Here is a 129,925-nt window from a genome sequence, read left to right as displayed (position 1 = left end):
AATTCATAAGACAGTTGCAAACTCAATATCCGAATCTTGAGATAATAAATAGCTTTGGACATAAAACGTGCATGAGACACGCACCCTGGAGCTTGAATTTTAAAATCTCTTTCAGGGCATAAGTACATTAGGGTTAGTTTCAATAACTCCTTGTAGTCTCCTCTGGGAAAAGTGTTTTTTTTTAGAGCAATCTCGCAATATTTTACAGCATCGAGTTTATGGATTTCTAAGAAAGTGGTAGCAATCGATTGAGTGTCATATTTTACAAACTTTGAAGAGTCAATGCTACTTTTAATGTCATTCCAGTTTAATTGGAACCGTTTAAACATTAGGTTTTCTGGAGATTTAGTTTTTCCACTGCACTGTCTTTCACAGAAGTGTTTTAGATGTAACTCATAAACATGCCTCCTGCAAGCCAGCTCTAGTAGAATTGAGTTTTGTTTATGACTAAACCTAACATTTGTACCAGAAAGTCTTCGTGTATTTGTAGCTGTTGTATCAAAACATAAACCTTTCACGTCATCACGTATTCCATACTCATCCAGTATTTTAACTAAAGCATCGTATTGAGCTTGTCCAGTACCACGATCAATTGCTGGAATGCCAAGGAGCTTCATTTTACCATCAATATTTACCGATATCGCAAATCGATCTCTTTTTGATTTTATACCTTCTGTGATGTCTTCGATAATTTTTCCATCAAAATGTGCTATTATGGGAAAAGTAGCTTTAGCGGTAGCAATTTTTACATTTTTCTTATATTGTTCAGCATTTTCCCGAATAGATTTTTTTTGAGCTCGCCAAATAGTTGAATGAGACACTGAAAAATCAGCCACATTTCCGCCTGAGCTTACGATTAAATCCGTACATACATGCACTAGATCTCTTGATGAAATATTTTTTGAGACTGATGTCATGGCAATATCTTTAACAAAACCTTTCCTTAACTCTTGTTTTGCGTTACTTGGGCCGGGTTGCGATAAATCAAAAGAAATATCTGATTCTGTACTCACTGTAGTCACTGATATCTGAGAGAAGCTCTAGATCTGTAGTTGATTCGTCTATTTGGGGTAACTGTTTAATATTACAACTTTTTAAAGGCTTCTTATCTTTATTTACCGTTTTATATCTCATGTCTTTGCTCCCCAAAGTCATTAGACGACTGGACTTTTGGTCTTTTAAAAATTGGATATCAGCATAGTATGAAAGTTTATCAAGGCTCGTTTTTTTTAAGATTTCCTTAATATTATCTTTACCAATTCAAAATACCTGCTCCCCCTTCTTTTTGAATTCTTCCCTAGATTTCTCTGCTGCTTTAGAGTCTTTATTCTTACTTTTCTTTAATGTCTCCCAACTATCGATTAAACGAGTAATATTATTCCTGAAAAAATTAAGATAATACATTAAATAAAATAGAAATATTAACTTTAAGATGCACCTTATATTTTGCATTATTAAGCTATAATCCACACGTAATAACAACTAAAAAAATCAGTTGCAGTGGTACTACAAAAAAACCTTAATCATCTACTAGCTTATTAAGTTCGAATGATTATACAAATTTATAATAACTATTTTATTATAAATTGAAATTATAAAACTTACCTTATAGATTTATCCGTTAATAATCCATCTTTATAACCTCCGTCTAACCATGGTTTTTTTACTGCAAAAAGAATACAGTTGTCAGGGCAATTGACAAGTCCGGAGCACTTTGCGAATTTATCGGGCCCATCAGTACAACCAATAAACCTTTTGGATGGAGTTAACTTGTTACTAGATCTTTTAAACTGAAAGTTAAGAATTAATTCTTTATTTGTTGCAAAAGTTATCTGAGTTAAGTTTTCTATCAGGCTTTCTTCTTCAAATAAATAAGCTCTAGCTTTTAGTCTCGTAATTTTAGCCATTTTGAATATTATTTAAAAAAATATTAAAGCACTTATTATTAGTAACGCATATTTAGTTTAAATACTTTGTCTTCGCATTGGAAAGTAGTTGTTAAATTTTAAATTATTATTTAAGTACCTTGGTATATACATTTTCTAAAAATATTTTCCGATCAAATTTCCGGATTTTCAATTTATTGCTCTCTAATGTTTATTAAGTAGGGGCCATTAAGGTTAGTGTCCGGGGCATGTTACTCCATGGATCCAATTATTATTTGGATCCAATTATTATTTTTTTTAGACTTCATTTAACGCTAATAAAAAAACTATTCAAATTATAGTTTTTTCCGGGTTTGGAAACAGTTTATTAGGGTATAAAAAAAGTTTTTTATACGCCACCGAGTAATAAAATAGGTTTTTGTGAAAGAAAATTTGGATTTTTCACCAATTTCAAAATATTATGTAGACTAATTTCTTTATTTTTTCGACATGCTCCTTTTATGTGATAAACATTCAATCCAACATATAACATTTAAAAAAAAAAAAGATAAATTTAGATAAATTTTAAGGTCCCCGCCAGGCGTTTAAAACACCCGACAATTTTGGCCCAAAATCGAACTGGCGGCGACCCTAAAAATGAAATTTTTTTAATTTTTTTTTGCTCAAACTTATTTTTATACAAATAGTCAATTTATAAATCGATTCGCGAGTTCGATATCAAAAATTGATAAAATATGAAACACCCTAGTGTGTATATATATGGATTTTCAAAATACTTTAAGCTATCAATCTATAATAAAAACGACAATAAGATTGTTAAACTATTGATAATTTTTGTGTGGTATGTTATAGATAAAATATAAAACATGAAAAGAATTGATCTTCTTCAAAAAGTTAAAGAGCTAGGTTTCAATAAAGTTAATCTGCTTGAATCTTTGTTTAAAAAAGTTTTAAATATTTATAACCTTCATGAAGATGACTTTGATAAATCAGAGCTTACCGACTTAAAGAATAAGTTGTCTGTTTTTAAAGCAAAATTAGGGGCTAAGGAATATAAGCATAATAGAAAGTATGCCAGGTTTTAAATATATGGTTTTAAAAGAGGGTGTTTGGCTGCAGTTAAAGAAACAGAGTTGCTTGTTAATAATTTTCTTTAGGGAATCGTTCTATTTAATTAAGTTTCTATTTACAAGAGAAGTTTTTTTCCGATCTTGTAAAAAGAATTAAATTTAAAGTTCAAGGTAAAAAAAATAAAGTTTGGGAAAATCTTGGTGAAAGAAGCAAAGAGCTAAAATTGCCCATTTAAATAAAAACAATGACGAAGCATTAGTCTTAGCTTCTTTAAAAAGAGCAGCATGTGAATCCAACATTAATAGAAATAATTTTATTTTTATAGTAAAAAAGGCTTTCAACCCAGATAAAACAAATGAAATTAGGAAAAACATCTCTCTGCTTGAACCTATTAAAATGAAAGTTGAAGATGCTCCCAGTCTAAAAATTCAATGTGATCAGCCCGATGAACGATACCAGATAATAAGAAATAGCTCCTTATTACTAAATGCAAATATCTATCCGTCTCTTCATAAAATTTTAATTGAAAAAAAAATGCTATCCAGATAAGATGATTTTTTTAGAAACATTTGCAGTTTGCTCCCTTCAATCTCTTTTTAATCACACATTGTGTAGAATCTTAAGTCTAAATAGTTGCGACAAAATATTTTCTAAATTATTGGTTAAAGATATGAATCAACATGAAGTTATGCATTTTTTTTTGTTTATACAGACTCTGGCTAGACGCTCAATCAAACGTGGTTTTGATTGAGCGTCTAGCCAGAGTCTGTATAAACAAAAATATTTAGATACAACTCTAGATGAAAATATTAAAAATTAAGAAAGTATTTTCCAAACATTTATTGTGCCTCTTAAACTGACTGTCAATGATACAGTGATATGGTACAACAAAAAACCATCTTGACATTTCTGCAGACCAATATGTTTGCAGTACAAGAAGGAAACGGATGTGCCAAATAAAGAAGAAAAGGAACGATTACGAATTGAAATTCAGAAACTTGAACCATTTTTAGTTAGTTTAGAGTCAGAACCGACTGAGTCATCTATAACAGCAATTATAAAGTATAAACTGTATTTGATTATGTTTGATGGAAAGGTTGTTAATGCACTGACAAGTATTAACTCAAAGCTGTTATGTATGTTCAGCAAAGCCAACAGAGATGAATGACATTAAATTGATTAGATCTAAATCTGACAATAAAGATGCTATATTTTTAGCCTTTCAATTCTTCACTGTTGGATAAGATGCTTTGATGTACATTCTCTTAAATATAGATTGAAAATTAGGTCATTCTATGCTAAAACCTCTGAGCAGAAAGAATCAGTTTAAGTTAGAAAAGCATTTATTCAAAAGAAGTTAAAGGAAGAACTAAATCTTATTGTTGACATGTCAAAATATGGTTTTGGAAATACTAATGATGGTAGTTCTGCTAGAAGAATGTTAGCAGAGTTATCTCAGCGATGGTATTCGATTCCTTTAAGGAATCGAATACCTTCTCTGAGATAACTGGTGTAGATTTTGGCATTATTTCTAGACTTGAAACAATATTAAAAGCAGTTTGTTCAGAATATGATTTAGATCCAAGCTTTTTTCAAAATTATTATAACAATATAACAGATAAAATTCTTTCTGAATATAATTGGTATGTTATTCCTCCAAGCGTTCATAAAATTTTAGAACATGGTTTACGAATTGCCGATGCATTAGAACTTCCCATTGGAGTTTATTGAGAAGAATTACTAGAGGCTCTTAACAAAGAGATTAAAAATGCAAGATTAAATCATTCATGCAAAATTTCAAGGATAAATGTTATGAAAAACCAATTTAACTGTCTTATGATAAGGGGTGATCCAGTTATATCGAGCATTCAATTCACTAACCATAGATGTGAAAATGGCAAATTTCTTCCAATAAAAGTTCTTTCTCTGCTTAAACAGTCGTGATTCTTTTGTGAATTTTTTTATTTATAGTTAAATTTGCCATCAAAAATTAAATTTTTCTATGAATTAACATTTAAAATAGTTATAACAGTAATGCTCAGAGTATAACTATTATATACTCTTTGTTGGTGTCAAAAATTTTTTTTTTAATGATAATTCTTTTAATCATTGCTTTAATCAAAAGAGGAGGGTATTAGTTGATGACATAAATTTGAAAAAATTAAAATTAAAATTTTCTATGAACTAAAATTTAAATTATGTAAAATAGAAACACTCAGAGCATAACTACTACATACTCTATGTTGATGTCTGAATTTTTTTTATTGAAGATAATTTTTTAATCATTGTTTTTATCGAAATAGGTGGGGAACAATTGATGAAATAAATTTAAAAAAATTAAAATTTCTATGAATTAAAATTTAAAGTAGTTATAATAGTAATTCTAAGAGAATTCTATTATATACTCTTTGTTGATGACTGAATTATTATTATCATTTTATTTTGAAAATTCTTTCAATCGTTGTTTTTAGCAAAAGGCGAGGGGTCCGGTAATAATTATGACTTAAATTTTGATGGTAGTGTACCGAGTGATCACGCCTGATCACAAGTTGGATTGAGTTAAAAAGAAAGTTAAAAATAAATGATGTATTAAGCAAACATATTAAAATAAACTATACTAAAGTATCTACTGACCTTTATAAAGATGTATATAAAAATAATATTTAATTTTTTATGAAAAAAGTCAGTCTTATGATAAAATACTGAGTAATTTTACAATTTAAGTAATAAAACCAAAAAAATTTAGTTTCAAATTAACCATTTATATAAATAATACTAAACATCAAGCCTTTTCAAAATATTTCATTTGTAAGTCACATCAATGTACTTAATTCATATTTATTCTGAATTGGATATTTCATGGTAATTTAAGATGATGCATTTGCATGAAGAAAAGCATAATTGACACACTAAAACCTGATGAACTTATGCAAAGTGGTTAGTGGCATTTTCGACATTCGTATTGAGATAACCTTCTTACACCAATTTCTAAAGTGCACGTAACACATCTACGTCTTTTTGAAGTTGTAGGAGATTGTGATTTTTCTTGATCAATTCTTGGACGGAATCTTGGGGGTTTATAGAGTCTTATAGTTGATGCCCAGCATAAACTTCCAATTTGACAAAATTAAACATCCTGGCATCAACTAGACTATAAACTTTTATACCGTATTAGTTTAGTGAGGGTAAGTATTGCCGAAACTGACATCTACCTTGAAATACCGGAAGCATTTCACTAATAGTAAGATTTTCCTCTGGACTAAAACTTTTCTGACAATTATTGACAGAAAAGTTTTAGTTCAGGGGAAAATCTTACTATTGATGAAATGCGGTCATCAAAACGAAGGCAACAATTAAGTGTTTTAAGGGGGAAGTACGCCAAAAATGTTAAAACTCATGTTCAAACCGTAAATTGATTTTTAAAAATATATTTCAAAATTTTTTATTTCACAATAAAAAATTTTTAAAAATGTGCTATGTTGCCATGGTAACCAAAAAATATTGAAAAAGTAACCAAAAAACATTTAATGCACCGGCTAATTTATCCGAAGAACTACATATATTCAAACTGTCATATTGCAATTCCCTTTAAATAATACTTTAAACTGTGATCTGAATCTAAAATTATATGAAAAATATGACAGTTAGTTCTTCAGGGGGAAAATATATTGTCGTTTAATTAATTTCGGTCAAAATTAGGCAACTGAAGTACGCGTAGAACGTGTTCTGTCAAGTATTTCATAAAAATGGATGTTCAAATTACAGAAGATATAAAATAGGACAATTACTGAAAATTTTATCATTAAAATCCAAGTGGTTCCAAAAATTTAAAATTTCACAAAAAATTTATAAAATATAACTAAATTATGTTTAAGATAAAGATTCAGAATGATCAAGGGGCATACTGACTTCCTTCAAAGTTTTCATATTTGTCCTTTGATGCTTTTGACAACCCTCATAGAATCTTTCGCTGATTCTTAGATGACTCTAGATTTTTGTATCCAGCTAAATAAACACGCCTTTGATTTTAATTATTGCACAAACTTGATGCATATTTCCCAGGTGTCATGTCTAACTGTTTATAAATTAAAAGACAACTTTTTCTCCCAATATTAAAGTTTGCTACAGCATCGTATGTTTCAAATTTTAACTGTGTTAAGCTGACATACTTTGTTTTTGGGATTCTATCCCAAATCATTGCATTTAGACTTTCATTTTGGTTTTGTTTCTTCCCATGCAAACATTTACGTAACAAAGACTACTCATTTAAAACTGCATATATTGGTTTTAAATGTTTTATAATTGATAGTGGAAGTCCTACACCTGATTTGTATGTTGATTTTCCTGTTGCTTTATCTTTCTGATATCTTCACCAAATATTTTTACTAATTGGACAGTGAGTGTGCCAGTTATTTTCCTTTGATTAGGCAACATGAAAAAGTGTAAAAAGTGTAGCATGAATGGATTTCTTCGTTCCTTGTAGATTGTTTTTATTATTTCTTACCGCAATTCCATAATAATTCTAAAGCTGATCAATAAGACTGTTTGTTAACTTTCCACGACCACAGTGGTTTTTCGTATTTTTTTAAAATGTTCTTAGACTCGTCCTAACTCGTTTCTGAACGTACCCAACACAACATTATAATTTTTCAACTTCAACACCAGGATAAGTAAATTTCATGGCTGGATAACTTTTACTGTCACTATCTCCATAAAATTAAGTATACTGCAATCCGTATTCTTTGACAGATCTACTAAATATGTGTTTGGCATCTGTCATTTCCATACTCCCTGCTGAGCCAATACAAATTAAGTTACAACTATGAGATTTGTACCAAATTTTGCAGCTCTCTGAATTCTTAGATTTTAAATTTTTGCGTAATTGACATTGTTTACAAAGTCTACTCATTGGCTCAACATCTAACACTTTTCAATTATCCATTTTCAATTTTGTCACAACTGCTTTCTGTGAACTGTACCCTCTATGTTGCCAAGTTTCATCAGTTAAAAAGTTTTTTAAAAAGTTTTCTTTCAATACAAAGCTATTATTGTTAAAACACTGTGGACAAAATAAAGATTCAAATATAGTGTTTAAGATTTTAACATCAATTATTCTTTAACCATTAATTTTTTTATCCTTTTTATTTGAAATATTATTTTTAAGATATTCAATCTTGCTAGCTAATCTTGAAGAACTAGTATCAATGTCTGAATATTTTTTTGAGCTTGTCATTGATGTTGGTGATGATAAAGTGTGTTGGTTACCACAAAAAACTCTTTTCTTTCCAGTAACTCTAGTTCTTTGCTTTACTCTACCTTTTCTTCCCATAATTAAAACTAATTTTTATTAAAATTTGATAAATTATGTTCTTATTACACTTAACAAATCCTATAAACAATGTAAATATTTTCATTATAGGGGAGTTTCTAAAACGCCGATTTCTAAAAAGCCAAAACGCCGAAATGCCGATAAACCTTCTTAGAGAAACTGAATAAAAAACGGATTGAAAGCAATGAAAAACCGGAAGTCAAAACCCGCATTGATGTTTAAATTATTGTTTTGAATTTTATTATAAAATTCAAAACATGTAAAATTAATAAAATAATGAAGCAATAAGTTTTGTATTGCTATGGCATCTGTGTATCGTACATCGAAGTAAGAGTGATTTGCAGCAATGAAGTAAGTTTAGTGGAATCTGCAGAGTTTGAGAAAAGTCTGTCAATAATGTTAAATATGCACAATAAGAGAAAAATCTGTTATCTATGGTAGATTATTCCAGTGGTCTGAATTATTCCAGTTATTGTGTATAACTCAAAACGAGGATGCGTTTTTAAATTATAGCTGTTAGAAATGTTCCTTCTGAGTCCGAAAATAGTTTATATTGTGTTTTGATTTTTACGCATTTTTCTATTTTACGACTTTATTTTCATGGCATTTACTATTTTATTTTTTCGAGTGTATTATAAGAACTTTTTCTCATAAACCGGTTTGATATGTTTTTATACTGAAGCAGAGCAGCAGGCTTTTTTAAACTTGGATTAATCAATTAATTTTTTTTTGGGACTGCTTGCCCTCACCAAAAACCCTTTGTACTTGCGAGTTAGCTTCACTGCGCCTGTCCCTATTCTAGTCAGTCGATGTGGCGACACTCCGCTGCACCTATCCCTATTTAAGTCAGTCGATGTATGCACACTCCGCTGCATTGAAAGTTTCTTTTTTTAGTTTTTTTTTGTATAAAATTTTTATTTACATAATATAAAGTAATCTTTGAAGTATGCCTGTTTCAATAGTATATGGTTGATCCATCAGTTTGACAAACCTCAAGTATATTTGTTTATATAAGGAAATTTTACTTATATAAGGAAAACAGCCATGTTTTCCTTAATAAGCTGAAACAACAACAAAAAGCAATATATTTACCAGATATTTAGATTTTTTACATAAGCATGTTATAAATTATAAAAAATATATATACAGTCTTTATTCTGTATGGTTCACTCTCATATAGCCTGACTAAATAGAGGAAAGCGACCATAAACAAAACAAAACAAACAAATAAAATAAATAATACACACACAGAAGGTTACTATCAGTCAACATTCATATTTATATCTTATATATGTTCTATGGTGATATATTTGTTATCACCAATGATACAGTTGTTATTTCTATTTATCTTGATGTAGTAATTAGTATTTTAATTTAGTTTTAAGGACATATTTTTTAATGTTGTAAAGAGGGATTGTTTTTGATTTATTTTAAAGTTGATTCCAATCCATTAATGCAGAGTATTTAAAGGAATGTTTACCGTAGGATTTTGTATATGTTTGCACACTTAGTGCACTTCTACAAGATTTTCTTGTGAGTCAACAGCTAGTTGCACGGCAAAGAGTAAATTATTTATTAAATATTCGAGGTATCTTTTTGTTCAGGCAGCTGTGAATAAATAAAAAATTTTCAATTTTGATTATATCATATAATTTTAAAATTTGTAGTGCATTAAAAAATCTGAATGTATGGGTATTTTTGGAAGAAATTCAATTATCCTGACTGCATTTTTCTACATGATAAATTTATGGCAATTCACTTATATTTCGATTCCGTGATAGAAAACAATATGTGAGGTGAGAGTGAAATAAAGCATAGTAAATAGATTTTAAAGTTTTTTTGTTGTATGAAATGTCTTACCTTTGACAGAATGGCAAGGGATGTATTCAACTTATTAGAGGTATCGTTATAAGTCCAGGCTAAGCTATTGTCTAGTTTTATACCCAAGTAGTTTACGAATTTTTTGCACCAAAGCTTTTCCCATTTAACTTAATTTTAAACTCCTAGTCTAATTTTTTGTGACAACTTTTAAATAATATTAAATCAGTTTTTTTAGAGTTATAAGAAATTTTTTTGGCATTTAGCCAGTTGCATAATTTTTTAAGGTCATAGTTAATGTATTTGTTGATTTTTTTTATGGACCTACTAAAATAGAGAAGGTTTGTGTCATCTGCAAAGGACTCTACAAAATTTTAAAGTTTTAGACATGTCATTTATTTATAAAAGAAACAGCAAAGGGCCAAGGACAGATCCCTGAGGATCACCTACTTGCATGTTGTTTACATATATTGTATATTGTTTACTTCAAGAGTTTGCCCCACTAATGGATACTAATTGAGTTCTATTAGTATGGAAAGATTTGAACCAGGAGTTTGAAACTCCATTAACACCATAGTAGGATAGATTATAAAGTAGGATGTCAACACCTACATTGTCAATTTCCTTTTAAAGTTTGATAAAAAATACCACATCCAAATGTTCCTTTATCCAGAGAATCTTTAATTTCTTCTGTTAAATTTAGGAAACCAAGTGATGTAGAGTAATTTGTTTGAAATATATATTGTTGGCATAAATAGTTTTAAATCAGTTTTAAAAGCAGATATAACTTTGATAATTTTTAAGTTTTCTGGGAAAATACAACTTGAGAAAGAGATATTTAAAATGTTGAAAGAATTCTTGAAAGTTCCATTTTTAATAGTTTTAGAATTTTAGAAGATTGCTAAACATATTTATTTTATTGACAGTAAATATAGAGTAGTTAGTTTAGCAGCAAACTTCAATTTGCTTAAAAAAAGTTTGTTAAAGAAACTTAGTTTTTATTATTCAATGATGTCTTTATAAGTATACCAATCTTTTTTTTTTATTTATACTTAGAAAATTGACAAAGAATGCAAGCATTGGGAGAAGCTTTGAGTTTTGGAAAGTGTTGTCTATGAAAAAAGGTATGTCCTAATCAAATTAATATAGTAAAACAGTCTAGTAAGAGGATAATTGAGTCTTAATTGATGAAACACAGTCTAAAATGAAAAAAGTTTGATAATTCATTTTCTACTAATTTATTGTTGCTCTGTTCTTTTAAGAATATTGAGTACTCTATTCAAATTTTCTATTAATCGTTTTCTTGCTCTATAACTCTATTCTTCTTTATTTTTTCAGTAACTCCCAACTTAATAGTGGTTGCTTACAGCCTTATTGGGAGTGAATCAGAATTAAAAACAAAAATTTGTAGAATACATTTAAAATTAATTGTATATATATATATATATATATATATATATATATATATATATATATATATATATATATATATATATATATATATATATATATATATATATATCAGGGTGGTCACAGCTCCTCTAAAATCCTCTAACATCCTATTTTTTTAAAAAACTTTTCTAAAATCCTCTATTATCCTTTAAAAAGTTGAAAATTTGATCAAATTTCCTTTTTAACTTCTTTTTTTTTATTTGTTAATTCTGCAAAACTGGTTAACGTCTTAAAGGGCATTGGGTTGTAAAAAATCATTTTTAGGAAATAACCCAAAAAATATTGAAACACTGGTGTTAAACCTATATCATTATAATTTGCAAAATTTTAAGTTGTCTTTTAGCCTATGCTGATGTAACTTCAAAGTTTTGTGAGGGTCAAGGAATTTAGACGTTAAAGTACTCTCACACAATCTAATCTGGCTATAGTCAGTATACTACAAAAATTAATAATAAAAATAACTTTCAGAAGATTACCAATACTTCTTCCTGGCATCTTCAAAATGTTTGAAAAATTAATTTGGTTTTGACAGGGTAAATACTTTTTGTGTTTCTAGTAGATGAGACATTTGTCATTTTTAAAATTTAGACAAACCGATACTTTTCTTAGTATTTTATATATACTGTGGATGAGTGAAATAAAAACGTTATTTAAGAAGAATTTTTATTCATTTATTCTAAAGTGTTACTTTATAAGGCATAAAATTGGTAGTAATTTTTATTTTACAATTGCTGTTTTAACATTTTTTTAAAACTCAATCATTTAGATTCAACCCAATTTATTAAATAGTAAAAAACAGTTTTAGTCATCAACGGTTGAAACTATTTTGTAATTCATTGAAGAAACTGGTTGTCATTGCTCTAATATAAATTCAGATCGTCGCACAGTCTACCTCATGAAAGATGGTATTACTTATATATGTGATAATTAATAAAAGTTAATTAGTTTTTAAATGATCAGATGAATGCTGCCCTTTATTATATGGCTGGTTGTGTATTATGTTGTGCATAGTTGATGTAACTATATCAGTCGCTTTGTTCCATAATAAAAAATTATGTTTCACATAGTAAATTAGGTTTTCTTACTCTTTTGCAGTTCATTCGTTTTTAATTTATTTTTGTCTCTCTAATATAATATGAGGGTATAGCCAATATTTTTTTAGTTCGCATTTTATATTTGCTTTTAGTTCTAAAAATTTTAAATTTTTATAAATGATAGAGCTTTAAAATATATTTACTGATTATTATATTATTGTTTAATAACTTCATTGTTTTACTTTTATTTCCGTCGGTCCTGTCCTCACAATGACATAGAATAAGAGGCTACATAGAAATAAATTTATGGTTTTAGTAATCCCTGGTGTGGCAGTATAACTCTTACTTGTTTTAGGGTGATTGTGCAAGGAATTTTCCCGAGAAAATCACCTAAACATGGTAAAAGTGCATATTTTTTTGTTACAAAAAATCAAGAAATTGATATCTAAATATTAACTCAGAAAAATGGTCGATATATTAGGAAACCCTATAATATTTGTTAGCATATCACCTAAAAATGTTAACATTTGTTATCATTTTTAGACAAAATGAAAATAAATTTGTATTCAAGGTGGATTTTAATAAACAGCAGCCGTGGCGCATTAAGAATAATTGTGACTTAGAACTAGGATGTTTCATGCCGTCTCTAGCTCAATAACCGTCATTGGGAGGGAAGAGAACTTTCTGGATAAATGGTCTTCCGCTGTGTTTTGTGATAAGACCTTTAGGGCTTTTTGGAGAAACTTAACTAAATAATATTAACTAAAAAAAACTTATAAGTCTTTGGCAACTTAAAAAAAAGGTTCGTCGTGCCAAAATTTTGAATGTAGCGCAGATCCGTTTACTGCTTAGGTCTTTCTGTTGACTTAAACCGCCACTGCTCATATGAGCAAAATAACAGCGTTCCAAATACATACTTTTTTACAGCGCTCAATATTTTTTCTTTGATACCTTACTTATAAAAAAACATTTTCTCCATTAGATTCTGAAACATAAATGAATTCTAACAAAAAGCCATCTTAATTTTCTACAAATGTTTGTTGTCAAGTTTGTAGTTCTAAAGCCTTTGAGCATACTCTTTGGTGCCTAATAGACGTCCCCCCCCCTTCCCTCCCCGCTAATTAATTTTTCAAAAATTTTCCACCCAGGACATTCTTATTTCAACCCCCCCGGCTATTAAATTTTAGAAAAAATTCCATCCAAGACAAAACAATTTTTTATAAAAACTTTCTTTTTCACTAGTTACTTACGTTACGTAATATCATTTATTCAAAAAACTTTGTTTTAAAAAAAAGAACGTTGTATTTTCTTCTTTCCATCGTTACGTCATTATTCATTAAAAATAAATTTTCTTCTTTCTATCGTCACGTCATATCATTTACAGTACTTATTTAATATGTACTATACTTATTTACTATACGTTGTAATATCAGAGTGTAAGAACGAAATGGCGACTACGAAAAGAATCTTTAAAAGAACAGAAAGAAGCCAATATAGTAACGTAGAAAAAATGGAGCTTGGAAAAATCGTGGAAAAGTTCAAAGAAGAGTACGATGCCGAAGTAAACATATATGATAAAAATATGATAAGTAAATAAAAATATGATAAGTAAACATATATGATAAACATATGATAAAAAACAAAAGAAAGACGAAATACGATGCAAAAAGAAAACGACACGTGTCAATTAAACCGACAACTGGATATGTTGCAAAGTCTGTCCGATTCTTTTATACTGATTTGGTCGATGCAAAAGGTGACGACACTGAATTCATAAAAGCAATTAAACTTGCATCCCGTTCATACAACAACCTAGAGCGTTTGCAAGATCCTTCCTCTTGTCCACCGAAAAAATCGCGAGGAGCTGGTGCTGGTCGTAAAGTGAAGGCCCCAGAAGTAAGAGTAGCATTATTTCACTGGTTCGTCGACGTGAGAGAATTGTTGAAGTGACGTTTGGCTCATTCAAAACTCAGTTCCTGAACAGGAGAAACTCAAATTTAGTAATAAATGGATTAAATCCTGGGAAAATGAATACGGAGTCAGCTTAAGAAAGCCAAACAAACGCTATTCAATCAAGAAAAAAGATCTTCTGATAAGACTTCGTGATTATCTCCAAAATGTCTGAGCAGTTCGAAAGTTCTGTATTGAGAAATATTGGGTTGATCCTCCTATTACAAATGGGGACCAAATGCCCCTCCACAGAAATGAAAGTTCACAGGAGAAGACAATGTCGTTTAAAGGTGAAGAGACATTTGTTAAGGAAAATCATAATCTTTCCAGGGAGCGCGTTACTGTATTCACACAGGTTTCAAGCGTTTCAAACATTAAATTGCAGCCTGAATTCGTCTTCAAAGGTAAAGGAGTTATAGCAAAGGTAGAAGTCGATAATGTCAATTACCAGTGGTCCCCAAGTGGATCTTATCGATTAGAGCACATGATCAAAACGATAAATAATCTCCCGAATCGTTTCAATCCCTTCACACAAAAGAATTTTGCAATTTACGTCCTGGATGATTACGCTGTCCACCTAATGCCAGAAGTTAAAAAAGCTCTTTATCAACGCGGCTACATTCTAATTGCGATGGGCGGAGGTATCACTGGTTTCATTCAAGCAAATGATACCGATCAACATCGCCGTCTTAAGGCATTATACAAACACGAAGAAATGGATTTGATGTTGAAAATGCTGGAAGTGGATAAAAACAAAGTCTCTTCACCGAAACGCGAAGATATGGTCAAAATGCTTTTGTCTGCTTGGAGAGACGTTCCAGATGACTTTGCTGAGGTATTCAAAAAACTGTTCGTTACCAGTTCATTGGATGAATAGGAAGATCATCTGGTCTCAGACAAACTGTTTGCGCTGATCGGCAGTGACATGCAGACATTTCAAAAGAAGCTAACAGAATCACCTGTGGCAGTAAGCCTGCAGTCGGTTATCAAGAACCTGATTCCACCAAAAGGTATTTGGAGAAACCACGAGGGTTTGGAATTGTTGGATTATATCGAGGACGATCGTTACTTATTAGAAGACGAAAATGGAAATGAAACTGATGGCACAAGTGACGAAAGTGGAAATGATAGCGAACAGAAGAATGCTGAAACACAGCCTGATTTAACACCAACTGTGGAGGTTGAAGCTACCGCAAATCCTTCCAATACCATTCCATCACTGACAAATGTTTCAGATGATCCATTGATTAATAAGGACGCAACGTTTTTAGATGCACTGCAGAAGGTGTTTGAGGAAAATGAAACTTGTATTTTTTTCAAGCCACATCTAAAAAAATGAAATCAGCTTTTTACGAGGCTCGAAAAAGCGTCAAGAAGCGAATAAAAGAGGCTCATGATTATACCGATGTTGAGCAAGAGGACGAGGGTAACATATTTGACATTTTACAAAATATGTAAAGAGAGAAACTTATTTGAACCGGACTTCTGTTGATATTTCTTCTTTGGACTTTAGTACTTCTTTATTATATATTTACTTGTTTTCAGACACTAATATATATGTTAATAATTAACAAAAACATTACTTAGTTATTGCTTTAATTATTTAAAAAAACTCGAAATTTTCCAACCCCCCCCCCCCCCCGCTTATTCCAGCCCCTCTGCTTATTAAGTTTTAGTGATATTTCCAACCCCCAAAAACTTATTCCAACCCCCCCTTCTATTAGGCACCAAAGAGTACTCAAGGTGACTTATCCTTTGATTAAATTTTTTTGAGTAAGTACTGCAGAGATGATTTATTAATTAATCCCCCGCGTACTTGAAAACTTAAATGTTACTTTTTTCTGTTCAATGAAATAATTAATTTGATTCAAAACTAGGATATATAAAAACTCTTTCAAAAGTCTGGAGCTGAGACTAAAAAAACTAAAAGCATTTTGATCTGTCATTTGCGATGTCTCAAAATGTTTTGGTCTGTTTAATATTGCTCACAATAGCTACATGAAAATGATAGATTTGTAGTTAAAAAAAAGATTTGTAGAAGACGCTTATTATTGGTGAGGACCTTAAAAGATATGTTGCTCAGTGTGCGAGGATTCATTTTAACAAGAATTTGAGGCCCAGACAGAATATTTTTTAACTTCGTGTAACAAGAATTGATATTTTAAGAGATGTTCTCTGCTTGAAGACTAAGCTTGCTTAAATATCTTGTTGTGTACCCGTAGGTTCTCTTACCTACAAACAATGGGCATTTTCTTAACACGGCTTTCTTATACTTATTTATGTGAGAATTTGCTTGCTTGATGGGTCACCGTGGTGATTATTAAAACTCCAATTAAAGTTTTCAAAATTGATTTTAGTTAATAATTTTTGCCCAAATCTTTTCGACTAAATATGAAATTAGCAAATCAATTTAAAAATGATTTTATAAAAATTAATCTTTAAAAAGACAGAAGCGAAAGCCAAATTTGGCTTTTGTTTCTGTCCTTTTAAACTTTCGCATTTCCAAATGCTCAATAAAAAATCCGGGAGATGCTTAACTTTTCGTTATCTTTTTTTACGGTTACTGCAGGTCTATTATTACGCCATTTTTTTCGGCATTTCGGCTTTTTGGCGCTTTAGAGTTCGGCTTTTTAGGCGGTCCCGCATTTTAGGAATGTTTAAAAACTGAAATAGTTAGAGGCAATCGAGTTAAATTTAATTTAAGCAGAGTAGATAATTAAAGTAAAATCAAAGTAGATAAAGCCTTTTTATAACCAGATTTATAACTTTGTGTGAGCCTCTGAAATAAGCAGATAAGCAGGTTTATCGTTGCTATGTGCGTTGCTATGGTTAAACTTGATAAGTGTGGTTAAAAAAATTGAAGTTACTTCAATTTCCTGACATAGTTTACAAAATCTCTTTACTTCATTGTGTTCTTAATTAATTTTTGCTTCCAAAACAAACAAAAAAAATTTTTTTTTAATTTTTTTATATTTATGGTGTACTTCCCCCTTAAACCGTTTAAGACTCATAACAAGACAGAATTCTTCAATGCCATCATCTTCTTTTCCCCAAAGACGTTTCGACGTCGACTTTTTTTTAGTGGTTTAGTTAGCCACTCCGTTTTTTTATCTTTGCCCATAAAAGTTTTCTTCTTCTTTGTCATCTTCTTCTGTTTTGTTTTCAGATTGCTCAGTTTCTGAATTAAGAGTGCATTGTTAAACTTCATCTTCAGAGTTAATATCACTTTCTTCTGCAAAATTGTCAAATTGTGCGGGTTCTTTACCAACTTCATCCTCAAGTAACTTCCTTAGTTCATCAAATTGAAACGCCATTAAATTTTTCTTTAATAAATAAATTATGACATAATTAGACGCAATGTGTATGTTAGACCATTCGAAGATTTTCTATTTATTTTTACAAAATACGCTCAGTTAGTTTAATATTACCAGTTTAAAATGTGAAAATAAACAAATCCGAAATAAAAAAAAACTAAAATAACTACCTAAATAAAATGACTTAATCGGGCGCAATGAGCCTATCAGAACACACAGGTCGATTAATACTCTTTACATTATTTTTAAAGTAACTAAGTAAGAGGGTTTTGTAAGTCTTTTAAAGACAGATTTAGAAGCGCTCCAGTGGGGAGAAAATAACAAATGAATAAAGCATGTGCCAAATCAGTTGCGCCCGACGGAGGGTTAAAATCACATAATTGATTTTTAGACAAAAAAAACAATAGCTATTCATTTAATACATATTAAAATGCGATGGTTATATAAATTTGCCGTTTTTTCTTTATTTATGAGTCACCGTGCGTAGACAACATATTTTTGAAAAAGTACGTATTTGTTAAAGTTCCTTAATTTTTTAAATATTTAAATATTCACTTTTCACTAGTAGATGCATTTCTACTTCAATTAAAATGTGGGATTACTTATTTAAATCTTTTTTTATTATTAATACCTAAGCTAAGTGTTGTTTGAACAAACAATAAATAAATAATAATAAATTAATATTGGCATTGGAAAATTTGCAAATCATTATAATGCAGGAATAAAAACTTTTTTCCTAATATTATTATTTTTATACTTTGTGATAATAATACTATTTCTCTAAGTATACTTTAGCATACCCTAAAAGGCCTAACATTTTGATTATCCGCTTATTTTTATCACTGCACGATGTTCATTTGCATACTATAAATCAATTCATTAAACTTTATGTTCATTATATTATAATATAAGTTAACCAAAAAATTTATGCCTTAAAACATCTAATGTTTCAAAAGGATATTTAGTTAAAAATTTCATTAGGACTATTGTATTGTATGTGTAGTTGTTGTAATTTTTCTGAATTACTCATGGAGTGTGTAATTTAGAAAAAGTCAAACATCTTCCTTAGGCAATGTTTGGTTGGTTATCAGTTAAAAAGTTAACTGTACATTGTAGATAAAATAATGAAGCAAGACTTATACAAATTTTGTTAAAGGTAGGAGTTATTTCTAGACAACGATAGGAGCATATCTATCCCAGATGATACACCACAGTAAAAATTTCATTTAAAAATTAATGTCTACTTACATAAAATCCACTTTTGGGTTGGCAAAGAAGTTCCCAAAATTTAAACCCTATTAATCGTTAAAAAATAATTTACACCAGAAAAGGTCACAAACAAGATCAATTTAATTTAAAAAAATTATTTTACCTTATTGCACATTTAAAAGAAACAACATTAAATTATATTTAATGCTGTTTTTTATTATGCAAATTATCTTTGTGCATTAATAATATAAAAGAGAAAAAATTGACAAAACATTTCTTTCTGAAAATAGCAATAAAAACATCTCTAACCATTCAAACATAAATGATAAGCAACACAATAATAAAAAACAGTAAAATCTATGGAAAATAATTTAGCAGAAGAAAAAATTGTTATTGTAAAATCTAAAGTTTTTAACAGATGTACCTGTAAGTTTCAAAGCTTAGGTTTTTGATAAACTTTTTTATTTTAACAACATTAGTTTTTTTGTCAGAAAACCAGGAGGTCTCAAATGGGCTTCAGCTTTATATCTTTTTTTTTCTGGTTTGGTGTCCGGGAGCTATATAAGTGTTGAGTGTCTTATGATCAGCAAAGGTAAAGTTATTTATGAGATTTTATGATTTTGAACCTAAAAATCACAATTTTGTTTCCAAAAGTAGTCCAAAAGAGCTCCTTGATACCAAATAACAGGAAGAAATAATTATTTTGTGTGACAAATCTGAAGTCTTTTTTAGGACTCCTCATTCCAGCAGAGATCACACTAGACCCCCTATCTTTCAAGGCCCCAAATATAATAAATACATTTTTTTAATAAGAAACTTGGGTCGTTACATATTAAATCATTTTACCATTTTTATCATTCAGATTTAGTTTAAATTTTGACCAATCACAGATTTTGTAAAGAAATCACAATCATGAAAATTTCAGCTTTATTGACCGAACTGTTTTAAAGTTATGATTGAATCAATACTGACCAAAGTGTAAGTATCTGTAGCTTACAGAAGTTTTTTTTAATTTTTGACAGACCAAAACTTTTTAAATAAAAAAGTAGATTACTAGAAAAATTAAAATTTTTGTATTAAAAGTATTTTAACCAAATAATCAATTTTTGCTGGCATTTTTGAACGATTGATTTTGAATGATTGAATTAAACAGTTTTTGAATTATTTTTCTTTTTTGCCACTAAAAAACGCAATATTAGAAAATTTTTTGGAAACTTTAATGTGATGTTATCTACAGAAAGGCAGTACTAATTTTTTGTTACTTTATTGTACTTAGGGTAACCCGCTGTGGTAAAAAGCAAAATTATGCGTTAAAAGTTATTTTGTCACTTAAAGCAGCCTGTTAAAATATCACTTTTTTTTGAAAAGTTTGATAAATTATATATAAAGTATGAAACCTTTTACATTGAAAAATCTATATATAGTCTATCACTACAAAAAAAAAATTTTAAGACCTATTTTCTATCTTATGACATGACTGTAGCCCTATGACTAAGGTGTATATTTTTAATTTTTCCCTGTATAAATCAGTTTTTCCTTATGTGATATAATCAGTGCCTCAATTAAATTTATTTGATATTGTTTCGGAATATGTATTTAATTTAATGCATATAATATTATTATAATGATATAACGGGTGATGCGGAAGTTATCGGACAAATCCTAATTTCATTAATTGAGCATAATAATTAGTTTTTGTGGTTTTATGCGTAGGCATAAACGTTCTATAAAATATAAACTTTATTATTTGAAACACAATTATTTAAAATGAGGTTAAATGCAGCTGAACGAGAACCTTTTCGAAAGCGACTAAAAATGTTTTTTGTAAATAAACCTAATATAAAAAAAAAAAAAAATCGTAAATCATTTCGAAAAGGAAGGATTTGCTCGAAGCACAATATATGATAACCTACCTAAAAAGACTTGAAACTGTTCAATCGTTTTCTGATAGAAAGCACCCTGGTCGTCCGACATCCTGGACTAGAGAAAAAAACGCCGAATTAACGAGACTTGTCAACAATCGAAAAGGGGTCAGTCAGAGAAAAATAAGTATTAAATTAAAAGGTGTAAATCAATCGACAATTGGTCGTCAGTTAAAAAAAATGAATAACAAATATTGAAAACGTGAAAAGACTCCAAAATACACTATAGAACAACAAATAAAGGCAAAGAAAAGAAGCAGGAAACTAGTTAACCAACTCTATAACACAAAATCGCTTCTAGTCATCGATGACGAAAAATACTTTTGTTTTGCAGGGGACAAAATGCCTGGAAATTCTGGATACTACACAAACAACAAAAAGATATGCCCAGAAAGTGTTCGTTTTATAAGAAAAAAGACATTTCCAAAAAAATTATTAATGTGGATAGCCATATCTGACCGTGGTATGTCCGAGTTATTGTTTCGCACTTCCAAGGCTGTAGCGATCAATTCATCAATCTATATTAATGAATGTTTAGAAAAACGACTTCTTCCATTTATTCACAAGTATCATGGAGACTTTAACTATTTATTTTGGTCAGATTTAGCAAGTTCTCATTATTCTAAAGATTCTCTAAATTGGATGGACCAATATGTCTATTACGTTGATAAAGAATCCAATCCCCCAAATGTACCTCAAGCACGACCAATTGAAAATTTTTGGGGACATTTGGCACAGAAGGTTTACGAGGGAGATTGGCAAGCTTCAACAGAGCAAGTTTTGATTGATTGCATTAAACTAAAACTACAAGAAATTGATTTAAACTTTTTACAGTCGCATATGAAAGGCGTCAGAGCAAAATTGAGATCAATTGCAGATGGTGGTGTTTTTTCATATAAAAAATAATATATTTTTATTAAAAGATAAATGCTTTATTAAAAAAAAAAAAAATAGTAGTTTGTTTTTTTATTTATAAATAAGTTATTGACGTTTTTATTTTGTCCGATAACTTCCGCATCACCCGTTAATTTACACATGGTTATAATTTAAGAGTAAACGCTTCAATTTCATTTAAAGTTTGTATTAAACTCTTAATCTAAAGTTATACGACTGTAAAAAAACTCTTTATTGGAAATATCTCCACTCAAAAAAGTAAGTAAATGCGACAAATTAGAATGTGGAAGTAAAAAATTATAAAAAACTTGATACAATCATAACAAAAATAGTAGCATCAGCATTGGATGCAGACCCAAAATATATTGCTTTAGAAAAAATAATAAAAGTGTATAAACTGTAATGATTTAGACAAACTTTTTGATGTAAAAAAAAAAAAAAGAAAAAAAGAAAGAAAATGTTACTTTCATAAATTCCTGATAGTTACTCAATTAAAAAAACTTCCAAAAATTTTTAGTTAAAGAACATCTTGTTAAGAAAGCCCGAAAGTGGACAGCAGGAGAAGTGACTTGATTTTTACATGTTCCTATCATCAAAAAGCTAATTTGAAGTGCGCTGCTTTACTTAAGGGCCTTTCATATGATCTGCTCAAAGTTTATTTGATATATTACAAAGATTTGATGAAAGTATGTGTTTATAATATAGATATTTGAAAACTGTATGTTTCATATATTTTTTGACTGCCCTGGTAAAAAAAAAAAGTATGTTTGAAGACTTACTTGGAAAATGTGTTTGAGAAGAATGATTTTGATTTTAACAATCAGATTAGATACAAACAAAGGTTATAAACTGACCAAACTACTACCAAACTGCAGTAGTCATGGACTAAGCAAGCACTATTAAGTTTACTCAAACTCTAAGTAAAACTTTGTATAATCTTTGTCACATCTACTTTATCAAAGAAGCACAATCTTCCTACTTATTAGAAGCAAAAAGATCAACACACCTGTTTTATTCTTATAGATTTTGCAGAGAGCTATTATTTTCTTGTGCATAATGCTGTACAAAAGTACTTTACTGAAAAGCCATTTGAGCTACCTAACATCCATTTGCTGTTTATTACAGTATCAAAGAAGAACAATCTTCCTACTTATCAGAGGCAAAAAGATCAACACACCTGTTTTATTTTTATTAAATAAGGATCTTCCTACTTATCAGAGGCAAAATATCAACTTAAATGTGAATGCGAATGGACCATCTTTGCGATAACGAAAAAGCGTTCATTGTTTTGTCAAAAAGTTACTCCGTATGTTCAAAATTTAACTACCCACAATCAATAAAATAGTTCAGTGATTCGGCTGTGTTACATCACAAAAATTAAAAATATCTATTTCACTTAATGTACCACCTTGAAGATCACAAAATAAATGCTGAGCATCACTTGTTTACTATGTCTCATGGTAAAAGTCCATGTAATGGAAAAGGAGCAACTATAAGAAAAGCAGCAAAAGTGAGTCATTGAAATTGCTGGAAGCAGCAATTTCAAATCAGATTCTCACACCACACAAACTGTTTACATTAATGTTAGAAGGTGATAACATATTTTATCAAGTGATGATATTATTAACCAGGAAACTTATTTTAACCTCCAGAAACAATATGAGGAAATAAGCACAGCCCCAAGCAGCTCAACTTCAAACCAGTTAGAATCAAATTGAATTTGAAATGGACTAATGATATCAGTTTTTGTCCTAATAAACTAAATTTGAAATGGACGAATAATGTCAGTTAATGAAGTCAGGTTTTGTCCTCTCAAACAGTTGAAATAAGTTATAAAAAGTGTCATTAATTATTTTGATTGTTTACGCTATTTTCTATGCCTTCAAAGTAAATGTAATTTATTACGTTTTTCAAAAAAAGTATTATTTTAACAGACTGATGCTAGTGTTAAAGTAAATTTAAACTCATAATTTCAGAGGCGAAGAAAAATTGTTTGGTGTTCGAGATAGGAAACTTCCAGACATGGAGCAAACTCCAAACATTTATATGTTTATACTTATGTCAAATAATGAGGGCTTGCAAAAAATTGCGATGATTGGAGGCTGGGAACAAAAAAGCCCCAAAATTTTCGCCCTCCCCTTTCGCACGCAATTTTCTTAAAATAGCATTAGAAGCCAAATGAATGCTATTTTCTTATAACCTACTTGGTTACAAAATTACCTAGTTTTTAAAAAGAGCCCCAGAGTACCACCTTAGATTTGATTCAAATTTTCATCACCTTTTTTATTACTTTTGTGTATTAAGATTAACAACTTGTGGCAAAAATAAAAATTATGATAATTTTTATTTTCACTACAAAGTTTTTTACTTTAGTAAGAAATAAATTAAAAGCTCTAAAAGCCGACAAATCGATTTTTAAAGCTTGTTTGCGCTGAAAGTATTTTTTTTTCAGTGATTTTTATTTATTTTTTATTTTTGATAATAAGTAAAAATTAATGAACGGTAGGGTCATAATAAACTTGGGGCGGATTAAAAAATTTTTCAAAAATTATTAAACATGCCTCCTTTTTATTAGGAACTCGAAAGTAATTCTGTCGTTTTATAGTTTTAACATTTTAGTTTTAATTATTTTTTTAACAGTTTTGGTAACAATTTTAAAACTCTATTTTCATTTTTGTTTTACTTATGCATACAAGATTTAATTACCTCAAATGTCAATAAATTGTTTTAAATGTAACGCATTAAAAAGAACAAAACAGATCTAGAAAGTAGCGGTATTAAATAGCTGGATTATTAAATAATTTATTTTAATGAGGCGAAATTTTGTCAGTTTTAAACACAACTTTAATCAAAATATGCAATTTAATTGGTAAGTCCCAACTTGAAAATAATGTTGAAAAAAATATGAATGAGCCACAATTTCAAAACATCAATAACCAGAATGAGAATGTAGATGGTGCATCAGGATCCAATAGCGTAAATGTTAAGGATATTATATCTAACAATGTTTCAGGTATTAGTAATAATTTACAAATAAAGAGTGGTATGGGAAATTCGGGAGCATTTGGCCGCTTAACATATTTTTGGATTTAAAACTTTTTCAAGTTTAAAAGTAATAACTTTTTTAACAGTATTTACTTTTTAGAACGATTAGCTAAGTAATAACAGTCATTGAAGAAGTTTTAAATTTGGTTACAATATCTTGGTTTTCAATATCACTTATGTCGTCAATGTCTGAGTAAGTAAAAAGTAGTTGAGAGATCCTTTTTACTTAAAAACTTAATGAGGGTTGTATTTTCTACCATAATAAAATTTGGCTAACAAAGTTTATCAATTTAGTTTTAGCTTTAAATCTTATTAAAACAAAATCCATATTATTCAGATCCTCCTTACAGACCTCTTCAATATCTTTAAAATTATCACTCAAATCGTTATCAGAATTGTCATGAAGGGATGAAGCGTCACTTTCACTGTTGTAGTGTAGTAAATTCAATAGTCTATAATTAGTTCTAAGCCAACACAGAAGACTTTATTCTTCATATAATAATATCTAAACTAAAAATATGCAAACAGGTTAATTTTAGTATACACATAAAAAAAACTCAACAAGGATAATAATAATAAGAATCAGCGCATTCTACCATACTAAATAAAACAAAATAAATAAGTTCAAATAGTTCAAATATAGTCATTTAAGTATTTAGAAGGATTCTGGGATCTTACTAAACAACAACAAGGGACTGATTCTTAAATAGAAATCCTATTAGGACTTGTTAGAGAGAGAGTAGAAAAGTTTTGAAATCTTTTAGGATGGAGAGAGAATTGTATCAGGTTCATTGGAGTTATCTTTGTAGTTAGTCTTTCCGTCATTATCACTGATTATATCAGCCTTTGGTGCAAGATGTCTTGTAGCAACAGTGGTTTCGCGTCCTTCAGGCATTCTTACATTTATTATCATTCGAATATTTACTATTAGCCTCAAAAAGCTCAATCTCTTTAATCAACGGTTCATATTTGCTAAGCCGAACATGCCTTTTTAGCAATACAGGACCCGAATTAGTTAACCATGCAATGAAAGACGTCATGTAAAACATGTTCACAGTTCATGGTAGGTTAGTTTTTTGATTTGAGAGCAAGCAAAATTCTTTTCCAAATTATGCCATTATATCTTTAACACTGACCGTCACCCTGAGGATTATAAGGAGTAGTTCTACTCAGGTTGACACCTCCAGAATTAGGAAAAATTGTGAAGCTCTGTTGACATAAAGCAAGTGCCATTATCTGAATGTATATAAGCTGGCATACCAAATAAAGTGAAAAGTTGAGTTAAACATTTAATTACGCTTGAAGTAGAGATATCAAAACAAGAAAATACAAAAGGAAATCTTGAAAACTCATCAACAACTGTTAAAAAATATTTGTTGCTAGATGAAGATGGAATAGGTTCGTTAAAATCCATGCTTTGTTGCTCAAAAAGTTTAGTAGTTTTTATTAAGGTGTGCTTAAAATTGCTTACATAGTACTTAGGTTTTAATTCAGCACATATTTGACACAAAGAAATGATTTTTTTTACATCATCAATTGAAGATTTTATGATTTTATAAAATGATAAATTATGGCAATTCCGGGGTGGCAAAGAGATTCATGTAGTTCCTTAAGAGAGGGTCCGTTTATAGTCATAGAGCAACAAAATTTAGAAAAGTCATCAGCAACAAAGTTGTTACGTGCAGGGCAATACGCTATATCATAGCTGTACGTAGAAAGTTCTATCATCCTTCTAAGAAATGGTCATTCTTAATTTTTCCACTCTTGTTATTGTCAAACATGAAAGAGGCAGAGCACTGGTCGGTGACTAGAGTAAAATGCCAACCCACAAAGTAGTGTTTCCATTTTACGAAGTGATCCGACAATAGTATAAGCTTCCTTTTCATCAGAAGAATGTTTTTTTTTCAGTAGGTAAAAGTTTAGGAGAAAAGAATGCAACTGGTCTTACGGCATGATTAAGGGAAGCAGGTATAGCAAAATCAGAGGCATCTGTATATACCACAAATGGTATACTTTCATAAATAGCTTGTAGAGCTGTTGAGAGAATAATTTTTTCATTTCATTGAAACATTTAATAGCTTTAGCTGACAGTGAAAAGGTAGAAGTTAGAGATAAAGGATGAATTTTGTCAGAAAAATGTTTGATATATTGGGAATAGTATGAAAATATACCAGGGGCTTGACGGAGAGAAGCACTATCAGTGGGAGCATGCATTTCAATTAATGGCTTTAAGCAATCTGGATCAGAAAAAAAAGAGCCACTTTGTATAAATAAATCTAGGAAATTTATACACGTAGTATACAATATAGACTTTTCTTCATTAAACGTAAAAATTGCTTTCTAAGAAGCTCCAAAAAATTTTCTAAATTGAAATCATGTTTATTTTTAAATGTACTACGTACAAGCAAGTAATCTAGATAGACAAAGGTGTCTTCTAATTTGTTTTCTTGGATAAACTTATCAATGATTCATTGAAATTGTGCGACAGCATTAGTGAGGCACAAAGGAATTCTTTTAAATTGAAAAAGATTTTGCTTATAAATGTGTCAGAGTTTTCAGTTTAAAGTAGAGCTCTTACCTTGGCCCTAGTAATAAAGATATAAACAATAGAATTGAGTGAGTTGATAGAAGAGCAAGTAATCTAGGCTAAACTTGGTGCATGGAAGTTAGCAGCAGCAGACATGACAAAGTTCTCTGATGGTTTGCATACTTTCTGAAATGTCATTTTGTACCATAATTGTTACATTCTGCGTAACTGGCACGACACAATTTTTGAGGGTGACTATTACTTCCAGAGAAATAACAAATTCCACTCAACTTAGTAAAAACTGAAGCAAGCTCAGAAATACATTCGGAATTTTTATTAGTTGTAGCGACATTTCTATACTCTGTATGTAAATTCATTTCGTTATTTCTTTGAGCATTATTCAATAAACAAGCTTGATTATAGGCCTCCGTAAGTTTAAGAGTAGAGTTTTCTAGTAGTCGTTGGCGAATATGAAAGAGCTTAGACCACTTATAAATGAATCACGAATGTATTATTCACAATGTTCTGAATCAGAAATCTGTTTAAAGTTGCAATCTTTACTGATTGTATGTAAGGCCTGCAAAAATTTATCAATAGATACTCTGGATGATAGTTTACGTAAAGCCAACTGATGTTTGGATATTAATTGAGTTAATTTTAGGCTTTACAAATAAGTTTCCGGAATTTCTAAAGCGCCATCGAATGATTTAATGTCAGCAATATATATGAATACAAAAGAAAATAATTATTTAATAAGGAAATCTAGTTTATCTTCTGATTCTATAGTTTTTATGAAGTTAATAAAAGTTCTAAACCAGTGTGACCAATCTTTAGAAGCTGAATTATAGTTGGGATCGCTGTCAAATCGTTTTAGTCTTAGATATTTATCTATTTAAATATGAAGAATAATTTGAAGTGTAGTGAAGTTAATAGTCCATAATTATTTCTAAGCCGACATAGATGGCTTTATTCTTCATTTAATAGTATGTATACTAAAATATAAAAACAGGTTAGTTTTAGCATACACTTAATATAACTCAACGAGTATAATAATTATAATAATAGAAGAAGAAGAAGAAGAAGAAGAAGAAGAAGAAGCTGAAGAAGAAGAGGAAGAAGATGAATCTGCACACCTGTATTTTATTTTGGTTTGATGCTTAGAATTTTTTTTTTTTTTGATAACCACTGTACGATAGTGTGATTGGCAAAACTATATAATTTTCAGCTAGGCCGTTATTATTTTCTTATAAAGTTTCCTTAGGTAAGGGTTGGTCAGTAATTGCACTTAAAGCAAAAACCGCGTCAGTAAAAACCAAGCGGTTCATTGGCCAAATGCTAGTGTTTTTGAAACTACTTACTATGTTTTCACTTGTAAAAGCTCTTATATAAGCCCGATGTATTAGTTCAGGAATATTTCTGACAGTTATTGTTTTCCCAGGATTAGACACCGTCCAATCATTACAGGCAATGCCAAAAAATGTTTTAAAAGGCCAATATATTCAAATATTTAATAGCTGAATTTGATAAGTTGTATGGGTAGCGAGATTTAGTATCACAATTCCACTTTCTTTGCAGTATTTAATACTAGTTAGGCTAACATGTGACTTGTAATTGTCAAGTAATAATAAAATCGGATCTGCAGGAGAGCAGCGCGTATGTTTAACTATATGTTTTAATATGGAAGGAAATAACTCAGCATTCATCCAGCCAGATTTGTTTCCCAGTGCTAGACTTGATACTAGAGCATCAGCTATAAAGTCCTCTACATTTATAATCCTGGGAAAGACATAAACAGGAGGTAGGCTTTGTCCAGTTACACTAATAATTCCCACAAAGGTGACTAATTCTCCTCTTTCAGCTGACGCAGCTTGTGAAACTTCTTTTTTTCCAGTAGTCGAAAGAACTTTCAATGTTTTCGTTTTGCTTGTCACGCTGGTCTCATCGAGATAAAATATTCTTTCTGATGCAAATGTGTATTGTTCCAGTACCTTTTTCAGGTTTTCGAAAAAATTATCCAATTTAAATTTATTAAAACTGATGCTTCTACTCAATGCTTTTTTCATCCATCTGTTTCTAGTTCGTTTTCAAAATGCGTTTTCGAGGCTTATCTAAAACCAAAAACATTATTTTAAAACATAAAGGGAGCATTCAGTCTAGGCCGATCGCTCACCCGATATAGACGGACGATTGCTCCTCTGAACACCAAGTAAAAGAAATATATTTGTAAAGATGCTATTTGAGTTTGCAGGTTCGAATGGACAATATTTATTAATTCTCCAATATTTAAAGTAATTAGCCACAAAAAAAGATGTTGACAAAAATTTTAAATCATTTTAATCAATATTTACGAAATTGTTTAAAACAAAAAGTTCTTACCTTTAGATGTATTTTTTAACTTTTTCTTTAAACAAACGCTAATGTAACTAAACATGTCTTAATTTTCATCCATATGGACAACAAATGATAAACAATCCTACAAGCGTTGTAATTTCGCAGGAAATTTAAATAAGTTAATTTAAGTCAAATAGAAAAGAAATACCCTGGATGAATGATCCCCGTGGATGAATGCTCTCCTTTTTCCCCTACTTAATCATAACCCAAGTGAGATATATTAGATCCTGCAACTTGGCCGGTTTAAATAGAAAATGAACAACGGATGTTGTTGGTAGAGCGGTCAACAAAAATATTAAAGATTTCTATTATAAAAGAAATTCTCAAGGAAGATGTTTCAGTGACACTTTTTTTCTATTAATATAAAAAATGGTGTTCTTATATTCTAACTCATCAGGAAAAATATTCAACTTTTGTTGTCGTTTTTTTTTTTCATCAATAAAGATAAGCTTAACGTCATGTGGATTGTCTGGTTATGCGCACAGTACGATTTAGTTATGCGACTCACTTACTATATACAATATACTTACTAATGGCAATGGATTCCATCTATACCTATAATAATCGTCAGGTTATCTACCTATTTCTTACACAAAGAAAAAACTGCACAATTAACATGAACCTAAATAATAAACCAAATCTAAGTTCTATAAAAATAAATAAATACAAATATAAATAATATTAACGTTATTATTTTTATTTAAGTGATCTTTGTTACGTAGTTTAAATTATAAAATATAAATATTATGCTATTAAAAATAATTCAATACAGAGGAAATAATTTACAAATAGTTGAAATAGTTCAATAAAATCTTTTATTACTAAACTTTAAACATTTATACCATTTCAATACTTTTTCACACGTTTAGTCGATAACTTGATCTGGTGTAATGTCTGCAAACAATTCCCTTTCACAGTTCATTAAAAACAATGATTCCAAGTTCTCTTATGTTAAACAACTTCTTAAACGTGTTTTTATAATTTTAAGTTTTGAAAACAATCGTTCTAAGATTTGATCGTTTTAAGTTTTAAAAAAGATCAGTCACATGTTACTTGGGTAAGAGGAATTGTTTATAGAAATATGTATAAAGTCTGAATCTTCTTGCAAATTGCTTTAGTTTTGGTATACATCATATACATCTTTAATATCAGTTTGGATTTTAAAGGCCATAATTTCACAAACAATTAAAGTTGTTCTCCTAATTTATGTTTATCGATAAGAGGTAAAAGTTCACAACTTTTATCAGTAGCTTCAAAATGAAATTCATTTTTTGCAATTTCTTTAAATCTTCTTGTATCAAATAATTCAAGATCACAATAAAGTTCTTTATTGCCTGAAAAACTACATTCTAAGTAAACAATAATATTATTCATAACTACGTGAAATGTTATGATTTTATAAATATTTTTGGAAGTATCTTTATCTCCTATGTTTTGGTTAGTACTTGAATTTTTTTCCATAACGCTTTGGAATAGCGTGTCTGCTCTTTTCAGGAAGCTCTAGTTCTAAATCAATATCTGACTCATCTTCCCAAATTACACTGGATCCAAATTCAATGAATATTTTTGCTCCTGCACTGTCTAGTAAAAATTAGGGAGCAGTAATGTATTGTTTAACATTGTTAAATGCGTCGATACATAGTGTTTAATACATCGTGTTTGATGCATCGAAACACACATCGTTAAACAATGCATTGAATAACCATCATCATTAAACAATGATTTGAAATACTGGATTGTTAAACAATGCATCGAAAGAATGTAAATAAAATGTAAAACAGCTAAATTCAAAACTTAAATTTTGTTTGGTTATTGTTATTTGCTATAGTGCAACAATAACAGTAACCACCCAGTCAGCATTTGATCTAAAAAAAAACGTTTTTTGAATGACTTTTGAACGTTCTTTTTTTTTTTATTTTTTTTTTAGATTATTCACCTCCTCAAGGCCCGAGGGGGGCCACTACAGTCGAGGAGGATACTCATTTTTTTTTTTTTTTTTTTTTTTTTAGTCGTTATTCGTGGTGCAACCCTCTCTCAACTCTTTAACTCCGAAACACGAACCTTGCCGAGCAAGGCCGCTGCGCGGAGAAACTAAGTTGAGCGCGGTACTTCCAGGGACGTGGTGGGAGTCGAACTCCGAACCTCTCGTTTACAAGGCGAGCGCTCTTACCACTACACCACTACCGCATTTTTAACGTTTAAAAGATGCTAACGATTTATGATTAATATTTCATTATACAATCTATTACCTTTTTCTCATGTGAAATGTAAACTCATTTTAAGGAACATAATCGTAAAGTAAAAAAACTACTAATGAAAGTAATTTTATACTATTTTATTTATTATTTTTCATATAACAAATTTTAAATCGTTAAGGTACATTTTTGTTTGATTAACCGTGTTCGATGCATTGAACAACTCATTGCATCAGATGTATCAAACACGATGAGTTGTTCAATCCATTAAACATGATTGATCGACTCAATGTTAAACGATACATTGTTCCTCCCTAGTAAAAATTCTCTTTGGTTTTCTTTCAAACACTTTATTGTTCCATCAATTTTTTTTCATGCTTGAATATAATCTAGACCAGATGTTTTTTGGTAATCAGGTAGATCAGTAGTAAACTTAAATATTTGCAAAAATATCATTGCTATTAATACTGTTTCATAACGGGTAAGTTGACCTAGTAAATTTTGTGCCGTACTTCTTACGCTGTTTGAAAAGTCATTAGTAACAGAATCTTCATAAAGTGCAAGTACAATTTGCACATTTACAAATTGTTTCAGTCATCATTCTTGGTTCTTTCGATCCACTTATCTATATAACCAAATATCTTATTAAAAGCATCATTTTTAGACCGCCATCGAGTTTTACAAATATTTATCAAATGTGACGGATGACTGGGATTATTCTGATTTTCAAAAACATTGAGTCTTTTATAAGGTTCTTTGAAAAAAAAAAAAATTCTTGAAGAAGTCCAAGAAAAGAAATAACTGTAACTGAACAAGAAGTAGTTTGTTGTAAGACTAGATTTAACACATAGTCTAGCACCATGTATAAATATGCCTTGGGAGCACTTCCTTAAGTTTTGCTTGAACTTCTTTATATTGGCCATTCATATTATCAGCATCATCATAAGCATCTGCTATACAACTATTTAAGCTAATGTTCATAGAATTTAAAGTTAGTTTTAATAAATCAAATAAATCCTGCCCTGAAGGTCAAATCACGTTGTTTAAAGCTACAACTCGTTCCACAACTTCAACTATAGACCTGGTGCCGTCAGTTCTGTCACTAATATACCGCAAAACAAAAACACATTGATCATGGGTAGATATATCTATAGTTGAATCCATAGTAATTGAATAAATACCAGCTGAATTTTCTTCTTCAGATATTTTAAATGATAATAATTTACAAATAGTTTGAATAATGTTTGTTGTTTGAATTAAGTTGTAGGACTTAAAAAATTGAACAATCTTTCTCTACCCTTTTTTATTGATATCTCATTATACCAAGAGTAGGTCACTCTTTGACGCATTGACTTTTTTGTGTAGTCACGCATTGACTTTTTTGTGTACTAATTTCAAACTCTCGTCTTAATATTGTTGTCTTAATATATATATACGTATATAACATTAAATAAGTTCACTTCACCAAAAAAAAAATAATTTTAACATTATAAACTATTTTTAATTTATTTAAATTATTATTTTAATAATTTGTAATAAAAAAGAATTGTAGTATGTCAAAAATTAAATAAAAATGTGAAAATGAAATTACTAAATTTAACTGAAACTACAGGTATCTATTTAATTTTAGGCCAATAATCTTATAATTTTTAAGTCTTATAATTTTTAAGAGGGCCTACTGGGATTTTTCCGGTGTCCCAGTGCAACAGTACCCGCCTGTCAACAAATTTAAGTTTTTAAAAAAAAAAAAAAAATATTTTTCCTTACTTTTTTTTAAAATTCTAATACTATTTATTTCCCAAAACATTCATAACACAACATGATCGTCTTAGCTAAATGTTTAAACTGTGAGAATATAAATTATAGAATGATATCGGAGTCATACTTGCTTCACATTTAAACATAAAACAAAGAACATTAAATACATTTTGTTAGTATAAATTAAGAACATTCATTTCAGTTAAGAGAGGATTTGCATGAGTATAACGATCTTTAAAATTAATTACACGTGCAAGATGCTTCTGTTGCCGATAGAGGGGTTCTAACTTACTTTTTTTTAGCACTACCCCAAGCAATATTTGCATAGTTCATATAACAATGGATAAATGAGTAATAAAGTTGAATTAAATTATGTTTTTTAACAAAGTTTCTTGCATTGTATATTATTCTAAAATTTTTGAGATTTTGTTACATAGAGTTGTAATGTGATTTCCCCATGTAAGGTTTTTGTCAATTAGAATTCCTAGGAAAGGAATAACACTTGCTGTCTCTATCTATATTTTATCAATAAATATTGAAGGCAAATCCCTTGGTAGCAGATTCTTTTCTGATTTTGGATAAAAAAGAGATCATTTTGTTTTTTTTAATGTTAATTGAAAGTTTGTTAGATTTAAACCAGTGCGAGATTTTTACTAATTCAGTGTTCATATCTTGAAAAAGGGCACTGATGCTGTTATTCGACAAAAAAAGATAAGTGTCATCAGCATACATTACTGTTGTTAATTTAGTGGCTTTAAAGAAAACGTTGAGATAAATAAAAAAAAGAAGAGGTCCCAGTATCGATCCCTGTGGAACTCCACAGGTTATATTCAAAAAATTTGTAGACAAGGAACCATTGATTTGGATAAACTGCTTACGATTATTTAAGTAACTCTTTAGTAAATTTAAAAAATTTCCTGTGATTCCATAATGATCTAGTTTTTTAATAAGAATTAAATGATCTATGGTATCAAAGGCTTTGGACAAGTCTATAAAAATTCCAAGAGTGAATTAAGATTTCTAAACGAATCCGCAATATTTCATGTTAGATTAAGTATCGCGTGTTCTGTGGAGTTATTTTTGTTAAATCCGTGTTAATTATTGTGTAAAATTTTATTAATAGAAAGATGTTCATATAACCTATTGTAAAGGATTCTTTCTAAAATTTTTGAAAAGGCAGATAGAACAGAAATTAGACGATAATTTGTTATATCAGAAAATTCTCCTCCTTTAAATATAGGTGTTACTTAAACTATTTTATAATGATCGGGAAAAATTTCTTGCTTGATTGCGCACCGAAAAATCTGAATTAGTATAGTTTTTATTATCTAATATGAATCAATTATAATGTTATCATTTATATCGTCATAGTTTATGGCTTTATTAACTTTTAACATTTTATAAGCAATATAAAGTTCTTTTAATGAAATATCAATATTTAGTGTTGAGTTACATGGAAAAATAGGTTCAAATATTGTATTAGTTATGTTTGGAATATTTTTAGCCAAATTGCACCCAACAATTACAAAGAAGTTATTTATCTCATTTGCTATCTCTTTCGGATTATAAAAAAGGTTTGATAACTTTAGGCAAGTTGCATGTTTTTATTTTATGACTTCCTGTAATTTCATTTTAAAATTTGCAATGTGCGCTTTGAATTATGTTTGAATTTATCAAGCAAGTTTATGTTTGAATTTATCAAGCAAGTTATTTTTTTTTTAAGTTTTTTTTCGACTCGAATTGCTTTATATAATTTTTTTTTCGAATTTTGAATTGCTTTATATAATTTTTATAAATTATCTTCTTTCTGATTTTGATTTCAAATATTTTATACAAAGTTTTTGTTTAATTTTAGAAGGTTTCCTGAGAGCTTCTGTAATCCAAGGTAATTTGATAAGTTTATTTGTTAAAGTTATTTTTTTCCTCGGAAAGTTTGCATCATATATTTCAAAGAAAGTTTTTTAAAATGGGTTAAAACATAAATTTGCGTTAAAGGCAGTATTAATATGGTTCCAGTGAAGCATCGATAATTGTTCTTTGAATGACGTAACATTTGTTGCATTAAAACAGCGTTAAAAGAAAACTTGTTCTAGTTTGGGCGCAAATTCAGTATCAACATTTATTGAGAAAAAAATTGGAAAATGATCTAAGATGTCATTTTTAATTATACCTTTTTAAAGAGGTGCATTAAATATATCTGTTGTTATTATGTTATCTATTAATGAACCTGATGTTAAAGTTATTCTAGTTGGTTTGTTTATCAATGGAATTGCACCATTTTCAAATAAATGCGTTTGAATATTACATCAAGTACAATATGCGTAAAATTCAAACGCATTTAAGTTAATCTCACTTAATATGCAGCCTAATTTCTTTTCATTAGTACTTTTCTCTATTAGTTTTGTATTGATAAATGAATTAAAATTGTTAATGTCTCCAGCTGGTGGTGGGTAGCAACAGCTTAAAAGTATATTTTTGGGTTTTTTGGCTAAAATTTCAATTGTTTGAACGGCTTTGTCGGCATCAGAAAAACGTGCACCTTCGAAGCATTTATTAAATAAAGTGCACCTTGGAAGCTTTTATTCCTTCTTGAATAAAAGTTTGGAAACTTTTATTACTTCTCTTCAATTTTAAGTCAAGCCTCATTTTACTCCTCATTTTTTGCCATCTTGAGCAGTTGCTTTATTAAACATTATTCTTTTTTTTAATTTTATTGCGAGAACATCTCTTTTAAGAATATTTCAAGTTTTGCAAACTTTTAAAAAGTGCTAAATAAGTGGTTCTAATTTTTCAAAACTCTAGAAAACATTTTGACCTCTGCAATTATCTTACGATTAGTTTTCACTCTGTAATAAGTTTCTTTAAATAAAGGTTTTGCTGCTATTAAATTATTTCTTTCTAACTAAAGTACTAAAGTAATTCTTGAAGGCCTACCCTCTTTTTTATTTCAAGTAACTTGAAGGGTACCACAAGGTTCTATCTTTGCATCTATATTGTTTCTTATCTACAATAACAATCTTCATGAAATCTTAAGTGGCTCTATATGCTGACGACTCAACTTTATACTGTTATCTTGACTAAAATCTTCACTTTTTAATTTCTTAGAACAAGCAGTCAATTTTAATTCTGATCTCTCTTCTTTAACAGCCTGTAGTGGCTTGTGAATTAAAGTTCTGGACTTGAAATCCACATTTTTTGTTAGACAATAAAACGAATTTATTTACTGCAAAAAAATGTTGCAATATTATTGGCATTCCTATATTGACAAATAACAACCCTTTTACTCTTGTACAAAGTCAAAAGGCACATTTTAAATGTGATTGACCTGCTTTATCTGCCAAGCTTGAGCCACTCTCCCATTGTTGTAAGATTGCATTTCTTTCTTTTAACTACAAATACAATCATGGTCAATGCTCAAATGAGCTATCATCTCCATTACAATAAACCATAACTCATTCTTGCTTGGCTTTTTATTCAACAAGTTGCGTCCATTTACAATATCTGTCCCTTCATGCTAAAAAAACTTTTAATAATCAATTTTTTTCCTTCAACATCAAAAAATTTAAAACTCTCACCTATCCTAATGTTTTCCTTTCTTATGCAACTTACAACTTTTAAAGTCTTAAGTTATACGTATCCTAGTATTTTAACTTTATTTTAAAGTAATTCATATCTTAATAGTGGCTGCTTGCAATCTAGTTGGAAAAAAATGAGAGTTTAAAAGTATATAAATGTAAGCCAGTATTTAATGAATAGTAAATATAAGCATAAAATTATAATATATTAAGTTATAAAATTTTTTCTAGCCCCGGCTATCAACCCTTGCTAAATCTTATAACTTTGCTGGGGCCTGGGCTGGGTTTGCAAAGTCTCGATTTTTGGCGGAGCCGGGGCCGAGGCCCCGATTACTTACAACCAACAGATGAAAAAATTGATCCAATTGAATGCTATAATGATATTGATAAACATTACCTCATTTCTAAAATTGTTTCTAAAAATGATTAGTGTAACTCAAATTGAAGGTAAAGGTAAATTTAAACAATCTTTAAACAGTATTTTTATAATGAGTTAATCAATATAGTAAATAATTTTTACTAAAAAAGGTCGAAGAAAGTGTCTGGGGGTGCTAATGATCAACACTTTCTTTGACCCCTGAGCAAATATAAAATTGATAAATTAAATGTTAACTAATTCTTTGATTTTATATTTATAAAAATTAACTAATAATTGATTTTTTAAAAAACAATCTAAATAGAAAAATATTATATCATTTCAATAATTATAGTTTCAATTATACCCATAATATTTTATTATTTAGTTAATCCTTCATTTGTTCTTTGAATAGGGTAAAGCATGCATGTAATTGTTAAAAGTAGTGAAACTCAATTTACGCTAGAGGTTGAACATGTTGATACAATAAAAAATGTGAAGAAAAAAATTGCAGATCAGGAAAATCTTGACGCAGACAAATACTATTTGTATTATATCTTTAATTTGTTAAAGGATAAAAGAACTCTCAGACACTACAAGATTCGAGATCAATCTATCATTCATCTGATCTATCGATTTAGAGGTATTTAAGTGTAAATAAATGTGTGTAATATATCTATTTAAGTTTGTATTTGAAGTTTGTTATATAAGTTAAGTTTGTTATTGTAACTTATTTTCTGTGATACTTTTTTAGCTTACTATTCGTTTTTAACGACTTCCATAAGCCACAATAAAAACAATCTTTTGTGGAAAACTTAACATTTTGTATATATATTTTCAAACTTGTAGTTTCAGTTAACTTAGTTATATTAACTTTACTCTGTTTTAAACATAATATTAAGATCTTGAATAGTTTTTTTATTTTTGATTGAACTAAAAATACAATCAAAAGCTAATTTTTTTTATGTATACATTTAGCAAAACCAAGGTAAACACATTTAGTTTCAAGTTTTATGCTCTATTTATACTAAAAATTTTGATAGATTACTTTTACGGCCACCGTGAGGCCAACTTTGATAACTAGATTGTGTGAGGCAAAGGGTAAAAAAGTGGTTTCTGAACAGTCAAACTATGTAAATTGTAAATATATAAATATTAAATTGCTCTACTCTGAGCCCTTGCCAATTATTTAGTTATTATGATAATAAGTTTGCTAGTGCAGCAAAGCATGTCAAATGTGAGAGTTCAAGCAATAAAGAGTCATAATGTAGGTAAAAAGTAATGATGTATTGATTAATCCGCATTGGCAACGGCTTAACCTGCCACTTTTTGCACTTTCGGTATTGGCATCGTCCTTTTTTTATTAATTTACCAATTTTCCAACCGATTGCATTTTAATATTTTTATCCTACATTATGATAATAATGAAATAATAAACTTTATGCATTACTTCGAATTGTTTTGAGAAATTGTTTATTTTGACTTTGTTTACTGGCAATATTGTTTATTCTTAAGATGGTGTTTTTAAGCTTTAATTTTACAGCTGAATGTACATATACTTTTATTACCATTTTGTTTTCAGAATAATTTTAGTTTGCGTCGTTTTATTGTTATAATTTAAAGTAACCTATTTAAGCATTGTTATTTATATGTGTTCAAGTATAGAGTACTATATTTTTATACCTTTATTTTTATTTTTTTTTAATTTCAATTCACCTCCCAAAGGTCATGAAGGCCAATTTAGTTAAAAACAAAGTTTGTCAGTTTAATCGGTTGTTTTGGATTTTCGTGATACAGCGTTATGCATGAAAAAAATCAGAAAATAGGCATAAAATATCAACACATGTCAAAAGACATTTTACAAATTATACACATGAAGAAAAAGTATAGCTGATTAAAACGCTATTAAGATAAACACTTTTGTTACAAGTATATTATGTAAGGAAAATTTGTTACAGAACTACTTGAAACAGAAATTAGAAATCTAAGAAAAGCATCTTTAAAAATATTTTTTAGGTGTTCTTCGAAACAAAAGAAGTCTCTTGTTAACATTAAAATGGTATTTTGAAAATATGATTTGCTTAACAAATATGAAATTTTGACCAGTATTTTTTTTTTAAACTTTGGTCAATATCCAAAATCATTTGAAATAGGTGGATTAAAAAGTCCTTTTAACAATACTGTTCAATGGCTATTCTTCAAATTGAATAAAGATAAAGTTTGTTTGACTTCCATATTAAGTTTTTTTATGCTTTAGTGCATTATTTAATTGAGTGTTATCATCCCAATATACTATATAATTGAGTGTTATCATCATTATATAAAAATCCACTAAAAACTTTCTACACCAAAATCAAACAAGGAACCATGTTGTTTTAAACAAAGAACGACCATATTAAGTTCGTCTTGTTAGGTTGACATTTTTTCATTGACACTTTTGATTTTATTATTTGATGAGATTTGTTAATTGCATCGTTGTTAAGTGTAATATGCATGAAGTTTGCTGTTTTTAACTTTTAAAAGCACTCCTTTTTTATTTAAAGCAATATAGTTTTTTTGAAAAGGTTTAGTTAATTAAGTTCTATATTTTATTTGATTTGAAACCTGTTCCTTTTTTTCATTATTTGACAAAAAAAGTTTATTGTAATGAAGTAATGAAGTTTATTATTAAATATAAGAAAATTTTTATAAATTAATTTTATAAATTTATATAAATCGTTACAGTATCTACTTTAATTTTCAGATATTTTACAAAGTAAGCCCTTAAATAAAAAAATGAATTTTAAACAAATATAGATTAAATTTGTTGTTTTCATTTTTAAATATCAACCTCCAATTTTTTTGCAGACCAAAACATTTTAACAAGCACAAATATTTTGTTAATTTAAATATATAGTTAAAATTATATGATAAGGTTTTGTGAATTATTTGGCATAAATACATTGATTGGCAATAGGAATACCAAGAACTAAATGTAAATACATCGACTGAGGATAAGGGTTCGGTCAGTGTTTTAGTCATGATTAAAAGTCATAAAAAACAAGTAAACTATCATTTAGTTAAAAAGTATTCAGTTTAACTCGATAGTTTTAACGTCGCGTAAATCAAGTAACGTTCTTCCGCCCTAAACGGGTGGAAGAAGAAAACAGTGGTAGGTCACTATAAGCCACTGTATATCCAAGAATGGCGCAAATGGTGTGTGATAACCTTCCCCCACACCCTATCCATGACTTTTAGTTAATTATGTCTGCAAATTTAGCTCCTTTAGACCAGCAAATCGGTATAAGCAGATCTTATAGTACAGATGGCAAACTTGCACTCTTAGTGCTGTCGGCAAATGTGAAAAGCGAGTACTTTTTTTTTTAGACAAAAAATATTTATGGGATTTTTGCTACAGTCAATAAAAATCCTAGATCCGCCCCTGAGTTGTTATTGGGGCAACATTAAAAATCATTACTTTTACAAAAGAATACAATTATCAGGACGCAAAATCAAGGCCTAATGATATTTGATGCATCTTTTAATAACAATTTTTTACTTTTTCCCGTTCATTATATAACTGTAAAGATCACTTAATTTATTAGATAATAGCATGTTGAATATGAATGCCTTTGATCATTTTAATATGAGTGTAATTGATTAATGTAAATGTATATAATCAGAATGACCAGCAAATTTTATGTTCATTATGACTTTTTGCTGATTCATAAAAATTCTCTGACTTTTCCATGAAAAATTTATCAAAACTTTAATATACAATGCAACAAAAAATCTCACACAGCCCTTTACTATTACCCAAAAACATAAACTTACTTCAAAGGTGCTTTCATTTACTTTTTAATAATGATTTTATTATGAGACTTTAAAAATGAATATTTTCATTATCTTAAATAATAAAAATAAATTTATAGAGAACAATACATTATTATTTACAGATTAAATATTTAAATACGTTTTAAACGAGGGTATTAGTTTTAATTTGTCTATTGTCTGCTTTAAAAATCTTTCCATAACCATTTATTACATTTTTGTACTGCACTCAACTTTTGTTCCAACACAAGTGTAAAGTTTTTAAAATTAACTAATTTTTTTACAATGCTAAAATTTTTCCAAAAGTAGGTCTTAATCATTCGCTTCTAACTTTCTTAACACTTTCTGTTCAATTATAACTACTTCTTGGTACAATTGACATAATTAGGTGTCTCTAACCACTGCACCCTGGATGCTAAATAACTACTACTTAAAAATATTCTATTATGATGTTGTAATTTATTAATTTTGAAAAGATTTTAAAAAGCAATACGAAGTGAAAAAGTTTGTAAGAATTTTTGTTGTTGTTTTACGAGATCAATATAAATATAAAATGTGCAGAAGAACATAAAATATACACATTAAAGTTTTTAAGAGCAGTCAAAGTTAATAAAATAATAAAAACTTTTATTTTTGCAATATAATAAAAAACATCTAATTATTATAGATCTAGTTATATAGATCTAATTATTTATGTAATTAGCTACATTTTTTATGTAACTAATTACTTCAATCATTTTACAAAAAAAAGAAAAAATTTTATATAAAAGATATGCAATATAAAAGATAAATGGACGAAAAAGAAATGCAAAAACACTTATAAAGTGTAGTAACATTCAGGGTCGACGACATGGGTTTTACAGTGGAGGGACGCCATCGTTAAGTTTTTAAAAAGTCCTCAATATCTAAAATATTTTTCTTCAAAAAAAATAAAGTTCATTTAAAAAAAAGTGGGGCATGTGCCCCTGTGTCGTCGGCTCTGATATTATGAACATATATATATATATATATATATATATATATATATATATATATATATATATATATATATATATATATATATATATATATATATATATATATATATATATATATATATATATATATATATATATATATATATAGGGTAAAGTAGTCTAATAAAACAACCCTTTTATATTTAGTTGATCATTATTATGTAAACTCTATATTTTTAACAAAATTATTTTTTGATTAAGTAGTATGATTATTTAGCTTTAGAAATATCATAGATTTATTGCTCACATCTAATATAATTTCAGAGAACTATCATTTTTCTTAAAACGGTACTAATGGCGATATATATGCCTAATATGCATCCATATCGCCACCTAAACTTTTTTTTTTATTTCATTATTCATAATGCAGATTATGTTAAAACAACGAATAAAAAACGAATCATTATTCATTAAATCATACTCTTTGTTCGATTTTTTATTACAAATCTAATTGTTTAGTCACTTTCGCTACTTGATATACACCATACTTTGCACAAAGTGCATTGGCCACTTTTTATGATGCTTCCTGTGTTACAGTGCTCATGGAACCAGGTTTTGCATCCGACATTAAATCTAATCATCTTTTTTTCTTTTATCGTTGTAAACGAGTCCGCAACCGTCACAAAACGAATCTTTGTCATTCTTATTTCTCTTCTTCGATGATTTTCGAGTTTTTTTCAAATCATGTTTCTTGGCCATTATTGTTTGACTTAGCCTGAGCGTTTCAGTTATTTTATCCGCAACTGAATTTCGATCGACAACAACAGCTTGCCCATTTAATAATCTTTTAGTTTTTACTTTTCTCTTTATTTTAGATGACGGAATTATTGAACGGATACTATACGCAGGGTCTGAAGATCCAGGTTCCAAAGTACTAAACTTATCAACATCAGGATTTTTGACGTTTATTGATTATTTAGAAATTTCACTGGGTGCAAAAGCTACTTAATATTAGGGTTAAAAGGATAGGATCCTGTTGATCTGAATCCTAATATGGAATTTTCTTGTGTTGCTGGTGTAGCCTTTCTCGTTAACCAGTCTCTGTGAGTTCATTGAGGAATGTTATGCTGCCACTACTGGATTTCCAGTTCTAACAGAATGTAATGCCTATTTCAAATCCTCTGTTTTCCATTTTGCCCTAAAAGTTATTTTTTTATGTTTAGTCATTCTAAAAAGAACAAAAATAATACTTGACAAAGTTTTTTTTAATTAATGGAATAATCAACATTGCATTTGTCATGTGACAACGAAAGCATTTATAAACATCTTTAAGTTTAAAACAATAAAATAATGAGGTTGTGAAAAGATAACAAAAGTACATTTAAAAAGAAAAGGTAATCTCTTAGCATCATTTTTGCCTTAACTGATGCATTAACGCGGCAACTTAAATAATATTTTTAAAGAATTTTAAAATTTATATTTTTTGTTTCACTTTTTTAAACTTCAGCTTTAAGTTACAGTTGTTTAAATTCAATTTGAGAATAAAACATTAAATCACAAACTTTGAGTGCAACTACAACACATTCACAAAATCTCAATATCGGAAATCAAAATAAACATGTGGCATTATTAGCCCATTCCAGCCTGACGATATTGGCCAGATATCGTTGTTGACCAAATTTAAAATTCTATGCAATGTTGTTCTGAAAATTGGCTGAACGACGGCGAGTTGAGACAGATGGATCATTTGCAACACTCTGCCGCACAGTTTCAACGTTATCTTCAGTGCGAATATTTCGATGGGCACCTCATCCAGGACGGTCGCCAACTGAACCCAGTTCCTCAAAACGACCAATCAAACTCATAATCATGAAGGCTGTGGGGGGCTGTTCTGGAGTTAAAATGTTGCCGATATTTACGCTGCTTCAAAACAATTGATCGTTGATAAGAATAGAAAAACTCGATAATTTTAACGCGCTGTTTTGTACTAAATGATTCCATAAAAAATCTCTAAGAATTCAATTATAGCCTAAAAAAAGACAAAAATAAATATGTCAAAAAATAAAAAAGTTATTTCGGTTTTACATTAGTAGGTCTTCTTTGGCCCACCCTGTACATACACATTAGGAATGACGTCAATCAAACTTTTTTTTGTTATATAAGACAGTGTTGTTTTGGGAATGCAATCGTTTGAACTGCAACATTGGACCAGCAATGGTATTGCAAGATTAGAGCTAAGATTACAATTTCACTAAACAGTTCATTCCAATTGACGTCACTCTTGCCGTCAGCTGTCAAAACAGAATGCATGTTATTGCACTTTTCTTTAAATGCTTGTTTCACGTTTTTCTATTTTTTCATGTTATAGAGAATTTCAAAATGTTTACTTTGATCCTCCATCTGTACTTTATTTTTGACAAAGAATTTGTTGCAGTATCTAAAACTGCTAAAAAGAAATTTACTTTGAAGGATTGCTTTGACGACTTCACAGGTTCATCTTTCATTTACCAACTTTACTAGTTCATCAATTACCTTCATAGAAAAATTGCCTTTTGATCTTACTTGGGCTGACCATAACTTCATCAGAGAACTTTGGAATAATGGCCAGTTTTTTGACCAGTTTTATTGCATCTGTAATAACACTATACAGCCAATTTTTCTATCTCATATTCTCTGTTGTGTTCTTAATATATTCTACCTAAAGACGAGACCAAAATATAAAATAAGGCCAAATATACATACATGTATAATAATATGACACATGTCCCTAATAAACAACCTATATATAAATGTCAAGAAATTAAATTAGTTCATAAATCCTTATAATCGGGAGGTATTTTATTCTTTATTCTTCGTCCACGATTGGATCATTGAATTCTTTGATCTTCTTTTTTATTTTCAACTAAATTGCTCTCTTTAATTAATTTAATTACTCTCGCTCTCCAATTCCAATGACGTTGTACTACTATTGCATTCTTCAAACGAAAGAATAGCTCATCCTTTGGGCATTATAGGCACGTTATCCCGAGTCAGGCATGGAGCAGATATAGCGCAAACTTTTTAAAGTTGAATCTGATTTCAGCGAAGGATATGTCTATTGTGATTTAATTTTATGTCATATGATCTAGAGCCAACGCATTTCTTTGTTTGCCAACGAGTTCTGTCTTTGACTATTTTTCTTGCAAATTTTGACTGTTCCTTATTTCGAGATTTAAACCTGGGTAAATTATCTCTCAGTTGACGCCCATGTATGTTCCGCTGGAGATAAACAACTTTTTTGGAGTACTACGTAAAATTAAGATACCTTTATAAATGTCCTCATTCGACATATAATATTTCTTTATCAACAGTTTTACTGATTTTACAGTTGCCTCTACTAAACGATTCAATTGTGCATAGTGTGGATTGCTTGTTATGTGCTTAAATTGCCACTGTTCAGAGAATTGACGAAACACTTTTGAACTATATTGTGTACCATTATCTGACATTTACTTTTCAGGGATACCATTTCTAGAAAAAGATTCTTTGCATGCTTGTATAGCATTTGCTGATCCAGTACTTGAAAGCAGAAACACCTCAGTTTACAAGCTATGATAATTAACAATAATTAAATAGTTTTTATTAGCCCCCTGAAACAAACCAGTTCCAGATTTTTGCCATGGCTGTGTTGAGACATCAGGAGTTAGCAAAGGTTCTTTCGGCTTTGATGGGAAATACTTCATACATTCCTCACACTTTTTAATTAACTGCTCAATTTTGTTATTTAAACCTGGGTGAAAAACACTCTGATGTACACGACGTTTCTCTGATCCCAAGTGACCTTAATGCAATTTTGAAAGAATTTCTTTTCGCAAACTAACTAGGATTATTATTCTATTTTGATATAATGAGAGTCCATCAGTTTTAACTATTTCATCTTTAAAATCCCAATGAGGTTGGATATTCGCCGGACTGTATTTTTTGGAATTTGACCACCCAGAAATGATACTTTCTTGCAATCGGTTTAAAAGTTCTTCTTCTGCAGTTTTTTGTTTAATTTCTTCTAAATGATTCTCTGTAGCAGGCATACTTTTTATTATTGAATTAACACAAATTAAGATCATTTTCTGCAATCTCATCTTCTTTTGTAAGTTACCGGTGCACGAGACATTGCATCTGCATCAGTAATCGATTTGCCCTCAACTTGCTCTGCAGTAAATAAAAATCTTAGTAACTTCATTCTTAAACGTTGAATTCTTGGAGACACACCATTAAGTGAACGATAATTTAATATCTGAATTAATGGTTTGTGATCTGTTTCTAATATAAATTTTTGCAAACCATACAAATATTTTGACATGCGTGTGCAACCTCAAGTTACTGCTAACATTTCCATGTCGATTGAATAATAATTTTTTTCAGTTGTTGTAAGAAATCTAGATGCACAGTTATTTTGTAAATGCCATAATGATTCTAGTAAACTATTACACTAAGTCCATTTAATAAAGTTCCATCTGTACTTACTTTTACAGTTTTTAACATTGTAGTGTGCCAAAATGAATGGATTAGTTAAACTATTTTTTACCTCTTTGAATGCTCTAGTATGATTTTTGGTCCAAAACAATGCTGATCTTGAAATCAAAAGATCTCGCAAGGGTTCAGCTACTTTAGCAAGTGCTGGATTGAATTTTGATAAATGCTGGGCCATGTCTAGAAAACTACGTTAAGACGTAATGTTTGTTGGTTTTGGAAAATTTTTTATTGCTTTAACTTTTATGGTCAATGGTTTTACTCCCTCTGCTGAAATTTTATGACGCTAAAACTCCACTTCTGTTTGATCAAATAAACATTTCTCTACATCAAGGGTAACTCTATTTTCAGCAAAGGTTTTCGTTATATTCAATTTCTGTATTTCCAAAAACTAAAAAATCAACCATACTTATAACCATTCCTTTTACACCATCAATAACTTGATCCATTATTTTACGAAAAATTTCAGGGAGTGACGTTAATTCAAATGGACCCCTAGTTGGGCAGAACCGCCAAAAGGCGTCATAAATGTACATTTTAACTGACTTTTAATATCCATTGGTAACTGCCAATAACCTCAGTTAGCGGCTACTTTTGCCATATATTAACATCTATTTCCAAGTTGGGCCAATGTATTGTCTACACTTGGCAGTTCATAGCTTGGTGACTTTGTTTAATTGTTTTAAATCAATACAGATACGAATAAGTTTATTTGGTTTTTTTCACAACTACTATTGGATGACACCAGTCTGTAGTTTGATCTACTATTTTGATAACACCCATCTTTTTCATACGAATTAAAAAAACGTATTTTATGGACGACCCCTTACAGAGAATGATTTTTGAAAGTATCCAAGACAATTGAGTTGCTTATAATCAGAACCTATTAGTCGTTTATTAGTAGTTTATAAATGTTCAATTTTAATTCCAAACTTTTTTAAATGTTTGGTTCATATAACTGTGACCTCAGCGCCAGTGTCAACTTTTAGTGTTATTTTTCCATGTTTTACTTTTAATTAAATTTCCCAAGGTCTGTCGGCACAATTTGCTCCAACTCTTCCTAAAAACAACATATAAGATAGGGCCGTATATATATATATATATATATATATATATATATATATATATATATATATATATATATATATATATATATATATATATATATATATATATATATATATATATATATATACATATGTATAATAATATGAGACAAATCTCGACGCTTTTAAATAGTTTTAAAACGCTCCCCAGATTAACAGTTTTCATCTGAATTGTTTTGCTTACTTAATTAAATTTGAGCAAGGCATTATACCAAGTGTATTAAAGTGCATGAAACCAACTAAAAAGCAGAGGAATTTGAAATCTGTAGCTTTCTTGGCCATTCCCATTGCATACATTTTCCGAAAGCATCAATCTTGGAATCTAACAAGGGTTCATAAACAGCGTCATAAACCTCATCAAGCGGGTTTTACTCAGAGGTTTTACAGTCAAATTTTTTACATGACTTGTTAATAGAGTCCATCTATGGCTTGATCCAGAAAAAAGTTATGAATCTCCTGAATACTGCTAAAAACGTTAACAGCTAGTGTGCAGGAAAGTGCTGCATTATTGACAAAAAGGTTTAGTGAATGGCTTCCACGTGGATCAAAAAATGCTAGTAGGTTTAGGTCAAGGATTACATTTTTTATGCCTACATTCTTTCCCTTTATACTTGATCCATTATCGTAACCTTGGCCGCGCATATTTTGTTTTGATATTCCTTTTTTTTTTAAACTCGACTAACCAGCAAACTGTTAACCCTTTCCCAGATGTATCTACCCAGCAATCAATGTTTTAGTGGATTTGCAGTGGACCTATATAGGTGTTTTGTAGCAGTTAATGGGAATGTTGCTTATTGGTTACTTAGTGGACCATTATTGACAGCCGCTATTAATGGCAAGCTGATAACTTTCCGACATAATAATAAAGGCTAGTCATTGGCTATCCTCTTTTAGCGGTTACCACTGATAGTCCACTAAGTAACCGATGAGCAAAAAAACAGCAGTCTGCTTAAAATGTCTATATAGGTACACAGAAATTCCGCTATAGAATGTGTGCTGGGTAAGACCTTAGCAAATTCAAGGAAATGTTCTCTCGCGTTTGCTTTGTGTCCCAGGCTTGTATTGACAAACCAAAGCACAAGTATCATTTGTTATTTAAAACTTACGTTAGCAGTGCAGTCATTAATTATAGAACAATACAATGCTTTTTGCATTTCACACAAGATAAACTCAGTAAGATACAGGAACAAAAACCGATAAACTTGTTTTGAATTTTTTTGCTTATAAATGTACATGAGTTTTTTTGGAGTTACCCGGTGAATATGTTGGAAAAGAACAGAGTTGATTTTTGAAATGTGTTCAACAAGTTTTAAAAAGGTTCCATTGTTTTCTTCGAAAAATGTTAAACTTGTTTTACAAAAAGCTAAGAGTACCAAGGAATTGCACCAATACAAAACGAGGAGTTAAAACTAAAGTTTTTGTTTTAAAACAAGACTTTGTACTGTATTTGTGTTCAATTTATTTTTTCAAGAAAAGGCTAAACCTTAAATAAAAATGGTGAACTTGACGTATTTATTTTAATATTTGGTTATAATTAGAGCGCTTATTTAATGAAAATGTTTCAACTGCTTTATAAGGAATGCCTTTTAAACCTTGAGACTGAACTTTCTCCTGATGTCTTCTGCGCCTAGAGTACAAGTTGTTTTATTTTTTGGTTGTTATGATTTAAAAAAATGGTTAAAAGAACACATAACACCCAACATCAAGATCAAATATTATAAAAATAGAACACAATAGTATTTAAAGGTTAGATAAGAGCAATCAATTATCTCTCTAAATTATTATTATTTTGTATTTAACAACTAACTTGATAGTAATAACTGCACCCTTATATTAAATCTTACCAGCAATTTATGCTGATTTTTGTTTGTATCAGTTTAATCAATTTCTTTGCTTGTTTCTTGTCTTTTCTTTCCAGATCATATAATTGTGTTTTCTATAAAAGGAACCATGATTTCTTTCATAGAAAACACAAATATATGATATGGAGAGAAAAATTTGGCAGCAAATAAGGAGCCTTGTCCAAAAGGATCCTATTTTGCCGACGTAATGACTCACAAACATATTCTTTTAAATAATTTACTAATAACTACATTTTGCTATATATGTATATATATATATATATATATATATATATATATATATATATATATATATATATATATATATATATATATATATATATATATATATAAATATATATATATATATATTTATATATATATATATATATATATATATATATATATATATATATGTATATATATATGTACATATATATATACAAATAAATATATATATATATATATATATATGTACATATATATATACAAATATATATATATTTATATATGTATATATATATGTACATATATATATACAAATAAATATATATATATATATATATATATATATATATATATATATATATATATATATATGTACATATATATATACAAATATATATATTTATATATATATATATATATATATATATATATATATATATATATATATATATATATATATATATTATCTGAATCAAAAGGCCGGATGAATAAAAAAAAAAGCAATTGCTTTTACTAAGTAATTAGTCAGCTTAACGTGAATAAAAATTTTTGAAGTTTCGCTTAAGTTTTTATCACGTAAAGCTAAGCAATAACTGAGTAAATTGCTTAACTTTACATGAATAAAAAGTTCTGCTTAACTGCTGAAGTTTTTATTCACATAAAACTGATCAATTACTGAGTAAAAGCAATTGCTTCTTTTAATTCACCCGGCCTAATATCTTTATTTAATTTGATCAAACTTTTCTCTTCATTTATTGGAATCCTAAAAGATTCATTAAGTAGAATCGATTCACTTTTTTTGTTTTTGGATTTCGGTATGTCTTTCAACCGAAATTATGCTTTTTACCGAGTTTACATAAAGTACCGAAACTGAAATTTCGGTATCGGTTTAAATTGAATATTCGGCCGAAACCAAAACAGAATTTCGGTTGATTACTGTGTTTAAAGCACATTTTTGTGACATTCTAAGGGCTGTTCATATGAATAAAACAATTTGCTTAGGAGAGGAAAACAACCGAGACACTGCCTTTTCTATGAAACTCATTTAAATTTATCATTCTGTTTATATTAAAAATCATTAGCACCACCTAGGCAAGATCCGGTCAGCCGGGTGAAAATTATTAAAAAAAAATTTGAACAATCAGTAATAAACACAATATAAAAATCAGTTCAGTCAGACAAGACAGTTTTGTGAGAAAATTTAATGAGCATTTTAAAGTTTAAATTGTTCAACCATGTATGTAAATATGTTAACAAAGCCCTAATATTCGAAATATTGTAACTTAAATAAAGTTAATAAGACTTTTTAAAATATTTAAAAGACATTCAGAATCAAATTATTGTTTTTAAACTCCTACTTTTATTCCAAAAATTGCGCCGATTTTTTTTAGGCGATTTAAGCTTCTTTTTTTTTTTAACATCTTCGCTTCCAACAAGCCTGCAAGCAACCACTATTTAAGTTGTAAGATACTGGAAGAGAAAATACGAAGATTGCAGAGCAAGATAACAATTGACAGACAACTTATAATAATGCAAATTACATGAATCAGAAAAGCAAGATGAAAGTAGTGAATTCCAAAGAACTGATGCTCGAGGCAATAAACTAGATGAATAAGAGTTTTAGGAACAGTCACAGAAAAATGACGAGACTTAATTGAATGACGAGTAAAGCGAAAATGAATTTTGGTAAATGGCACAAGATACACTAGCTCTTTAGAGCATTGCCTACTATGGTATTTGTAGATAAGAGAAAGAGAAGCAACGTAACAATGATGTGATAAAGTTGAAGGTTAACTGCAAGAGCAGGTCTAACTAACTAACATGCTTATTGGATATTGCGATATCACTACCAAACTATTGAAGTATTGAAAAACACAGAACTATCGGTAGTAATGATATTGAAAGTGCGATATCAAAAAACTCAATTTCAAGATTGAGTGTTTGAAAGTGAAAACATTTTTTCCAATAATGAAAATTATTCCCATCACTATCGAAGTCCCTTTTGCCACTACCGAACTCAATATCAAAAAAAAAAAAAAAATTGGTTATAACAATAAAACGAATTTTTTGAAATAAATTCAATTAAAAATATTTTGTCTTTAAAAAACTTCTCAGCATAATAATTTTAACTGAACATTTAACATTTTATTAAAAATAAATTATGTAAATTTAACTAAAAATAATGGGTTTAATGGATTAATGGCTTTAAATACTGTAAATTTAATTTAAAATAATCGATTTAATGGGTTGATGGGTTTAAATACTGTAAATAGCAAGTTCTTTTAATTGTTTGTTTTAAGTATTGGTTATAATTCTTCAAAAAAAAATTGTCAAACGAGTTTTTATGATATTGCATGAATTTTTTAAAGTTCGTTGTTTGTATGTCTCACTAATGTTGGAGACTTGAGTTTGAACTAGGGGAAAGGCGCCTATGATGGCATACTTAACTTTGAAGCTTCATTATTCAGTATCCTGAAGACCAATAATAAAAGTTTTGATATGGATACATTCCTTGTTACATCTAGAACAATAATTACCCTGGGAGTTTTCATCAGTTATACTTTTTTTATAAGTTATTCTTATTGTAAAAAAAAGCACAAGTGTGCCATCATAGGCAACCACTGCTCCTATGATGGCATAGGGGAGGATGGGGCTAGTTAGGATCGAGGGTAACGTAATGATTTCATTTACCCTTAGAGTCTTTCCTCAGAAAAGCCAGAAATTACTCGAAACCATCCTATTTTACCATTTCATGCTACACACCAGCATTGTAAAATTTTGCGCATGCGCATAGGATATATTGCGTTTTACGTACTTTTTGGACCAAAAAAAAAATTTTGGAGCATCGCTTTCTTTTAACTTTACTTAAAAATAAGTTTTTCTTATAAAAAAAAAAGGTTTTCCCAACTCGTCAATATTTCAACACCCCCAACTCGTCAGTATGCCATCATGGGTAAAAGTCATCGTTTTCATTCAAACAAGTTGTGTCTGCTTTGTTCAAAAGATAAAATTAAAGTAACTATTCCACTAAATGCACAAAACTTGAATATAAAATGCATGAAAATTTCATTTCTGCACAGTTAATAGTAAAATCACAATCTTAAATATATGAAGGAAATAAAACTACATCAGCACATCCCAAAATCGATTTTTGTTGATTATAAAAACAATACTTGTGCACAAGGGACGTTTTTTCACTAAAACTAATGTAAAGTCAGTATAGTCATGTGGGTCTAATCATTTTTTTACCAAAACCAATTTTAATGGAAATATGACCGGTATGCCATCATAGGCGCTATGCCATCATAGGCGCCTTTCCCCTATATTTATTTTTTTATTATATATTATTATTATAACATATAAAAAAAAACCAATGTAAATTTGATCAAGCCTTGATATATATTTTGTCTCTGTGGAAATAAAAACCAATTTAAAAATATTAATATTTTTTGAAAAATTTCAAATAGTAGAAGTGTTGTAAAAAATATGAACAATCATTTAAGATTTTCAATACCGATCTTTTGAAAGTGTTGATATTTAAAAAACTTACTTTCAATTTCCATATCATGATTTCGGTTGTGACTGGTTATTAATACCGACTTTTCTCACTACCGCAATCCCTTAGGTCTAACTATGATTACAATGCGTTTTTACATCTTGTCTAAAAGAGAAAAAGTATCATTAGAAGATCCGCCCCAGATACGGCCACAGTATTCCATACAAGGCCAGATTTGAGATTTATAGAGATAGAGAATAGAATCCGGAGTAAGGAAGTGTTGAGCTTGATAAAGAGATGCAACCTTAGCAGATGCTAATTTTGCAGCGGATTTGATATATCTTTTCCAAGAAAGATTGGAAGTAAGAATTAATCCTTGAAGATGAAGGGTAGATAACTCATCGAGTACATTACCGTTTATAAATATAAGAAGATCTAAATTATTTTGATAACTATTGGCTAAAAAAATTGAGTTTATCTGATTTAAAGTTCACCAGCCACTGTGAACCCCATGCTGTAGCAGAAGTGAGATCCTTTTCAAGCTCAAATGCCCCCCAACCCAAGCAAACAGAGAGTGTTGGCTTCTTATCATAACAAGAATAAATGGTAGTATCATTAACGAACAATGCCACCTTAGATGTGAGACTATTTGGAAGACTGCTCATGTAAAATAAAAAGAGAATAGTGCCAAGGATTGAATCTTGCGGAACCCCTGAAGTTACAGAATATGAAGAAGAGTGCTGTCCATCGATGAAAACTTTTATACTCCGATTAGAAAGAAAAGATTCAATGATCTTAAAGAAGTTACCAGATGCGCCATAAAAAGAAAGCTTATGGAATAGACCAGCATACCAAATTTATCAAAAGTTTGAAAAATGTCAAGAGCCTTAACCTCACCACCTTTGTCTAATGCACGACAAAATCTATTGGTTAGTACTGTTAGCAATTCAGCTGTAGAACGAGAAGATTGACATTCATATTGATGATTAGTAAGTAAGTTATTAGATTCAAGATGAGAGATTAAGTGTTTGTTAATTAAAGATTCAAAAACTTTGCTTATGATAGGAAGAAGACGGTAATTGTAATGGAATTACAATTACATAATGGGACGGTAGTTAGACGAATCAGATTGCTTTTCAGATTTTTTGAAAATAGGGATAACAAATGCAGGCTTTCCAGCAGACTCTAATAAGCACTTGTTGACTAGTTTCGAAAGTATTGGTGACAGCTCCGGAGCACTTCTGAAAAATTTTTTATACGTAGGCTACAGACGCTGGAGCGATACAAATGTCAAGCAATCAATCAAACCTTTTCACGGCTAAATTAGGCAGAACGCAACTAGTGGAATCCAGAGATGATATTGATGATAAGGTGAGGTGACAAAGTCTGAACTATAAAAGAGAGGTGGAATAACAGATTTTCCTTTATTATTGACACTATTAAAGATCTTCCAGAAATTATGAGAGCCTAATTTTTGTGATTAATTTGATGAAATTTCTATTGATTTTTTTGACCTGAGAAAAGCGGGCTTTGGCGTTAGGCAAAACTTTTTACAATTGTTTCACGCAGTATCAAACAGACGTCTGTTTTCTGGAGAATTGTTTTGCTGATAGATATGGAAGTTACAAATTTGATTGGAAATTGCAGCAGCACAATGTGAGGAAAACCACGGAGAATAGTGAGGCTTGACCTGGAATAGCCAAGAGGGAACAAAAGATTCCATGCTAGCCTGAATTTGCAAAGTTATGTAAAAAGCACATTTGTCAGCAGGAAGACGAAAGATTTCTACCGAAGAGCCGTCTCGAAGAAAGTCACAGAAAGTGTCCCAGTCAGCTTTAAGGTAGTTGTAAGAGGTACAATATTAGGGGGAATCAGATGATATAGAAGAATGAGATAATAGTTATAGAGAGATAAAACCGTGATCAGTAGTACCTTTTGGTGAATGTGGAGAAGCTGAGCACTGACTAGGATTAGAAACAAGACGTAAGTCGAGTAGAGAAGGTAAATGATTCGGGTTGTCTGGAAAGCAAGTTGGAAAAATTTCTATTGGAGTTAGGGATTAAGAAAAAAGCAAAAGTTGTGGACTTTAACTCCTGCAGAGTCACTAACACTAGAGCCAAGTCATTCAGTTTGATGAGCATTAAAGTCACCAACAACAGCAATATTGGATGATGGAAAAAAAGAGAGGGTTTGGTCAATTTGATCATAAATAATATCAAAAAGAGTGCAGTTTTGAGATGAAGAAGAGCGATATAGAACAAAGAGAAAGGCGATAGAGTGAAGTGGTGCTAAGCGAAAGCACGTGAAAGAATAGTCGGTGGATTTAAATTTAGCTTCCCAACAAATGGGTGAATTCTTACGAATGTAAATGCCCAGGCCAAGCTTGTGACAATTGGAGTCTTTTTGAATAAAAGAAAGATAACCATCAACGCTAAGATCGCAATTTGAGACAGCCAAACTTATATTAGTCTCACAAAGAGCAAGTAGGTCTGGTGAACTTTGCAAGAGATAAGACTCAACAAAAGAAAAGTTACTTCAAAGACCACGAATATTAGTGAATGATAGGTTTAAATAACTTAGTGATGACGATGGTTTTTGTGTTTTATTGTTTTTGGTACTTTTTTTGTTTTTAAATTTGTTAAAAAACTTGACTCAAAGCATAGACAGTACTCAGTACACTGTTTAATAGCCCAAACAATTGCCTCATTACTATTAATAAACCCTAAGCCGTAACAATGGGCTCCAAATGCGGCCTCGACTATGCGTACTTAAAGTATAAACACCATCCATGCGCAACATGGTGCTTTTAATACTTTGATATTTTTTAGCTTTTGATGGAATCAGCCTCTCTGAGAGCTACCACAGAGTTCGAGAAACCTGACTACCAGCCGGCCTCAGAACCATAATACAGAGTTTTAAAGATGTACGCTCATTAGGAGATAATAGAATAAGTTGCCAAGTCATAAAAATAGAGCACAAACAACACCCATGCATTGAGTCAAGAATATTCATTGTTCAACATCCTAAATTGAAAATAAATTATTAAAAATACATTTGCGCCGGCCTAATAGATAAAGATGGGGTGCGAGGCTGGTCAACATATAGAATCTGTTTACCTCATGTTTATCTGTTTTATATAATTTAAGGCGACTTACTCTCCCCTACCTAATTTTAGGGGGAAGGGAGTCAAATAGTTAGGGGAAATAGACACAACAGTAAAAAAAATCATAGATTGGGGTGTTGTAATTGTTTGGGTGGGTGGCGATTAGATGAGGGGGGGGGGGTTAGAAAATGTAATTTTTCTTTAGGATTTTTTTCTTTCAAGGTTTTGAAAAAAGTTACTTTTTGCTCATTCTTTATTTATAAGTGACCACGTGGCAGGGCCGTACGGTTAATTGTCTTTTAGAAAGGCATGGATACTTATTTTTCATAGTGCTTAAAAATTTAGATTTTCACAAATAATTTGAAGAAAACACTTATGAAAAAATTTAAATATTTTAAACGTTTTTATTTTTAAAGCTACTATAAATACAAATTAAAAACAATTAAGCGAGAAAAGATATAGATAAATATATAGAGAAGATAAAGAGCGAGAATTGTTAAGAAAAGTAAAGAAAAAATCAGACAAAATTAAAAATTTGCAAATGGTATGATTTAGGAAAACATGAGAACAGGAAAGAATTCCAACCTTTAATGTACAAGAAGTAATAATAGATGAATAAAGATTTTTAGAGCGAGAAGGAACAGATACACTAGGTGGATGCAAATATGCTAAATGACAACTAATGTCAGTATGAGTTGCAGTTGGTGGAATAAAAGAAGATAGCTTGCTGAAGCTGAAACCATGTTAGTATCTATAAATAAGAAAAATAGATGCCGTCATATGATGGTGGGACAGGAGCTAAATCTAGTAAGCTGTAGAGCTGTAGAAGATCCAATTATATTTACAAACATTTGTGATCCTTGTTTAGAAGAGAAAGGAAATCATTAGTAGAACAAGTCCAAATGTGACAATTGCCTTCCATAGTGGGATGAATAAAAGATTTATAAAGGTAGAGATTGGAATATGGTGTAAGAAAATGGTGAGCACAATTAAGAGTTTTAAATTTCGCTTAGTAAAACTTCACAATTAGGAATTGAAATTTTTGCTTTGTTTGCCTAAAGATTACCCAATTAAAATAATATTAAAAGTTCTTTGTGTTTAACAGACAACATAAAAATTCTATCCTATCTATTAAACATAACTAAAATGGTGAGCACAGTTAAGAATCAGCCATATCAGATACTTTGTAATGATTTGTGTATAAGATTTACGACTAATTCAGATTAACTCAGGAAGATGAAAATTAGAGGACTAAGTAAAAGTGTTTCCATTCATAAACAGAAGGATACAACATTGTGATAGTTATTAGCAGTAAACAACTGGCTTTTGTTAGGATTAAAAATCACGAGTCACATTGAGCCAAAAACTGTCGCAGAAGAGAGGTGATATTCGAGGTCTCCCTGATATTTTAAATGTAACCTTTCACCAAACTGCCCACAAAAAAGCACCAACAGAGACATCATCTGCACTCAACATGGCACTGTTAATATGCACCCATTGTTCATCATGATAAGAAGGAAACAATGTAACATGAGTTTACATCTATGGCAGCCGAATAAATAAGGTCTTAGTAAAGTTTTTTCAAAAGAAGAACTTCTACAAGACAGTAGCCAGGTGCAATTAAAACATGTTCAATATGAGTACTTTTTTTGAGATACCATCTCTAACTTCTCCTCAACCAAGAGCCCTAAGGCATGGGGTATTTTATGCCAGAAATAACTTCCGCTACCTTTACTTATAAAAACAAACTCTACAAGGCAGCAGGATGTGTAATCCAATACAACCATGTAGCATGGTTGTACTGAACTAGATGTTATCAGTAGCAGGGTGATCATTATGACCTGACCAAACATTAATTGCAAAAAATCAACACAAAAATCTATATATATATATATATATATATATATATATATATGTATATATATATATATATATATATACATATATATATATATATATATATATATATATATATATATATATATATATATATATATATATATATATATATATATATATATATATTTAATGGATTCTAGTAAAACAACTAATGATAAAATATCAAATTTGCCTTGGCTATTCTGTTTGTAAGTTAGAAACAATGTCTAACTTACTTAACGGAGTGTACTAACTAGAAGGTAAGCCATTAGACTTTGCACCTTATATTTGATTTGTAATGCTGCCTGATGTTAGCTCTCCATTTCTAAATTCTTTCCGATTCTTGATAGGCGTCAATGTAAAAGTATTGTTATTGTTGACAAAACAAAAGCCATCCATTTCTGGATTATTTCCATTATTTTTTTGTTACTAACTTCATAACTGCAGTTATTATTGCAATAACAATATAATAATACTGTGATATATTCAAAAATGTCATCATGATATTTTTATATTGTGTTATTATTATTATTTTCTTATTTTATACTAATATATATAATAAGTAAATAAAACGATTTGAACAGCCTAACCATCAATAGAATTCTCATAAACCTAATTTATTACATCTTTGTTTTTTATGAATACCACTCTTTTTTTAGCATACACTAACAAAATTTACACACATATTTAAATTTTTCTATTTAGTGGTTTACATTGTATTTAGTTCCGAATACTTTTTAAAATATTTAACTTTTTAGATGTCAAAAATCATGAAATGTACACCTAATAGAAAATAAATTTATTTGTTAAACATTTAAAACAAATAAACAATAAGATGCTCTCAGAGAAAATGATAAAAATGTTTTAACAAAAAAATAATTGTAAATATAAGAGGTAATAATTATCATTCAATTGTAGCCAACTTTTTAAGGCTTAAATAGCAATTTTAAACGTCTCTCTAGAAGTAAATATGCTGAAAATATGCTGATAACCCTGCCAATATCTGAAACAATTTATGTATAAATTGACATTATGGCAAGGCTATTCAATCACTTTTCTAACACTCTGCTTCATGAATAAGTTTTTAATCTCTAGGTATTGTACCTAGAATTAAATCATTAAAAAAGTTAAAGAAGGTTAGGGAAACCTGTGATCGTAAAAACATTTGTTTAAAAAATACTAGATAGGGATTTCGGTTGATTTTTCCAAAGAGGCACCCATATACCAAATGCTCATGAATAGAGGTTGGATGCGAAGATAAGAATAATAGATATCCAGAAATTCGTGAAAGTAGATTTGCCAATCTAGTTACCTTTCAGGCAACTTAACATGACAATTGGAACTGCAAACGTCTCATTTAAACTAACATGCTTTCTGTTTGAAATCTTATATGATTAATAGGATCACTAATATGATGGTTAGGTAGAGGTAAAATGATAGAAAGCTAAATATATTCAGATATTAAAGATGACGAATGATTATAATGATTGATTTGCTTTTCACATGTTCTATGCTTTAGTTCTTTTACATTTAAAATCATAGCTAATTGAAAAGCCATAATAAACCTGTTATAATGAAATAAATTAACACCAAATTTAATTTCTTGAACCGTATTTTTTTAATTGTCAATTTCAAGATTCTGAAATTTGAAATATATCGTACTTCTTATTATGGAGTCTAACCGTAGTCTAAAAAATTCAATTCATCAACTTTTTGTTAAAACTAAAGTTAAGTTGAAAGAAAATTTAGTCATTAACTATAAAGAGTCTAAAGATGCCTAAACCTTTGCGTTTTTGAACCTAACAAATACAACAGACACAGATTAGCTTTGCTTGACCAAAAGAAGATATTTATTTAAACATGCTAGTATAACTTTAGACTAAGGGCACATTTAAATGATCAAGCACAGTCAACAACCTAAAAAAGTCTTTACGAGTGTTATAGTTACTGTCTTTATACCTAAAACAATAGATATATGTTTAAGATTGGCACAATCGGATGCTTCATCAACTAAAATTGAAAATTGCTTAGTTTTATTGATTTCAGAATTGATAATCTCATCAAAAACCTTAACACAGCACTCTATAAGTTAACTTTGGGTGGTTTCAGAAACGTATGTGGCATTTTTAGGGGCTGATATCAGAACCGGTCCGTGACATTTCGGGGGCCTCGGTGCAAACTAAATTTGAGGCCCTTTAAAAATATATAACCTAAACGGAGATATTTTTTATTAATACTTTTTCATTTTTAGTCAATTGTGTAATTTTAATGAGCAGTACTCATATAAATAAAGAAACAACCAATTATTAAAAAAATGCCAACTTATGAAAAATCATGTGTGTTTTAAGTGAAAATAAAAAGTATTAAAAATAATATTCTTTATCAGTGTTTACATAAACACCTTTCAGTGAAAAATACGAACTCTCCGTGCTGTGGCTTTGGCAAACTTTTTTATAATCTCCGTTAAATTAATGTTACCGGCAATCTCATTTTTAATAGAAATTAAAGACAGTGCGCAAAGTCGATCTTGATTTATCGTGGTTCTTAAATAAGTTTTAATCAGCTTAAGTTTAGAAAAGCTTCGCTCCCCTAAAGCTATAGTATTTAGCATAATTTCTATAATTTGCAGAGTCACACATAGATTTGGAAATACATTCATCAGCTTGTTACTTTTTAAATATTTTAATGGAGTCACATTTGATGGAAGTACAGTTGAAATCATTTGTAGTTCATAAAATAATTCTTTTCCATCATTGTCAGAGTATCCCTCAAAAGTTAGTTTATTTTGTAAACCAAGGCAGTTTTTTTTAAGTTTACAAGAACTTACCTTATGCAAAGAATGTACATTAAATAAAAAACAAAACACTGATACACAACCATTTATTTGATTAAATCTTTCCTTCAATGAAACAACTACATTATCAATAAGAACATTGAAGAATTCTATTCGATAAAACTTTTAGAATATTTGATAGGGTCATCATTTTTCTTAAACAAATAAACTTTTTATTTTACGAGCTCTTATGGAATGGGTACTTATGAACTTTGGTTCCAAGTCTAGTTTTACTTGCAAGCTCTTTAGCGTCTGTAATTCAACTGTAGAAGCCATTTTCACAAAAATCTGCAAGGAATATTAGTGTCTTTTTTGTTAATTCACTCGTCATTTTTAGATCTAAATCTTTTGCTTGCATCATTTTGCTAAGTACGTTAATACGAAAGAGGATCTCATACCAGACAACTAGTGAAACTAGCAAAGAAAAACTTTTTAATTGATTTCCAAGCGTTTCAGTTTTGTTTCGGTGATCGGCAGGAAAATAATTGCTTCTAAATATTTTATATAATGCGTCGTATATTTCTTCTACCTAGTAACGTATTGCTTTAACACTGTTTATGCGTGCTTTCATCGATTGTCTGAAATTTACTTGAGAGACTGAAACTTTAGAGTTAAACCTCCTTTTTGAAGGTGATTTTAAAAAACATTCCATCGCTTTGTAGACACAAAAAAAAAGATGTATAAATTCTGAATAAAATTAAAAAAAGATACTGAACTAATTGAAGTTTTTGCAGCATTTGATAAAATGAAATTCAAATTATGCACAATGAACAAAACTAGCCAAAGGGTTTAAACTAGAAATTCTTGCTTAAACACCAAATTGGCGACCTTTCATGTTTGCTCCGTTTTCGAAACCTTGACCTCGACAGTTCTGCTTGTCTAATCCTATTTTTTTTAAACTAATTTAAAAAAAAATCTGTTAAGTGAGCTCCTGTTTGACAGTCAATAGTTAAAAACAAAATAAAATGTTCTTTAATGGCAGCTTCCGGTTCTATCTGAACAAAACGAATAGTTAACGACATTTGCTCAGTGTAAGAAAGGTCCGGTGTGCAGTCTAGAATAAACGAAAAGTATTTTGCTTTCTTGCACTGCATTATAGTTCCATCTTTAATTGAATCAGCCACAAGATTAATCATTTCATTTTGAATGTTTTTACCAAGAAAACTAACATAAATTTCTTCTGATTTGATTCTTCTGATGTGCTCCTGCAAAATCCTATTATATTTAGCCAGAAGTTCAACTAGTCACAAAAATTGCCATTGTTTGTATGCTCTTGATTTTCAATTGACCCACAAAAAGCTATGTTTCTTTTAGCTAAGAAATGTTTAACTGAAAGAAGTCTTTATAACACAGCTGCCAATCGTTTACCTTCCTGGTCTATATTTTTTTATGCTCAAAATCAATAGTATTATTTTTTTTAAATTGCATTTTCTTTAGTAAACCATTTCTGCATAGCTTCCTTATGAGAAAAAATGATGGCTAGCTTTGATTGCTCTCCTTCTGGTTGAAATATAAGCCTAAGGGAACATTGCCTTTTTTCCAATCCTAAGCCCAGTTGAGAGATCCATGTGTTATGTGTTGCACCTTGACCCTTGGGTACATACTTGTAAGTTTTCTTACCATAAACAACAAAGGAAAATGAGCTCTGGTCAGCATTGAGTCTTTGTCCAGGTTGGTACCGTCCCCATTTTTTGTCGTAACTTGGATCTTTAGAACTTGTTCTGATACACTTTTCTCTGTATGTCGCATGCCATTTTTGTAATAATGGTTCCATTTAGTTTTTTTTTTTTTGTTTCTTTGTTTCGATATCATATTTAACTCCTTTTTTTTTTGTAAAAATTGAACTAAAACATGATTTTTTTTTTCACGTTTGGATGAATGTTTAATTGGATAATTCTAGCTTTACTCCAAAGCCAGTCAGAGTTAACAATATGATCTTTCGACCTGATAAACATAATATTTAAAAAAAAAACAATTTAGTCAGCCTATGCCATAAAATCAGGTTGTTTTTGGCTTAGCCACAGAGCTATTTTATATGGTGCAATAACCAATCTCTTTTTTAAATTTGTTTTTTTAATTTTGATTAATCGCTTTTAAAGCCGATTTTAAATGACAAATAAAAAACAAGCTTATCGTAATTATAAGCGATCATTTTACTATAAAAACATGCTTGAGTGCTATTAGATGATAACCTAGAAATAAATTAGGTATGATATAAAAAATTAAAATTATAAATGGTAAAAAACTAATTTAGTAAGTTGAATGGCATGTTTAATTATAGTACTATAAAAAAGTTTCTTATTATTGCTAATTGCATATAGTTTTAAAATTTGATTTTAAACATCAAATTTTAGCCAGGGGAGTCAATAATTATATTATTTGTTTACTAACAGAAAAAGAAGGAAAAAAAATGTTGAGTTTTAGAAAAATAATCATAAAAAGTTTCCTCATCTGGCATGTTTGGCAAGTGAATATTTATGCCCTCCATCAAGCAGTGTAGCAGTAGAATGCATGTTTTCTACTGCTGGATCAATTTTTAGTTCTCAAAAATGTTTACTAGACCCAAATATTATGAACTTGACTTTTTTTATAAATGATAGTATTGGTTTGTTGTAAAATAATTTGTGATATAAATTTATTAATTGTAATAGTTGCAAAGAATACGTAGTATTTTCTATATTCAGCCGGCTAACCAGCTTCATTTCTTATTAGCCAGCTGTCACTAGGTTTGCAACCGGCTTGCTGGCTATCCAGTCACTTGTATTAGCGAGCCAGCCATGTGTACTATGTACTGATGGCTGACAAGTCTATTCGAATCACACCAACGCGAATTCTTTTAAATTGTTCTACTTTTAAATACCCCTGGTCATATATTTGCGTTGTAACCATTTTTTTTTTTTTTTTGTATGTAAAAATATTTTTGTTGTACGTTTATGAATGATACAATATGAATGGTTTCTTGTACCATTTAAGCCTTTCAGTGTATTTTCTAGGTAAGGCGCACACACATGGATACATAGTTTTGAAGCTTAAATTAGGCCATGCTGTTTACACATTTTTCACATATCATTAATTGTTTCATATTACCTTTCACTTCCTGTACGTATGGACGATCTTTTAGCACTTTGTAATTTTTGATACGTGTTGCTTTTTAACAATCGGATCAGTGCGTTTAGTTCTACCCGCCCCCTCCCTTTTGGTCTACTATCTTATTGGTGAACAGTCATTAATAACAATATATTACCAATAACATAGTAAACTAAAAGCGAGGGTAGGATATTAACAAAAAATTTCGGATTCGGTAGGATTCGAAGCATAGACAGCCGGTGTATGATGTAAACACTTTATTCAAATAAGTTAAACATACGAATACTTATGTGTATTTAAATATAATTATATAATAAAAAAATTACACATAAAAGTTTTCGCACGCATTACATAGACGTTTTCATATAGGGATAGTAAATACTTTTTAAATTAAAATTATACAAATATATTTTACAAATAGATAGCAAATAGATATATTATCGCTTTCCTCCTTAAAAAAAAACATAACATATAGGAAAATCATTTTTTTTAATGTCGACTTAAAACTGTTTGTTTTTTTTTTGCTTTGTCTCATCAAATTTTGTTGTTGAAAATAACAACCATTATAAAGAAAAAAACAAAAACAGTACACAAACTATTTAAATTATTAATTTTTTTTTTATTTTTTTCAATTTATATAAAGAGAAAAAATACTATTTTATTTCCCAATTTTAATAGCTCTGCTTTTTTTGTATTTAAAATTAGTTTTTAGCACAACGCCTTATAAAAAATAACTTGCAAACGGCTGTGACCAAGTTGCCTGAAATAAAATACTTATGCGTGAACATAAGTATTTTATTTCAGGCAACTTCCCAGGAAGGTGTGCGGACGAAACACCGCACGCGTTTCCTGGGAAGGCTTGTAGAATATGATTATAAATTTAAACTAATTTAAAGAAGTATTGTAAACTTACATAAGAAACAAAATTTGTCAAAATAAAAAAAAAGAAAAGAAATAAAGTTTATTTAGAAAAGAGTAATAGCAAATGTCTACATTATTGTTTAGTAAGTCTTTCATTTTGAATTAACATTCGCCTACTAAACATTCAGGTAACCAATTTTAATGCCAAATCATAGTCTTTCAAGCTGTTGTGCTGAACCTCCTGTAATAGGGGGATGTGGCAACTGAAAGATCGTGTCTGATTTGTCCAACTCATACACAGTTTTATATTCTCTTGTAAATCTTTGTGAGTTAGTATCCTTTTTCAAATACTGAATTTTAAAAAATGTGTCAGCAACTTCTAGTGCCTCTGCTACAAGGTTTATTACAACACGTTTCCCAGTAAACACACAAAAGTCTATTAAACGTCAAAACAACGTTTCGTCAAAATGTTCAGATTTGGTCTATTATTTGTTTAGTATGAAATCCAGATTAACTTTTAGAACAAACATCCATAAAACTTCTATATTCAAACGTATTTTAGACGTCTATTATAGGATTATTATGCGTATAGAAAGCGTTTAGATTCTATCTAACTTACGTTTAAATCTAGTCTAATTAACGTATATAAAGCGTTTAGATTAAGTATAAGTATACGAATATTAAACTTTTTAATCTTGTCTAATAGTTTATTCGATTTAGTTAATGTAATTTCAATTTATTTTAGTTTTAAAACTAATATAAATTAAAATTATAACTTTTTAATTTCATATAAGTAATAAGAGGTATATAGGTCTTGAAATTTATAGATAATAATAAAAGTAATATAATATGTATAAGATAGTTATAAACGAAATGAGATTTATAAGTAAGATATAGTTATAAAAGACCTGGTCTTATTTTTTATACTTTTTTTAACTAATATAATATGTTTATAAACTTTTATACTATGCTACGTATACAATACTTTTATTTTATAAAACTGTATATAAAGTAATAATATTACATAAAACGTTTTCATATGCAGCTGTGGGGCAGCGGTAGTGCAAGTTATAATCTTATATAAAACGTTTTTATATGCAGCCGTGACGCAGTGGTAGCGCACTTGCCTCGGAAACAAAGTATGCGTGGTTCAAACCCCACCTCGCGGCAAGTTTTGCGACAACGGTTAGGAAGGAGGCGTGAACTTCGCAGTGCTCTGTGATTAGACCGTAAGGACTTCTCGGGGCACCTAAACAGAATTAAAAAGTATATACATATATATATATATATATATATATATATATATATATATATATCTATATATATATATATATATATATATATATATATATACATATACATATATATATATATATACATATATATATATATATATATATACATATATATATATATATATATATATATATATATATATATATATATATATATATATATATATATATATATATATATATATATATATATATATATATATATATATATATATATATATATATATATATATATATATATATATATATATATATATATATATATATATATATATATATATATATATATATATATATATATATATATACATATAGTGGGGATTTAGAGAAAAAATGATTATGGACTATACTTTTCACTATAGTTTCAATAATTAAACAAATTTACATGATCAAGCTTTTTGCAGTGGAAATTTTAGTAACAATTTCTATCAAATCTTTTTAAAAGTCAATCTCATTAATAGAAAAAAAAGTTTACATTAAGATTAAATTAAAGATTACAAATAAAATTAATAAACTCAAAAACAAAAATTTTGGATCATTATTTTCTCTGGTTTATGCATTATCAAAAATCTTCCTAGAATGCCGTCTACCGCTTGTTTATCATGCACCTGTTTTTGTGCAATATCATCTTCTACATTCGTATCCTGATCGTCTGATTTTGTAAGCTGATTTGTTACTGCAAAAAACTAGGGTAAAATAGTTAGCATTTTAAATGTACATTCATAAATCAAAATTGGAATTACAGAGAATAACTTTATATATGGAGAATTTTCTAAATGGAAGTTTCCGAAGTTTTCTGTACCATTCATTTTTATTTTTGACATAAAAAAATTAGTAACGTTGCGACATAACGTTTGCATGAGCTTTTACCAGTTCTGTTTCACCAATTTTCTTTAGCAAATGTAACTTAATTAAGCAAAAATGCATTTAAAATAATAAAATAAATATTTAGTTATTAAACCTCTTGATTATTGCAAAGATGAATACCTACTGTTACACAATCATACTTGCGTTTTAAAATGAATTTAAACTGTTTATAAAACTGACAAAAAAAGTACTTGCAGCAGGATTTTCATAACGAAAGACCAGCAACTCATAACTTTTAACTGGGTCAATGTGGCTATCAATAATTTCTAAAACACAGGGGTTCAATGATTTGTTGGCATTTAGGATGATGCATTGTACAATAAGAGCTTTTTAACCCGACACTCGTTTATTATTTATTTGTCTGTCATTTTGCTTTCGGTTTTTGTAAGGAAGTGAATCTTGAAAACGCATTTAAGTTTAATTTAATTATTTAGCCAATAAAAAAATTTTTAATAACTTTTTTAATTCGTTTTAGTTATGCCTATTTAAAACGCTTGACTTAAGCTGTTATGTGAGTTTTCTGACCAATGGCTATATTACTCTATTATAATATAATAAACATTTATTAAACGACGATCAAAAGTTTAAAATAACGACTTATATGAGTCAATATTTTAAACGTTTGATCGACGTTTAATAAACGTATGTATTAAAAGATTTAAAGCGTAGATTTTAAATCTTTAATTGTTTACGTTTAATTACGGTCGATTAAAGGTTTACAATATTGACTAATGTAAGTCGATATTCTAAACGTTAGATCGGCGTTTTGTAAACGCATATATAAAAAAAATAGGTGGCGAAACATTTTATCCATTTTTTCAATCGATTTCGACTAAATATTGATCAATTCTTGTCCCCTCAGTATTGGTCAAGGGCCCAGGTTTGCTCAAAAAGTCTTTAATATGCTTACTTTTGTTTCCAGGCTGATCTTTAGACTCAGGCTGTGATCAATTTGTTATAGTGCATAGCAAGAACTTATAAACATTTTTAAATTTTTTTATTCAGCCGAAAACTGTGTGTAATGTTACTTGGAATAAAAACTAAGGGAAAAGCTTGTCCAGCAGTTTATAATACATTATAGATTGTTGCTGGTTTCCCGGCATTGTCTGGTTTTAACATCTAATCCGTCATTTTATTGTTGTAATAAATGTTAAATGGACCAAATATGCCACTGAGTAAGAATTGAATTTTACGACTAATTAAGACTAGTGCGTTGATAAAATATCACCATTGTAAACCCATTATATTTTACTACCTGGATTTTTGGTATTGATATATTACTGTCATGGTTGTCAAGTAAAAGAATAAATGGATTTTGCTTACTTGAACAAGTATGCTTTACTAAATGTGTCATGTATCCTAGAAACAATTTTTAACTTGACCATCCTGGTGGGTTCGCTCCACCAAGTGTACCAACAGAGACCCCTTTGAATATTAAATCCCTAATGATCTTAAAATGTGTAAATCAACATTATAGGCAGTAAATTCTGCTCCAATTATTGTTAAATTATATCCTCATTCACCACAAGTCATCCACCAACCTGCTTTTGACTTTTTTTGCTAAGATTTTAGGAGGATTATGTGCTAACACTAGTTTTCTCAACATTCCTTATGTTAAAATTATTAAAATATTTGTATAAATAATTTTTCAAAAAATAGAAGGACAACATAGTTTTTAAAACATATTTGCAAATACTCTAATTAGCCTTTAATTACTTTTAATTACTAAGCTATTTGATAATTAGCTTATTGTAAAAATAATTACAATTTAACAAAAGAAATAAACACATCATATTATACTAAAGTAATTCTAACTAAACAAAAAAAAAAAAAATTAACTACAACATAGAATGGAGTTGCGTAGGAAAATTTTCGCGCTTAAGTAGCATGATACTATCCATCACTCATCATTCATTGTTGTTCTCAAATGTGAACTTACAATTGACAGAAAGAACGCTAATTTAATGCTGCACCATAAGCAGCTGTGATTACAAAAATGCATAGTTTATTGGGTTGTTTTAGTATGTCCTTTTATTTTACAACTTGCTAAAAAATGTTTTGTAGCGTCTTCACTGGTGTTCTTGATGCCTTAAGTTCTTCATTATCTTCTCCAGAACAGATATCTATAAAAATTTCCATTTGGGTTTTCAGCACATGAACGTCTGGAATTTGATCCTTGTATCCAGGCGGAAAAAGTTTGTTTACTTTTGCTAAGGTTTCAATACTCAAATTGTCATTATTTAAATAAAATCTAAAGATTTTGGTGATGGGGGCAAATATTTCCTTAAAGTTCCAGAGTTTTTGGCTAAACCTATGGCTCTAAAGTCAATTATAATTTTTGAAAGTGCTGTAATATTTTCTGGGAAATTAAGCATCAATGTTTAATTTTCTAGAAAGTATCACTGCACCTTCAATCAAATTATTCATAACATCTGTATCGTGACCGATATTTTGTAAGTTCTTGGCAGTGTTTTCAATTACATTAATACTGTCAATGACATTGAAGTTCGGATTTTCTAGGATTTCTCTTAAAATTTGTATCTTCTCAATGATATTCTTTATAAAGCAAAGAGTAATAATAAAATCAAAAGTTGTTACTTTTTTCAGAAGATCTTGTTCAAGCCTTAGATTTTGTGTTAGTATCGAAAATCTTATTACTTAAAATGATCTAAAGAAGATCAATATCCTTCTCTAAACACTAATTTAGAGCCTTAACAGACTTTGCTTGTGCGGTTCATTTTATTCTAGACAGGTTTACAAGCTGTATTGCATTGTCAATGTCTTTAAGTTCTTCCTTTAAATGACTTAATCTTTTTGGGCTTGATGTGAAGAAAACATGCAACTGTTCGAGAACATTAAACTATTCTCGTATTAAAGTATTAACATTGCAGACATGTGTAAGAGCAATGTTTGTTCTGTGGTTTTGACAAGGTATGTAGAGCACACTATAATCAACTTCTTCTGTTACATGCTTTTGTTCTCTGTTAAATTGTCCAGACATTGAACTCGCGTAGTTACACGACTGAAAGGCCATCTTTGAAGTGTCAATGCCGTTTTTATGTAAAGAAGATAAAATTAGCTCAGCAATCTTTTTTTCAGTCATATCAGTGCATTTGACTGATTTCAAAAATCTTTTCTAAATCTCACCGTTTTCACTTACCGTTCTTACAACTATATTCGTTATGTCCTTGTATGACATTTCGGGAGTAGTTTCGGCCACAGAAAACAATTGAGGCTGATAATTTCATCAATGACCTGACTCTTCACTTCAGTTGCAATTTAACTAATTATTTCATTTTAAGATAATGGACTCGTGTATGTAACTCTATATGGACGAAGGGATCTAACTTCAATCCAGGTTTTTAGTGTGGGATTGTAGGGAGAGATGAGATTCGCAAATGAAACAAAGTTACCTTGCTGAGCACTGTCAGATTCCCTAAACGCCAGCACTTGGCTTCCTAAAGTCTTTCATGTGTCGATAAGATTTTTGACAGTTTTCTATTCTGCACCTATTTTTTTTGTTCTTCTATCAGGGCAAGGCTCTTGGATCAATCAGTAAGGTGATCTTTATGTCCCTTTTTTATAAGAAAGTGACAATATTCACTTAATGCAACTTTATGTGCTTGAGAGGTAAAGCCTTAGTTAGTAAATCTTTAGTTTTTTCCTTCTTTCCAACGCCCTTGGGGAAAAGACAAAATGTTGCATCCTTCTGGAAGCTATATTCTAAATATTCTGACTCTTTGTACCACACGAGATTGAATTTATTTTTACCGTCACTTGGGAAACTAGCAAGTTTGGATTGGTGGTGTGGACCTAACTGGAGCAAATATGATTTTTGATTCTCCGTAATTGTATGTGGACGTAAACCTGGGTCATCGCTAATCAATGCTGATGTATCTGATTCTGAATCTGAGCAAAGGCCAATTTGTTGTTTCACTGCTTATTTCAGTAGTATCCAAGTTAATAATATTTGTATAATCCTTTACTTCGTGGCCAGAAAACTGGGGTAAATAATCTGATTCAGAATTTCTCTGCTTGTTTTTTGATAACAATATAACCCCGGTTTTTCCCTTTTGCTTTCTGATTCCATTATTTTGCATGTTTTTGAAAACGCGGATAAAAGTCAAACAACAAAAGAGTTCCATCTGTAGTTAATCAAGGTTTTTCATAAAATGTTTGAGCTAAATGTTTATTAATCTTAACTGCCTTTGCTTTGCTTTTTGACTATCTTACTGATTCTAAACTTAAATGAACTTGATCACTTAATAATTAGGAATTTATTTGTTTATAGGTTTTCATATCATTTTCAAATCAAATTTAGGACCATCAAACATATAATTTGTATTACAAGTTATCATGACATCTTTTCGAAAGAGAATTTACATCAATGGTTTTCCAAAAACAGCAACCTCCTGATACAATAACATTTTTGTAACATACACCTTGTTACAGAGAATAATTGTTCCTAGAAGAAGTTTTCAAATTAAAAAAAAAGTAGTAGAAAGTTCATGACAATTTTAGAATAAACTAAAAATCTATTTAAGAGGAGAATTGTGCAAAATGTTATTTTAGTTTAACTTTTTTGAAATTTTGATGTCAATCAGATTATATAATAAAATTTTTTAGCAATTGCTACACTTGCTACAGCCTGTATCCGCTCCTGTACATAATATTACACTAAATATTAAATAAATTTTGTAAATTTTTAGAATTTTAAAAGCAAAAAATTGTTTTGGAGCAATTTTTAGGACTTCGATGATTAAAAATTGTATCAATAGAATATCGGGAATTACGATAAGTGAAAAATTTATTTTGGTTTAATACTAAGTACTTAAAAATCGTTTTAAATTTGCCAAAACAAAATATAATATATATATAATATATATGTATATATATATATATATATATATATATATATATATATATATATATATATATATATATATATATATATTAGGCTTCGGTAAAAATAAATGTCTAATAACGAATATTTAGTTGCGTTTACCTGTAAATGAATAAAAAAAAGTAAAAATAATATTATAAGACATGGGAAGCCACCCCATTTTTACCCTTAAATATCAGACAGATCCCTACCATTATAGAAAAATTTCTTCAAAAGTATATATTTTTGGATCTCAAAAGAACCAAAATTTCATAAAAATTTCAAAAATAATAGTCATATTCCATAAGCGTCTATTAAAAAAATTGATTTTTTTCATGTTTAAAACAACTGTTTTTACGCAGTAAATGTAAACTAATAATCTTAATACAAAACAATTTTTTATTTTTGAACTTTAATAAAATTTCGCTTCTTTTGAGACCCAACATGACATACTTTCAAATAGATTTTTTTACTGTGATATTATGGAAAAAATGCCTGATTTTTAATGGTAAAAATGGGGCATTTTTTGTTAAGCATTTTAGTTTTTTACAATTTCTTCTGGTTTTATAATAATTCTTAAAAAATGAATATCTTTGAGGCACTATTTTTTATCCAATTTTGTGGTCAATACAATCATTTTAAGCCTAATCTCATAAGAGACTATTAAGACAGCTTGAGGTGTTGTTTTTTAAGTTTTTAAGTTTAAATATCAATTTGCTATCTTGAAAAAACCCGGTTTTTACGTAATATTAAACTTAATAGATAGTTATCGACAGCAGAAAAAAATTTTAACTTGGGATACTTTTTCTATTATGTTGTGCACATGTTTGGGTTTAGAAAGCTTTTTGTTATTACATTTATAAATAAAAATTACTATAATTTTTAATTTTTATTTTAAAATCATGTTTTATAAATAAAGTTATTTATCAATTAATTAAACATAAATTTATGACTTGACATAAATTTATGAAATTAGATACTTATTACAAATCAAGAACCACAATGAAATAATAACATAGCACTTGTCAAAGAATTTTTGACAATTTGTCTTTCGTATTGACTGAAATTTTTTGACTTGAAATTGAAAGCATTAAACATTGCTTTAATTCCTCATTCCGGCACATTGTGCCAGGATGTATTGTATGATATTCTAAGTATATTTTTATTAAGTTTTAAGTCGGATACGACTGTTATATATGGGGAATATGATATTTTTATTAAGTTTTATGCCTTTTATCATTGTTATACATGGGGGATACAATAAATTCTAAGTATATTTTTAGTAAGTTTAACGTCGGATAGGACTGTTATACAAAGGGGATATGATACTTTAAGTAAAAAGTTACTTTCAAATACTTTCAAATACTAAAGAAATACTTTTCATATATATATTCTGAAAATAGCTAAATGAGTTAAACTTTTCTTTATCTATATATTAATACATATACTATCTACATAAAATTTTTAATGGTTATTTTGTATTCTTCTATTCATCAGCAATGTAAACCTAACGTAAATTTTTTTTGTTAGTTATAATGTTTTTTGTTTCATTAAAAATTTTACTTCATATTTAATTAAATAATTAATATAAAATATCAAAATTACACTGCACTTAACTAAAAGCAATATTTCATGAAGTTGATTATAAATTTACTTGATAAGAAGAAACATTTGAGCAAGTTAAGAAATTATTTGTTTTCTCCAAATAACCAATGCACTCTGTATGAAACCATTGGTTGGGAATACAATCATCACATTTTATCTGTAAAAAAAATTATTTGCTTAATACAAACAATTTCATTTTTAAGCTTGATAATATAAAATTAATAATTTTATCCATATGTATAACTTTTGATTTTTATTTCTTTTCGGTCTTTTTTTATTTCCACATAAACGACATAGTTCATCTTGCCAACTTCTGTGACCTATATTTAAACTTATATTATTTACATTCATTGAAATTTAATATATTTGTATCCTTTTATTAGTGTTAATCATTTCAAACCTCCTTTATCAATCAGTAACTCGTTTCCTATACTCTCGAGCAACTTCAATTTTAAAAATCTATGGTTACTTTTTCTTCGTTGATAAAGTTTTCCGCAGACTTAAAAATAGTGTTAAATACTCTTTTTACATTTAGCTTAAAATATAAAACTTCAAAAAGTAAAAATATGATTTTATACTATCATTGTTTTGCCTAAACATAATTAACTTTATTTTATTCAAGTTTCAGAAATAAACTTGCGCTAATCGCACACATGAAATCTTCCTTAAGTTTCTTTTCTCAATATTTTTTTTTATTTTTCTCCTATTTCAAAATTTTTTATATACCTTAAGACAAAAGACCCCGCATAATGCGCTGTCAGTTTGTATTGCATGTGGTGCTGTCAATAATTTAAATTTCACCAAAATACCATAATTTTAAAGCAAGAAGTTATAAGAATTTTTAAAAAGAAATAAATTAATTTATGAAAATGGAATACAAATCAAAATGCATTAATAATAATTGACAATATTTGAATATCATACTTCCATTTTATTTCTTCTTTCTTTAAAGAAGTTTTGAGTTCATTAAGAGGGTTGATATGATGAATTCTTTTCTCAATTGGTTTGATAACCTGCAGCAGAGTATCAGGTATAAATCGGAGTCAATGATGCGCAACAGCAAAATGTCAAATAAATTCGATGTTAATGTAGTAAAATAGTTTCATAATTAAAATTTACATCTTTTGATTCTGTCTATTAATGACTACAACTTCAAGTATAAAAAGAATCCGCACCTAAAATTTTCTAAATTAATACAAAAAAAGTTTTTTAAATAATATAATAGAATTGCACATATTGTTAGAGTCCAATGAGCATTTGTAACAACACAGGATATTAAAAGATCAATTTTTAATAGCTTGTTCTAGAATAAAACTCATTTTTTATTATTATATTCTTAATTCAATTTGTTTAATTACTAGAGTAGCGTAATTTAATATCCAGCACCCAAAACCATTACAGTTCAAGAGATTGCTAATTTTCTAAGTCAGATTCGTGGTGAAACAAACAAAGTGCACAGAAACAACATGAGGGAAGTCTTTTTTGACAGGCACTACTACTGCCTATTGGAATATATAAAGTGGATATATACAGTCCTCGAAGTGAATAAAAAAAGTAACGGGATGGTTTGTTTGAATACCGCTTTTTGTCTTCGCATTAAGTTGGTTTGAAGTCTTCCAGCAAAAGTAACTCAACTGGTGCCAAAACTTCGATTTGCTTTTGCCTAAAATAAAAATTATAATATATTAAAATATAAAATAAAAAATATTAATTGTAACTCCAAATAATTTATTTAATATGTAAGAGTTATCTATATTAATGTATATTATCCAGTAGTGGTGTAGTGGTTACACGCTTACTTTGTAAGTGAGCGGTTTATAGTTCGATCCCCATCACGTCCCTGGTAGTTCCACGCTTAACTTGTTTCTCCACGCAGCGGCCTTGTTCGTCAAGGTTCGTGTTTTGGAGTTGAAGAGTTGAGAGAGGGTTGTAACCACAATAATAAAATAATAATAATAAAAAATTAAAAAATATGAGAAGCCTCCTCGACTGAAGAGAAGTAGAGACTGTAGAGTAGTCTCTTCGACTTGGCCCTAAGGAGGTGAATTTTTTTATTTTTTAAATAATTAAAAGTTGTCTTAAACTAAGACTTTTTTGTTATTCCGTAAAATCGCCTAAGTTCGGTTACCATGTAATTTCGGTTATTTAAGAAAAAATATAAAAAGGCATGCAAAACTCAAATTTTACAAACTTTTTTTTTCTCAAATAATATTTTAAATTAGTTCATAAATATGAATCTACAAAAAAAAAAAAAAATGTTTATATGCAACCTGCTGAAATAATTCTTAGCAAAACAACAATTTGAAAAAATACATACTATTAAAATCTAAAATTAGCAAATAATTAAAAAAAAAAAGTTTTAATGCAACCTGCTGAAATAATTCTTAGCGAAACAACAATTTGAAAAAATGCATACTATTAAAATCTAAAATAAGCAAATTATTTAAACAAATTATCAAACTTAATCTTGGTATTAATAAGAAATGCCAAATTTATTATATTTACAAAAAAAAAAGTTATTTATTTTTGAAAATTAACTATTTTTTTTAAAAAAGTTAGTGAAATTTTGAAATACTCTAACTTCGGTCATTTACGGATAAACAACGAAGGTGACAATTAGTAATAATATTATGAAATTTTGATAAGTGTTATACAAAATTTTGATATTTTTATAATGGATGCACATCATGGTATTTTATTTGAATAAAAAATTTGTTCATAATTTCAAAATTAACTGACGGTTCTTTGAGTTATCAAATATCAAGTTTGTGATATTTTTATAAGATATAAAATTACAGCTTAACGACAATTATGGATGCGTTGCGAATCCTGTGACGATTGATTGTGTGGATCTTGCTGTTCAACTATGGTCAACGATATGTGCAAGAATTGTTAATAAACATACAAAGCTCATTTAAAGCAAAGTATTGTTTTTTTTTCTTAATTGAAAAAAAAACGGTTTTAAATTAATTGAAAAATTGATTTTAAATTTTATTAACTAGTGGCGTAGCAAATGTGATAATGGCCAAAGTAATTAAATAGTTGACTAATTTCAATAAAAGTTAAAAATACTACTACTTATATTTAAAAAGGTCTTTTTTTATGTGCTCCTTCTTGTTTTGTTTGGTACCCCAAAAGACTTTTTTTTTTAGCCCGGGGTGACGCCTTCCTTAGTTACCGGTATTACCTGAATTTATTTCATTATTTTACAATGAAAAAACATTTAAAAACTAGTTTTTCATTATTTGTCACTTAAAGTTTATGATACGTTATTAGTATTTACACAGTGGCCAAACTTATGAGATGGTATTGAAAGTGCGGTCAAAGTAGATGTTTTCATTTTAAATTGAATATTTAGTACAAGTTTTTATTTTTCATTTTTTTATTTTTACAATATCAATTATCAATATGATTTTCTGCACGTTTCAGAAAAAAAAATTAAACATTTTTTATTTATGCGTGATAAATAAATGTTCAATGCTTAAGTGACCGAACTTAGGCTATTTTACGGTATGTCAAAAAATAAAAACTCTTTTTAAATTAAATTATACTTTTTTCCAGCTATTTCAATTTTAATCTTTAAAGAACATAAAGAAATTCTTATAAAATCCTTACAGGAGGGAGGGGGAGGCAAAACTAAAAATCTAGCTTTTTATGCAAAGTATTTGTATTTATTAAATCAATTGTGTGCTTTAACAAAAATCATTTTTCTCGTTGTTTTTTTTTAAATGGCAGTAAATGGGGAAATAAATTTTACATTTTCCATACAATTTTTTAAATTTTTTAAAAATTCAAAAATATTTTTAACATAAAATTTACTTTTTCTCGATTGTTTGCTAAATGCCTCAGATATATGTATACAACTTCCTCACTTAGACAGTCTTGCAAGGTATCTTGTAGTGAGTAACCGTATACCTTGCAACCACCCAAATTCGGATAAATACAAATTACAGCTTTTATTGGTGATATCTCACCAAGAGAGTCTTTCCGCTTCTTACCTGTGTATGAAATTACAAATTAATATTAATACAATATAAATATAAATAAGTATAAATACAACTTTAATAAACCCATTTTTTTAATTTACATAATAGTTATTAGTATAAAAATCAGGGTGGCCAGCAACCTGGAAAACCTTGAAAAGTCAGGGAAGTTTTAAACTAAGCTAAAAAGTCAGGGAAAAGTCAGGGAATATGTTATATTATCCAAAAGTCATGGAAAAGTCAGGGAATTTTGATGGATTCATTAACAAAATATATATATATATATTTTTTTTTTGCATATTAGAAATATATTTGTTGCCTTTTTATTGCTAAATTTGTATTCCTTATATCAGTAAGTCAAGGAAATTCCGATGTAGTCAGGGAAAAGTCAGGCAATATTGAATCAAAAATTGCCTGGCCACCATGATTAGGGTGTCCCACTTTTACCCTGACCAAACAATTTTTGAATACCCCCTCTCTCAATCATTCTTATTTGGTACCAAATAGGTCTCCAAGTCAAGGGGTTCCAGCACAAGGTATTTTCATATGCAAAATTGCATTGAATTTTTTGCCCCCCTGCCTAATTTCTTGGTGTCCCTGATTTATGATTGAACAGTAAAAAATTGTCTGTTAAAATTTTTCAGCAATTTTTGTTCTGAAAAAAAAAAATTTCATTTAACAGTTAATACTAACACACATTGGTCATTTAAAGACAAATAAAGTCTAAAATTACATAAAATTTACATAAAATCACTTTTTTTCATGTCTTTTCCAACCTCTTTTTGATTTTTTTGCACAAACTGGATGGTATCCTGTAGAAAACCTTTGTCATTACTTTCAGCTACAAAATCCTACACACGTTTGATTTCGGCGCTCAGCCCTGTCATTTACTACTGCTACATTCTCCATTTGATGTTGTCTGTAGGAATCATTTTCAAAGATGTCGCATATCCATGCGTTTATTACTTCCGTAGTTATACCTAGGTATGTGAAGAGCAGCCAGGACTCCTTGGTGATAAAGTTGGACAAAACTGACATGGGAACCACATGAATTGGAGGGTGAGGTTTCCTTTCAAAATCATCAGGTTTCAGACAATTGAAATCTAGCAGCTTCTGAGTAGCTAGTCCAGCTCTTTCCTTCAGTTCAAAAATTATTCTCACTTTTATTCAACTTTAAATTAATCTTTGAAGTCAGCTGTATTGTAAGCAAGTATAGACAACCAGTCATGAACTTGATGATGGGCACCTGGTTGTTTGAACTGGAAACCAGGTACATGGCCACAAAGGAAAATGACTATCAGCTCACAAAGAACTTTATAGTATCCCCTTTGATAGCAATCTTATTTTAGGGTTGTTATGCAGAAGTTCTAAGTATCTTATACCCTTCTATGAAAATCAGTATCTATCATATACTCCTCTCTTCCATAATGGAAAAAAGCAACTTATGGACAATATTTGCCTCTTATTTCTAGCCAAATTTTTTTTTCGTTGTCAAAAGTCTTTATATATTGCACGTGATGGAGACTTTGTTAAACCTTGAGTATAATCTATTGCATGGGAAATATACCTTTCAGATATATGGTGCCTTAAAAGATTAATTTTGAAAAGATACAAAATGTACAAATTTTGCCACAGTTTTGTGCATCAAAATTTTAAATTTTTTAATCAAAATATTTAATTACCTACATAAAAGCCATAACACAGGTCTTTTAAGCGCATTATCCACCAGGAACTTAATTGCACCTTGTATTTTTTAGTATAAAAGGCAGTTGTATCTGCACTACAATCAATGATCTTGTCAGTAAGCTAATAATACTCTAATATGTTCTGAATAGCTATAGCTTTCTTAGGTACACCTCCTAATACTACAATCTATCAATATCTTCAATGAGGCAGCTGTTTTTTGTAAACGCATCTAAAAATAAGGAAAATGGTTTTTAATTACATCTGAGATTTTATTTTAATATAGCTAAGGTTTTTATATCTTTAAATTGTTTATAAATGGAAATAAAAACAAGCATTTGCTCTCTGCAAGCGAGCTTTGTCAGCATCCATTTATAAAAAAACTCATCTTTAATGCTACTAAAATCGAATTGTGGAGAACCATACAAAGCACAAATGTGTAGAAGCACAGATGTGAAACTTTTTTTAAAAAAAGCGGCAATGAAAAAGGTATGAACAACATACCTTTATGTATAAATAATATACCTTTGTTATATTCCACTACTAAGCTTTGCTATCTTCCACTACTCTTTTTGTATTAAGTTTTTCTAAAAAGTAAACAAGTGCTTACTCTCATTTTCTTAAATATTGACAAATCAATGTTTGAAAAAAATAAATGTTCCCAGAAACTGTACGAGCTGTAAAAAAAGTTACCATTTACTATATTTAGTAAAATATGATTAATTATGTTTATTGTTACATTAAACAATTGTAGTGTGTCTAATTTAAAAAAATATTTGATTTTTTTGTTTGAAAAATATTTGAAACAATTAACTTTTTCCCAAACTGAATTAATTTAAGTACCTTTATCTTTATTATCAATAAACTTTGTTATGTACAACCTTTTATGTGATCCTTTTAAAGAAACTTTATTTGCTCCAGTTAGTCTGAAAGTGCCGCATTTTGTAACAAAGGATACATAATATGGACCTGTAAACCTTGGCTTAAAAGCAGCACCTTTACTTCTTTTACCTCGTATATCCAGATGTAAAACTTTATCACTTATAATAGTATTTTCTTTATCTATTTTTATATTTCTCCCAACTCTCTCGTCTTAATATTTTTTCTGCTTTGCTTGAGCTTCTTTGATGTTCTAAAATAAATATAGTGTTGCACTAATAAAATTTTCTAAAAAAAATGTAGAATTAGAAGCTTGTAGCTATTACCTTTGAAACTAAAGTTTTTAATTATCAAGTTTACCTTGGTAATCAAATGTGTTAAATTTCCAATATTATTTTTATTTTTCTCCACTTCAATTTCAGCTTCTTCATCAGTGGCGGCAAATATATCCATGCTATGAACTATAATATTATTTTATTTAAATACACTTACTGTAAAAACAAAATTAGTTAATTTCCTTATACAAAATGGTTTTTTCTTTTTATACTCACTACTGAAAACAGGTCAGGTAGATCGGGGCATATTGGGAGAGTGGGGCATAAAAAGACAGTTATGCCTGAAGCCTTATATCTCAGCTAAATACTTTTTTTTTTAAATTTTTTTTTGATGAAACCTTTTAAATTATTGTGGTTTATTATCGTAAAAAAAATATAATTTTACAAATACCAAAATGCATTAAAAGTACCAAAACGCATCTGTAAGATTGCGAAAAACAAAATTTGCAAATTTTTTTAAGCGATACAACGACAAAAGATTTATCTGAACTATTGCTAATTTACTTTATTTATAAAAATTTTATGCTTTTCAGACAGTAATATTTATCCTCTTTTAGAATCTGGTTTGAAAAAAATATTTGGAATTGAACTTTTTGAATAGTATTAGTTTCAGTCAAATGACTCTTGTGGGGCATATCGAGACAACAAGTTATTTATATAATTGACTATATTCGTGATGCTGCTTACAGTTTGATGATTTTGTTCTTAATCTGAAATAATACTTTCCTTGTTTCGAAAAGCAATATTAGTATTAAATCCAAAGAAGTTCTTATATTTATAACTTAACTTCGATTATTATTAGTGTTTAATGTAAACAAAGATGGCTAGAAATTATATAAGAAAGATCAATCATCCAAATTGGGATGAAATGTAGTTTAGCTGTGAGTAAAAAGGAACTTAAAACTAGAAAAGCTGCTGATACATATGGCATATTTACGTTTGTTCTACATTGGCATGTAGCTAATTTGCCAGTTCATCAAAAATGTTTAAAAATAGTTTCAGCATATTTATTGTGTGGTTTATGTGATCCATAAAATATTTTGTTTAATTTTAAGTTTAGTAGTAGCTACAAATTTAATAATATATAGGTTAGGTTAGAGCGGAGGTATTTAAAAATAAAACACCAAAATTTTTTTTTTTTAGCTGCTACTTGTTTTTTGTGGTGTATGGGTGTAAGGGCGTGTAATTTCTATGGGTTTAATACTTTTTTGAGAGGTTAATGTCTGAACATATTAAGACGATAGAGAGTCTTCATTTTTCATCATTTTTAAAGCTTTACAATTGACGAATAACGGCTGCTTTTTAACTGTTACGCTTTGCCCCACAACTTGCAAAATGTAAAAATTTTGCTGGTATAGAGTTTCGTTACTTTGATTGTTGTAACTTATTTTAAATTCTTTTGTTTTTTCATTTCCTTATATTAATATATTTTAGGAAATTTATAAAAAACAGTGTTAACTATGATTAGTTTATCCGCAACTACCATTTGTTTCTTAAGTGTCACTACATGCCCTGCTCTAACCTAATACTCATGGTAAAACCTAAAAATTTGAGTGGTAATCATGTACACAAATGGTTGTAAAACATTTTTTAAAAAGCAATGTTAAATCCTAAAAGATGATTTCCAATAAATGCTTCAAAAAGATCTTAATATATGTTTGTATTTTAAGACATAATATTTGTTTAGTTATACCATCCAATCAGATTTCAATAATTTCTCGCAACCCCTTGAACAATGTCTACAACATTTTAGGCCATAGTAATGACATTCAATTAGGAGGAACTATGCTAATATTTGTGAAAACCCTCACTGGTCAAACCATCACGTTAGAAGTTGAACTTTATGATACAGTCGAAAACGTAAAAGATAAAATTAACGACAAAGAAGGTATCCCACCATATCAACAGCTTTTAATTTTTGCTGGTGAGCAATTAAAAGATGGAAGAACTCTCTCTGACTACAATGTTCAAAAAGAATCTACCCTTCATCTTGTTCTTTCATTAGGAGGAGATACGCTAATATTTGTGAAAACCCTCACTGGTAAAACCATAACGTTAGAAGTTGAGTCTGCTGATACAATTGAAAACGTAAAAGCTAAAATTCAAGACAAAGAAGGCATCCCACCAGATCAACAGCGTTTAATTTTTGCTGGTGAGCAGTTAAGAGATGGAAGAACTCTCTCTTACTACAATGTTCAAACTGAAACTAGGCTTTCCCTTGTTTTACGATTAAGGGGAGGTATGCAAATATTTGTGAAAATCCTCACTGGTAAAACCATAACGTTAGAAGTTGAGTCTGCTGATACAATTGAAAACGTAAAAGCTAAAATTCAAGACAAAGAAGGTATCCCACCAGATCAACAGCGTTTAATTTTTGCTGGTTGGTGGTTGAAAGATCGAAAAAATCTTATTTACTACAACATTAATAAAGAATCCACCCTTCATCTTGTTCTTCGGTTAAGGGGAGCTATGCATATATATGTGGGAACCCTCACTGGTAAAACTATCATGTTAGGAGTTGAACTTGCTGATACAATTGAATACGTAAAAGCTAAAATTCAAAACAAAGAAGGTATCCCATCAGATCAACAGTGTTTAGTTTTTGCTGGTGAGCAGTTAAAAGATGGTAGAACTCTCTCTGACTACAATGTTCAAAGTGAATCCACCCTTCATCTGTTTGTTCGGATAAGAGGAGCTTTGCAAATATTTGTGGAAACCCTCGCTGGTAAAACCATCACGTTAGAAGTTGATCCTGATAATACAATTGACAATGTGAAAGCTAAAATTCAAGACAAGGAAGGTATCCCAACAGATAAACAGCGTTTATATTTTAGTGGTGAGCAGTTAAAGAATGAAAAAACTCTCGATGATTACAATGTTCAAAAACAATTTACCCTTCACCTTGTTCTTCAGTTGAATAAAGGTGTACTAATATTTGTGAAAACCCTTGCTGGTAAAACAATTGCCTTAGAAGTTGAACTCGATAATTCAATTGAAAACGTAAAAGCTAAAATTCACGACAAAGAAAGTATCCCACCAGATCAACAACGTTTAATTTTTGCTGGTAGGCAGTTAAGAAATGAAAGAACTCTCTCTGACTACAATGTAGAAAATGAATCTACCCTTCTTTTTTTTCTTCTGTTAAACAGAGCTATGCATATATGTGTGGAAACCCTCACTGGTAAAACTATCACGTTAGAAGTTGAACTTGCTGATACAATTGAATACGTAAAAGCTAAAATTCAAAACAAAGAAGGTATCCCATCAGATCAACAGTGTTTAGTTTTTGCTGGTGAGCAGTTAAAAGATGGTAGAACTCTCTCTGACTACAATGTTCAAAAAGAATCCACCCTTCATCTTGTTCTTCGGTTAAGAGGAGCTATGCTAATATTTGTGAAAACCCTATCTGGTGAAACCATCACGTTAGAAGTTGAACTTGATGATACAATTGAAAATGTAAAAGCTAAAATTCAAGACAAAAACGGTACTCCACCAGATCAACAGCATATATTTTTTGGTGGTAAGGAGTTAAATGTTAGAAGAACTCTCTCTGACTACAACGTTCAAAAAGAATTCACCCTTCATCTTGATCTTCGAATAGAAGGAGCTATGGTAATATTTGTGGAAACCCTAACTGGTCAAACCATCACGTTAGAAGTTAAACTTGATGATACAATTGAAAAGGTAAAATATAAAATTGAATGCAAAGAAGATATCCCATCAGAATTTCAGTGTTTAATTTTTGATGCAAAGCATTTAGAAGATGAAAGAACTCTCTCTGACTGCAATGTTCAAAATAAATCCACTCTTCATCTTGTTTATAGGAGACGAGCTATGCTACTATTTGTGAAAACCCTTTCAGGTAAAACCATCACCTTGGAAGTTGTACGTTTTAATACAATTAACAATGTGAAAGCTAAAATTCAAAAGAAAGAAGGTATCCTAAAAGATCAACAGTGTTTAGTTTTTGCTGGTGTGCAGTTAGAAGATAGAAGATATCTCTTTGAATACAAAATTGAAAATGAATCTACCCTTCATCTTGAACTTCCATTAAGAGGAGCTATGCCAATATTTGTGAAAACCCCCATTGGCAAAACCATCACGTTAGAAGTTAAACTTGCTAATACCATTGAATACGTAAAAGCTAAAATTCAAGACAAAGAAGGTATCCCACCAGATCAACAGTGTTTAGTTTTTGCTGGTGTGCAGTTAGACGATGAAAAGACTCTCAATGACTACAATATTCAAATTGAATCTACACTTAATCTTGTCCTTCAGTTAAGAAGAGCATTGCCAATATTTGTGAAAATCCTCGCTCGTAAAACCATCACGGTAGAAGTTGAATTTGATGATACTATTGAAAACGTAAAAGCTAAAATTCAAGACAAAGAAGGTATCGCACCAGATCAACAGCGTTTATTTTTTGCTGCTGAGCAGTTAAAAGACGGTAAAACTCTCTCTGACTACAATGTTCAAAAAGAATCTACGCTTCATCTAGTTTTTCGGTTAAGCGGAGCTATGCTAATATTTGTAAAAACCATCAATGGTAAAATCATCACGTTAGAAGTTGAACTTGCTGATAGAATTGAAGTCGTAAAAGCTAAGATTCAAGATAAAGAAGGTATCCCATCAGAACAACAACGTTTATTTTTTGGTGGTGAGCAGTTAAAAGATGAAAGAACTCTCTCTGACTGCAGTGTTAAAAAAGAATCCACCCTACATCTTGTTCTTCGATTAGGAGGAGCTATGCTAATATTTGTGAAAACCCTCACTAGTAAAACCATCACATTAGAAGTTGTACTTAATGATACAATTGAAAACGTAAAACGTAAAATTCAAGATGAAGAATGTGTCCCACCAGAACAACAGCAATTATATTTTGGTGGTAAGTATTTAAAAGATGGAAGAACTCTTGATTATTACAATGTTAAAAAAGAATCCACCCTTTGTCTTTTTATTTGGATAAGAGGAGCTATAAAAATATTTGTGGAAACCTCTGCTGGTAAAACCATCGCGTTAGATTTTGAACCTGATAATACAATTGACAATGTGAAATCGAAAATTCAAGACAATGAAGGTATCCCAACAGATCAACAGCGTTTATTTTTTGGTGGTAAGCAGTTAGAAGATGGAAGAACTCTCAATGATTACAATGTTCAAAAAGAATCTACCCTTCATCTTGTTCTTCGGTTAAGAGAAGCTATGCTAATATTTGTCAAAATCCTCACTGGCAAAACCATCACGTTAGAAATGAAACTTGATGATACAATTGAAAATGTAAAAGCTAAAATTGAAGACAGAGAATGTATCCCACGAGATCAACAGCGTTTATTTTTTGCTGGTAAGCAGTTAGAAGATGAAAGAACTCTTAATGACTACAATGTTCATAGAAAACCTACCTTTTATCTTGTTCTTCGGTTAAGAGGACCTATGCATATATTTGTCAAAATCCTCGCTGGTAAAACAATCACGTTAGAAGTCGAGTTTGATGGTACTATTGAAAATGTAAAAGCTAAAATTCAAGAAAAAGAGGGTATCCCACCAGATCAACAGCGTTTATTTTTTGCTGGTAAGCAATTAGAAGATGGAATCTCAATTCAAGAGTTAGAAAATGCAGTTATGAGATGTACTCTCAATGACTACAATGTTCATAGAAAACTTACCCTTCATCTTGTTCTTCGGTTAAGAGGAGCTATGCATATATTTGTCGAATCCCAAAATTGTGAAACCATCAGGCTTGAAGTTGAACTTGCTGATACAATTGAATACGTAAAAGCTAAAATTCAAGACAAAGAAGGTATCCCACCAGATCAACAGTGTTTAGTTTTTGCTGGTGAGCAGTTAGACGATGGAAGAACTCTCAATGACTACAATGTTAAAAAAGAATCAACACTTCAACTTATTTTTCAGATAAGTAGAAATATGGTAATATATGTGAATATCCTCGGTGGTAAAAAAATCGTGTTAGTAGTTGAAATTGATGATACAATTGAATACATAAAAGCTAAAATTCAAGACAAAGAAGGTATTCCAACAGATCAACAGTGTTTAGTTTTTGCTGGTGAGCAGTTAGACGATGGAAGAACTCTCAATGACTACAATGTTAAAAAAGAATCAACACTTCAACTTATTTTTCGGATAAGTAGAACTATGGTAATATATGTGAATATCCTCGGTGGTAAAATAATTGTGTTAGTAGTTGAAATTGATGATACAATTGAAAATGTAAAATCTAAAATTAATGACAAGAAAGGTATCTCTCCAAATAAACAGCAATTAATTTTTGCTGGTAAGCATTTAGAGGATAGAAGAACTCTCTTTGACTACAATGTTCAAGAATATTCCACCCTTTATCTTGTTCTTCAGTTAGAAAGAGCTATGCTAATATTTGTGAAAATCCACACTGGTAAAACCATTACGTTAAGAGTTGAATTCGATGATACAATTAAAAACGTAAAAGCTAAAATTCAGGACAAAGAAAATATCCCACCAGATCAACAGCGTTTAATTTTTGGTGCTGAGCAGTTAAAAGATGGAAGAACTCTCTCAGACTACAGCGTTCACAACGAATCTACTCTTCGTCTTTTTCTTCCGATAAGAGGAGCTATGCTAATATTTGTGAAAATTCACCCTGGTAAAACTATCTCGTTAGAAGTTGAACTTGATGACACAATTGATAATGTGAAAACTAAAATTCATGACAAGGAAGGTATCCCACCAGATAAACAGCGTTTAATTTTTGGTGTTGAGCAGTTAAAAGATGGAAGAACTCTCGGTGATTACAATATTCAAAAAGAATCAACCCTTCACATGTTTCATCGGCTTAGAGGAACTATGCAAATATTTGTGGAAATCCTCGCTTGCAAAACCATCTGGTTAGAAGTTAAACCATATAATACAATAGACAAGGTGAAAGCTAAAATTCAAGAGAAGGTAGGTGTCTCACCAGATCAGCAGTGTTTAGTTTTTGCTGGAGAGCAGTTAGAAGATGGAAGAACTCTCAATGACTACAAGGTTAAAACAGAATCTACCCTTCATCTTTTTCCTCAGGTAGGAGGAGCTAGGCTATTATTTGTGGAGACCCAAAATGGTAAAACCATCATGTTAGAAGTTGAACTTGCTGATACAATTAAATATGTGAAAGCAAAAATTCAAGAAAAAGAAGGCATCCCACTGGATCACCAGTGTTTAGTGTTTGCTGGTGAGCAGTTAGACGATGGAAAAACTCTCAATGACTACAATGTTAATAAAAAATCTACTATTCATCTTGTTCTTCGGTTAAGAGGTACTATGCTTATATTTGTCAAAATCCTCGCTGGTAAAACCATTACGCTAGAAATTGAACTTGATGATACAATTAAAAACATAAAAGCTAAAATTCAAGATAAAGAAGGTATCCCATCAGATCAACAGTGTTTAGTTTTTGCTGGTGAGCAGTTAGACGATATAAGAACTCTCAATGACTACAATGTTCAAAAAAATTCTACTATTCATCTTGTTCTTCGGTTAAGAGGAGCTATGCAAATATTTGTGAAAATCCTTGCTGGTAAAACCATCACATTAGAAGTTAAACTTGATGATACAATTGAAAACGTAAAAGCTAAAATTCAAGATAAAGAAGGTATCTTACCAGATCAACAACGTTTGTTTTTTGCTGGTAAGCAGTTAGAAGATCGAAGAACTCTCAATGACTACAATGTTCAAATAGAACCTACCCTTCATCTTCTTCTTCGTTTAAGAGGAGCTATGCATATATTTGTGGAAACCAGAAATAGTAAAACTATCATGTTAGATATTGAACTTGCTGATACAATTGAAAATGTAAAAGCTAAAATTCAAGACAAAGAAGGTATCCCACCAGATCAACAGTGTTTAGTTTTTGCTGGTATGGAGTTAGACAATGAAAGGACTCTCAATGACTACAATATTCAAATAGAATCTACACTTAGTCTTGTTTATCGGTTAAGAGGAACTATGTTAATATTTGTGAAAATCCTCGCTGGTAAAACCATCACGTTAGAAGTTGAATTTGATGATACTATTGAAAACGTAAAAGCTAAAATTCAAGACAAAGAAGGTATCGCACCAGATCAACAGCGTTTAATTTTTGCTGCTGAGCAATTAAATGATCGTAGAACTCTCAATGACTACAATGTTCAAAAAGAATCTACCATTCATCTTGTTCTTCGCCTAAGAGAAGCTATGCATATATTTGTGGAAACCCGAAATGGTAAAACCATCATGTTAGAAGTTGAATTTGCTGATACAATTGAAAATGTAAAAGCTAAAATTCAAGACAAAAAAGGTATCCCACCACATCAACAGCGTTTAATTTTTGCTGGTGAGGAGTTAGAAAATGGAAGGTCTCTCCGTAGCTACCATATTGACAGCGAATCTACTTTAGTTTTTCAATTGAATATGATATCAATACAACCCAATAGGGTATGGTAACATTTTTTTAGTTACTTTTAGGCATTAGTTGCACTAATAATCTTTAGGTTTTGTTTAACTAAGGTTTTAAATTTTATTGACACATCTGCTAGTTAAATAATTATCTTTTCACAGTTCTGGTATGAACTAGTCAATATATTTATTTGCGCTTTTTGTTGTGAAAACATTTTAAGTTGTATTGTGTATTGCTAAATTTGGTTTAACGTAATTTTATGTGAATTTTTTTTTTAACGTATCTTTTTTGCTTTATGAGGTTTTTTATTAGATTTGTTGTTAGGTGCTTTTGTTTTAAAAAATGATAATAAAAAAAAAAACCTAAACAATATTATTTTACCACAGACATGAGTTGAATCAATTTCAATATAAATATATATATATATATATATATATATATATATATATATATATATATATATATATATATATATATATATATGTATATATATATATATATATATATATATTTACATATTTATATATATATATATATATATATATATACATATGCATTTATATATATATATATATATGTATATATATATATATATATATATATATATATATATATATATATATATATATATATAAATATATATATATATATATATATATATATATATATATATATATATATATATATATATATATATATGTATATTTAATATATATATTTATATACATATATATGTTTGTCTATGATAGATGTTTGTCTTTAATAGATGTTTTTTAAAAATATCTCACTCCACATTTTTACTTCAGGCAAAGTTTTTCCATTTAATTTTGTTTCCATTTAATAATTATCTTCAAAATACTTTGAAAGTCATTAGTACATTTTGCTTTCATTACTTTTAACAGAGATTAAATAAAATACTAATGGTACACTTGGTTCAATGGTAACACTTAAGTACATTTTTGAGAATTTTATTTTTCATTTTTGACCACGTATAATTATTTTAAACAATGAATTCACAAATTATTGGAACTGTAAACAGACGCATATCTTTAAAAAAGTACCTCATTGCTGAAAAAAAAAAATATTGTTAAGATATTACTTCAATATTCTAACAAGACTCCAGTATACCCAGCAAACACTCTATTGCAGAATTTAAGTGAACCTATTGAGGGTTTTTGTGCAGTCCACATAAGTTTTGCTCATTGGTTAATTATGGTAGCAGATTCCATTAAAATAAAGTTGTTTAAATTTTTGTGATGGAAAATTAATTGCAATTAAATTTTATTTTAAATTAATTAGGTTTCTTTTTTTTATTTATAAAATTTAAAAAAAATTGAGGACTAGTTACACATTAAAGCTTTAACTTTAAAAAATTTTCAAGTATTATTGTAAAAGTTTTACAAATGCTGAAACTCCAAATTTTCAGTTTATGTTTAGAGTACTATTAACTGAGATTTCTACCACGTATGTGAAAAATGCATAACTGCTTTTAAAGTTAATCAATTTTTTTCAAAAAGTGGTAAAATGAAGTACCCAAAAAGATAAAAAAGTATACTTAAAATAAACATTAAACTTTCATTGTGATACAAACCCTCAGACATTACAACAAGGAACATTTCCTGAAAATTTCAAATCAAAATCTTTATTAGAAGTTGAGAAAACATGTTTTATGTGTTGCAAAGTATTTAAAAAATAAAACGCTAGAAAAACGCTTATAATGATTGTGTAATAAAAAAAGTCTAAAACTGTTGTTATTCTAAAAGTTACTAGCAAAATATGATGCTTCTTCTTTGTATTTTTTGTCAACAAACCTTTTTTTCATAACTTTTACTATCTTTAGTTGGTATAAGGTATAAGCAGAAGAAATTTTGTTGTTGATACCTGCTGTTAATGTTTTTTTTGACTTGTATTCATTACCAAAAAAACTTCTTAACACTTGAAAAACTTGCAATTGGTAATGAGGCTGTAGTTTTTTCTTTTCCTTTTTTTTGATGTGTAATAACTGTTTTTGAATTTATATTTACGTTTTCTAGTTGTGCAACAAGTTATTTTTTATTTAAAAGATGCAAACAAATTCAAATGAAAATCGTTTTTAAGCAAGCAAGCTAATATGATGCTAATAATCCAAAAGATGTGTTATTATTAGTCAACTTTGAGCTATGACACTTATCTTAAATTTTTTTTGAGCACTGGTAAATTATTAGGCTAACATGATATTTTTAAAGCTAAGTTTTCTCTAAATACTTGACTACAAAGCTAAAAATCAGTAAATAAATTCGTTACTATGGTGGTTGCAGGAGAAGTCTAAAAAACTATAGTGAACTAAATTACGATTATTTAAACACAACAAATCTCTGTAAAGTTCATCATTAAAATTGACTAAAAAAAATTTTCGAAATATTTTTGAATAATATGGAGATCTGCTATCTTAATGGACCATTAGTGGCAGAGGCAAGCCGATTACTAGCCGCTAACTAGCCGCTATATCACATACTGAAACGTTATCGACTTGCTACTTTTAGTTGATGCCACTAATTGTCCACTTAGTAATTACTAAGCAAAATTAAAGTGGACTGGTCAAAACGTCTATATAGGTCTGATGCAAATCCAATACAAATATGTTTACGTGGTTTGCATTTACATTTACATTTACATAACAAATTAAAATGTGTTTAGGTAATTCGTTTCATTAACAACTTTTTATCGTGGCTGGGAAGGATTAGAAGATAGAACATCAAGGAACAGAAAAGTTCAAAAACAATCCACTCTTCGTCTTTACAACCTGTTACAATGTATATATGAAAAAGCAATGCAAATATGAAAAAAAATGTATGCAAGTATATATGAAAACCCTGACTGACTGAAAAACCATCACTAAAGAAATTGGTTTTGATGATGCAAAACGCAATGTGAAGACGAAAGAACAAAACAATGGAGGCCTCACTAACGAAAAGCGTTTTCTTGCCAGTAAAGAATTAAAGTGGATATTCTTTTTCTTGAACTTTGATTAGTGGCTGAAAAAGAATTATATTTGTGTATTTAACTTTTAGAATATGACTGTGTATTTAACTTCGTAAGAGTGTGTACTTAACTTCGAAAGAATGTGTATTTTACTTCGTACAATTGTATTTTTAACTTTGTAATAATTTGTACTTCACTCTTCGTAATAATATAACAATTTGTACTTTTAGTAAATAATGTACTTAATTTTAGTGTATGAATGTGCATTTAACTTTGTAAGAATGTGTAAATATTATTGTAATAATGTGTATTCAATTAAAATCGTATTTCTAATATGATTTAGGCTATTATTTGTAATTTATTTTGTTAGAAAATATAAAGCCTAATATTTGGTGTTTAAAATGGCTCATAACACACGATAAAATTATTCTTATGTATTAAGCTACAAATGTTTGAAATATTATTGTCGGGAAATGTTTGCAAACAATTACTTCAACAAAAATGATCTTATCCAACTATAACTTGATAGTTAAACATTGTTTAAGGACTTTAAATTGAAAATAAAGTATTATAGAGTTCGTAGTATGTTGGAAATAAATTATTTATATAACTTTAAACCTTTTTATATCATAGTTTACAAGAGTTATACAGAATTTATTAAATGTTAGGGTTCGAAAATGTTTGTATGAGGAGATATTCGCCGATAAATTATGCGCATGCATTTACATAGTTATGCGCATAGCTTTTTATCAACTTCAAGTTATTAAAAACCGTTAAACTGTTTCGATTAGACAGACAGACAAAAAGCGAATCGTAATTTTAGTTTTCATGAAATTTTTAATTAATGTGCTTTTGGAACAAAAAAATCATCAGTTTTAAAATAAGAAATGAAAGTTAATAAATTTTAATTGCACTATAAAATCTTTTTAATTAAAACACTTTTATAAATAACAACTTTAACTTATTAATTGTAAAAGTGCTTTAAATAAAGAAATAAGTAAAACAATGAAAAAGTGAAAAATTTATAGCTTAATTACAAGTTTTTCCTCAAACAGAAAGACAATGGAAATCTTTAAAATAAGTAAATATTTGCAAAATCTCGTTACAGTAAAGAGAACTGGAACTTGCATAGTCTGCCAAAAGACAATTCAACGGGCAAAAGATAGCATCACAGCGCATAAACGAACATCATTTCCAGACGCTAGAGAAGATGAGAAACGATTCTTTGCAAAACAAAAAGCCGAATAATCAATCAACTTCAACAACGACATCTTAATCTCAGCTGAAACATACTAATGTAAAAAATCCTTGATAATCAAAATAAGAAATTGATATGAAGTTACCAAACTTCTTTATCCGAACTGGAACATCTCTTTGTCTTGTTGAATCTGAAGCTTTTAAGGATTTGATTAAAGCACTTAATTCATCGTATGCATCATTAATACCGTGCCACATTGGGCGAGGATAGTTAATTTTTGAGACAAAATTAATTACTAATTAAAAATTAGTAATGTATTTACCAAATTTAGAGTACCAAAATGAGGTATGCGCTTCTTATGAAATTAATAAATTTTGTATATAGTTGCTATGGATACCTAGTTTTGCATAGCAACAACCTGTTTCTTATAGTTAGAGATTTTTCATTTGTGCTACGTACACTATATTTGACATGTGTATTAGGGTATAGTGAAAAAACTTTTTTCGAAATTGAAAATTTAAATATTGCTTTCAGATGCCGATAGACATTTTAAGATATATTATAATTTTTTTTTCCATGTCTTCAAAAAAATTACCAAAAAAAAGGTTTAAATATTTTATAATGATAAAATTAAATAAAGTTACTATTTTTGGTCGGAAGAAAAATAAACAAAAACATTGCATAAAAACAAAATACAGATTTAGATAAATTAAATTAATAACACTTATTTTTTAACTACTAAATTAATTAATTGTAAAATATTATATTATAAAAACAATATTATTTATTTTCACAAAATTACAAAAACGTTTAACTCTAATTTTAATGGTCTGTAAAGTTAATTTCTATAAATTATGCGTTGTTTACCTTCACAATTACATTAAGCGTTTTCAAGATTCTGATGTGCAAAGGTTAAAGAGTTATTTTAAGTAGAGTTATAAATAAGTTATAGGATAAAATTAATTAAATTCAACAAATAAATCATATACATATGGATATACAGTATTGAACAAAACATTTGCAACCAACATCGAACAATTCTAAAAAGTGTTCCTAATTTTACATGTCTTAAAAACGAAACGAACTATACTACCACAGCAAACAGTTCAGGAGTCTGGAGTCATAGCATGCCATGACATGAACAATCAACTGACAGGTGACAGCACACAGGCAGAATTTCGTTGACAAGTGCCATTTTGCAGCGGAAAAAATAAGTGCAACTTTTTTGGTTTGTTTCATTTTCTTATGTCTGGTCCGTTTCAACGTCACGGAAGTTTTTTTAATAACGTCACGGAAGTTTTTTAATTTAAAGGATGTATCCAGAAGTTTCCAGAAGTTTCCAGAAGCATGCAAAAGCTTCCAGAAGTTTCCAGAAGAAGCATCTGGAAGCATCTGGAAGCATCCAGTAGCATCCAGAAATATCGAGAAACATTCAGAGGCATCCAGACGCATCCAGAAGCTTCCAGAAGCATCGAAAAGAAATATCTAGAATCTTCCAGAACAGGTTCACACAGGTTCATTTCACTTTATAAGAGACATGTAAATCGACATGTAATTCAGTCAGTATATAGAAGTCAATCAGTCAGTATTATCAAGACAGTTTATCGAAGTGAGTTTTATCAAATTTTTTTATCGAAGAACATCAATACAAGAAGTGAAATTCAACAAGTGTTTCATTACATCAATACAGTCCACATCCAACCAAGACGTTGTGTTCCACAGAGCATTATTGTATCATCACAAGGTAAATGTAACACGGTAAGCCTTGAGAAGCTTATTTATTTTTATTATTTTTATGACTTCAAGTGCAAAAATGGCTCCCGACAGTCTTGGATTGGAACTAAGAAAGAAAATTATTGGCGATTACGTGAGAGGAATGTCACAAAAAAGTATTTGTGACAAACATCGCGTGAAAATGGACCGTATCAAGACTATGTTCCGAATATCGTTCTACGGGGAAGTTGGCAGCAGATAACAAAGGTGGAAAACCGCGTTCCACCACTTCTAGAGAGGATTCTATAATCGTCAGATCCGTCAAGAAGGATCTCTGGATATCATCAGTCGAGATACAAAAGCAATTAGAGCTGCCTGTATCGGACCGAACAATCAGACGACGTGCTGTTAATGCCGGATTGTTTTCTCGACGCCCTGCAAAGAAACCGCTGATTTCACTAAAAAACCAGAAGAAAAGACTCCTGTTTGCTACATCTCATATTGAGTGGAATGTGCAGAAATGGTGAACTGTCCTGTTCAGGAATGAATCGAAGTTCAACATCATTGGGAGCGATGGCATTTGCCGTGTACGTCGACCGGCCGGAAAACGCCTCAATTTACGTTACTGACAAAAGACCGTGAAGCATGGTGGAGACAATGTAATGGTCTGGGGGTGTTTTTCTGCTAACGTTCTAGGTTCAATACATCGAAAGGATGGAATAATAGACCGTTTCATGTATAAAAATATCCTGAAAGATGTTATGTTACCTCATGCTGAATGAAATATGCCAATAAAATGGGTTTTTCAGCAAGACAACAATCCAAAACACACCGCAAAAGTAGTCAAGCAGTAGTTTCAAGACAACCACCTATTGGTGATGGATTGGCCGCCTCAATTTCCGGATCTCCACCCTATCAAGAACTTGTGGGAGATCGTCAACCGCAGAATTAATCGTGAAGGTGTTCGTAATAAGCATCAACTGTTTGAACAAATCCAATAGGCCTGGGCAGCGATTCCACAAAGTTTCATTAATCACCTGATTGAATCTATGCCTCGAAGATGCAAGGCTGTGATCAACAACAATGGATTCGCCACGAAATATTGAAAGCGAAATACAGCTTGGTCAACATTTTGTCGAGTTGCACTTGTTTTGTCCAGAAGAAAATCAACTTTTTTTTAATACTTTTGATTAATTTATTAATTTTTGTGTACAAATAATGAACTTTGTGATGAATAAAACTTAAAGAACTTTGTCTCTAAACAGTTACATAGTTATTTCTCTAAATTGAAAAAAATGCAGCACTTTTATATAAAGAAACTAAATTAACATTATTTGGTTGCACTCGTTTTGTCCGATACTGTATATATATATATATATATATATATATATATATATATATATATATATATATATATATATATATATATATATATATATATATGTATATATATATATATATATATATATATATATATATATATATATATATATATATATATATATATATATATATATATGTATGTATATATATATATATATATATATAGATAGATATATATATATATATATATATATATATATATATATATATATATATATATATATATATATATATATATGTATGTATATATATATATATATATATATATAGATAGATATATATATATATATAGATATATATATTTATATATATATAAATACATAATTTTTATAGATTAATACATTTTATGAATAAAATAAAAAGGACACGTAATATTTCTTTCCCCGGCAGCATAAAAGTTAAAGAATTCGTTGGTCTTGGTGCTGATTTGTTACCCTCTGAATTACCAACCTTCACAAATGTTTTACAATTACTGTTGTTAGAAATGGAGTCCTTAAACACCAATCTTCAGCATGTGTCAAAAATTATTCACGAAGCTGCCAAAATATCATCTTGTAAAGTTAGTTAAGACTAATATTTTAAGAAAATTATTATATAATATATTTTTTTTCTTCTCTTTCATTATTATAGCTATTCTAAATATTTATAATTTTATTTAGGTTGTTGCACAGTATAAAAAAGTGAATACCAAAATTCAAATTCAACCTAATCATTCTATAATTCGGCGAATTGAAAAAGAGTGGAAAACTCAAACTGTTTGGAGAAGAGTGACAAATACTCAAAAGGATAAGTTATATTACGAAATTGACGCGTTGATTGATATTCTTCGTTGCAAACATGGTATTAAATGCAAGGAAGATCCAACTTGCTCTGACCCAAAATGTTCTCTTTGTGCTATTCTTCTGATCTGTTATTGTCCATTAAGTTTAAAAATTCCTGAAATAGAGCTGAAGTTTATATAAGGTCAGAGATTGAAAACTGGAATAAAAAGAGAATGAAAAGTGTGTACCAAATACATTGTAGAGATAAAAAAGAACATACTCAGCTAGCTAAGCAATGCAAAAAAAATTTAAAAAACTTTAATATTTAAAATATTAGAAGTGAAGAAAGTAGAGTTAAGTAATAAAGAGTATTTTAATGAAGAAATAGAGGTAGATGGGATTGAAATTCTAACTAGTTTATGGACACCAAAATTGACGACGCAATAAAGCAATCTGTCATCAATGCAAATCACTTTCCTCTTTTTGCTCAAGCAGTTTTAAGATACGGAACAAGTAACAGAGAAGCTGCTGCTATTTCTTTTGCAGTTCTTATAGATCTTGGGATTTTTAATGAAAAAGATAATAAACTGGTTATTGACTATCACAAAATTCATAGGGAAAAGAAAAATGTAAAGGAAAATCTCCTGACAGAAGGTTTACAGTTGTATCAGTCAGAAGAAATTAAAGCAGTATTTTTTGAAGGTAGAAACAATTAAACTTTTTTTAATAATCAAGTTAAAACAACATTAAAATATTATTCTAAAACAATAAAAATGAACTTCTACAATGTCACTAGTGTATCGGGTGGAAAATCTGTATTCCATTTCTCTCCTCTTAAGCCTGGAGAAGGCAAAAAAGCGTTCATGATAGCCAATAGAAAATTTGATATAAACTTACAGTATATTGGAGGAGACTCAACAGCTACAAACACTGGAAGATTAGGTGGGGCCTTAAATAGAATAAAAGATCTTTTAAATAAAAAGTTAACATTGATTATATGCATGCTGCATACCAATGAGCTTCCGCTTTGGCATCTTATTCAGGAACTAGATGGTAAAACAAATTCTAGTAATGGGTTCAGCGGAGACGTGGGTAAACTATTAAGTTGTGCTACATTACTTCCAGTAGTTCAGACATTTTTAACAATAATCATTGTTTAAACACCACATGAATTAAATCAAGATGTGATCGACAATCTTTCAACTGATCAGCTCTTTGGGTATATAATGATTTTCGCTATATGTTTAGGTAACACACCTATAGATCTTATAAAGATGGGGTGTTGTCCTGTCAATCACAACAGATGGTTGACCACTGCAAATAGATTCATGCGAATTTAGGTATCAGTTCATGGACTGTCTGAGCAAAACTTAATTAATTTAAGTCGTTTAGTTGAATGTATTGTTGTTGTTTACTATCCAATGTGTTTTGATATAAAGGTGAGGTGGTCTTTTATTGAGGGTCCAAGACATGTTTTTGAAACCTTAAGTAAAAATGCAAAACCAGGTTACAAGGGATATTGTTAAAAAAAATGGAGCCTGGCTTTCTCACAGTGAAGCTGTTTTAGCCGCTTTGCTTTGCAGTTCTATAGTGGAAGAACGGGTTTTTGCATTGGATGGTATTATACAGATCAGAAGAGGTTTCAACAAAGGAGAAACATCTGTCCGAGAAAAGACTCATTCTTCGTATTTAAACATTGATGCAAATAATCTCATTGAGTTATGTTCTTAGACTCAAAATGTATTTGAGCCAATTCAAACATGTAGCTTTACAACAGAGACAATAGTTGATTTTAAGGTGAACCCTATGGTTGTTGACTCCATACCATGCCACGCACAAAATATTGAGCGGGCTGTTAAACAAACAACAAGAGCTTGTGCTGCTGTCTATGGACATGATTTAAGAGGTGGTTTTATTAGAACAGGTTGCCATCACCGTAAACTCTTACCTAAAAACAATACAAAAGAAAACCTAAAACAGATGATTATATAATTTTTATATTTTGAAAATGAGTATATATATTTCTTAACTTATACAATCTTCACGAATTTATACTTTAATTAATACTAAACGGGGTCCATAATCCGTAATAAACTCGTTTTGTAGGTCTATTCATCGTATAGTTTTTTTATTTTTAGAAAAGGGTTTATCCAAATATTTTGATATTTTATTCCTGCTATAAATGTGGCAAATAAGGATAGTAATTAAAAAAACATCATTATCTAGGTTTGGTCTTAAAACTCAATCCCCCTTCCCGCCACCGCCCCTGGTTCTTTAAAAAGCTCTATTAAACTAAAATAAAACAAAATTATTATTTTGGAATAGATAAAAATTTAATGGCACTTTTTGAATTTTAACAAAAATATGTTGTGTTTAATAGTTATGACTATTTATTGTTAATAACTTTCCCCTTTTACCCCATTTTGGTTATTTATTATGATGTTATGGAAAAAAAAATTTTATAGTATCTTAAAATGTCTATGGGCATCTAAAAACAATATTTAATTTTTCAATTTCAAAAAAAAAGTTTTTTCACTACACCCTAATGTGTATTATATATGAAGTCTTTACTTCTTACAAAAGTGATTTTTTTTATATTTGGTTACTATGCTTACTTTATTTTGCAGAGCGAAATTAGGTGGTGTATCAACTATGGTTTATTGATTTTGTATAGCAAAACTAATTATGCGTAGCAATATATTTAATTAAAATTTATATTAGTTAACTAATCAGTTTTTTTACACATAAATTTATTACTTGTTTCCTAACAGTTCTAAATCCAAAAAAACTATACAACATTTAGAATAAAACAAAAACAAACAGAACTCATAACTTATTTATATATCCGAACAACAAAAGTTTTAAAACTCAATTGGAAAAAATTTTTTTTTTTTCTTATTGCTGCTTTTTTTAAACGGATCAAAAAGAAATGGATCAGAAGTGCACGACAATCAATTTTTTACATCTTCATTGTATTTTGATTGACTAATTTTCCATGCATGGTCTTGGCGATAACCCTTAAAATCATTATTACAAGCCTCTTGAGTTTCCTCTGACATAAGAACAATAAAAAATATCATTTTTTCCACTAAATGTATCGATGTATTAATATTTTATGCAGACTTTGAAGCATGTATTACCAGGAGTATCATTTAACAAAATAGCTGGTCATTTTAAAACATTAATACCGAAATTTTAAAATCTAGTTCAAAACCGCTGGAAATTCAGCAAAGTGCAACACGCAATTTTTCAAATAGCACTATATCATTTCCTGTATTTCACTAAATACGTCTTCATATAAAAAAGTTCTCTTTAGCGCTCCCACTACCACCTACTCTTAGTTGATCTACTATCAATCAAGGAAGCTTTATCCAAGAACCTTTACTGAATTAAACTCTCTTGCTCCATAACTGAATTCATGGCTTCAAACTATCTTACTTGTCAAGTTTTAATTTTTTTTTATATGCAATATCCAATTAGCATTCAAAGCATCTTATCCGAGCATGCAAGCTTGAAAAACCTTACTGGAGAATATGAGTGGAATGCTTTTTTTATTAACAATTTCAATTTCATTCATTTCTGATGGGCTATATCCACTAAAACATGACTGACTAGAGTCAGTTGCATTGGATAAGGCAGTGCGTACGTTTTCATCAATCATGATTATGATATGGTTTGTAACAGATTTTTTTCACCCTACGAAAAAAATGATGGATAAAAGGAAATTTGCCGTTTCATTTTTAAGTTTACTTTCTTAATCAATCAACACAGATTTAGTTAAAGAACTTACATTTAATAAATTATGAGAACTATCTGATATTTTTTGTTTATTAATCTTTGACTAATTGAACAATCAAATTTGTAATATTGCGTTGCTTAATCAAACGGAAGACAGTTCATTCATTGAGAACTGATATTTCCAGGTACATTCGTATATTTCAAAAAATTTCATTATACAGCTAAAAAAAAGTAAACAGTACAAAACGAACAAAAATAAGTAATAATTTAAAATAAAAAGTAACCCTAACTTAAGTGAAAACCTTAATGTTAGCTATTTCCATACGAGTGGGAGTGCGGTAGAGTTATTATAGGTTGTCAGTTCTCAAATTTAAGAATAATCATATTTTTATCATCCTCATTTTATTAAAATTAACAGAATTCATCAACAAATTTTTTGCATTTTTAATTTTCATCAATACCAAATATTAAAACATCCTCAAAGTGAGGGTTCTACAAAATGTTTTTAGCTTTTGGGCTTGACAGTGCTAAAAGTTGCAAGAAGTAGCAGCTAAAACTCTTTTTATCTCATAATAAAAATGTTAATAATTTTTTGTATATTTTTATAAATGTGTTCGCTTGTGTTCCAAAAAGTATTAGATTATATCTATACCTCTCTGATAATTGAATCAATGTATACAAAAACGTTCTAAGTCATTTTTTTTAATATTTGACTTTTTGATGAAAATTTGTTCTTTGAAGACAGTTCCACCATTGTATAGTAAAACATTATAAATCAGACCTCTCCGTACACGTTAAATAGAGAGCTGAAAAATTGTCTGTAAACTAAAAGGTTCTAGGCCAGTGACTTAAAAGGTTTTTGTTTGCAGCACTTAGAAAACCAGCTGTGTTCTGCTGGTAGCTTTCAGATGTTTTTAATCCAATTTTTGTTTTGTTTTGGTTACGAGTTTGAGGTTATTTGGGTTTATTTTATTATTCATGTAGTTTTCTCGCAGTGAGCACAATGTTTTGATTTCAGATCTTTTTTATTCATTAAAAAAACTGCCTCTACAAAAATTCCTCGTTCAACTTATGCTTTAAAAAACACCTCAAATATGCTCATAAAAAAACCGTTTAGACTATACATATATTTCCACAAGGAAACTACGTCAGTCAAATCCGCCGTACAGGGTTTCTCCCACGCAATTTAATAATTAAATTACGTTATGAATTGCAATTATTACAATTCATCTCGTTGTTCTAATGAAAAAGACTTATAATGGATGAAGAACCTAGTACTAGCAGTGGAAGAAAGGTTAAAAATAAGGCTATGTGGAAAAAGAATGTTGTTAAAGAAGCCAGAGTGAAAGGTAAAGAGTGTATTAACTACAAAGGAAGAACTGTACCTGCTACTACTGTTGGAACTGATTGCATGTGAGATTTGTATTGCAATTTCGATACCCAATTAGCCTTTTAATAATTTGTTTAGGCCTATCATAGCATACCATGCAACATGTTTTCATAAAAACGTCTTAGACAAAACTAATCCAACACGTTCCATATCGTTCCATTTAATTGTCTGTAGGCCACTCATTGATGGACTGATGGTCCAAACTTACAAGATGTCTCAAGTCGTCGATCGCATCGTCGAGTTTCCGCAAAATGTGTGCTACCGATTGGGTAATGTTCCAATAAAAGGAGTGAAACTGCAGGATATTAAGAAGCTCATGCAATATGTTCCGGATGGGTTCAGTGGTTTTTATGATGAACTCATGAGCTGGCCAACAACCGACGAGACGAATGGCGGGGAAGAGGAACACGATATCCAGTGAGGTGTCTGACAAAGGCTTTGTAATCGGTCCTTTTATACATTGTGTGATTTAACATGTGTAATAGTTTGAACTTTGATTTTTATTAGTTTTTTGTACAAAAAATGAATAAATATATAAAAGACAAGCTTTTTGTTATTATCCTTAACAAATGTAAACAAAAAGGTTATAAGTAAGACAACTTTAACTATGTATAACACATATATATATCACAAATTTTGATATATATTTTAACAAATCTAATATTTAAAGATGTCAAAAAGCACCCAGAATTTTTTTTGAATTTATTAAAGTAATAATTTTGGGTTTAATAAGTTTTTTCTCTTTCCCCGAAAAAATAGTTTTTATGACTTAAAACGTTTTTGTATACATCGATTCAATTGTAATAAAGATTTTTTACACATTATTTTAAACAATAGAAAAATTGGAGGCAATTTTCATTTGCATTTTGTTGTTATTGCAAGAAAATAATGAACTAAAAATAAATTTCAAAATTTACTAAAAAAAGCGCAAAGAATAAAATTAATTTTAAATTTGTGAAGAAATAAAGTTGAACATATTTTTTATCAAATTTTATTTGTTTTGAATATCTATAAAATACCCCTCTCTAATTTGTAACTGTAAAACTCAGTTTTTGAGTTATAAAAAAAATAATAATCATTTTAGAAACGCCAAGATGTATACTATACACGTATCTAAAAATAAATTAATTTTTAAGAACATCAATATTTTGACTTTTATAACAGCCGTCAAACTGTGCGATAAAAGTCAACTGTGTCACTGCGCCTGCGCGAAAACGCTGTCAGGTTTGCTTCTTGATAAAAAAGTACGCTCCGCTATGTTAGAAGAAATTCTCGAATCATCTGGAAACTTAACGCTCGTTAGTGATGGTTGGACAAATATTGGTTGCGATTATAAAGTAAGTTTTGTATTAAGGCACCAAATACAAAATCTTTTTTTTACTTCTCGATACATCAGGCGTAATTCAAAACGCTGCAGCTATCATAAAAGTAATCGAGACTCACTGCCCACAAAAGTTCAGAAGCATTATTACTGACAATGCTCCAGTAATGAAAGCTGCCGAGATAATTTCTAAATTTGACAATATTTAATAAATTTATTATGACATTTATCCGTTAAGTTTTTATGCGCATCTTATGCATATAATGCGCATAAGTTTTGCATAAGTTATGCGCATTATATGCATAAGATGGGCATAAGTTACGAACTCTAATAAAATTATAGAATAATTTTAAACAGTAGTAACATATTAATAACAATTTTTTACCTTATGAAAATTTTTTTTTAAATTGGATATTTTTTTACTTATTATTAGATAACCGTCATTTCGTGTCTAATCAAATAAGAATTTTCCCACGTAATGCAGCTGTTAACTGTTGTTTTACTATTATTTATAATAAGTGAGCCCGGATAGCATAATATAAACATTAATATGAACGTTAAAATATCAAACAATATACTAGTTTACGGAGCAAAACTCTTATCTCAAAAAATTGAAAATTTATCAACTTTTCCATTAATATATATTACTCTTTATATATGTCTTTTGTGCCAAATGTTCCCAAAAGTTTTCAATTGGTCGTGCTTGAGGCACATTTGGGGGATTGAAAAGTTGGAAGAAATTCTCGAATCATCTGGAAATTTAATGCTCGTCGGTGATGGTTAGACAAATATTGGTTGCGATTATAAAGTGAGTTTTTGTATTAAGGCATCAAATACAAAACCGTTTTTTTACTTCAATCGACAAATCGGGCATAATTCAAAACGCTGTTACGATCATAAAAGTAATCGAGACTCTCAGCCCACAAAAGTTCAGACGCATTATTACTGACAATGCTCCAGGAATGAAAGCTGCCTGGAAAATTTCTATATTTGAAAATATTCAATAAATTTAATATGCCATTTATCCGTAAAGTTTTTATGCGCATCATATGCATATAATGCCCTTATATAACTTTTGCATGGTATGCGCATATATTCGCTTATATGCGTATAAGATACAAACCCTATTAAATATATAGAATATTTTTAAACAGTAGTAACATATATTAATTATAATTTTTTACGTAATGATATTTTTTTACTTGTTTTTGGATAATTATCATTTAGTGTCTAATCAAATAAGAATTTTCCCGCGCAATAAAGCTGTTAACTGTTGTTTTACTATTATTATTTACTATAATTGTGCCCGGATACCTTAATATAAACATTAATATGAACGCCAAAATATCAAACAATATAGGACTGCTTTATGGAGCAAAACTATTGTCACAAAAAATTGAAAATGTATAAACTTTTCTTTTAATATATATTACTTTTTATATATGTTGTCTGTGCCAAATGTTCAAAAAAGTTTTCAATTGGTCGTGCTTGAGGCACGTTTGGGGAATTAGATTCTTCATCAACGTAATAGACATATTGGTCCATCCAATTTAGAATCTCTAGAATAATGAGAACTTGCTAAATCTGGCCAAAATAAATAGTTAAATTCTCTTTGATACTTTTGAATGAATGAAAGTAGTCGTTTTTCTAAACATTCATCAATATAGATTGATAAATTAATTGCTGCAGCTTTGTATGTGCGAAACTATGGCTCGGACACACCACGTTCAAATATGGCTAAAAAAAATCTAAAAAGATTAAATACTACGTGGGGCAAGTATTATCTTTAGAATAAAGGTTCGATTTGATTATTATGCATATATTTCACGATGCTCAATACAAATTACTATAATCCAAATATATAAGAACTGAGTGCAAAGAAAAGAGCAAAACTGCAAAAGGAGAATTCAGCGCATGCCGCATTAGTTTGAATACTATAAATTCGCGATGATGCGTTAGAAGCTAATCTGGCTGTAGCGTTATCGAATTATCGCAACACTGCGTATTGTTAAATCAATGCAATGTTTCTCTCGTCTAATAATGTTACGTCAATTAATTGTTTCGAATGTTTATGATTTTCTAGCGGATACAGCTTGTTTAACATTCTTTTAAAAATTGACGAGTTATCATTAGAATCAATCTTTAGAATATCCCTCCCCACCAAGGAGTTGCAGAAATATTGAAACTCCAACGAATTCGTCGCATACTTGCAAACTTTTGATTTTCTTCCGCAGTAAAATTTGAACCATTTTGACTGATGGGTTTTTATTGAAATATTTTTATATGAAATTTATTGGTCTCTATGGCGCACCTTATCAAGATAAGGTGCGCCATAGCGACTAATAAATTTACGAAGGACAAAAATGCAAGCTTCCGTCGTACAATCGGGAACCAAATCTAAATAAAGTAAATGTATACTACAAAATTTAGCGACAAATATACATGTTTTAAAAATTACACAATTTTCATATATATTCTTTAACATAATTGGACCACAAGATCTACTCCTACGTATTTATAGGCATAATCATCGTCAAGTTTAGATAGAGGTAAAGGCGGAGCATTAGGATAAGGAAAAGGTTTGCTATCGTATTTTCTGCATATGTCACAGTCTCTAATTATGTTTTTAATTCGATTACGAGCTTTGGACAACCAAAACTTCGACCTTAATTCATTTAAAGTTTCCTTAACACCGCTATGTTTACTAAATGACTGGAAATGTAAAACTATTAAATTTGTAATAAGAGAATTTTTTGGTAAATATATCGGGAATTTAGCATTTAAGGTAACGGTGCATTACTGAGTCGACCGTGACAACGAATTATTCCGTCGACTGAAAAAAAACTTAAATCTTTTTTTAATTAGCTATAAGAATCTTTGAACATTTAATATTTCTTTGAATAAACTTAGTCCATAATGTCTCTGCGTATTCTAATTCAGAGGCTGTAGGTGTGGATAAATTATAAGTACATGTTTTCTTAATAATATTAACAAAGCGTAAAATAAAGGCTGTGACTTTAAGGAGACAATCATACGTTTGAAAAAATTTTAATATCAATGAAATTTAAATTAAAGCTAGAATGATCTGAATTTAATAATGTAACTGGTTTAGAAACACAATCTCCTTGACTATTTAAATTAAAAGAAGGCCATCAGGTATTTACTTTATATTAGAACTTGTATTATTGTAAATTTCCTTGAAATGTTATAAATATTTCGAAATATATTTGATTTGATTTTCATAACTCTGATTTACTATATAAGAAACTCGGGCCGTTAAACCAAATATCATTATTTTGAAAGGTATTAAGCTTACAACCACGAGATAAAATATCTGCGGGATTTCTTTCACTTTCAATTATATTCTAAAATTTAATATAATATAAAGAACGAATTTTCTTAACCCTAGCCTAGGAATTGTATTTTTAACAAAGGTGAAACTCTTGATTTGGAAGAAATTAGATAGGAAATCGCGAACCCTTTATTGCGACTTCATAAATAAATGCAGCACCTGTACGCTTTTATACTTGCATCGCAAAAGCCATATAATTCAAATTTAGTAAATTGAGTGTTATCTACGGATTTACTTTACCATCTAGGTATACTAATATAGGGAACCGAACTTAAGTCATTATTTCTTCCCATTCAATCAAAATATCATTTTTTTTTATAGGTGAACACCATCCTAACTTTAATTTGCAAATTGACTGGAATAAAACTTTACATTCTACAATAACAGGAGTCATTTATCCTAAGGAATTATAAAAGCTAGCAATAAAATCAAGAATGTTACGTTTCGTAGGCTTGTCTGTTAAATATAATATATCCATAAATGAAAGGATAAAAGTATCTTTAATTTTATTCCACTTGATACCAAGGACTTTGGCATTGTCGTTTGAAATAGAATTGCTTTCTTTAAATAAGCTGCACAGTTCCTTAGAATTGGATTCAAATTTTCGAAGGTTGAAGTTTCCTTCTTTTAAACATAATTTTGCTTTATTATAAAACTGAAGTCCTTCCGACACTAAGTCAAAACTTACATATAAATCATCAACATGAAGTGGTTGAAGAATTTCTTGCTAAAATTAAAATTATTAGAAGCATAACGTTCAGCGGGTTTAATTAATGTAGCTAATAATAAAAAGGGAGAAGAGGTTACACCATTTAAACATTTATTTAACGTAGGACCGAATGCGAATGAACTTGCATCAAAAACAATGCGCATTTTAGAATTAATTTATCTTCTCGAATTTCCGGTGAGGTAAATAATAAACGTCACCGATATTATTTTCAAAATTTGAAACTTTTTCAATTATACCCTTGGATAACTGATCCTTAATAATACTAATGTAAGATGAAAATAAATCGCCATCATTTGCAAATTTTTTCTCTAAAGCTTAAAATCAAGATTTACATAAATTATAGTTATCACATATTACTGGGTAATCTGTCTTAAATGGTAACTCAACTTCATACATGGTACCGTTAAATTTATTATTTTTTCTAAAGTTGTCGTAAACTATTACGTAACTCTCAGTATTTTAAAATCATCCCATAGCAAATTAAATTCTTTTTTAATATTTTTATCATTATTTAATTCAGAGGCTACTTTTAAAACATGAGATTATAAAACAGTCGTTTCATCTAACTGATTTCTATTTAATATCATAGGTCCGATTATTAAACATCCAACCTTTGACTTAATTGCAACAGGTCCATTAACACCCCTAATAATTGAATTTTCCATAAATTTTCAAATAAAAATTAGCGCCTATTAAAATATCAACTGACAAATTTGCTTTAAATTTATTACTATTGGCTAGTTTTAAACAACTTAGGTGTTTATAATTATCACAAGCTAAATTAATATGTTGTCCGCTTAAAGGAGAGCATATATCTTTAACAAAACATTCAACATCAATAAAATATCCGTAAATAGTTTTTACAGAAATCTTAACTTTATCTAAGATCTCAGAAATACTACCGTGTCCTAAAGTATTAATGTTAATTTACTTACTTTCAATACGTTTTAAATTAAATTAAACACATTTCAGGAGTGATGTAGCTTAATTGCGAAAAATTGTCAAATAAAAGTCTTCACGTAGCATATCGGGAATGTTGCTCATTTTTAACCGTAGCTAACATTGTTTGTAATAAATGGTTTCTGTTGATTGAAAATAGATTTAGAAGAAAAAGAAAAGAAGTACTGAAGTCAATTCACTGTCAATTTGATTTACTTGTGTTTTATTATTACAATCTGAATTATAACTTTTATCACTATCACAAATTGAAATATGAAGAAAACGGTTACATTTAACACACTTTAATTTAGAGGTACCTTTATTATGCTATTACCTTAATTTAGAGTGTACTACACTCTAAATTAAGTGTACCTACACTTGTTACTTATATGTCTACTACGAAAACAATGGAAACAATGTTTCTTATTGATCAAAATCTTTTTCTTAGCAGCAATGTTTGTTACAACTTTGCACTGATGCAATTTACGATCATTATTGCAAAATACACACAAAGGTAAGTAAGAATTATCTTGCTTGTAATTTTTATTTTCTTGTAATGTTTATTAGAATTTTCACTGGAATGGAACGTGCTAGCAGTAATCGGTGAAGTAATCGAGTCAGAAGAATTAACGTATTCACGTGCATTCATATTTTAATACATAAAATACATCTTTAATATCCCATGTTCCATCTTCGTTAAGCTTACGATTTATTATTAAATGAAGTTCTTCAAGAAGCTTTTCTAATAAAATTGGAAAAAGTAAAGAGCCATATATTGAGGAATCAATGCCAATATTTTCTTGACTACGAATTTGAAATTTAACGTCATCTAAAAGGTTTCATAACGAATTGATATTTTTAATATTGTTAACGCATTCAAGTTTTAAAAGCTTTTTCATATAAAAAGAAATTGTTAATTGTTTATTCAAAAATCACTGTTTTAGAATGTCTAATGCTATAATATAATTGTCATTAAAAGCGACAGTTTATTAATTGCAGAATAATGTTGTCCATGCACCAAATTTCTTAGATGAGTCATTTTTTAAATGTTACTTAAATCATCAATCCTATTAATTGCGCAACCAATATTTTCCTAAAACTGTTGCCAATTTTCCCAATTGCTATCAAATGCCTCAATTTTTAATATAGTAAGTATAATTGTTTTATTAACTTTATGTGTTATTATAGAACTAGTATCATCATTAGACTTACAGAAAAATTTACTTAAATAATTGTTAATCTTTGCAGTTTCTAGCTTAAAACTTAGTGTAAAATCAACGGCTTAATCATTGTTAATTTGCTACTCGTCTGCGTCGTCTATTAAAACTGATATTTCATTATCTAAAGTTTTAATTCTTTCGAATCTATCGTTTGCAGTGTCCCTTAAATTAATAAGTTTTGATAAATTTTTATTTTGATTGTCATCTTGCATCAAATCGTTTGCTTGATCAAATAATTTCTTTATTGAATTCATTCTTCATTTAACACTCATTGTTCTTACTCTTCTTTTAGATGTAAGGACAGACATGTCGCAAATCTAATTTTATGAGATTTCTTATTATAAAGTATCTTTTAAAAAGGTAATTAGTTTTGAATGTTTTTTTATAGCTTGTAATAAAATAATTACTTGTAAATTAAGTAATCGATGAGTGCAACTTTAAAAAAAGTATAATTCAAAATAGTAGCTAATTTTTAAGCGACTGATAATCCTGATCTTTTGCAACGAACAAAATCTTTACGAAGAATTCCTTTAGTAATACTAAATCAAAAAATACATAAAATGTAATAATGAAATCTTAATTAAATAATAAATAAATAATTATTAATCGCAATAAATTTAATAAATAGAAAAAAAACACTTAGCTATTTAATCTTGCCAATATCTTCTTAATCATGTTTTCCATTACAAGCATGATCTGTCCGTAAGACTAAATACTACGTAGGGCAAGTATTATCTTTAGAATAAAGGTGTAATTTGATTATTATACATATATTTCAGGATGGTCAATACAATTTACAATAATCCAAATAAACAAGAACAGAGTGCAAAAAAAAGAGCGTAACTGCAAAAAGAGAAGCAAAGAAAATTCAGTGCATGCCGCATTAGTTTAAATACTATAAACTCGCTGGCATGCGCAAGAAGCTAATCTGGCTGCAGGGTTATCGAACTAACGCTACACATAGATATTTTTTGGAAGTTTCACTTTTCCTTTAAAACGAACACTTTCTTGGTATGTCTTTTTGTTGTTTGTGCAGTATTCAGAATTTCCAAGCATATTGTCCTCTACAAAACAAAAGTATTTCTCGTCATCGATAACCAGAAGCGAATTTGTTTTATAGAGTTGGTTAACTTGTTTCTTACTTCTTTTCTTTGCTTTTAGTTGTTGTTCTATAGTGTATTTTAATGTAATTTCACGTTTTCTATATTTAATATTCTTTTTTTTTTTTTGACTGACGACCAATTGTCGATTGATCTAGATCGAATTTAAAACCTATTTTTCTCTTACTGACCCCTTTTCGATTGTTGACAAATCTCGTTAATTCGGCTTTCTTTTTTCTACACAAGGATGTTGGACGACCATGGTGTTTTCTGTCAGCAAAGGATTGAACAGTTTCAAGTCTTTTTAAGTTATTATATATTGTACTAATAGCGAATCTTTCCTTTTCAAAATGATTTACAGTTTCTTTTTTTATTTTAGGCTTGTTTACAAAAAAATCATTTTGAGTCGCTTTCGAAAAGATTCTCGTTCATCTGCATTTAATCTCATAACTTCCGCATCACCCGTTAAATTACAGAGTGAATTGGCGTGTTTATGTGTAGTATACATCTAATATAAATCTACTCAAGATACTCAAGACTGGTTTCCATTCTTCTGCGAGCTCTCTATGACTACCAATAAGTAATTCCATTCCAACTTTTTGTCTCTCTTGTAAAAAAAATTATTTTTGAAACAACTCGATAAATCAACGCTCATTGAAATACTTCACAAAGTGCATAAATTTACATGATGTTGTAAACTATTTTATTTGGAACAATATAGGAATATAATTATAGGAACTTTAAATGTTTACATTATGTTATTGTCATACTTGATATTGTCTTAGTATATTTATTATATTATAAGTTGAAGTTATATACGACGGCTTCTTAAATACCTTAATTTTTTTTTTTTTTATACATATCTATACCTTTAATTTGTGATTTTAGAATGGTTACTTAAAATCATACATTGGAAAGCAAAAAAAAAATTGCGTTTTGCGTTCCAAATAAAAACTTACACGCAATCGCATTTGACGCAATTTATTACGTTTACTTACGGAAACGTAAACGCAATTTACGCATATAACCGCGTTTACGCATGCATTTAATACGCAGCTTACGCATATTAAATGCGTTTATAAGCGTAACTCAAACGCAACTTACGCGTATAAATGCGTTTGCGAACTTGACACAAACGCGACTTACCTAATCTATTATTATAAAAAATGTATCTTTTCAAGAAAACGCGAATTATTGAGTAGTTACTTTTTATTTTTTAATTCAAAGATATAATTTTTTATTTAAACCGTAGTGTCATTTTTAAGATTATTGTTATTATTGAATTTATTGCATTATATATTCATTTTATTTATGTGCTTTTCATGTTCAAAAAATATATTATCTTTATATTATAAGTTTACATTTTACTATCTGAGTCCTCGTCGTCCGAAAAATCATTTAAACTTTAAAGAAGTTTTAAGTTTACTTTTACCAATGAGCGACTGATAATCAGATCAACATTCATGTTGCCTCGTCTCTTCTCACATACAAAACTAGAAGTACTAAAATATTTCTTTATAAAAGTTGCTGATAATGGAATATTTAGTTAGATAACAATTAGCTTTTGTAACATTGGCATTTTAGAATTTTCGAACCGAAAATCATAAGAAGGATACACATATATAGTATGTTCTTTCTCTTCGATTTGCTTAAAAAAGTAAAGTTTTTCTTTTTCGATTTCAAGTAAATAAAGTTGTAAACTAGGCTGCCGAGAATCAGGGCAATAGTTGTCATCTAGCATAAATCCGCTGAGCGAATCAGTTTGCTGGTTATTTGAACTCAATCGCTCTTTCGCTTGTTTAAGCTCATATCCTGTTTGCAATTCTGAAGCACTTCGATAAATGCTACGCTGCTTAAAGATTTTTATGAGCTGTGCAAGAAATCCGCGGTAGTTTCGATGTTGCCAATTCAATTTCAAGATCTTTAATTAGCTTACCACTATGACGATCGAATTTATTATCTCCGTTTTGGCTGTTTTAGCTAACTGAATAATATTTGTAAAAGTCTTCCTTGATTCAGTTACTATCACTTCTAGAAGTTCATCAGAGATTCAAATTTCAATATTTAAGACTTCATCTTCGCATATTTTTAGCTGCTCATTATCTGCTTCTTCAACATAAAGGGCAACCTTATGGTTCAGCAATGAATCAACTTCATATGCACTATCACCACCTTTTGTCTCTTCCACTCTTTCTTCTTGAGACTTTTCAAATAATTGCTTAAACAGTCTAACAAGTGAGCTCCTTTCATCACATGTAATAGCTTTTAAATAAATATAACTTAAGTAATCAATAAATTCATTGTGTTTACAGTAATTAAAGCTATAAAATTTTTAAAAAATTACCATTTATTATTGATTTTTTGAAGGTAAAGGTATTTATAATCTTTTCAACTCGTAATTTAATATTTTCTGCATTGTGACGTCAACTGTTCCATACCAACAATGATGATTTCTTTTTTTAAATCACTGTTCGTTAATGTTGCACCAACCGCAATAAAGTTCAACATTTCAGGAGATGTTCATATATCACTAAATAAAGTGACAACCAGGCCAACGTCTAATTTTTGTTAATTATGTTTGATAATTTTGCCATCGTTTCTGGTATCAAGTTTTCTCTAAAACCTTGACAAGGAAGTAGAACTTTTACTATTTTCCTCAAAAAAGAATTATTAAATGCATTAATTAAACAGTTCAATGTTATAAAGAACTTGATAGCGCTCAAAGTATCGGCATCTAGCACGTTTCGCTTTTTATTTGATTTGTTTAGTGTGTCGTATGAGTCAAATTACTTACCCAAATTTTCGTGATGTTTTCTTTGTAAATGCTTCTTAATGTTGGATGTTTGACCTATATGAGCTGTGAACTTTTGATTACACAATATGCAGAAAAACTCAACATTATCTTGTGATTTGATTATTCGAGTATCAGATGTAGTGAAATGAAGATATCAAGTAAACTCCTAAAATATATAAAAATCATGCTCTAGATTGTTCGTAATAATATTTTAAATTTAAGAAAAAGTAATTTAAATACCCGTTCAATTACGAAAATGTTTTTTTGACCGAAATCTTGCATTTTGTTTATCAAATTACACGAGTCTTCAGATAATTTTGCCCAAAGAATTACCCCGAAACCTTAATCTCGGGTCTTGCTGAATAGAAAGAATCGAAATATTGGAAGCTAAAGTGTCTTTCGAAGGCTTTGCCGATAATGATGTCAACGCTGCACTTGTTGTCTGCATAGTAGATTTCGTCGGTTTTGTAGGATTTACAGATCTTGTTCTCTTTAAAATTGTTTCTCCAGATTTAAATGCAGACGAACTTTGAGATAAAGAAGATTGCAATTGCAACTGTTTTGATTTCAATATTTCTTCTTCATGTCGGTTTTTCGAACTTTATGATATCCTTATGATAGATCTTACTCTTGCGAAACTGATGAGTCATATTAGATAAGATATTAATGAAACGATAAAGAAAAACTTGGTGTCGTTTCCTAAACTAATTTTTTTTATACTGTTTAGGTATAAGCAGCAAATCTTTATATCATAAGGAAATGCCTATAGGAACTTCCATATGCTTTAAGGAAATGCCATTAGACATATCCCTTAAAACAAAGAATTACATGATTTAATGTATTTTTAAGTCATTTTATAACGAATTTAAAAAATAATTATTGAATAGATTTGTTAAAAATGATATTTGATTTCTTATTATAACGACTCCTTTTAAAATGGGTGCATTATGTTTTTAAATTCAGTGAATATAGTCAGATTTTTATAATAATTAAAATGAACTTACTAATTAAAGGTATTAAGTTACGAGTCGCATAGCTCAACCGATAAAAACCCGTACCTACAAACTTGATCTACAAAATAAAACATCTACTAAAAAGTAGAAAAATTTTTTTGATATCCTACTGAGGCCAAAATTGATTTCAACCGAGTATAGGCAATTTTTAATTCGACCGATTTATGACGTTTTCAATTTCGACCGATTTTCTTCTCAACCTATTTTAGAGACTTTTATTTTCAACCGATTTGCGATAATTTTATTTTCAACCGATTATTAGCAATATTTTTTGTTGTTGCTGTTTTTTTGTTATTCACCTCCTCAAGGCCGAGAAGGCCACTACAGATGAGGAGGCTACTTAATAGTGGTTATAACCCTCTCTCAACTCTCTAACTCCGAAACACAAACCTTGACGAACAAGGCCGCTGCATGGAGAACCAAGTTATTCATTTCAACCTACTAGTCTGTGTTTTTACCGTTTTTCTTTGCGAATTTAAGGTTTTTTTTCAAAAACCATTAACAATAAATCACGATTAGACAAGTTTTTGTTTTAAGAATTTAATCAACAAGAAGCCTATGTCATATCAAACTATGAGAGGTTTATATATATATACATTTATAAATATATAAATGTATATATATATATATAAATATATATATATATATATATATAAATACATTTATATATATATACATATATACGTATATATATAATAAATATATATATATATATATTTTTATATATATATACGTATATATATATATATATATATATATATATATATATATATATATATATATATATATATATATATATATATATATATATATATATTTATATATATATATATATATATTCGTATATATATATATATATGTATATATATATATATATACGTATATATATATATATATATATATATATATATATATATATATATATATATATATATATATATATATATATATATCTGTATATATATATATATATAAATATATATATATATATATATATATATATATATATATATTTATATATATATATATATTCGTATATATATATATATATATACATATATATATACGTATATATATATATATATATATATATATATATATATATATATATATATATATATATATATACATATATATATATATATATACGTATAAATATATACATATATATATATTCATATTTATATATATATATATATATATATATATATATATATATATATATATATATATATATATTTATATATGTAAATATATATATATATATATATATATATATATATATATATATATATATATTAAGAGCCAAAAATTATTAAACTCGAGTTCACTCGTTGAACATCGAAGCCATGCACATAGTTGAAGATTTGTCCATAATGCATTGCAACGACGCTGTTGCGCCAAAATTAACTTAAAAGATCAGCAATGGAGTCGAATTTGTTCTTTGCTATTTGTTATCAGGCAATTAACATTGTTTTCAGTGACTTTTATTTTCAGAGTAGAATTATATATATATATATATATATATATATATATATATATATATATATATATATATATATATATATATACATATATATATAGTATTTCTACGCTAAAACCTTTATTATGGAATTGATTATTAGCAAAATGAATCTTATAAAGGAAACTATAGTAAGTATTAATAGGTATAGATTTTTTCATGTAATTATTGTGCATGCACAAAGATTTATGTTTGTACACATGCATGTGTATAATACTATATGCATATAAACATATAAATATTTGTTGTGAATTTCAACTTTTTAAAGTTATATAGTGTATATAGCAACTGAGTCGTGTTCGTTCGTTGCTTATTTTCATCTGACAATTATCATTCTTTTCAGTGATTGTGCCTTTTAGCTTAGAAATTTTTATATATATTGTATAGTATACGGAAAGATTTTAGTTTATAAACTTTAATATAAAATTGTTTATATAATAGTATAGTAATGGAAAGAAAAACTTTGCAGGACATAAAAAGAAATGAATTTATGCAATTGACTTAGCAGAAGGAGAATGTTAATGGCTAATCTGAAGTCACCTAATTTTAACAACAAAATAAACACTCTTTCCTTTAAGAATCCCTTTAGAGATCTTATTGTTAGGACAAGAAAAAAATAGTTTAGAAAATACCGACCATAGTAAGGTGAATTACAACTGTTAACTCTACGTAAATTTATTTCGGTGTTCATATTTACATATTTCTCTTGAATAATTCATACTGTGGCCACTTGTTGTGACATTAGATTTTAAGACTAGTCGATTATACCGTTTAACACCGATAATATCTTTAAAAACTTTGAACATCTGAATCAAATCCCCTCTTTTTTGTCTTTATTCTTATGTTTTTATGATAATATAAATAATATATTTTTATTTTTTTTAAATATTTTTTTCTAATATTTTTATGTCAGCTTTTCTAAATAAATACCAAACTAAAACAGAGAACTTGATTAGAGTTTTAATATATACACTACAAAATTTCCAAATACTTTGGGTCAAAAACTAAGAACATGTGTTTAGTCATACGAAGCATAGACTTTAAAGGCGCATAGGCTTCAAAGGCGCATGCAATTAATTGTTATTTCCATTTTAGGTCAATTGTAAAAACCACACCCAAATCTCGTTCGCTCACTTTTGCATTTAATTGAATATTGTAAATAAAATAATTGCTTACGATGCACAGTGGAGTATTTATACGGAAAAGTTGATCAAAAGTCGATTTTCAAAATTTTGTCAAAATATGGTTTTATTGGTGCATTGTTAAAGCTTAATAAAGGTTACATCCCTAAATGGTCATTTCGGTTACTCCTCTCTTCCTCACCTTATTTGGGCAGCTTTAAAAATCGAGTAATCATGATAATGAATTTAATTGTTTTTCAACGTTTCTGTTGACGAGCATTATTACAAATCGTTTTTTGTTTGTGGTTAGTAAAAAATTTTAAAAATCATAATGGATATTGAAAAAGAAGGTAAGCTCATACTTTTGGTATATTTATTTTCTCTATTTTATATGTTACTGTCATATTTCTCATCAATTATGTTTGATGTAAAAAGTTTAATGTTTTTTTTTTATCACGATATTAAAAAGTGTTTTTGAATGTCAATTAAGCCTTATTAAGCTACGAGCTTGTGCTTCACGTAAAGCTTAGATATTCTATTTACCTTTTTTTTTTTTAAATGTTGCGCATGTACGCGCCCTAAAATTTTCTTAATATTTTTAGTCAATAAGGCAAAAACATTTTTTTGTGAACTTTTATTTATAATTCATATTTTTATTTATAATTCATATTTTTATTGTAGAACCTCAAGCTATCACAATAGAGAAGACTAGACGATCGCTTTATGAAGTCTTGGAGCAAAGTTCCGAGGAAAAAATTGACGACAAATTCGTGTTTTTATTAGAACACCTTAAAAACATAACCAAATGCCCTGCAAATGAAGAAAGTGCACTAAAAACCATTTTTTCACCTTTTAAGTTCCAATTTAAACAAAAATGGGAAAATGCTAGCCGTAAAAGAGAGCGTTTTTTAAAAAATAAAGAACAATGGCTTAATACCACCATAGCACTACCAACTTGGACGGTAGCAAAGCCCGGCCGACCGTCAAAAGAATTTTGTGAATCGAGCTCACCAACGAGAAGGCGAAAAACAAGGGTTTTAAGAGAACATGTACCTTGTGAGCAGTTGATGTATGCTGCTCAAATGAGTCAACGTGCTGCAGGGAACAGTGACGCGTCTAACGTTATAAAGGAAATTTTATTTACACCTACAAAAGCCAAACAATATAGAAAAAGTGACACATCTACTAAAGATATCATTAAAAAGCACACACCATCAGAAGTGTTGTCAATTTTTGTGGAAGCTGATATGACAAAAAAACAATATGAAATTATTTATGCAGCCAACAAGAATATCTATCCATGTTATTCACTTGTAAAAAAAGCCAAAGAGGAATGTTATCCATCAGAAGAAACGATAACAGTTACAGAAAACTGTTAAGAAATTAAATTACAAGATCTTCTGGATCACACGTCTAAGCGATTATGTTGTTATTTGAATGAAGTTGTTAAAACTTTAAATGAAAAAGAAAGAAATAATTTAGAATTGATTTCTAAATGGGGTTGTGACGGCTCGCAACAACAAACTTTTAAACAAAAATTTCAAAACAGCGACGATAGCCACGCAAACATATTTCAAAGTTCTTTTGTGCCCCTACGGTTCATATGCCATATTGGTAACCAAAAGAAGGTGCTCTGGCAAAACCCAGCACCATCATCTACAAGGTATTGTCGACCAATAAGAATTCGTTTTATTCGGGAGAGCAAAGACGTAACGAATGATGAAATTGAATACGTAGAGAACCAAATAAAAGGCTTAAGAAAAAGTGAAATAATAAACGATTTTGGTGGTAATTTGCAAATAAAGCATATATTTCTTTTTACTATGATTGATGGAAAAGTTTGCAATGCTGCTACAAATACAACATCAACGATGAAATGTTATATATGTGGGCAAACTTCAAAAAATTTTAATGACTTGAATAAAAAAACGACAGAAAGCCGTGAGACACTAAAATTTGGGCTATCAATACTGCACGCAAGAATCAGATTTTTTGAATCCTTGCTGCATATATCGTATAAAATACCAATTAAAAAATGGCAAGCAAAAACAGAAGAAGATAAAAAAATAGTAGCGGAAACAAAACAAAAAATTCAAAATACCTTTAAAGATGAATTAGGGCTGTTGGTTGATATTCCTAAGGCTGGATTTGGGAACAGTAATGATGGTAATTCATCAAGAAGATTTTTTGCCAATCCCCTAACCGCTTCCCGCATCACAGGGGTTGATATAACTCTTATAAAAAAATGTAATGTCATTTTGGAAGCTATTTCGAGTGGGCATCAAATTAATGTAAAAGAGTTTGAAAATTTTGCAAATGAGACGGCCAAACTTTATGTTGATTTATATGGGTGGCACCCAATGACGCCAACTATGCATAAAGTTTTAATACATGGCCCCACAATAATTGAACAGGCTATACTGCCTATTGACCAGCTATCAGAAGAAGCAGCTGAAGCGAGAAACAAACATTTCCGTCTTTATCGGCAGAATTATGCAAGGAAGTCTTCGCGAGATAACTGTAATAGAGATATTTTAAACAGACTTTTGCTAACTTCGGATCCTTTGCTAAGTAGCATGAGAAAAAGACCCCAGAAAAAAAGAAAACCGTTCTCCAGTGAAACAATAGGACTCTTGATGCCGGAATTATTAGAAGACTCGCAAGCGATGATGGTTGACGACATATCAGATAATGATTCCGATTGAAAATGATTTCATTGACAAGTACAATATGTTTTTATTTTATTTTGGATTAATTATAGGGCTATGATAATAAATTTAAATTATTAATTTCAAATTGTTTGGTTGTCAAATCATTAGCCCCTTGTAGCGGATAACCATAGGATTTAATCCTTTAACAAAAAATAATTCGTAACAACAGGTATAACCTAAAGATTAAGTTCAGTGATTAAGAAAACCAGTATAGGTTTAAATGTATCTTTCAAGTGTGATTATCCTTTTTATTATTATAAATTTAGTTATTTGTTATTATGTTAAATAGTTTTAAAGTTGTAGATATTTGTAAAGTATATAATGTGAATAAAAATATGTATTTTTTGTTTTAATATAGAAATTTTTTACATTTCATGAGTGAATAATCGTTTTTAATACAATACAATGACCCTAAACTTCTTTTTACTTCATATCACATTGACAATAAACATAAAATAATTTTGTTCAACTTTTCAAGTGAAATACTCCACTGTGCGATGTTTGGATCATAATGCATTACAAAACATTTTATTATACTTAACTCAAGAAGCCATTTTTTAAACCAAATAAACTTTTTAAAATCGTTTTGTAATAGTGAACTATTATTTGAGGAATCCAAAATTGTGGCAATGACATTAAAATCCAAGATTTTAATGTCATTGGCATATAGCTTACAAACCTTCTTCATTGTATGAGATATATTGTTAATATAAACAATGAATAGTAATTACTACTCATTGTTGAATGCTGTTCTTAGTGGAGTTCCACAAGGATCATTACTCGGACCTTAACTTAAAGGTCCGAGTAATGATCCTTGTGGAACTCCACTAAGAACAGCATTCAACAATGATAAAATATCATCCAAGAGCACTCTTTGTCTCCAATCTGGCAAGAAAGCGGCAATCCGCTGGAATAGTTTTCCTTTTCTTACTTATAAATTGGCCTTTTGTGCTGTGCCGAGTCAAAATCCCTGACAAAATCTAAGCATACTACATCAATTGGCAAAAATTTGCAGAAATAAAATGCGAAATAATGTCCAAAGTTACTAATTAATTAGATGTGCATGATTTTTTTTTTACAAAGCTGTATTGGTTTCTGAAGCTGTTTATTAAATTTGTCAGTATTCTGTGCCTCCGTAATATTAAAAAGTTTACACGTACAAGTATTTTTTTTTGTTTGTAGTTATTTAGGTGCTCTCTTATAGTTTTACTACAAAGCGCGGTAGGAGAGCATTTAACTTGAAGTTTATACCTTTTTCCGTACCAATATCGCTTGTTAGGCTTGTCAAACCACGGACTTCTGGGTTCTGTGCCATAACTTTAACTACTATGATCACAATGTATGAAAGAGAAGGCCTACTATGACCACAATGGAAAGAGAAGGCCGTGAACATTTTAGTGAACGGACGTGTTTATTATTAAACTTAAAAATGGCTAATAAAGGTATTTCAATTACTCATTTAAAAGAAATTATGGATATTCATGAAAACACAATAATGAAGCTATTTAGCGACAGGATTGATAAACTAGAGAGTAAAATATCAGTTATGCAAGAAGAAAATAAAAATTTAAAAAATGAAGTAAGTGACCTGAAAAAAAGTGTTGAATTTGTCAGTGACAAATACGAAAATTTACTATTGGAAATAGATGTTTCTAAAAAAACAGCATTGTCATCAGTATATCAACTGAACGACACAAAAATAAATATAGAAAATGATAAAGTTATTAAAGATAAGTTGGCTGAACTTGAAGATAGGAGTCGCAGAAATAATTTGAGATTTAATGGTACAGAAGAAAAAGAAATTGAAACCTGGCAAGAAACTGAAAGTAAAATAAGAGAAATTTTAAAAACTAAATTGGGTTTAAATGGTAATATCGAAATTGAGAGAGCCCATAGAGTTGGAAAAAAGGTGATGGGTGTTAAAAGAATAAATAGAACTTTTGTTGTAAAATTTTTAAACTATAAAGACAAGAACGCGATTTTGGATAAGTTCGTAAAGGCAAAACTCTGGAATGAAAATTTGTTTATAAATGAAGATTTTAGCGAACGTACTATGGAAATAAGAAGAAAGTTATTCGCGGAAGCAAAGGAGCTACGAAGTAAAGGAAAGTATGCTAAGGTTACTTTTAACAAATTATTCACACGCGATTTTAAGTAAACTTTTTTTTTTTTTTTCAATTCATAGTTATAAAATTATTTAAATTCTGAAATGGATTCAAACGAACTAAATTTTCCGATCCTGACATAAATTATTTTAGTGAAGCAAGTGCTCTGCTTTTTATAACAATGAATTGAAAGATTACCTCTCCTATTTCTCATTTACATAAACGATCTTTATCAAGCATCTAATTTAATGACAATTATGTTTGCTGACGACACCAATTTTTTCTCATAGTAACATAATTACCCTATTTCAAAGTATGAATATAGAATTAATTAAAATTTCAGAATGGTTTAAATTAAATAAGCTTTCTCTTAACATTGAAAAAACAAAATGGTCTCTTTTTCATCCATACTACAAAAAACATCTTCTACCAAATGAATTGCCTGCTCTTTTTATAGATGACATTCAAATTAAAAGAGTAACGGCTACAAATTTTTTAGGGGTTTTTATTGATGAAAATCTGACATGGAAAAAACACATTGAAAACTTATCCTCTAAAATTTCCAAAAGTATAGGAATACTATTTAAAATAAGAAGCATGCTAAATAAACATACTTTAATTCAGCTTTACCACTCTTTTATTCATTGCCATCTAAACTATGTTAATGCGGCTTGGGGTAGTGTAAGTAAAACTAAATTAGAACCACTTTATCGCCAACAGAAACATGTTGCACGACTTGTTAATTTTAAACATCGATTTTATCATGCTAAGCCTCTTTTAAACGAAATGAATATTCTTAATATATATCAACTTAATATTTTTAATGTATTGTGTTTTATGTTTAAATGTAAGTCTCGCACATCTCCAATTTCTTTTCACAATTTATATTCTTTAAAAGTTAAAAATAAATACAATTTGCGTAATGAAAATTTTATTCCTCAACCAGTTTTCAAAACTAATTTTGGTAAATTTTGTATTTCATTTAGAGGAGCATTTTTATGGAACAAAATAGTGTTAAAACTTTTTGATTTCTCTCATGAATGGAACTTTTTCTTATTTAAAAGAAAATTGAAAGAAATTATTTTCTCAGTTGAAAACATTCTGATATATTTTTAAGTTTGTTTTGTTTTTTATTAATACTCTTTGGAAATATTTTATCGTAATTTATATATACGAAATCTTTTATCTTAACTTATATATATATATGTATATATATATATATATATATATATATATATATATATATATATATATATATATAAATATATATATATATATATATATATATATATATATATATACATATATATATATATATATGTATATATACATATATATATATATATATATATATACATATATATATATATATATATATATATATATATATATATATATATATATGTATATATATATATATATTTTTTTTTTTTTTTTCGTAAGTTTTTGTTTACATTTGACGTAATATATATAAATTACATATTTTTTTCAAATACAAACAAGGCTTCTAAAAGAAGATCAAATGATCTTATCGTCAGGAGCCTTTTACAAAACAGAGTACATAAAGTATTATAAAAACGCCTTTTTACAATAAGAGAACGTAAAAAATTAACATAAAAATATTAAAATAGTACTTAGATAAATAGAAACAAATTGTCAACAAGTATAAAACAAAGATTGAACATACATTTCAAAATTATTATATATCATAAGACAAATTAAAAATATTCTAAGATATTTTCAATAGAGAGAATGAGATCTTTTAATTTAATTTTAAAAACAGAATAAGTTAGGGGTAAGCCGAAGTTAGGCAAAATAATTTTGTTCCAGAGATGAGCTGCACGATAAGTGATACAGAATTGATTGAACTTTGTTCGACAGAGTGGTTTATTTAAATAGTTATTATTCCTCATGTTAAACTTGCTTAGAGGTTTCAAAATAAAAAGGTCTTTAAAAATTAAAGGAGATAAATCATACTTCCACATATAAACAAAAGATAAATTTTTATATACGTTTAGTTTATAAACATTGAGGATTTTCATTTGATTGAAAAATATTGAGGAATTTGAGAACCGATCCGCAAAATTAATTACACGGATCGCATGTTTCTGACGGCGATGGAGACATTGTAACTTACTTTGATCAGTACTACCCCAGGCAATAATTCCATAACTTATATAACTATGAATAAAAGAATAATAAAGTTTAGTTAAATTATTTTTATCTAAATGAGTACGCGCCTTATATAGAATTCCAATACTTTTTGAAACTTTCGAGCAGACATAGTTAATATGATGTTTCCATGTGATGTTCTCGTCATTGAAAACCCCCAGGTATTTAGTTACAGAATCTCTTTTTATTTCATTATGGTCAATAAAAATTTTTGGTAAATTTTGGGGTAGAGAACGTTTTTTGGAGAGCGGGTGGAAAAAAATCCATTTTGTTTTGTTTACATTTAATGTTAATTTGTTACTTTTAAACCATTTAGATATGTTTTGAAGTTCTTTGTTCATAACGGAGAATAGTAGGTAGATGTCACTGTTAGATAGAAATAAGTTTATGTCATCAGCAAACATAATACTTAGAAGATTTGATGCTTTTTGCAAGTCGTTGATATATATTAAGAACAAAAGAGGGCCTAAGATGGAACCTTGCGGAACACCACAGGAAACATTTAAAAACTGTGTATGATTAAGATCATTACAAGAAACAAATTGTTTTCTGTTGGATAAATAACTTTGAAACCATTTACTAACTCTTTCATTTATTCCGTAATAATTAAGTTTATAAAGTAAAATATCATGATCCACAGTATCAAATGCTTTTGAAAGATCGATAAAAATTCCTAATGTAAATTGAGATTTTTCAAAAGAATTGGAAATCTCACGTACCAACTGAATAATTGCATGCTCGGTTGAGTTATTCTTCTTAAAGCCAAACTGATTGTTGTATAATAAATTATTTAAACTAAAATAATTAAATACTCTATTGAACATGATTCTTTCTAGTATTTTTGAAAATATAGATAAGATAGAAATAGGCCGGTAATTACTAATGTCAGATTTGTCACCACCTTTAAATAGTGGAATAACTTTAACAATTTTCAATTGATCAGGAAAGACTCCTTGTTCGATTGATGATTTAAAGACTTTAAAAAGAATATATTTTAATTGTTCATAGCAATCTATAATTATGTTACCATTGATTTCGTCCGGTCCAACTGCTTTATTTTTTTTTAGTGTTTTGAAGGCTTTTTCGAACTCATCAAATAGTAACTCTTTAGATAACTCATCCGAGTGAATGCAATTATCCATCGGTACTAGAAAATCTTTAAATGATGTTTCAGTGTGAGGAATTAATTTAGATAATTTAGGGCCAATTTCAACAAAGAATTTGTTAAATTCGTGAGCTATTGTTTGAGAATTAATTATATTATTGTTATCTACTTTGATCATGTGTGGCAGGGAACCTGAGCACGGTTTTGATTTACCGATAATTTCTTTTATTATTTCCCAGGAGCGTTTACAAGTATTTTTGGCTTTATTGAGAATTTTAGAATAGTAATGTTTTTTTAAGTTTTTTCGAACTTTTTCAAAAAGATTTTTGTAGTCTTTGTATATTTTCTCATTGGCGAATGATTTGTCTTTTAGATATTTTATGTATAATTTCTGCTTAACTTTTGATGATTTTTTTAAACCTTTGGTAATCCAGGGAGAATTAATGTTTTTTTGATTTAATTTTTTTTCATGTAAAGGAAAATTGGCATCATAAACTGAGTAAAATGTATTAAAAAAATCATCGTAAATTTTGTTTGCGTTATCACTAAAGTCGATGTTCTTCCAATGAAGTAATGATAATTGTGTTTTAAATTGCTCAACATTTTTTTGGTTAAAGTTGCGTAATTTAACTTTTATGTTAGTTTTGGTCATAATTTTAGAGTTGTTTATGATAAAAAAGATAGGGAAATGGTCAGATATGTCTGTTTTTAAAATACCTTTATTTAAGTCACTGTTAAAAATATCAGTTGTTAGAATGTTATCAATTAGAGTAGCCGATTTAGGAGTTACTCTGGTAGGGCGATTTATTAAAGGAATGGCTCCCATTTCAAAAATAGAATCATAAAAATTTTTAACTTTAATGTCCGTAAAGTAATGGAAGCAATTCATATTGAAATCCCCTAGAATAAAATTCTTTTTTTTTTCAAGAATGCCTATTTTGAAAAGGTTTTCTTCAAAATACATGCTCATGTTCTCGGCCACACCATTTGGGGGCCTATAGCAACAGCTCAGTAAAATGTTTTGTGATTGATTGTTTAGAATTTCAATAGTTAAAATTTCTTTGTCGCCGTCAGAAACACTCAAATCATTCCTAATATAATGCGCAATATTTTTCTTTACATAAATAAGAACTCCTCCACCGCGTTTATTGATAAGTCTCTCTTGAGAAATTAAATCAAAGTAAGGAAGATTAAAATTTGAAGTAGTTTTTAAATCTTTTTCAGTTATCCAGCTTTCGGTTAAACAAATAATATTAAAAAAATTGTTGGTTTCTTGTAACAAATTGAGAAGATTTTCAAAATTGCGGTTTAGGCTTCTAATATTTATATGAAGAATTCTTAGTTGATCAAACTTATTGCTTTTTGTATAATTATAAAAAAATTCTTCTAATTTGTTAGGATAGTAATAAGAACAATCCGTAATAATGTCATTGAAATAATTAATATCTGGATCAAATTTTTCATCAGATGCTGAAAAATTACAACTAAACGATTTAAAATCATTTGTTACAGACATTTTGATTGCGTTATAAATTAGAAGAACTTTCTTAACACTGTATGTAAAAAAAAAATTGTAAAAAAAATTATTTTCTATGATCTCTACAAAAAATAGAATCGAACTTGAGAATTGCGTATTTACCTTCTTTTCTCAATTTAATCACTTCATCCCAGAGTTTTTTACGCTTTTCCATTGTTTCCTTTGCAAAGTCTTCGTTAATAAACACACCTGTTCCGCGTAGTTTTTTTGAGTTTAGCAGAATTAACTTTTTATCGTTGAAATTTAAAAGTTTTAAAACAATTGATCGCTCTTTTCCTGACTTTATTGACCCTGATCTGTGCGCTCTTTCGATTATAATTTCTTTATTAATCTGGAGTTTTTCAGAAAATATTTTTTTAACAATTTTTGTACTATCTTCCCAAGATTCATCAGGTAGTTCTTTAACACCATCTATTCGCAAATTGTTTCTTCGGGATCGGTTTTCGAGATCTACTAACTTTTTTTTTATATCTTTCAAAAAATTTGATTCGTTATTCGAATCAAGAAGTGTTTTTTCATTGTATAATTTTTTAACTTCGTCTATGCGTTTGTTAGTTTCAGATATCCTCTTCATTGAAATCTCCTCTTGGAAATCAATACTCTCTTTTAATTCACTGATATCTTTTAACATACCTTTTATTTTTATTTTGTCTTTGTTCAAATCGCTTTCAATTTTTTCTAGTCTTTCTGTTATTATTTTCATATTTGCACAAGTGATTTTTGCAAAGTTACTTTCTTGTTCTTTAAGTAGTTTTTCTGTTTCCTTTAAAATAGACTTTCTCTGTTCCTCTAACATGCTTTTCATTAGTTTTTCGATGTTTTTTATAGAAACTTCCATAGTAATTGGTCTGATGTAAATAGTGTAAACAGATTTTTAAAAATAATTAAATACTAAAAACTTAAAACTTTTTTTTTTTTTTTTATTAATTCTTACACAGCAAAAAAAAACACGTCTGTTCACGAACAAAGCATGCGGCAAAAAAAAAATATATATATATATATATATATATATATATATATATATATATATATATACGTATATATGTATGTGTATTTGTGCGTATTATTTGTATGTGTATATATATATATTGATGTGTAAGTATATTTATTTACATGTTTGTATGTTTAAATATGTATAAATAATTATATTTGTATTTATATGTGAATATTTGTCTATGAATTATTAAATGATTATTTATTATTTAAAATCTGTTTAGGCGGTTCTCGATGACAAGATCTTATGATCTTCTGCGAGTACCCGCGTTCTTGTTGTAACGTTAACATAATTGTAATTCTGACTATACGTATTTTATTCATTCTTATATTGTAAAACATTAGCGGATCTCCATTGAAATGGCATGTAACAAATTTCAATTAAAGCTTTGAAAATTAATGTTATTGGTGATGCTAATGCGGTAGAATAACTTTTAAAAATTGTTGGTTGGACAAGGACTGGACCGCAAGATTTATAAGATTTAATAAATTTCATTTTGTTAGCGATTCAACAATTCTGTCATCAATACCTACGGTGTTATTTGTATTATCTGGTTTTTGCGAATTCACATATTTATATAATAGCTTTAGATTTTTTTTTAACTTTTTAACTAGCTCTTGTTCATATAATTTCCTAACCAATAACACTTATTTTGTTACTACTTTAAATATTATTTTGTACTGCCCAATTTTAACTATATCTTTCCATCCAGACAAAAAAATGGCGTAACAAAGAATTTTCTCTCTATTAAAAAATATTTAAATAGCTATTAATCCAAGGAGCTACATTTTTGCATTTCAAAAATACATTTATTTTTGGGGCAAAGAAACTACAAGTTTTCGTTAAACACATCAGTAATATATCTTCATTAATTGTACTGGTTGGTCTTTAAAACAATAATTCAATTCATACTATTTAATTAACTTATTAGCAAAGTTATCTCTTTTATAACCCATTTTATAAATCGGTTGCTCCAGGCTCACATTTTCAAAAATGATAAATTTAAAACTAAGTAACAAATGATTATTGACTACGTTGCCCAAGATAAACTTTGATTCAAGCTCAGTAGTATTATCGAAATGCAATGTTAAAATAAGATCTAACAAAACTGTTATTTTTGTTTAAATAAAATGTTGGTATACCCACTTGTTAAATCAAAAATTGCTAAAAATTAGTTTCTTAAAATACGAATTCAATGCTACTACTACTTGATAAAATTAGCCATTAGACCATTTGAAGTCTCCCATTATTCCTTAATGCCGAGTTTTTTGAAAAAAGCCTTAGCATTTTTAAATACATTACCCTGATCTTTAATATCTACCATATGATATGGGCAATATATACATCCAACTAAATATTTAGATCTGCGTAAAGTTGTTATTGTCTCAACTTGTTCAATCTTATGGTAAGTAAAACAAATATCTTTAAGTAAATACGAATCTATTTTATTGTCTATATATAACGGTATGCCAACTCCCTTCTTTGACTGCTTCTATCATTTCAGTACAAATTAGAACCAATTACGTTGATACTTGAAAGTTCATTTAACGACCTCTCGGTAACCATAAATATGTTGGCTTTATTTATAGAGCTTTAATTAGTTATTTGAGCTGAGGAAGATTAAATGAATCTTTTGACAATTTAGTTAACTTTGTTTTTGATTGTTTTTTTTATACTTA

The 129,925-nt window shown here is 29.1% G+C and overlaps 4 protein-coding genes and 1 long non-coding RNA gene across 16 annotated transcripts; 3 read left to right on the top strand and 2 right to left on the bottom strand.

Moving 5' to 3' along the window:
* Positions 1 to 1,023: 1,023 nt before the first annotated feature.
* LOC136081057 (uncharacterized) lies at positions 1,024 to 2,149 on the bottom strand. The gene is made up of 2 exons (XM_065798368.1): positions 1,606 to 2,149; positions 1,024 to 1,381 (listed from the first exon to the last, which is right to left on the bottom strand). The coding sequence occupies exons 1-2, from the start codon at positions 1,905 to 1,907 to the stop codon at positions 1,261 to 1,263; spliced, it is 423 nt and encodes a 140-aa protein (XP_065654440.1). The 5' UTR covers positions 1,908 to 2,149; the 3' UTR covers positions 1,024 to 1,260.
* Positions 2,150 to 8,869: 6,720 nt separating this feature from the next.
* On the top strand, positions 8,870 to 12,815 carry LOC136081935 (uncharacterized). The gene is made up of 3 exons (XR_010639252.1): positions 8,870 to 11,228; positions 11,900 to 12,089; positions 12,323 to 12,815. It is a non-coding gene; the product is annotated as an uncharacterized LOC136081935 (long non-coding RNA).
* Positions 12,816 to 18,211: 5,396 nt separating this feature from the next.
* Positions 18,212 to 92,729, top strand: LOC136081934 (uncharacterized). Of its 12 annotated transcripts, none has more exons than XM_065800372.1 (7): positions 18,297 to 18,360; positions 19,926 to 20,041; positions 35,300 to 35,369; positions 35,651 to 35,680; positions 38,141 to 38,368; positions 82,716 to 89,404; positions 92,043 to 92,729. In XM_065800372.1, the coding sequence occupies exons 5-7, from the start codon at positions 38,149 to 38,151 to the stop codon at positions 92,094 to 92,096; spliced, it is 6,963 nt and encodes a 2,320-aa protein (XP_065656444.1). In that variant the 5' UTR covers positions 18,297 to 18,360; positions 19,926 to 20,041; positions 35,300 to 35,369; positions 35,651 to 35,680; positions 38,141 to 38,148; the 3' UTR covers positions 92,097 to 92,729. The 12 variants fall into 12 exon arrangements, with proteins under 12 accessions (XP_065656438.1, XP_065656443.1, XP_065656436.1 ...); XM_065800367.1 differs by having other exon boundaries at positions 82,650 to 89,404; XM_065800365.1 differs by having other exon boundaries at positions 35,300 to 35,384; positions 82,650 to 89,404.
* LOC136081464 (uncharacterized) lies at positions 21,328 to 21,891 on the top strand. Its single transcript, XM_065798778.1, has one exon. The coding sequence runs from the start codon at positions 21,328 to 21,330 to the stop codon at positions 21,889 to 21,891; it is 564 nt and encodes a 187-aa protein (XP_065654850.1).
* Positions 92,730 to 127,298: 34,569 nt separating the features above from the next.
* On the bottom strand, positions 127,299 to 128,090 carry LOC136081933 (uncharacterized). The gene has a single exon (XM_065800362.1). It carries the CDS (start codon positions 128,088 to 128,090, stop codon positions 127,299 to 127,301), a length of 792 nt encoding a protein of 263 aa, XP_065656434.1.
* Positions 128,091 to 129,925: the final 1,835 nt, after the last annotated feature.

Source organism: Hydra vulgaris, chromosome 06 (genome assembly GCF_038396675.1).
Source record: "Hydra vulgaris chromosome 06, alternate assembly HydraT2T_AEP".
Classification (NCBI taxonomy): Eukaryota; Metazoa; Cnidaria; class Hydrozoa; order Anthoathecata; family Hydridae; genus Hydra; species Hydra vulgaris.
The sequence above is the reverse complement of the archived record's forward strand: the minus strand, read 5'-3'. Positions and strand labels throughout refer to the sequence as shown.

Coding starts and splice junctions, on each gene's coding strand:
- LOC136081057 (XM_065798368.1), bottom strand. CDS start 1,907: ATGGCTAAAATTACGAGACTAAAAGCTAGAGCTTATTTATTTGAAGAA. Junction 1,382..1,605: donor TTAACGGATAAATCTATAAG/GTAAGTTTTATA, acceptor TAATTTTTTCAG/GAATAATATTACTCGTTTAA.
- LOC136081464 (XM_065798778.1), top strand. CDS start 21,328: ATGCCTGGAAATTCTGGATACTACACAAACAACAAAAAGATATGCCCA.
- LOC136081934 (XM_065800366.1), top strand. CDS start 38,149: ATGCATGTAATTGTTAAAAGTAGTGAAACTCAATTTACGCTAGAGGTT. Junction 38,369..82,649: donor TCTGATCTATCGATTTAGAG/GTATTTAAGTGT, acceptor ATATTTGTTTAG/TTATACCATCCAATCAGATT. Junction 89,405..92,042: donor TATCAATACAACCCAATAGG/GTATGGTAACAT, acceptor AAATGTGTTTAG/GTAATTCGTTTCATTAACAA.
- LOC136081933 (XM_065800362.1), bottom strand. CDS start 128,090: ATGGAAGTTTCTATAAAAAACATCGAAAAACTAATGAAAAGCATGTTA.